Source organism: Patella vulgata, chromosome 2 (genome assembly GCF_932274485.2).
Source record: "Patella vulgata chromosome 2, xgPatVulg1.2, whole genome shotgun sequence".
Taxonomy (NCBI): domain Eukaryota; kingdom Metazoa; phylum Mollusca; class Gastropoda; family Patellidae; genus Patella; species Patella vulgata.
In genome coordinates this window covers 27529476-27653331 of record NC_065880.2, presented here as the reverse complement: position 1 = coordinate 27653331, position 123856 = coordinate 27529476, and the positions used below count along the sequence as shown (strand labels likewise).

Sequence of the window (123856 nt, the reverse complement as noted above, 5' to 3'; positions counted from 1 at the left end):
TCTGTTTATTTGCAAACACGATTTACATATTATTGATCTAAAAGATCAATGGGTATTAAATCGTTAACAGGTTATTCACCAAGGCTTTCAAGTTTACAATTTGCCCTTCGGCTCGGTTTCATTGGTATAGAAAGGTATGGCGATAAATTCCATCTTATGGACAATGTTTGTGTCCACCAATTTTCATATGTGAAAGAACTGGCTACACGCATCCCAAATATAATTTTTTAGAGTTAAATCTGATTATAGCAAGTCTCTTTTCTAGCTTTAATTGTTGCCTAAATTGTAATTCATAGACATTTATTAATATGACTATTACTTTATTCGAGTGGCTTAGATTTTGAATGGATTAGAACACGTTCATCATTTAATAATTTAACGACAAAATGAATAACCGACACTTTGTTTATAATCGCAGCAATTGTACTTGACAATCGAGACTATCATTTCAAAACTTCGAATAAAGTAATTTGCAATATATCCATTTCTCATGGTCTATTTTTGAACTATTATAGCAATAACGATCAGCTCTTTGTCGAAATCTTATATAGTGAAGATCTACGAAGATTCCGAATGTAGCTATTTCTTTACCGACTGAAGCAGAGGGTAGTAACGGCTACACACTGACCCCGACAGTGATTACAAGTCACAATACAGCATATTCCTGAAGCAATGGTATAAGAAATCCCTCTCTGCCAATTGCTGGATTGGCTTCTGATCCTTGAACTTTTGGGGTAGTGTTTGTATTCTTCCCGTTCAATCAAATCTATCCCAAATACAGCAACATGGCAGCCCTTCTTTTAATCTGGCGTCTTCCCTGAAACATTGGACAGTGATTTAAGGTAGGCTATTAAAACGGTGAAAGTATTCTTCGTCTCCATACAGTATTGTTTACTTTGTATTCCTGTTTATATCTTCGTTTGTCACGCAATTAGTTTTCAGCAATATTCTGCTATTCGCAGTCCAGAACGTCACGAATTGACAGAATTGCAATCGAGTAACGCAGAATTCAGTTCTGGCAGCCCCGACAACGGAGGTGGTGTGAGTCAAAGCCCTATATATGGAAAGTTACGACAACTCATTTACATGCGCCATTTTGGGTCCCAATTAATGACGCCATAAAAGCTACAACGTCATGGCGTCATACATTTTACATACCAAAACGTTTTTTTTATTATTACAGTATATTATAGTGCGCCCTTTCATATAACATGTTCAGAGGCACTTTACAAAGTGACAATGTAATCATATAGACAACAAGATTATGGACATGTTAACGATTGTATAAAGAGTCAGTTAAAAGCCTGATTAAATAAATCTGTTTTAAGTTGTTTTTTTTAAAAGAATAGTAGATTATTCCATAAAGCAGGTGTATGATAACTAAAAAGGCGTTGACCGTAAGAGACTAGTTGAACAGTTTTGGGCTTTAAAAGTAGTTTATCTGGTGTACGTAATGTTCGGCTATTATATCGTGGTTATGCACGCGAAAAGTGCGGAAAAATCGAATTTGACAAACATCAATTAAAGAAAAGTATTTTTCATATGGTTCCGGGCATTTCTATTTAAATGGCTGCCGAATTGAGTAATATAATGCCATTTAACAAACATCCCATAAATTTGGTAATAAAAGGGCATCTCGTAAGATATGACTTTTGCTATGTCTTTTATATGGTTTTCGATGTCTCTGAATTTGAAAATACAAAATGGCAGCAACATAAATCGGCGGATATTAAATTAATCGTCATTTTTCCTGTTGGATATTAGATAGTGTCTCTAAATCATGATGTACCCTGTAGTTCTGATACAGTCTCCAAACCGTGTTTACACTGTAGTTTGGATGTAGTTCGTCAAATGAAGATGAATTTTACATTATATCAATATCGAAATAACAAAGTTTTGTCTTAAATGAATATATTGTAAACGCGCTTTAAATATCTGGATGCGATAGACTTTTACTCACCCCACCCTCGCACAGTTATGAATTTTCTTGTTTCACTTTGTAGGAATGTATGCTTTTATAGATTGAACACTTGTTTGCGATATCATTTTCGGTGGAAACTGGCACTATACCTAAAGAATGAACAAATAGCGGAGACGGGGTTTCCGCCGGCTGACCTAAATTATTTCTTTAAATACAGTAAAGCTTGAAATATGTCAGTTTTCACCCTTTAGAATGTTTTTGTAAACAGGTTTTTATTGTAGTTTTGGTTACGTATTCCTAATAAGCGTTAGAAACAAAGATATATCCCCTTAATCCCGGTGCCGATATAAGTTGGGTTGTGTGGAACATGCTAACAAATCTCAGGTACGATATATGTTTGATTCTAGTTGAGAACAGCATTAGATCAACATGATTCTTTTCATTGAAGATGTGGCGCAAATATTCAAAGGGGTCAGACAAACTCTAAACCAACTGCGTCCCCTTCACCGAATCCCTTCAAAAGAGGGGCCCTGTCTGTCTACCTGTGGAATAACATGCATTTGTATCTGTTAAATTTGTGTGGTAGACCGATTGATATTATTTATACATAGGCGGGGAGTGATAACGTTTTACCCCAAACAAATTGCAATAGAAACCAGGAAGTTTCGGAGTGTGTTTTTTTAGTGGTGCGGGAATAAATAATTTCTTTTTAAATTTTTACCCCAAACAAATTGCAAAAGAAACCAGGAAGTTTCGGAGTGTGTTTTTTTAGTGGTGCGGGAATAAATAATTTCTTTTTAAATTTTTCAAACACAAATTTGTCATAGAGGCGAAATGTGCCGAAAACCGATTTTGACAAAAATCAAAAAATATATTTGTCACATGTATGGCGCCGGGCATTTCTTTCTGTCAAATTTAAAATGGCATTTTTCCGACAAGACCAGCGATAATCTAGTAAGATATGACTTTTACTATGTCTTTTAAATGGTTTTCGGCGTCTCTTAAAGGTCGCCGTCGAGTGCCGAAGTCGTGAAACGCACCGTCGGGGGATCGGTTGGGGCCTGTCTCCCCCAGCAAATTTATGGAAATTTCAAGCCGGAAAAAGCGTTGTCTTGCAATGCCGTGAATACGGCAACCTAAAAGTGGTCCATTTTAATGAAGACATCTGAACTCCAATCAACAAATCAATCATCCAGGCTGTTGTCGTTGCATTCACATGACACTAGACGTGTCACTGATGAAACAAATATGCCCGAAATACATGTCGCGGTTATTGCGACCCATTTGTGACAATTTCTAGGTCCCAAATATTAGTGATTTAGCTCCTTTAAAAGCGAATGCAAGTTTAAATATGTTTAATATCGCTTTTATCTTGTGTATCTTTTATTTTGATTTTTCTTATAGAATGGCTAGGCCTATATAGCAATTATGTGCGCTTTTTGTTGTATAATACTAATAATGTATGTTCAGCTATAGGCCTACTTCTCGTTTAAAAGATGTATGTTTTATCTCCTATAGACACTTATTCGCTGAAATCTATGACATATCTATCCACATCCCTGTTTGTCGGGACATCCAACAATATAACAGGGCATATAAATAGATAAGTATATTATTATATTTCTTCGGTTGGTAGAGTTACTTGGGACCCAAGATGGCGTCTTTGTACACTTGACGTCATATTTGCGTGACGTCATATGAAATTCCTGGCTTCACAGTAACTGTTGACACTTCAAGGAAGGGTTGATGAAAACTGCCGCGTGCTGGTTTATCTATCCATGTTTGCTTTCCTATCGGTTCTTGCATAAGGTTTACTGTTTAGCGCAGTGGTTCTCAACATTTTTTTGCCAACGGCACACCTTGGAACACATGAAAACATAGCAGCAATCCTGGCTAAATAATTTATGAAAAATATTTGAATTTTACAAAATAAAAACATGGCAAGTTATAGACGGCATACAACCGTAGATACAGACTAGTCATAGACACATAGAATGACTCAAACTGAAAAAAGTAGAACACAGCTATGAACTTAGCTGTAGACACTAGTGAGTACTCAATTGGGATCACGTGGTTTTTCGCATTTTCTTAGTGTGCCGTTCAAAATTTCGCGGCACACTTAGGAAGATCTCGCGTCACACTGGTTGAGAATCACTGGTTTAGCGTATCTTTGCTTTAGTGTGTTTCGTTTAATTTGATTGGGAGACGTGTTCGTCGACGTCAACGTGGTACTGCCAGAGAAGTGGGTCAGCCAAATCGTGATTGGACGTTTGATTAGGAGCATGCCACGAGGTCTGTCATTGAGTCTACTAGCGTGGTTTCTTTTCTCCGGTTGTACGTGACAAGGAGTAGGGTCGCCTGTCCAACCGCGTGGGTTTTCTCCGGACTCTCCGGTTTCCTCCCACTGCTAAAGACCCCTACGCGCAAGCGAAATATTGTACATATTATACATGTTGGTGTAAATGCAATAAAACGCTTGTAGAGGTGTAGCATCCCAAACACCCTTTAGCAACTACAATTACACCTATCCTGGTGTTCATTACTCATGAATATTAATTACACTTTTGCAATCCAATAAACGCCGTAAAATTAACACTGTTCTAGGATTTATTCCCCATTAATAGTATAACACTGTAGTGGTGTAGCTTATCCAAAACACCCCACAATTACACCTATTCAGGTGTTCAGTAGTCATGAATATCGGTTACACTTGTTAGGTGTAGCTCTTGTTAGTTGGTTACCCTTGCGAAAGTATTACATTTTAAAAAAAGCTTTTGTGGTGTAAACGTTTACACATAATTAACATAGTTTTTAATTACACCCATTTTTTAAGAATGTTGTCGTCTGTTGCATATATATAAATAAAAACTCATAATAAGCAAGTCTTCAAAAATTTGAACACGTCGTCAGATGCGGATTTCGTGATCACGCCTGCAGACAATTGGTTTTCAACCAACTTTTTATTCCCTGAATATAGCAATCGTCGTACAAACTAAATCGGAGATATTTCGATTTAATAGTTTTAACGTGTTTATTTAACGTAGGCGAATCTTAGAATTTTACATTTTAATTGAAAGAGTGATGAACCATATTGGATAGTTATAGTTATAGCCATGCAATAACCGCGTATTCACTTCAGGGTAAATTATTCCATTTGACCTTTGACCTCGAATATATCGAAAACTCTTCAGCGACGGACTATTTACAACCCTGCATGTAAAAGAATTGATCTAAAAAATTTGGGCCCGATGTTTTGTCTTTTTGACAGACACCCCTCCATACTGACACTCCAGACTACAAGAACAAACTTCAACCATTAGTTTTAAGATATATTTCTTATTAAAGGGGAATGGGTAAGATTAGACAGTAAGATTAGAACTAACAGTTCTCGCAATAATAGTTAAAAAAAATAGATAATGAAAAGGGAATATGTTGAATTACTACTTTCTGAACCGAGATATCGACGATAAAATAACCATGTAGCCTCGATTGCCAATACTACCGTTGTTACGATAATAAACAAAGTCTCGATTATCCATTTTTACGGTAAATCATCAACAGCAAAACGTATTTAAATTGACTTAATAACGGAGCCATTCGATGTCACCGAGAGTTGATTATGGTCCTGGTAAGTTAATTAATGTCCAATTAATAATTTATATAACATTTAAGGCCCAAAGAAAGACCTGAAATAGGCAGATTTAGCTCTTGAATAATGCCTGTTTAAATATTTAAGCTCGTAGATAAGTTATTGCATGCTATCACCATTGAGCGATATTGTCAAAGTTCGCAGCAGGTTACTGGGAATGGTTGAAAGTCCTTTACTGATAAAATATGTTGTGTAGATTACAAAGAATTTGTTAAAGTGAAAGTAGATATTCCGTGGTATATTCTGAAAATACGACATGTCGACAGAACTTGGATTACACAATTTACGGGTTTTAGATCAGTTAGAAGAGGGGGATATTGTGGAATTTCAGAAATGGTGGTTTTCTTCCCATTATGGTGTTTATGTTGGTACGTAGTCAAAAGAACATTAGTAACTTGATGATGCCAGGTTTCTAGCTCTAATGCCCTTTGTAATGAAGAAAGCTCTTTGAAGCCGACAAGATCAAGTCGAAACCGACAAAGGGTGAGAGAGACGAGACCCAGTACGTGCATGTGTATACCTTTCCAAAACGCGTACGTTCATGGACATAATTATATGGCCATGGCTAATGTAGCTGGATGACGGGATTGCTAATAGGCGTTTATTTCTTGATCTGTTTAATTCGTTGCCGATGTTTATAATTTCAGGTCATTCAGACATCGTTCATGTAAGGCCCTTGTCCCACGGAGAACCACTCTTCGATATTGCCCCGTCATGCTTTGGTATTGCGAAAAAAGAAAACTTTTGGATTGTCGCCGGAACATCAAAAGCTTATAAACAAAACAGTGATGGTGAAAAACTAAGGTAAAACGCCCATTGTATAGTTGTGGGTCGGTGAATATGACGTAAGCTCTCTAAGCTGGAGGTCACTAGTTCAATTCCGGAATTAGCCTAGAAAGTCCCTAGGGACTTCTAAACTGGTTTCCCTCTGTCAGTGTTGCAGAGCGGGGGGGGGGGGAGGCTGGCAAGGAAAATGCGTCTAATTCCATGTACATTTTGACGTGCATGTAAAAGAACCCTTGGCAGTTGGAATTCGATAAAAAGTAGGCGTCGCTATTTGAAAAGGCAAATTTCTCCATAGCACGCGCATATTCCTTTGCTCAGTTAATGCGGAGATGTGGGAAACTATATAATCCCCATTTCATTTCAATGTATTGGACATTTACCATCCTATTCAGTAAGGCGTTTACTTTTTCTCTCGATATGACAGCAAGTATTATGCTATTCCCATAATTTACTTGGCTATTTACTTTACAGACCGTTGGATAGTCAGACAGTTGTGGAAAGGGCAATGTCAGCAATTGATTCGGGATTCGATTACCGCCTCCACAATAAACAATTTACTAATTGGTGTCGTTATGGAACGGCTGTAGGCTCTCAGGTGGGTCAATTGCAACATTCAATTGGATTTCAAAATAAGAGTATGGCAAAATGGCCTTCATATCATATCAAACCTCCTGTCCTGTTATTTCCTCCATCAAATTCTTAGTCGCAAAAGTCCAAACCATTGAGTTTTTTTCGTCTTCTTTTTTTTCAGTTTGAATCTGCTGGTTTTATAGCAGAAGCTATAGCTAACATTGGATACTATATTGATACCAATTTCCTTGGACCTCGATAATTGTTTTTATTTTGTTTTTACCGACATAATAAAATCTTGATGTAAATTATATTATTTTAAATAAAATTATTCCTTTACTTTTGTATAATAAACGATCATTCGTGTAGGTCAAATCCAAAAAAATTGTATCATATTATTTGGACCAGGAACTGGACCCCAAACGATAGTCACCTCTAATTCATCTTGGTCAAGGGGGCGACGCTCTTCGAAAAAAGTCCAAGGTTCCGTCAATTCAAGTACAATCTGCAATGTTAAAGGAATAAATAACATCATAACAAATTAGTAGCCTGCTGTATCATGACGTAACTGGTATTCCCGTAGTTTGGCTCGACAGTTTTGAGCTTTCAGTTGGTTGATGGACACCAACCACGGGTTTTCTCATATGTTTAACATTTACAGATCATTTAGGACAGTAACGCGTACATTTAGATCACGCTAGGTTAATTAGAATCAGATTCATGCCGTAGTAAACTAAATAAAAAATGCTCCGAGAAGAAGAAGCCGTGAAACACCAGCAAGGACTACTTTGGATTCAGATAAATCATGTCAGCCTTCAAACGTCTGAATTAGTCTCCTCTCATCCATTCAATCTTACCCGTACAAAATTGTATATACGGACTGGTGCCGCATATCGGTCCCTATTTATATGTTTATATTAAGGAGTTTAACTCGAATATAAAACATTATTGATGATTGTTTTGTTTTTGTGTTTGATTACAGTATCTATTTTTTTTAAAAAAAGAGCACATTTGTCGACAAATTATTACAGATAACATTAAGTATGTTATCACCATTGAGCGATATCATAAGAATTTGGAACTTTGATAAAATAAATTACAAAGAATTGGCTAAAGTGAAAGTAGATATTAGGTGGTCCGTTCGTTTGAAAGGGTGTCAACTCTGTATTTGAATTAGTATATTCTGAAAATACGACATGTCGACAGAACTTGGATTACACAATATACGGGTTTTAGACCAATTAGAAGAAGGGGATATTGTGAAATTCGAGAGAGGGTTGTTTTCACATTATGGTGTTTATGTTGGTAAGTTGTAAAAGGGACTATGTAACTTGATATGGTACTGCCTTAAAGGTGGTCATCGCCAACTTCGTGATAATATCAAAAGATTGGTTAGTATCATATACTTTTTGAGATTTCATGAGATGAAATTGAAATAGGTCTAGAAATTATTTAAGACAGCACAAATTGAATTTTATGAAGTACTGCCTGGGCATGGGCGTAAAGGCATGTAAAGCCCCACATCCCCATCCCGCAGGTATTTATTTGGGGATCTGAAGCACTAAGATTGTCTCCCCCGGCGCGAGAAAACTTTTGAATTTCGGCAAACAATAGTGGAGTTTGGGATGTGTTTTGTGTGACAAGTGTAACATTTACTTATACTTTCCATCACTCAAATAGTATTCATCGGTTTTGCATAGCTGCTTCTTTATCCATTTTCACATAGCAATGGGGCATATTTCTCAGCAGTGGGGGCATTTGCCACACTACTTACTGAAATGCCATTTCCCAACTTCTGCTAGCTTATCTGTCGGCCTATAGTGCCTTATTCCCGACTCATCACATTGACGCCCCGTATGTCATTAAGCATTAAGCGTTAGCTTCTGGAACCAATCAGAGGCGGATCCAGGGGGGGGGGGGGCGCCTCTCGCCCTAATTTTCGACAGTGCCCTTTTTTACTGCTGAAAATGCCTTTTCTCAGACCCAAATATGTCCGTTCCCAATCCGTTGCAGGGATCCCAATAAATGACTCAAACCATCGACTCAAACACACCAGTCTGGTCTAATTAATGCTTCCACTTTCAAACGAATTCTTGTTGTTTAGCTGACGGTGCCCTAATCCTATAGAGTGACTATAGACAGACATCAATGATAGCATCTTGTGGAATCGGCGGCGTATACACTCATGCCCATCACCGACGCGCATGAATGCAACTTGATGTAGCATTGTTTCATGTGTGGACAGTACACAGTACAAGTTACAAGGCTTAAATAGTGAAGTGTCTAGGGAATAGATTCGTCTTTTTTCCCATCATAATGCCTCGATTCGCATGTTGAACTGGCTTTTTTGCTCGATTTTCAGGCTCTTTTTCAACGATTTCCGAACGTTTACTTAGACGAAATTATCAGCCAAATAGCTTTTGGAATGGCTACAGATGCAAGGAAATGACGGATAATTTTCTTGTCCCCCCCCCCTTCTCAGCGGCGTGCCCCGTCTCCGCGGTCAGTGCCCTCATTTTTCGGCGCCCCCCCCCCCCTTTTTAAAATTCCTAGATCCGCCCCTGCCAATCTCATCATCTTAATATACTCAATGGACTGAAAGTAATACGCCTTGTACGAATTTGAGATACATAATAAAGGCACGTTTTAATTACCGATACATTTTGGAGATTTCTGCATTAAAATTGACACGTTAAATTGTTTGGGGCGAGTACTTTACGCAATGGACGCTACGCACATGCCGATGGTTATCCGATTGGGGGATTTTTTTTATTGATATTTTTGCCTGTTTATAATTTTAGGTAAAACAGATATAGTTCATCTAACGGGGGAGTCGCAAAATGAACTATTCGGTACTGCACAGGGCATGACTTCTGTTAAAATAGAGAATTTCTGGAACGTAGCAAATAAATCAAAGGCTTCTAAACACAACAAAGATGGTGGGAACTTCAGGTAAAACGTTGATTTGTGTTATAAATGTGTAGATCTTCACGACATTTTTGAGAAAGTTTATATAGTTTATATTTTGATTTCAACAATTTGTTTGGGCGCATTTGTTTGAAGCAGTGCATGGGGTAAAATGGAGTTTAACGTCATACTTTTCTGCTCCATCCGGGCTACTCCAGACGCAACTTAATTTACATTTTGCCCTGGCAGCGGCGCAACGGATTACTTTTATTTCCAATTCCAACGTTGAAGGCTTCTTTTACGTGCAGACTAATGTTTGTTTCATACCATCCGAATGACTAGACACCGTTCCTTGTCAGGCCTTGGCCATTCCGCCCTGTGCCACCGACAAGGGAAAACCATGCCGGAATATCTCGAGGTGTTTTCTCGGCCAACACCGAGATCAAACCAGGGATCTCCAAGTTAGCAAGTCAGTGCCTTTACTCACTAATAAATACACCAGAAACTAATTTATTTTACAGACCATTGGATAGAAAGACAATTGTGAACAGGGCGATGTCAAGGCTTGGTTATAATACTGATTACCACGTCATCTTTAAAAACTGTGAACATTTTGCAAATTGGTGTCGTTATGACATCGAGGACAGTTTCCAGGTTAGTCAACCACAACTTTCATATTCTTATTCTTAGGATATTCTTATCCTTCAGTCTAATTGGGTCTTGTCTGAAGTTGGGGTACAATATTTTAAAACTGTGCCGACATTTAGCTGTTTTAAAGTTTTTATTTTTCGTTATTTACTCCACTACATTCACACTGCAGTCAGAATGGAAAAGGCAAAAAAAAAAAAAAAAAAATAACACCTACTTCCATTAAGTTGTCCATAATCAGATTATTTAAATCTTTAAATAACCATTATAACTAATTGGATATCTTTGATATATTTTGTGAGTGATCCATGTGTCATTTTTATGTTCTCTTCACAAAGTTCCCAGCGAATACCATTGTTTTTCTTCTTTATTGATTAATATGTTTTTCCAGGCCAATATGGTATTGGGTACTCTAGCAGCAGTTGGATTTTACATTGGTGCCAAATTTCTTGGTCTTCGATAATTGTATCGGAGGAAGTATTAATATGTAACGGTAAAAAAAACAATGAATAAATAAATAGCCGGAATTTACTTGCCTTGATAACATCCAAACTTATAATACTGCGTAAGATGTAAAATCTGTGTGTCTATGAAATATTAATAATTTAGCTTATTAAAAATGTGTATTTGTATAACGTCATATGGCATAAATAAGAAATTCATTCTAATCATATTAATTTTTGTCAAGAATTCAAAGGGACATTCTGTTCTGGGTATGTGATTGGGTGAATCGAGGGTCACGTGGGTAAATGTAAGCGCGGAGTCAATAAATTTAATTGCATATTAAACGTTCTAAGATGTTTAGCTTTCATTTATGTATGCTTAACAATTCCTTGATTTGATTTTATCTGAATAAATAAAGAGCGCATGATAGTTGGGTTTGGGTTGTCTTTTTTGATCAAATATATTAGCAAATTATCTCCTTGCTTTGTGTATGGGAAGCCATGGTGGCTCAGTCTTAAGACGCAAGCTCCGTAACCAGGTCTCGGGTTCGCTCTCGGTGTTGGCCGAGAAAGTTCCTCGGGATTTTACGGCGTGGTTTCCACTTGCCAGGGTTGTGGACGGATCAGCGTCTGGCAATTGGTAAATCTTCTTGTCATTCAGGTCCCGTACGTAGCCTATATGCCCTTATAAGAACCCTCGAGAGTTGTATAATTCCAAATAAACGTAGGCCGTAGGTCCGGGCAAATAGCACACTGCTATTTTCTTGGTAAGAGTACGAATACGTCATTCGCCAATATAAAAGGCATTTTATCATAAGACTGCATTTTGACATACATCTGCACAAATACACGAGCTAAACCCGGCGGATGAACCACACCAGGGCAGATAGCCATAATATTGTAGCGGTGAAACTGTGTTCACTTCTACAATTAATATAGTCTTAGAGGCTTTGCGCAAATAAAAATAGGTTCAAACACACAATTTCCAACACATATCATTAAAGTTTGTATTGAAATAAATAATTGTATTAAGTCTGGACCACTAAAATAGTTACCGAACAGTTTGTCGTTGTGGTGGTAATGCGTTCTACATTTTCGAAGCGATATATTTCTTATGATGTACCAGACGCCATGACACCACCTAGGTGAAATCTCTCCAAACATCGTTTCGAGTTAACTCCGCTCATTGCTTCCCTTATAAGGAAGTGTTACTACGCTAGACTACTACGAGAGAATATCGGAAGTCACTGCAATCAACGACAGGAATCACGTGTCTTTCGTCTTTGAAATCGAAACTAAAATTACACTTTTTCCAAAATGGATGAGAATGCTGCAACTGTGGCAAATTATTCACAAGTAGCAAGCAAGGTACTACACTTAAAGGTCATATGGACATGAAATCCATATATGGAAAATGACATATGACCATGTGAGACGGAGTGCGCATGGTATTTCTGGCTGGGCGGATATTTTAAGTTGGGTAGGAGAGAAATTTCGAGTAGCAGTTGGGTTATTAAATCATATAATTATGAGGTAAGGCTCCACCTTTATTATATTTTAAGATATGTGGGAGCCATATATGGGTAAGACGATAGCTCGCTAGCCTGGATGTCGCGTGTTCGATCCCAGCATTGGCCTAGAAAGTTCATCGGGATTTTCCGACGTGGTTTCCCCTTGTCAGTGGTACAGAACGGAGGGTCTGACAAGGACAGTTGTCTAGTCGTTCGAGTGTGACGAAAAACCGAGGTCCTGTGTATACATTGGCGTGCACGTAAAAGATCCCTTGGCATTTGAAATTCGATATAAGAGTAGGCTATAGTGTCGCTGGCCGGGCAAAATTTCCTTCATAGCACACTGTATGGCGTATGCCCGTCTTGGTTAGCTCAGTCGGAGCAGAACAGTAGGACGTTAAACCCCATTTCATTTCAGTTAAGTTATGCACAGTACAGTTTGGGGTCAGTTTATGTGGAAATTAGAGGAACTGTAGGCCAGTAAATTTTTTGTAGTCATTTGACTAAAAAAAACTTGCTCAAGGAAAGTCCTTAGAACGATCCACTACTGTGGACGCAGAGTAAGACATCAGTAGTGGAACCATTTCTACGGGACAGAGAAAAGTGACATGTAGTTATGTCCAAGGCCAAATATTAGACGTAACAATATCCACTTCCGTTTCATGGCAACATGGCCACCCAAACTATCCGAATTTGACTTCTCGTCTGCTTTAGAGCGATTTATTGCAAGCCGTATTAATATTATACAGATTATTACTGTTAATTCTAAAGATGAATTGTTCTGGTAGCCGATGTACTATATTTAGATGTCTGACAAACCAGTGTGCCCTAACACTGATGCGCCGAAACTTCCCCGAAGCAGCCGGACAATTAATATTGAATAGGCGTTCTCTTGTCGATGGGAATAATTTGAACAAATCCTCAAGAAATTTTTCAAACTTGTCAATAAAATTAGAGATCGGAAGATCAAATTACTTATCTGTTTGTCGTTATACAATAGGAGGGAAAAATTGTGTGACACTTCTAGGGCATAAATTATTTCAATTAAGAAAGTATAACTCTTTTTCAAATTCTTTTGATGTGACTTCAAATCTTTTTGGCAATCAAATGAATTTGCAGAGAACTCAGTCTTGTGTATTAAGCAATTCAAGGAAATTAGAACAAAATGTCTGGATACAAAAAAGATTTAAAAAAAGACACGGAAATCAAAGTAAAGTTGAAGATGAAGAAGAATCTGATTCAGATGAGGTTTGCTTTCATTCATCACAATACCAGGCCCTAGACCTTATTCTTTGTGAAAATTTAAACAATAAAATGTTTTAATAATGCTGCTGTTTCATTGGCAAAAAGCTTAAATTGTCAGCCAAAGAAAACTCCAAATCATTTTGGTTTAAGTTGTTAGCAAAGAATTAGGCCTCAAGTAGGGCTACATCACAATATAGGTTACATCTGATCTGGTACAGTACTCAATAATTTATTTTACCCTTTTAGCACTTACATGAAGATCGCCATGAAGTGCCATAACTATCCTTAGACAGTCTGAAACCGCCCTGTCACATACAGCTGTGGCGTCGGCACAAATGAGTAAATGGTCATATAATTAGGAAAGCTATTACTATTAACATATCTAACTTCTAAGGGATAACAGTTTCAGTCTGTTAGGGATGTACTTTGAGTTAAGGAGAGATAGAGAGAAATGGAGTTTAACATCTATTCCACACAGACTAGGTCATTTCGGGACTAACATATGGTTTTTAATTTTATTTCAATAATTCGCTTGCGCGTACGGGTCTTTAGCTGCAGTGGGAGGAAACCAGAGGACCCGGAGAAAACCCACGAGGTTGGACAGGCAACCCTACTCCTTGTCACGTACTTTCAGTTTAGGATTCGCAGAAATTATGTAGTTGGTTTTGAAGGAGATATCAGGAACTATTACTAATACTATCATTCAAAAGACCTTACTGTTACTCTAAAGAAGATCAAGGCTTGAATATTTTATTTTTAGTTGACACTGTATTATTCAAAGTAAAATTAAAAATTTCTTTGGGGCTGCAGTAGCCACAGTTGACATTTATGACCAAACCACTGTATCGATTCATTGGATCTGATAGGTTTTTTCTATAATTATAGCCTGTATTTTTGCTTTGTCCAATTGTCATGTTGTGATGTTTGGTTTCTAGTAAATTGACTACAGTTATGGATGCAGAAAATGTGTCCTTTCTTTAACCAAGTAAATAATACACCAACATCTAACCATAGCCCAGTGCAACTTTTAACATCATTTATTTCATGTTCTATTTTCCTAATTGTTCATTTCTTATTTTAGTCCGATTCAGAGGATGAATTAGATATTGAGGATGATGCAGATGCGCCATTGAATTATAAACAAGTAACTGTTCACCTACAATCTCTTAGAGCAGATGCAGTTGTTAGTTCTGGTTTAGATATTTCTAGAAAGTAAGCCTATAGGCCTATTTACAACTAATACCTTTGTCTTCATTATCCTGGTTGGTGTAGGACGTTAATCATTAAACCCCATTTCATGTCTTTTCACACCTGATACTTTTGAAATGCTATACCTATTTTTACAATAAAGCAAATAGATAGTAGAAATATATTCTTACTTTCTTTCATTATGACATGAATGACAACATGAAATTTTGCTTGTGCTCTTAACATGTATTTTAATAGGAATCATATTTATTGTACCAGTAACTTTATTTTTGCTTAATAATATTATCTACTACTTATTGCAGCACTAAATATCACCTATTTGGCTACTGTTGTTGACATATAAAATTGGTAGAACATCTCAGATATACATTACTGCATGAGCCTAGCACTTCAGCTCAGCCAGGGATTAACAATATCATGGGCTGTGGTGGTAAAGCAGCACTGGCCTCTCACATAAAATCTCCCAGGCTGGAATCCCAGCTTGACTGACCTCTCAACTAAAATTTCCCAGGTTCTAATCCCAGCTTGGAGCAAGAAGAACCTTCATGATATTTTAAGTCTGATTCAGCCTTGTCAGACTAGTGTAATGCTTACAGTCGGGTCTGACAAGAAAAATGCCCGTTTATTTTCAATGGGACAAAAATGTGAACTCCACCTATATACATCATGCTCATAAAATACCCTCTTGGCAGTTTAAATTCATATTTTCAATGGGACAAAAAAAGTGAACTCCAGCTATATACACATTATCATGCTCATTATCAGTTTAAATTCATATAAGGGTAGGAGGTGTTAGTCTCAAAATCACCTAGGTACTGTGTTGATGAGTCATTAATTGCCATTCCATTCATTGATGTTGGGATCAGAATTCTATTTTTAGATTAATTACACTATGTCTGTTTCAGTCGAGTTGATGAAATCTTTCTGTCAAGTTCACTCCGTTTAAACAACGAAAAACTTTTAAAGAAAAGTAAACGGGTAAATAAGCTTATATCAGATTAAATTAAATATATTTATTTCCATACAAAAAGGAGTTGATATATGAGCTGGATTTAAATAATCAAACAAATAAATAAATGTACTTTTAATGATTTTCCCCCTTGAAAGTAATGGGGGCCCAGGAGAAATCAGTATTGTGCAGTGTGGTACTAAGATTTGACAGCTAGGAGTTAAAATCGGTCGCTATTTGTGGACCAAATAAGATCTCAGAGAATGGTCTTCATATTTTAAAATCTAAACTAGAATCTCTCGGGGACCGGGACATTTCTGGTCCATGGCATTACATTATCAGATAGTTAAGACATTGACTCAAAATCAGGATGTTTTAGCCATGGAAGAATCTTCAGGATTTTTCAAGCCCTGTCCAACTTGCCATCCTGTCTTCCTTAATCCACTCGGAGCAGAACAGTAGGATGTTAAACCCTATTTCATTTCATTTCATTTCCAACTTGGCATCTGTGAGATTGAAAAGGAAGATCTGTCTAGTCATTGCAAATTCGACTAAAATAATGTGGTCCTGTGTACAAATTGGTTGTGCACATAAAAGATCCATAGTCATTTGTAATTGGAAGAACTTTAACATGTTCTGGCAAATTTACATTACTCATATAAGTACAGAAATAAAATTGGTCTTATGTTAGTCTCAAAATGACAGAAGGAATTATTGTGTTGACAAAGCCCCAATTCCATTTCCTTTCCTTTGCAATGTCAGGATTGTTTGAATTTTTTTGAGGAGATAAACAAATTTATACTCTTTTTGTTATGGGGATCGCGGAACAAACAAAACGATATATATCTAAATCTGCACACATATTTGTAAATATTGCAGATGAAAGCTGGAGATTTTGTTGATGTGATAACCGAGAAAAGTGATGGTAAAGCAAAAGTTAAACGTGTCAAAGTATTGAAAATATGGTCTGAAAAATCACAGAAAGATAAATCCAAAGTAATTCTTCGAGTTTGGAAATCTCCATTTGATGTTGAATTAATTTAAAGTAAAAACTGTTTGTTACTGTTTTATATGGCAAAATTAAGAAGTGATATACAGAATGCCAGAAACTAAGAAAATTCTCAGTTAAAAACAAAGTTTGAAAATGATTAATGTCAGGCAAATCATGTCAGATACTCTTAATATGATGAAGCTTTAACTTCCAAGCATCATTTTGGCAAATTTGAGTAAAAAAAAATTAGTTAAAATTGATATTTTCCCTTCTATTGATGTAAAAGTTCTGTTTGCTGGAATTTGTAAACAATAGTGCAGTGTGTACAAGACTGACAATATCAAAATGTCTGGAACCGGATGACATGTATTTATTCAGAAATCTATTTCTGAAGATATACAGCCAGTTTGTATCTTTTTTATTATTGCATGTCACACTTTTACGAGCTAAAGTAAAGAAGTTTATAAAATGTAGAAAACAATTGTATGAGAAAAGGTTAATGTAGCAGGGTTGTCTTAAAGCATAGGCATGCTGGTCAGTTGCCCAGGCTCTCATTCTAATCTATGTATGTTGTCAATAAATACTATAATTAACTATATATATATTTGTTATTATGTGGATATTGACATTAACCTCGGATTTAGTATCACAGTCACCGCTGCAACCTTATGTGCACGATATAATATGTGTACATAACGTAAAAATGTATGTTAAAGGGACTATCCTGATTTGAACAGCGTCTCAAAAATAAAGTCTGAGTAAGTATAAAATTTACGCGCCAAAATATAGAGGGATGGTGTATTTACCTTGTCCCAAAATTTCAGCTCAAAATATTGAGTCGTTTGGACGTGAACGTCAAAACTGCTTATCCGGACACGTAACCCTTTTAAGATTTCGGATCAATGTTTTCGTTGGGTGACCTGGTAATCGATTCCCGTTCCTTTAGAGGTCTATACAGTGAATGACCAATGTGCTGTACTTGATAAAGAAAGGTAAATTTCACCTACACATTATTTTTATAAAATAAAAGTCTGGTTTATCAAGACAACGCATAATACAGCTTGGGACACCGGTCTCCATTTCCAGATTAAGACTGACATGTTTAAGTAGTTTGAAAACGTATCACATATATTGAGTTAGTTCCTCGGCCCTTAGGTAGGGGATTTAAAGGGATTTTAACACAAAATTAAGCAATTTTATTCTCCAAAATATTATCGGGATTGTCCCTTTAATGTCACTTCAACTCACTTGACAGTTAATAGCAATGATATTGTTTTTTTATTGTTTTGTATGATAGCCTGTTTTTTTAATATTTTGTATGATAGAATGTCTTTTTATTGTTTTGTGGGATAGCCTGTTTTTTTAATGTTTTGTATGATAGAATGTATTTTTATTGTTTTGTGTGATAGCATGTTTTTGTTGAATGTACCAATACAATAAATATGTAGAAAATGATATTATGCTGTGTATAATAATGTTTATGAAATGTAGAAAAATGTTTATGAAATGTAGAAAAATGTTTATACAATGTAGAAATATTGTGTACAATGTATGTGAAAAGGTTTAGGATGAGATTGATAAAATTTAGAAAAAAAGGTTATATACCCTTCTTGATAAGACTAGTTGATGCAGAAAACTAAGATGTTAAATCCTATTTTATTTCATTTCTAAGAGGGAGGTAAATGGGGTTTAACGTCCACTCGACACAAACTAGGTCATTTCTGGACTAACATATCATTCAATTTCTTTTCAATGATTTGCTTTCTCGTAGTTACATTTAATCCAAGCTGTATTTCTTCTTTTGTATATCATCCTTTAGACTTTCATCTAAATTACGATTGTGATGGTATTACATACAAAAATATTTAAAAGTAGTTCCTTTAAATTAATGATCAAAATTAGAAATAGTTTGATTATATGGACTTGGTGAACTAGATCAAAGACATAGGCGTACGAGCTGCGCCCCCCCATTTTGGACACCAAATGCTGGGAAAATTTGGGCACACAATTGTACTTTGTAAAAGTTGTATAAAAAAATATTGTGTTCTTGAATGTGTCCAATTTAACAGCGAATTTAAATTCAGAGTGTCTATAGTTAGGCAATTAAATAGAAATCTTAACGACTCGAACCCTCTATTGTTTGGAGTACAGTAAGCCCTGAGTTACAGTTACATAAACAACTTTTTTAGTTGTGTATATTACAAGTAAATAAAATTTAGTTCTCTTTTATTGATGATTTAGAAATTAAGAACTTATTCATCGCAAAGGAGATATTATTATTATTATTATTATGTAACATACTAAGAACCTAACTACATTTTTGGGGCACCAACCACCACTGCCCCCCCCCCCCAGTCAAAAATTTCCCCGTACGCCTATGATCAAAGATGTTTTACAAATTAGTAGATTTATTGATTGTAGTGTATATACCTAGGCATCTAAGTAAGAGTTTGTTTTATTTCCCATTCTGTTTTGTTTAACCTGTAGCTATAGCCAGTGCTGATTAAAATACCTCCTTCAAATTTTCCAAGCTCCTAAATTCAGTCAGTATTTTGGATTTCGATCCATATTTTGTTATTCAGTGTCATTTCAAAATAGACATTTAAGCTGTTGTAAATGTCTTGAAGACCACCTAACAGCCATCCACAGGCTACCACATCCTATTTTAGGTGTCTTAACCACCCCCTTAATAACCTTAGAATGGATTTTAAATTTTAAGCATAAGTTGCTAGATTTGGAAGGTCAAAAAGCTATTTTGTTCTCTCAGCCACACAAAATTGATAACTGTCTATAAAACTGGTGTACTAATTTCATTAATATTATTGAAAATCAATATCTGAAAAATATTAAACAGGTTTCGTACAGGTCCAATATGATAGGTTAGTAAGATTTCTAGTCACGAGATGTAAAGCAGTGGACACATTATCCGAATCGTTCGGCCGAATCAATCGGCGCCGTATTTTACCGGCCGAATGGGTGGACACACTAGCCGAATGCTTCGCCCGATTCAACCTGTCAATTGCATCACCTTTCACTTCACATGATTAAACATGGCGGCGTCTATGTCTTCAATCTTTCACGTGATTTCTCGATATGAGTGGTGATTGGCTAATGAATTCTATATTCGGCCGAATGCTTCGGCGAAGCGGACACTCCAGGCGAATATAATTCGGCCGAATATATCAAACATGTTTGATTCGGGCGAATCATTCGGCCGAATAACAGTGGACACACTAGGCGAATTTCGACGCCGATTGATTCGGCCGAATCATTCGCCTAGTGTGTCCACCGCTTAACTTATTGGAGAAAATCATTGAACATGACATAGTGAACTTCTTTTTACCAATCTTAACCTCCTATAAAAATTGGTATAAAGAATGCAAAATCTACACTTTCCCAAAGGAACCAAAAATATTCAGAGTCACAAAGATGTTTGATTTGTCTTCATAAACAATTATTAACTTAAAATATAAATTTTAAAAGTAATTTTCAAGCTACCTCGTTTTATTATAATATATCCATAAACATCTTGAAATTGCCACAATATTAGGGCAAGAAATAAAAGGGATATTTTTAAATATACACAATATTATAATTCATTACGTTCTGACTTGTCTTCTCTCAATCCATCCTTCATTTGACCTTCATCTACAAGGTCATCTTGATGCTTGTCTCCACCCTCTCCTTCTTCATCGCCATATTCTTGATGTATATCACCCATCTTTTGTAGAATAGCAGACACCTCCGCCAATTTCTAGTAAACAAAAATATCGTCTTTAGTAAATATAAAACACTCTTTTATTCATATAAAACCGGCTTTGCCCGGGGGTGGTAGTACATCGATCGACACCAGGTCAATATGTTACTCCCCTGGCTGAGTTACCCCAATACACCAAATTTCTGCCCGGAACAGCTCTAGTGTAGTCGCCAACATGGACAGACAAACAAACAAACAAACGACAGTCACAAATAATAGTACAGATAAGTGATTTGCACCTAGAATAGTTAAAAAATATACATTGCCGCTTGCGTTCTCTTCTCTTCTTGTGCCGTTCACGAATATCGCTAGAAATTAAACCGTGGGGTTGTTCTAGACCTAGTTTAACTTGTTCTAAATGGTTTGCAATTTAATTTAAAGCAAATTAATAGTTATAATTAATACAAATGACCCAATTAATGTCTGCCAAACAACTTCTGGATGTATCCAAGAAATAATTTTTGAGCTACAGAAAAATATTTTGTTTTTTTGGGTTTTTTTTGTTGTTTTTTTTTTGGGGGGGGGGGGTCTAAATGATCGAAAACTCCTTTATTTTAAAATGGGGTCCCAACACGGCAGGGGGTCTGCCCCTCGGACTGGGGAAATGATTGAAAAGCTGACGTCAAATGATGGTTTCTAAGAGTGAAAACATTAACGTATTTACGGGCTCTGGGCCAACCATAATTCGCAGTTTCCTTCTCAGCCCACCTCTTTTATAGTTGAAATATACTTACAGCTGATGTAAGTGTTGTGACGTCATGCACAGATATCATTTTATCCATATCTTGATCTACTAAATCCAGGAACTTGTAAAATAAAATATAAGTACAATTATCCGAGACTCTTATTATCCAAGAACCAATCGACAACCTTTATTCATACATGAACATGAGAAATGCTAAAAATGGCAGTGTCAAATGTTTGTAACTTCCGATAAATTAAGTTCGAAAACAATATATACAACCCCAGGGTTCAAGTTCGGAGTCAAGGTAAAATAATTTACCTGGAACAACAAATCCAAAATTCAAAAAGCAGCCTTCATGAATTTCACTTTCGTCACTCTGTACCAATGTGTCTCGTGGCCTTCCATCACAGGAGGAATCAACTAGCGCTCCCGGCAACAAAAACGGGACATTTTTCAATGAAAATATTCCTACTTATTCAATATTCCTAACTGGTTAATCAAATGGTCAAAATTTTCTCAACTAGTCCCATTTTTTAACCAGTTAAATTCTCTTGACTCTTGACTATTGACGATACAATGATAATACGTTAATTAATAATATGACGATATGATAATTTCACAGGTTGATGGTTGTAAATTACTTGCAGGTCGTGGTTTTGGCCTAAATTAATCGATTTATGAGATATATTATTTGACAGTGGTTATAATCAGATATGCCACCAAATCGCATATTTGGGGTTCATTTTTCAAAAATTTATCGGGGGAGAGCACAATCCGCCCCTGTACAACCCTCTCGATAAGAGTAAAGAGTGAATAAAGTGGCGGTACTTTCATATAGTGCCCATGTTTACCTTGCTATAGCTGTAAACAAATGTTATTTTGGTTTCAAATAATTTAAAACGTTGTCTTTGAGAAATGTGAAGGTTTTCAAGATGACCATAATATAGTATGTTTAAAACATGACAGAAGAAAAAAAATCATTTGTTGATAGTATATCTTCGTTACACCTATTCAATAATTCATACATTGTCATTGGCAATAAAACTGCATGGTACTTTAGTGGTGAAAACACATCAATGTTATCTTTCTTTTATTATCCCGCGCTGAACGAATTTAAAATAATTTAAAAAACGTGTAGAATGCACTAAGCAGGCACAACGACCGCCGTTCAATTTGAACTGTTCATGTATTTCACCGAACATAATTGATTAGAAATTACAATATTATTTTCCAAAATTGAATTTAAATGACTTTACATACATTCATATTACATTAATAATTATGTACTTTTAGAAACATTTTTGTCTATTTCAAGGTTCCAAAAAATAGAGCCATGCACCCTTTAACTTTAAAAAAATTGCAAACTTACCTTTTTAACAGTATCCTTATTCATAAATTCCTAAATAAATTAAATTTCCGAAAATTAATCTGTAGATTCTGACAACGAGGAATATGGAAGATGTTCATTTTTACATTATATAATTAGTTGATTCTGAGAAATACAACTTTATGGTTAAATCAGTCCTAGATCTCACAATCGACACGTCCTGAGTCTAAAGGGCTCGCTCGGTATTTCTCACTAACCAAAATGTACCTGATTCGATCCCGATGTATATAGGCCGAGAAATCGTTCCATCCCATTGTTGGCGACACAAATTCCTCTGGATTTTCAAATCTGGTTCTACTTGTCAGTGGTGCAGGTCTAGTCGTGCAGATTGGACGCAAAACCGACGTGTACACGTTGGCGTGCACGTATAAAAAAACCTCGAAGAGGCGGAAACACCTATGTCCGTGTACTTATTCCGACCGGATAGCTTAATACATGACGCGTGTCTGCCTTCATTAGCCCGATTGGTTCAGGAAAGTAGGATGTTAAAACCCATTTCATTTCATTTAGAATCTAGAAATAATATACGATATTCTTTGTCGCCCAATTAATGACAGTTCGGGCATGTCAAGTATGATGTTTCATGAGTGTAGAATAGCACTGTATAAATGTATATGTGGTGAGACACTAGGGTGTATGGGGAGGCAGATTGTATCAAGTTGGAGCCTTCCTGTTTAAAACTTTGGGCGTGTAATATCAATATAATATTTCGAATCATTAACCTGTTAATTATTAAGTTTTAAACCTTGAAATGCTGGTCGGCAGAATAAATGCGATCAAATAAAGTATATAACCACCATCAAATTGTATGTCCGAGCTCATGCAGCAAGGTATCCACACCATTAATAACACATGCGGTTGTGTTTTCGGGTGGCTTGCGCGTTACCAATTTTGCACCAATAAAAAAATTTCCGAGAAGAAACCGATTGTAGAAATTCTTACAATTTTAAGACGCCAATACAGGTAGATTATCTCGAGCGAACGAAAATCGAATTATCCCAAATGGGGTGCGTCCACTGTTATTTCGATTCCAACTGTCAAGGGGTCATTTACACGCCCGTCACCGTGTGAGAGAGAGAGAGGGGGAATGGGGTTTAACGTCCACTCGACACAAACTAAGTCATTTCGGGACTAACATATGCTCCAATTCTATTTCAATAATTCGCAGTGGGAGGATCCCGAGAAAACCCACGAAGTTAGACAGGCGATCCTACTCCTTGTCACGTACAAGCGGGGAATCGAAACCACGCCATTTTACTTAATGGCTGACCGTATGATACAGTGCACGCGTTAATCATCCCCCTCCCCCGCCCCCGGTCAACGTGTACAAAGGGTCGTCGGTTTTTGTCCCATCCGTAAGATTAATAGCTGTTCCTTGGTAGACTCTTATTGCTCCATCACTTACAATGGGAAACCATGCCGGAAATACCCAGGAATGGTTTTAACGGCATGGACGTAAACTATGTAAAATCAAACTACTTACAATTGTGTCTGCTTCATCTGGCATCTAAAAATAAACAAGAAAAAAACCCTGATATCTGAAACTGACAAAGGCTGCCTAAACTCGTGTGTTTTCTCTGTGTTGGCATCTTTACACATTTAATAGACGGTAAAATTGTCCGTTGAAATGAATGAAGAATAAACTACCCTTCAGGTGCAGTGAAATGAAATGAAATATAATAAAATGAGGTTTTCTGCATTTAAATAACACTTACATCATCAGACGATGAAGATATCATGTCAAAGAGAAAGTAAGAAAACCACGGTAACTGTTTTTAATTCATCTCACAAATAAACCAGGGGCCGTGTCACGGTCTATATTCGTAGATTAAGCTTAGACTTATGTGAACTTTCTGAGTGAGTGATGTTCAATGAAAGTAGAAACTTACCACAAAAATGGACTGTATATATTTATCATACGTCATAACATTACCAGGTGTTGATATCAAACCTTCCGCTAAATTTTGTCTATAAAAGAAGACGCTGATACTAAAATAACAATATACTTCAAAAGGCAGATTAAATGGATCTGCGGCATGATACGGTATTTTAAATTCACTCTAAAATATTCCAATCATAAATGTATAATCTATAACAATGCAAGACGATAATTCGGTGATTATGATTCTAAGTCATGTGTTAATTTGACCGTCAATAGATACTTGTCAACTGGTGGTGTGTATAGAAATGAAATGGGGTTTAACGTCCTACTGTTTTGCTCCGAACTGGGCTAATGAAGACAGTGATATATTGTACAGACAGTGATATTGTATAGATAATGTATATACTATGTGTAGTCCCTGTCACATCACCAATAATTTAATGAATTCCGAAGCAATAAGCATATTATAAGTAATATTATAAAATAAACCTACTTTACAAAACCATTGGATGTCATCAATTTGTCAAGTCCTACTAGTTTAACCTTGTCTAAAGTCACAGTTTCATCGCATTCTCTATTGCACTGACTAGTGTCAATATCCAACGCATCGTAATGATTCCACCAAATATTGACAGCTAGACTACTGTTATATGATCTGACTTGATGTATCCTGTAATATATAGATTACTATTATACAATCTGACTTGATGTATCCTGTAATAGTTAGATTATTCGTATACACTCATACTTGATGTGTTTCTAATTGACAGTCTTCTTTTGGCTTCTTTTGGGGTTCTTTTGACGAATTTTAGGGTCACATTGGTGTGAGCCAATGACAGTGATCATAACATAGTGACACAACAAAGTGCAAACGTACTTACCATTTATGCGGTATATATAGACAATCACCAGGTTCTAAATGGGCGTGTATATATTCTACTTTAGCCAATGTCGGATATTTTATATAATCCATCCTGAAAATCATATAACAAACTGTTTACTGATAGACCTAGCCATTAGGTAATGTGTGTGTGTGTGAGAGAGAGAGAGAGAGAGGGTGTAGTAACGTCCACTCGACACAAACTAGGTCATTTCGGGACTAACATATGGTTTAATTTTATTTCAATAATTCGCTTGCGCGTAGGGGTCTTTAGCGGTGGGAGGAAACCGGAGGCCCCGGAGAAAACCCACGAGGTTGGACAGGCGACCCTACTCCTTGTCACGTACAACGGGGGATTCGAAACCACGCCAGTTGACTCAATGACAGGCTTTATGATACAGCATGCACGTGCTAACCATTCGCCCCCCCCCCACACACACACACACACATTAGGTAATGCTCTGTGGACACGGTTGTTTAGTGAGTATGAAACTTGTTCACTAACCATCGAGTTTCGGATTCAATCCAGGGGTGGAACGAGAAAGTTAGTCGTTCGCGTGCTATCAGTGAATATTTGTTCGGACAGCAGCATTTCCGTCAACGCCCAGTCTAATCCCCCCCACCCCCAACTGCTAAGTGTCCATTTACTCGATGTCAACGTACACACGGGGTCTGAGCTTTTAGTCCCATCCGAACGACCAGATTCTGTTCGTTGCCCTGGACCAAAGTCATACACCTCTGACCGAGTGGAAACCAGTCTGAAAAATTCCGAGGATCGTAACTGGGACTTCCTGGTTAGTGATCCGACGCCTAGGCTTACTCATAATCTCGGATGGTGCAGAAAGTAAGACGCTTTACCCAATACCACTTTTAATTTTTATTACAAATAAATACTTACTTATCGACATCAATATCAGAATAGGATCCGTCTGGTCTATCAATAAGGGTCTAGATACAATAGAAATATTTAGATAATAATAATCTAGGCAAATCATAAAAATTTCAAAAGGATCATATCATAATTGAAGGTGAGTAAAGCTCTGATATCAATAGAAATATCGAGATGGATTACTATCATCTAAGCAACTCCTAAAAATTTCAAAAATCAGATCACAATTTAATTGAAGCTCTGAAATCAATAGGATCCTTCCATTCCAGCCTGTCGATAAGTGCCAAGATAAATAGAAATATGTGGATGTTTGTGCCAACGAGACATTTGGATGACAGGTGGGTAGTATACAAGTTCCATCGCGAGAGGCGTGGAGGTCAGTGGGTGCCTGTATTAAGGGGCCACAAAATTTAATATAATAAAAATCGAAAACAAAATCGATTCTAAAAATGACAGTGTTAGGGATATGAGACTACTTTTTAACCATGTACGTATGGAATTCGAGCAAGAGAAACACCAGAGAAGTATTTGCGATATTTTGCTGCTTAATTATACATGTACTTTGTTAGTGCGATTGATGCTTTCTAGTACTATGCTAGGATGGTTTGCCGATCACCAACACTATACTAGAACTATTTGACATTTACTATAATTAATATCATGTTAGACGTTAAAGCGAATGGTCGTGCTTTAATACTATGCTATAATGCTAGAGCGAATTGCTGCTTCCCAATACTATGCCAATACGATTTGCCGTTTACTAATACCATGCAGATGCGATTTGCCGTTTACTAATACTACGCTATTGCGAATTTCGCTTTCCTAATAATACTTTATTATGCCAACTCGATTTGCCGCTTACTAATGCTATGCTAATGCGATTTAAAGTTTTTTGTGAGTTCAAAAAGCATATAACTTTATTTTTTGTACGTCTTCTGACACATATAAATAAGAGATACTTTATTAATCATTTGAGTTCATAATCCGTAAAATGTAAAAGCCTTTAGTCGTTCGGTCTGAACGCAAAATAAGACCCAGTATTGGCGTGTACACGAAGAACCTTTACCAATAGCCGACTTCGTGGAAAATAACTAGGACTTTAAACCCCATTTCATTTCAATTAATCCTTCGAGTTCAGTATCTATAAAAGTTTGCTCAATAAGAATGATTGTACATACCATGCCCTCGTATTTGACAGGATCAACAATTACAATATCTTTACTTCCACGATAAACACAGTTGATATTATCAACAGCGTCATAATGGACGACAGAACTTGTACCACCACTACTGAACCACATCAGCTAAATCAACAAATATAATACAATGATAGGGTCAGGGCCTGGGCCCTGTTTCTCGAAATTTTAACTAAAGATAAAATCCAAATTTTAGTAGATACTTCAATTTTGATTGGCTAAGCACTGAAATCAGTCTAATATTATCCAATCAAATTACTAAAATTTGGATTTTGTCTTAGTTAAAACTTCGTGAAACAGGCCCCGGGTCGACAATGGGTCTAGTGGAGCAAGGGTCTCATGGTCCTTCACCCGCAAAAATGACATGCAGTGAATGTAGACTTGATCAGTCCGAGTGGGCCGATTAGCCTACATCACGTTTGCACGCTTTGTACCGGACCATGTCTCGGGAGGGGCGCTACCGATCAGGTTAAATCACAACACGCTACCCAGCAAAACGTGTCGATACCTAATGATGGTTGCATGATATTTGGTTAGGGGTGACGGGAGTCTACCTCCGAGAATATTTTGAAAAATTGGCCTGACGACGGTTATTGTACGTCGTAAAAAAAACCCAAACAGGTGGGATGACCATGACCAGTTTCAACGAACATTGTAGCACTGTACCATCCAACATTCATCAGTAATGAGGCGGGTTGTATAGGCAGGGCCTTCGTCATGTTAATAGGGTTTTAATAGGTTGAACTCAAGCCTCGTGTAAAGGGTATTAATGGATGAAGAAATCCAGCAAAACATTCCCTTAGAAAATTTGAAAAAAGGATCAAAAGAACTGTAGTTTGTTTGTCTTTAAGAGAAAATTAAACAGGGGTGTAAAAGATGAGAAGTGACTATGATAAATGCCATTTTGATATGTAAACCATAAGATAATGATAATAAGCTATTATATGAGGTTTCCCGTCCACTCAACACATACTAGGTAATTTCGGAACTAACATATGAGAAGTGACTATGAATGCCATTTTGATACCTAAACCATTTAAAGATAATGATAATAAGCTATTATATGAGGTTTCCCGTCCACTCGACACATACTAGGTAATTTCGGAACTAACATATGGTTCCATTTTATTTCATTAATTCGCTTGAGTGTAGGGTCTTCAGGTGGGGGGAGGGTGGTCAGAGACAGCCCACGAGGTTGAATTTCTATTAATGTATAGGTACTTACAATATCAGCAATCTTGTTATTCCATAAAACTGGACACTGAAGACTACAGGGTAAAACTAGGTCGGGACTAAAACAAATTAAATAATCTGACAGAATAAGGCCCGTATTGCAGGGTATTAATTTTTCAGGATGGCGACATCTTCAAAATGCGTGGAGTTTAACGTCCACTCAAGTTATGTCATTGCGGGACTAAGATTCGTTACATTTTGTTAAAACATTTAGGTGCATCTTTTTAATCTACACGTGTGACAGAAAAATAAAGTACTCATCAACTGTGCTAAAAAATATCTCAGTGGGAATGGCAAATGGCCCGATCTTCACCCTTCGCCATCGACGTGAACGTCTACAACAACACCAGAAATGGCGACACAGGCAATGGAGAACTGTTCTTTTCGCAGATGAGAGTCGGTGTTTCGTATCAACTGCAGATGGCAGGGCCAGAATATGGCGTCAACTTGGCCAGCGTTTTTCTGACCAATGTGTCATGGAACGAGACTCATGGGGATGTCCAAGCATAATGGTTTGGGTGGAATCGGGCTGAACCAGAGAGTGAATCCTGTGATGTTCCAAAATCTTGATCCAGGGGGAGGAGGCGGCATCACAGCAGTGCGCTACATCGATCAAGCTACGTTTTCCAGCATGACAACGCCCGTGACCACACCGCCAGAGTTACTCGGGACTTTCTACAGCAGAACGGTGTCAACGTTATGCACTGGCCAACCCTTAGTCCGGACTTAAACCCGATTGAACATCTTTGGGATGAAATTCAGAGAAGACTTAATAACGTCGTACCGATGAATTGCGCCGGTTTTTCTGAGAATGTGGTTCCAGGTGCCAATGGCGTTTATCAATCGTTTGGTCCACTCCATGTACAGACGCTGCGCTCCTGTTATTGACACTTGCGGTGGACACACCAGATACTGATGTATAGACTGTGTACAGACTCTAAACCTCCTCGTAATGTCTTAGAATCGTGATGAATTAATCACCAATGTGTCAACATACTGTTCACAAAAAATTGCTTTGATCCATTTAGTAAGTCGTTTTCTAGAATGATTTGATTAAAGTGCCTCTCTGATTTTGAAATCAAACTAACGGTTTTTTTTTTGGTTTTTTTTTGTCTGTTTAGTATATTATCCTATATTAAGCCGTGAGAAATTTGATATTTTAGCGAAAAATGCAAATGACGAATCGTTAGTTTGAGATAGTTTGTTTAACTTACGTTAAAAACATAGGGACAATGTCCACCATATAAAAAGATGTATTCATATAATTCTTCACAAACATTTTGAAATCCATGGTAACCACTTTCTGTTGTCTGCTTTCTTTTTTCACAGTTTCCAGGAGAACTTTGCTTTTTTCTGGGATATTAAGATTTAAAAAATACTCATCGGTCCACAAATGGAATGCGGGTGACAGTTTTGCTCCATCTTTAAACTTTACGGGTTTTAGGGGCAGACAATATTTTCCAAGAAAGTCCTCTGGGGTTGGGAAGCCTAACACTTCCTCAATTTGGTGAATTGGTCGTCCGGTTCCGAATGGTTGTAGATGGCCTGGTTCTTTTTTTAAATCTATTTTCTCACTTGCATAAACAAAGTTTAAATAAGTTAAAATACACACCAAACAAAAAATCAAAAATATCCTCGAGAAGAGCAGATCCATTTTTCGTGATTAAAACATATGCCAATTTTAACTGGAAATACGTATATTCTATATACGCTGTCTTCCCAGTTAGGGAATACATATGCGGAGTAGAAAATATGCTTAACAGACCATTTAATTATAACGTCTAACCCGAAGCCATGAAAATTCATTTAAAACAACAGATGGTTCAATTATTATCAACAATAATACATGTATATTAAGTATCAACATCTTGTGAGAGAATTAATTTATTTTTGTACAGAAATAATTATTTTTCACGGGTTAATACAATGTGAATTTAGGAACACCTAAATAATCACTTTCGGGATTAATCCTTGAACATCCGCTTCTAAATATTGACTCTGAATATTTCTCACACCCGCAAGGAAGCCACGTTGGTTCATTAACGTGGGATTGATGAATGAATAAAATTATGTTTATAATGTCCTACTTTTGGGCTCCATTCGGGAATTGAAGACGGGCATACGCCATGCAGTGTGCTATGAGAAAAAATTTGCCCGGACATAAATTTAAATATACAAGTGTTAATGGTTCTTTTAAACGACTGGACTATATGCTGAAAAAATTGAAAAGTACCGGAAAAAAACCTCCCAAAAAACTTTTTTTGATATTAATTACCGAAAAAATTCGAAAACCCCGAAGTAACGAAAAATCACTAAATACGAAAAAACAAAACTAAATACCGAGAAAAAAACCCTAGGCCACACATAAAAATTAGGTGGGTCATGGGTCAGGTTAGGCCACGCACAAAAATTGTGGGGAACTCTAGGTCAAGTATGAATATGGTGGACACTCTAGGTGGGTAATGGGTCACGCTAGGCCACGCATAAAAATAGTGGGTCACTCTAGGTTGGTCATTGATCCCAACCGATTCTTAGTATGGCCGATCGTTTGATTGACAGGCGTTAACTCCACCTACATATTAATCTCTGCTGTCTTAAATCTGCTGTCATCATATCCGATCCGAATTTTTGTTTTACCTTTTTGGATTTTTATAACAATGGGACAAAATGAGTGAGGGGGTAAATTTTCATTCTTACTTGTATTTTGGGCATGCATTAAATCAATTGAATATAGGACATAATAGTATAATACAATTATGATAAATCTATAAGTGTACACCAGTGGCGTCGTGCCTATTGGGGAAATAAAAATATTTTTATTGATATTATTAACCCTTGTCGGTGCACACTGTGAGAATCACATATCAGGTATCAAGGGGTCCATATGGACCCCAGTTATAATTTTTACGTACAGATATATCTGAATTAAAAGGCAGCGGTTTAGTTTTTATTTGCATTCTTATTTTACAACTGAAAAACAACTAAATTATTATACAAAAACATTTTAGTGATATTTGGAAAAGATTTAATAATTCTCACAAAATTGCTACTTTTTGTACTATGTGATAAAGAGGTCAAATGGCTATTCACGCTTGATACAAAAATCATTGAATATTTGGAATTCATCATTTAATATTTCGTATTTGTAACATGCAGGTGTTAAAAGAGAGAATACTCTGGCATACACAATATGGTATCAGGCAGCAAACACATTAGCAAAATCCCAACTGTGAGTTGTAAGTTAGGGGCCCTGTTCCCTTCAAGTGTTGGGCCTGATTTGCATAACAGAACTCTGCATGTGAGAAGCAGATGAATACCGAACTCTTCGCTACGTGTAAAATGTATAGGACTATAGGAGACAAAGTCACTAAATTTCAGAAAGCAGTGCCCAGTACTTATTACAAAACACTATAAAACATATGCATGGGGTCCACGGAAACCCCACGTGCACCGACAAGGGTTAAGACAGAAGACCTGTCCGTCTGTATTAGTCATCACACGGTCTCCAGGAATTATATAATTTGTCATTATCTGTGTTTAGTTTATTGCACTTTAAATAGTTTAGATGTCATTTGTTAAGGCATCGCTCAACAGCGGCCTCGCTTCGTACACTCTATCATTTAGCCTCGATCCGGGAGTATGACATCAACGTAACGGTTAATCTCCGCTCACGACGCCATTTAAAATTAAGAGTCAGTCCGTGAGAAAACAATGCAAAACCCTGCAAAAGTGATAAGGTGGGGGTCGGCCAAATTCATTCTTACTCGGGTCATAAGGTCACCCCATCCCAACATGCAAAAAGCCAAAATGGCCGACCCCAAATATTAACCCCCTCTTAGATATGGCCCAGTTACTTCAGTAGATTAGCTGCCCATCAAAAAGCTGGTCATCCTCTAGCAGTCTCATCAGCGCCATCTGAAATTGATGATGAGAATGAAATTGCCGCCTCCGAAACAACGAATAGGCGACGACTTCGTTCTAAAGTAAGAGAACAATGTGAAATTTGAGTAGTTCATATAGTTACAGAACTATTGTCATCTTTATCTTAATGATTTGTTGTCACTTGCTGCCATTGTGTATTATTATAATACAACAGTGTCATCTGTTGGTTTGACTTCATTGGTGCTAATACCCTAAACTTAAACTTAACTATAATCTACTGAAGTAACTGGTCACCTGTTTGGCTGATAACCAGCTTTCTTGCGGAAACAAAGATCTGTTTCTTAGAAACGTTGCTAGGAACCTCTTTCCTACCAGTGTCTACCCCACGCATGAATTCCTTCAATAAGAATTCCTTTATCTCGTCAGAAAATCTCTTGATGGTTTTAATTTGTTTCAGAGCCCAACCGGCTTTTACTTTTCTATTTGATATATGCTCGCCAGATAATCTTTGATATCTTTCCTACAGTCTTTTACCCGCTTGTGATCTTTCTCTGCAGGATACGCATCATAAATGCCACATTTTGACTCAAAATATTGAGAAAAATCGCATTTCTCCTCCATGGCAGCCATCTTGGATTTGAGGTTGCGTTGTTCTTATCCACGAGGCATTTGACGTTCTTCATGTGATGCTCTGATGCTTCGATCATCTTTAACTTGTGACCGCGTTATCATTTCTCACCCTATCCCGAACACTTACATGTAAAGCAGCGAGTCTAAACTTTTATTTAGGCATGTAAAGCAGCGAGTCTAAACTTTTATTTAGGCGCCGCATATAGCTGCGACAAACATGCATTTCAAGTTTCATTAAAGGGGACAATAACACTCTTGCTGGCTTGAAAGCTCCAGAAAATAAATAAGTACTAGATGTTTAAGTGTCCTACCTGTTGTGTAAATTATCCATTACATCCTATTTTACTTGTCCAGAGGGTTCGAAAATATTTTTAAATCGAAGTTTCATTTGAAAAGGTTTACGTTAGACGTTTCAAACCATTATGTTGAATTTTTCAAAATTTTTAAATAAGGTGTGTTAAGATGAAATTTGTATCATCAATTAATTGAAATATTCTAAAATAGTACAATTTGTTGACCAGAATAAAGATTGGGACATTCAGTTACAAGAGTGGTATTGAGACTTTAAAATCGGATGAAAATTGTGATCTCTCTAGAGTGTCCAAAAGCTAAAAACGTGATTTATCAGGGGTCATGGATGTTTTGATACAATAAAATCTTATCTTATTCCATAAGTCATAAATCGAAGGGAACCGAGATCTTTTTTTTGGGAGATAGACCTATATATTTTGAATTTCGTTAAAATCGAATAAAAATTGTGATCTGTAGAGTGTCCATTGTGGACGGAGGTCAGGGCGGACATGGGCGACGGCATAATACGTCTACATGAAAATGTGGGCATTATTAAAAATTGACGTACAAACAGGTTGTTGGATTTCACTAGGGTTGGGAAAATAATGTCGAATTTAAGTGACCGGTGTTTTCAGAGGCGAAATACATTGTACTTTGAGAATCCGGTCGGGGCTGGAACAAAAAGCCGCTTTTTCGGTCAGGGACCGGGCCATTTCCAAAATGGCGGACAAAATGGCCGTCAAAATACAATTTTTTGAATTTATTCTATAATGTTGTCGTGTAATATGTCCATTTATAGGTTTTCTGGGATGCTGAATCCAAAAATGTGTTTTTTTGTTTGATCTGACATAATTCCGCCATCTTGATTTTCAAAATGGCCGACAAAATGGACGCTAAAATGCATTTTTTCAATGTTGTTTGGCTTTCTCTAGAATATTATCTCGTAGTATGTCGATCTATAGGCTTTGGGGGTCGATGAATCCGAAATTGTGATTTTCTGTTCGATCCGACAAAGTTCCGCCATCTTGATTTTCAAAATGGCTGACAATATGGCCGCCGCACTAAACTGCCTATGTTGTGATTGGCGTTTGTCCGGATTAGTATCATGTAATATGTCGAGGTATAGGTTTTGGGGGTCGATGAATCTGAAAATTTGGTTTTCTAGTCGATCCGATCGAATTTTAGCCATATAGAATTTCAAAATGGCGGACAAAATGGCCGCCAAAATGAATCTGTTAATGTCATTTCGATTTTTTCGAAATAGTTACGTGTAATATGTCGATGAATTTGGGTGGCTCTGAATTGGTGTAAACCGAGAACATTCAAAGAAAATCACATCTCAAGGCAGTACGAAAGAATAATAATATAACACTCAGTTGATTTATTATCACATGTGTATTTACATTGCATCAGGATACTGATCAAACATCGATACATTAATTTCAATCAATGGCAAAAGCATTCTTCAGGAGCGTATCTATGTCACGACATACACAGTTTTCTGGCTTCATTACATTCTTGATTGACTGAATTAGTTCGTTCTTACAGAATGTTTCGTATTTAAATCTCCCATTGTCCATTTTTATTCTGCGTTTCTGTCTGATATCATTAGCAATTGTAGCACAAATGTAGGCGATCTCGGAGAGGAGTTCTTTGTCTGTTAGCTGTTTGAGGATGTTCACATTCTCCGGCGTTGCAGGTCCACCGTGTTTCTTACAAGTACTTAGGAGCTGTAAGGTCTTCAGAACTTTCTTTTTTTTCAACTCCTCTTTCCGCTTGATTGCCAAAGTTTTCATCAGTTTTACATTTTCAAGAAAGTCCCTCTCTAGTTGTTTTACTAGTTTGACTTCGTTTGAGTTTCTGGCCCATTTCCATTTAGACTGGCGGTCGACTGAACTACATTACACAAAGTCTGCTCGTACCAGGAAACCGTTTGTTGACACAATGTTTTTCCGAGAATAAGTGTTCACACTGGTCATACCTCCTGATGCTTTGACTTTGTTATCAAGTTTGGCAAACTGCGATTCGCACCCTAAGTTCGTGAGTGGCGTGTATTTCAATTGATCAAAATCGACGAATTCAGTTTCTAGCTCGCAATCGAAGAAGTCCATTTCACTCAATTGCCTGTTGATGGTAACTAGCACTTCCTCTAACACAGCACCTATCAGTTTTCCTTTACCAGTTGATGTTCTGGAGGAGTCTGCACTGAGTTTTCTCAGTTTGTCGACTTTTTCATTGAAAGAGTGGAATGTAGTTCAGTCGACCTACAACGCCGGAGAATGTGAACATCCTCAAACAGCTAACAGACAAAGAACTCCTCTCCGAGATCGCCTACATTCGTGCTACAATTGCTAATGATATCAGACAGAAACGCAGAATAAAAATGGACAATGGGAGATTTAAATACGAAACATTCTGTAAGAACGAACTAATTCAGTCAATCAAGAATGTAATGAAGCCAGAAAACTGTATGTCGTGACATAGATACACTCCTGAAGAATGCCTTTGCCATTGATTGAAATTAATGTATCGATGTTTGATCAGTATCCTGATGCAATGTAAATACACATGTGATAACAAATCAACTGAGTGTTATATTATTAGTCTTTCGTACTGCCTTGAGATGTGATTTTCTTTGAATGTTCTCGGTTTACACCAATACAGAGCCACCCGAATTCATCGACATATTACACGTAACTATTTCGAAAAAATCGAAATGACATTAACAGATTCATTTTGGCGGCCATTTTGTCCGCCATTTTGAAATTCTATATGGCTAAAATTTGATCGGATCGACCAGAAAACCAAATTTTCAGATTCATTGACCCCCAAAACCTATACCTCGACATATTACATGATACTAATCCGGACAAACGCCAATCACAACATAGGCAGTTTAGTGCGGCGGCCATATTGTCAGCCATTTTGAAAATCAAGATGGCGGAACTTTGTCGGATCGAACAGAAAATCACAATTTCGGATTCATCGACCCCCAAAGCCTATAGATCGACATACTACGAGATAATATTCTAGAGAAAGTCAAACAACATTGAAAAAATGCATTTTAGCGTCCATTTTGTCCGCCATTTTGAAAATCAAGATGGCGGAATTATGTCAGAACAAACAGAAAACCACATTTTAGGATTCAGCATCCCAGAAAATCTATAAATCGACATATTACATTAAAATATTAACGAATAACTCCAAAAAACTTGGAAAAATTGTATTTTGGCGGCCATTTTGTCCACCATTTTGGAAATGGCCCGGTCCCCGACCGAAAAAAAACGTTTTCCTTTTCAGCCCCGACCGAATTATCGAAGAACAATGTTTTTCGCCCCAGAAAACACCGGTCAAATTCTTACTGAATCAAAATGTGTCTGATTGTCACAACCCTAATTTCACTCTTTAATTAAAACGCTCAGGGTGGAGAGAATGCCCCCCCCCCCCCCCCCGAGTAGGCCTACGTAATTTGGAGACGATGCTGGCATCACGCATTGTCAACTGTCAAATTTCCTTAACTGGGACCTGGCAAACCCCCTCCTGCAAAAATTCCTGGATCCGCCCCTGTAATATTATAAGGTCCATGATGAACCTTAATCACTCACGAATGCTGACGGCATGTAAACGATAGTGTCAGTCACTGGTGTTTCTTCGCTATTCGACATAGTCTAGTTTTACCAGGCACACCAACAGACTCGTTATAAATACGATGTCCTGATAATCGAGCACCATATATTACCGTGAATTGGTGAATTCACCATCAGGACAGTGGCTCTAGATGGAAAAGAAATCCAGGGACGAGATAATAATAGATCTATAACGAATCCAACTGTAAGTATAGTATGGTGTTGAGTTGACGACTTACGGCAACTAACCATAAATTGGAAGGGATGTCAAGTTGAAAGGAAATAAGACAGTGTCAATGCCAAAACCCCCCACTTTTTTCGAGGCAAGAAGCAAACACCCAAAAAGTTAAATCCCGAAACCGGTGTAAGATATTTTGAACCCCCTTAATCTTAATCATAAATATAAAATTTAACATCCATAACGCAAATGTGATTCGCTATAGACAAACTTTTTCATATATTTAATGTTTGGGTATGATTGTTGGCTTTAATTAATTGGTTTGTAACATAAAGAAATTGTAAACATAGACTCCATAGAGTTATGAAATTCAACACCCCAGGGCAAAATGTTTGTTTTCTCTTTTATCTTGTTTCTCTACAACATAACTTCTCCCCATAAAGTTACTTTTCCACAAAAGTATTAATCGACTGGTTATTTCTAATAAAAGTATGGGCAATTTTGGTATGCATAGAAATTAGTAACATCCTCTTACTAGAAAAATACTGGATTTCCTGAGTGAAAAACACCCATGGGGCGCAACACAGGACAAAAATGTTTAGGGTTTCTCTAACCGGCAACCCGATGATTAGGGATGTCTGCTCGAGTGTCATGGGTTGCGCGTTGGTGAGCGTTGATGTATATGTTTATTAACTTGATGGTGATATTAAACTTACAGCAGTGAAAAAGATGTGGGCAGTGGATAATCCAAGAATTTATAATTAAACTTATGATAAATTATGGAATGCGATTAAAGACATCATCTTGTATATGCAATTTATTCTCCTCCGGCTTCACACCTGTTGCTAGGTACCGCATCAACCAAGTCACGTGACACAAACATTTATAGCAGAGGTATTATATAGCAAAATTTTGATGGATTAATTAGTTTGAATATGTATGTCGTTTTGGGTGCAGTCTTCACTCCTCGGACAGATTGCAATCTGCGCTGAAATTTCCAGCAAATCGCCTTTACATTATGATATCTAGTTTTTAACTTTTTTTTAGGGAAAACTGCTAGCTCTTTATCTAATCTCCCATAATGTATCTTTAAGTATTTTATCAAAGTGCAATGTACGTGTTTCTGAATTATCGCTACTGCTTCTTCCTTTAAAGGTAATCAACTGTGTGGTCATACTTTTCTTTCCGTATCACCTTGCTCGTACTTGTACCAGTAAACTTACCGTCACAAAATTCATTAAAACAAATAAAACTAACGCAGATCCATGGTGAATATCGAGTAGGATTAGGTGGATTATTATTGTGTGAAATTGCTTTATTTAACATCGGCTCCCACAAAACTACGGACAAGACACAGTACGTAGAAATCACATATCAGATTAAGTGAATGGATCCGGGGGGCTAGCCATAAGCGTCCAACGCACTGTAAGTCCCGGGCTTGTAGTGATATAGACTTAACTCAAAATTGAAAGACAAACAATCAGGAATATAACCCAGAGAAAAACATTGTGAAATACTAGTACGAGTCATGATCTGCTATATACCACATGAAATATGAATGTAAGCATATTATAGTAAAAAACTACCTATACAAGTAACCATATCGGTATGGCCTATGTTATAGTGAGAAACATTTTAAGTGTTCAAAAGAATTGAGGTATATTGGCTATAAAGTTAGGGCATATGTTCCATTTACCACAAAAACAGAGGAAAAAAACAAACAATACTGAATGACATAAAGGCGCTAGGTATCCAAATGACATCAAGAGTTAAAATGTAATAAAAACCACAATAAAAAGAGCAATAATCCAGATAAGATAATGTCAAAAGGTTAATAAACTATCAATTTAGGAATTAATCGAAATTATTCAGCTATGTGATTGCACAAAAATTATAATACGTAATACACCTATCAGAAATGCAGATCAGGCATGTTGAAGAAATCATACTATGAAAGTGTATTTATATAAAGGCATAAAGTAAGGGTGATAATCCAGATAGAATAAGGAAACTGCAGAAAATTAAAATAATTATTAAATTAGATCATTATCCAATAGGAAGTTTGTTATATACTTGGTATGTACAAGTTTCGAAATTTCGTTTAAAATGCGTAATTGTGTTCCGCCTTTGGCAGTGCACTTAAAACAAAGAGATTTTATTCTAGAAAGAAATAGTTCTTTATTGTTACATTTTTTTAAAAATCGTAATGCCTGTGAATAGAAACATTATATAGCGTGACATCTATGTTACTATAAATTAACAGGTATTTTACCACTTCAAAGCCAAATTTGTCAGTTTTGTTGAAAATACTGACATTAAATTTACTGTTAATTACATTAATATCCAAATCAAAAACAGATGCATTTTTAGTGCCCGAATTTTCTTATCTAATATTAGTTCTGGGGGATATATTTCACTTTTATATTTGTTGAAAGTTCTGTTATCATTGATAGGTGTTATGTCAAAAATGTATCAGAAGGTGGACTTTTAGCTACTTTGTTATCAGTTTTTCCTTTAAATGATATCACGGTAATCCATTAAATGCCCTGGACAAACTTAACTCCGTGCTCGCAGATTAGTCAATGGAAATTAGAGACAAATTTGCGCATTCCACTGTCTGCGACGTGAAATCTGCGATTAACATGTTCATTGGTTGTTTCTTATTATAACCACCGTACTGGTTGTTTAAATCATTCAGTGGCCGAACTGTTCTAATCTACTTAGAATCGGAGACATCCGAAGACCTAGAGAGTTGATTATATACTGAGCGTCATGGAAAATGCATCACTTAATTTTTCGTATATCCTGTAAACATATCTTATTTATTTTGCTTCTTATTGTGAACAATATTCAAATGGGAACACATCAATAACAACACATTTGTACACTTATGGATGTTTAATCTGTAATCAATGGTACAAAGTCAGAGGGGTCAAAACCAAAAGTACGACACAGATGTCAGTAGCCCGTGTGTCCTCCACGGGCTCTTACCCAAGCTGTGCAGCGACGTCACTTGGAATTAACCAATGTTTGAAAGAAAGTCTGGGGCAAATTGTTCTATTCTTGGACAAGAGCAGCTTCTAAAGCAGCAATGGTGTGCATCTGTGGTATCCGATACAGACGGCGTCCAATCTCATCCCAGACATGTTCTATTGGTGCCATGTCCTGATAAAGATGAAAGCGACTCTCATCACTGAAGAGCACACTTTGCCAGTCTACTCTTCTCCATGTCTGGTGTCCTTGAGCCCGTATTAAAACGCCGCTGACGGTGATGATCCCTGAGGATAGCTCCAATATAAGGTTGTCGTGCACGGAGTCCTACTTCTCTTAGACGACGTCTTACGGTGTTGGCACTTACTGGTCCTTGTCTTCCGACGACTGCTGCACCTGTTCGAGTCGCTGGGCGGAATCTGTCACGAAGATGTAGAGGTCTTGAGCCTGGGTTGTAACGCGTTGTGGACCAGGACGTTGACGATCACCTGTTGATCCAGTAACTCGAACACGTTCCACCAACCTTACAATAGTGGACTGATGACAATTGAAGTGTTTGGCAATAGCACGTGTAGACATGCCAGCCCCGGACATTCCCATGGCTTCATTCCGTTGATTTTCAGTAAGTCTTGGCATCTCTAGTTCGATTCCTTCACACATCCAAATTGACGTTTCACAGTTCATGTAATGCACATTAAGTTGAAAACATGCTTTTAAAGGGCTCACACATAATGCTGCAAGTGAATATTGGGTTTTTCATGTGCATCTCGTGCAATTTTTTTTTGTGCACACGGGCTGATATTTTTTGCATTTGGGAGCATTGTGTGAAACAATAGTTCATAGAATTGCATAATATTATACATACAAAACCATCTAGTAATAAAATATTTCGGAAAAAAAAGTGATGCATTTTCCATGGCGCTCAGTATAGTTTTGTCATGTTAATAAATGTCTAATTAATGAATATATAACATTTAAGACCCAGAGAAAGACCTGCAATAGGCAGATTTAGCTCTTGAATAATCCCTCTTTCATTAAACAACTTAAGAATACCTGCTTATAGAGGTATTAGTGCTTTGGAGGTTTTTGCTCGCCAGTAGATAAATAATTTTCGATTTGACTTGATTTGAATATAGATGGACAATTCCACAATAACTCTGTCCATCTCCTAATTAGTTTTATTATTCTATATTAACAGGAATGATAAATCTACAGCAAGAACAAGGTCAGGTTTGATTATGAGGTTGATATTGAGGTCAAACAGTAAACTACATCAGACAGTAACTCAGGAGAATCGGTGAAATCGGTCAAGATGGATGAACATAACCACCCTCTGAAATATAAACATAAAGGAAGAACAGATAACCATTCGAAAAGACATCAACTGAAAAAAGCTAGGCCTATTGAAATTGAGGATATTCCTTTAGATTTTTTGGATGGTAAGATTTATGTTTAATGTAGCTGATCTTCAGGGAGAGGGGTTTTATACGGTGGATTCTTTATACTACAGGATAAATCTGTTTCCCATTCGGCATTTAGGTATCCTGAGTAAAAAATTGTTTTACATTTGCATTTTTCGGACAATATCAAACATTTCTTGCCTTATTCCACACTATAATGTACTCAGATTTATTATTTAACATTTAATTAATGAAACAAAACCAAAATATCAACTATAATAGCTGATGTTGTATGGTGTCAATGAGTTCATTTCACTTATTTTATATTATTCAGTTCCAAGTTAACTCCATTCTTGTGAGTATGGCCTAAAATGATTGCGCTGATTTTGCAATTCCTTACGCATTTCATGCATTACTTTTTTCTATATAGCCGTAGTTACCCTCATAGGCCCAGATGTAGTTTGGACATATATAGTCGGCACCCTGTCTGTCTGTCCATCTGTCAAGAATTGATTTGTGAACGCGATAGACGCTACAGTTTTTGACAGATCTATTTGAAATTTGGTGTAAAAGATTGGGGTCATGATAAGATGTACCCTATTGATATTAGTGTTTCGCAACCTTCTGTTCTAGAGTTACCCTCCCTTTACTGAAAGTTTTTTGTTTGATTTGGTGTGAAGCATTGAGGTCATGAGAGGACAAGAAATATCGATATTCAGCATTCCACATCTGTCCTTCCCAGAGTTTGAACCCTTTTTTGAAAAACTTGTGGAAATAACAAACTTTAATGCATTTGTTTCAAATGAGGGGACCCCCTTTTCCGAAATCCCTTTGAAAATGATAGAGGTCAAATTGCTTGAAGGAATAAATGATCTTTATCATAGATGGTTAGTATCCTAAATTTCCTTTAGGTCATAAGAAAGTCAAGTGGCATGGTTTCGATCAAAAGTTTGTGCATGACAAAGAGTAGGCTCGCCTACCCAAAATTGTGTGTTTTCTCCGTTTCCTCCGGCCTCCTCCCACAGCTAAACATCCTTATATGCAAGACCTAGTTTGCGTTGATAGGACATTCAACCCCAATTTCCTCTTAATTGAATGGTTTTATTTCAAGGTACACCTGGTAATAAGGATGCAGTGTTGAATCATTCAGATTTACCTCAGTCTATATCAACCAGTGCTCTATTAGGAGATGAAGCTATGGATGATCAATTTTATGCTGAGGTAATTTTTATTTAGTGATGATAAAAAGATAACCTTTCTTTAGGCCATTAATGACCTTTCTCGAAATGGGCTATTTACTCTTTTCATTGACAACTCGTTGTCGTCATCCCCTGTATGTCTGTCAGTCTGATTGACTTGAAACTTATAGTATAAGTTACCCTATGTTTATGTGACGAAGTAGCCTGTGTATTATTTCTGATAAGTACTTCATTGGTTGTTGCCATTGATCAATTTTGAGTGTATTGTAATTGTTCTTGTTGCTCGTAAAAGATTAAAAATGTGACAATCTTTATGGATTGCACAGACGATTTAGCTGCTGTGGGATTCTATGTTTCATTGTCTGTCAGCCTATCGTCTATGCATCTAACACATGTGAATCTAAAAGGATACTTTTCAAACACATGATATACCAAACTACTGTGTGTTTGAATATGAAGAAAATCCCAAAAGATATTTGTAATGGTACAAAATTCACACACCGATCTATCAAGCTGAAAAAAATGTTTTCAAAAAGTTACGATTGAGGATACAGTTAATATCCTTAAATGGCATTTAGAAGTAGAGGTATAATATTCATAATAACACAACTTTATGGATTTACTACTTCTTAGTTTATTACATGCAACGTTTCAATACTCTTACAGGTATCTTTATCAAGCAATGATAAGGTTTTCTGCATTTAAGATTGTATTTGTAGGTAGCCCAGAAAACACAGACTCATATGCTTGGTCGTCAAGAAGCAGAGCTGGAAGTGGTAATAGACAGGTTAATAGCTAAAGCAGGAGGAAGAGATACAGCTCTTTTACATGTGGTTACCCAGTCTCCTGTTGAGCTAAAGGTAAAATATAGAGTGGAAAACTGGATAACCTGGAAAAAAAACATGATGTGAAGCAAGCGAATTTATGATTTTAAGGACATGCATTAAGTCACTTTAAAGTTAAACAATAACTTAAATAATACGTTCATTGTCTCCCGCCAATCTTATTTGAAATATATTCCATGTAGCGTATGTAGGGACTACATACATTACACTGATGTGCTATAAATAGCACACTGCCTAGCTGATCACACTGTAAAAGTCAGAGAAAAAAAAAACTATGAAAAGAAATTTTAATCTGAGTAAATTTCATGTGACACCATGATGTCACTGAGAATGTTATCCAACCATGATGACTATTTTTACGTTGTTTCACTAAAAAATTGGGAACCATAGAACAGTTGATTTGTTCATTAGCGGGGGTTAAATATTAAAGGTATACAGTTGGCTGGTTTCTTTACAGGTTGTGCTTTTGATAACGGCTTTACTTCATAAAGGTGCCAATCCATCACCTAGTGACAGTGAATTGAAAACACCGTTACATCACGCAGTTAAACGAAATTTCAAGAGTGTTTGTAGCAGATTATTGGAGTATGAGGCATTACCTCATAGTCGAGATAAAGATGGAAAGATGCCATATCACCTTGCATTAGAAAATGGCAACGATGCCATAGCTTCTATGCTTTTGGATAAGATGCCAAATACAACGTAAGTCATGTTGAAAGATGCATTGTGCGAGAGCTAAATCTGTCTATTGCCGGCAGTATTTCTGGTTTCGAATGTTATATAAATTATTATTTTGACATTTATCCACATGGCAAGCCTATAATCAACTCTACAGGCCATTGTATGACTTTGATATTTAGTGTATTTAACAATGGCAATGGTACTTGTTAATAGAGAATATGAACAGTAGGTGGAGTTTCCATCTGCCAATCATGGATATTTTGTGTCAGAATAATGTAACTTACATTCACTCTAATAATGTATCTTTAAATTTAATAATGTTTTAAAATAATAACATTAAGTCCCTTTAAACATGACAGAACTTTATTATATGTACAAATTATCAATGCTTGTGTTTTGTTAATCCAAGGTTACATAATTAAACCTTTTTTTTACTGATCACTATGGTCACCCCACCTTCCTGTACCAGTTATCAACTAAATTCCAATTATTAAATGGGGAAGTACTAATTGGTTAGAACTTGACTGCTACAACTCGGACCCGATTCACATCAGAGACCCAGCCTGCGACTCAACTTGAAATATTTAGCAAGACTCGACACAGGCTCGGCAGTCATGCCAGCTTGCATCTTGGATGGGCTAATTCTAATTTGCCATGAATTGCTGACTCTTGCAGACAGGACAAACTACATAGATATTGCAAGAAATATATAACAAATATCAAATCAAGTGAATGGTTCCCAGGGCCAGCCATAAGTGTCCCCTACACTTTACAGTAGTTATCGATTTACGACTCGAAGTGCTGTGACTTAGGAGTCAACCTGGACTGTAGGTCCTTTGACTTGTTCCCACCTCTGCCCTGCATACTATTTTAACTTGATAAATTATTTCCATTTTCCATTATAGTGTCCGAGCCTTGTATACTAGTTCCGGTAAAGGACCGTCGGAATTATGTCTACATAATCTCATTTCAGCTGATTTAAATATGGAGGTAATTATTATCTATATAAATAAAATCAAAAGATGTCTGTGTGTTCACCCATCAAATAAACGAGCATGACCACATGAGTATTTTAGGCCATGATTACATTCAATTTTTTGCCATTACAAAAAGAACCTGCTCTCTGGGTAGCATAAGATTTATAGAGCTCAGAGGTAATCAGGTTTTAGCTCTTTAGTAGAGATCTGGGCCTGTATTCCAAGGTTTTCTTAAAGTTAAGTAAAAATGCTTATGTTTTCAACTTAACCAATTTTGCAGTAAGCTGAAAATGGTATTCAAAGGCTGTAATTTACATATCCGTGGCTATGTGAAAAACTTAGTGGACAATTTTGGTGTGATCTCTGTGTTAAAATTATATTTGGAATGTATTCAACCAGTTCTATTAGTATGTAACTGCACACTTATTTATGGAATGCCCACAACTGCCAAAAAGCATGTATTTCTAGCTTATGGAATACCCTCAACTGCCGAAAATCCTGAATTTCTAACTTTGCATGCATGTTATGTCGCCTTAAGAGTCCCACTATGAAAATATTTGTTGAAATATTATGTTGTAACACATGAACATATTATGACTATATTTGATAGTACCCATCCATTGCATTACCTGAACATTTTTTCTGGGGAGGTTTTTATTTTGATCTTAATAGATTTCAATTGCAGTTATTGAATCGTGGTAGTATAATGTTGGATATTGTAAACTTTATTATTTTAACAATGTATAAAGAATAGAAAACAACGTACCAATATGTAAGGCTATTTGGCTTTTAAATTAGACTGAAAACATCATTCGGTGTTGTTTATCAATCTATTATTTGTGAAATTCATAGAAATTCTGTAAGTGTTAGGCTCTTTAGAATCCCAATTGCCTGGTGTTGACTGGATACTAAATGTAAGGACCAAAGAACACAACAAATTCTTACAAGAAATTAATTGTAAAACTTTTGGTTCTTGCTTCGCTATAATCATCATCATATATTTGTAAATTTATATACAAACGAAGACAAGGACATATTACAAACAATACCACTGTCAATCCACATCAAATTTATGTATTTGGGAATGTTTTTTTTAAAAAGAACATTCTTGCCTTGTGTCATGCGATAGTATAAATTTTTGCTAAAATCTACAACAAAATGCCATCACAGTGTCAAATTTTACAAATGAATTTAATGCATCAAACTTTATTATGGATCAGTTGTAGAAAACATGATTACGCTCGGTGATATTATCAACAAAAATTCAATCTTAGTTCCCATATTTTTAAAATAATTTTTTACGGACTTACTACTACATGGTGTATTCCGGTTAGACATTATTATCCTTAAGGTACCTCCCATAGGTCACTTAAATTGGCTTTTATGAATACCACTGAAAGACTACTACTGTAGTAGAGTAAAATATCCACAAACCCACATCTTACTTTTAATAAGAAAAATACTATTTTAGATGTTTAATTGGAAACGCATTGTTTTAAAGGATTGATAGCCAGATAACTATGAGCACAGAAAGAGATTAGGAGATTAAGAGATTTAAGCTTTACCTGAGAAGCAACACAGGTTGGATAATTATGTATTGTTCAGAGACTTGAATGCTGTAGAAATAGTTAAACTTGGTTTTTAATCTCCAATTGTTTATAGATTACCAACCAAAGGACACTATTTGAGGGTCACTATTTGCTGTCACACAGACGGTAACACTTTAATTGGCCTTGAATATACAAGGCACCTTAAAACATGCGTGATTTAACGCGTAATGGATTCAAACCAATAGTTTATATAAATCAATGATATCGTAGTATATAATGCATCTGTAAACTGTAGGATTGGTTCATAAAAAGTTAATGCCTTCATTACTGCTAATAATTACAATACATGAAAATATACTTCATACGGCATCACGAGACGAAGTCTTAATATGCACAGTTGCGGGTATATAAGTAGAGTTCACATTCGATTCTCTAAACATTACATTATAACCTTTCAACTCATGTTGTTCTCTCATTTAAGGAAAACGACTTCTTTCTTTTTCTGACACTGTTTATTCAATATATATTTACATATTATAAAAGTACATTAAGTATAATTAGGCCTGGTTTTAGTTATACCTGACAAATTGTCAGGCACTACTGAGTAGTATTCAACATTTTAGAACTTCGTGCCAGACATGTAATAAACATATCAATCAAAACACAGAGAAAAGACAAATCTGTGACAGGAAAACGGCAGGCATCAGAGGAACTGTGCCTGACAAAGCTTCAATTTTGCCTGACAATGTCCATGACAGTTGCCTGATTTCCAAGCTTGAGTATAAGAGCAGCAATGTGATTCTATGTAAATAAGGGTGGTTGGGATGGCCTAGTGGTCTAGAGTGTCGTGCTTCGAGCTCTAGATGGCCGGTCACCTCTAAATTGCGGTCGTGATTTGGATCCCAGGTGTGAGCGTATGTGGCTTGGAAATAGGTGCACCTTCTCAATTTCATGAGTTTACTTCCGGTACTCCTGTTTCCCCCCACAGGAAAGACCCCTGCGCATGCGCTAAGGTTATGAAAATATGATAACTTATATACGATATCACCCTCGGTGGAAGTGAACATTAAACACCAAGAGAACAAACAATGTAAATTTGTTATTTTTGTAGAGAACGGCACTAGGTGTATTAGACTGTATGATAGATCCAGTAGGTGATAGCGGACATGTTCAAGTATTTTATCATGTATTAGAAGCAGACGAGCATGGAAGATCTCCACATCAGGAAGACTTCGACAGCACATCAAAATCCTGTCTTCAACTTATGTCTAAAAGAGGGCTTAAGGTAAATTCCTGACACTATGTTTGAAACAACTTTTAGCTGAGCAAGGATAGAATCTAATAGCTGTTCTTAAGGTTCTGAATCATAATGTCCTGACTTTAAAAACTCATTTGGATGATTATTAATGATACCCCAGTGATCTCGTCACAAAATTTTACCTATGACTCTATAAAATGTGCTGGTTTTCAAATACAGTAAACCTCGCTTAAGTCGGATTCGTACAAGTCGGATCTTTGCTCAACTCAAATAAAATCATTTGGACCCTTTGATCCTGCACGTTTTTCTTATTAAATTTCTGTGTGTAAGTCGGATCTTTGCTCAACTCGGATTAAAATGTTTGGTCCATTTGATCTAATTCGGGCTTTTTTCCTTTGCCCAAGTCGGATCGACAGTATGTTCAGAATTTGACTAAGTCAGTTTTGTCCCGATGGTCAAAAACGCGGTTAGGTATTCCATGCACAGCGCCCCAAAATACTTTCCCCTATGATTTTGACTCAAATCAGCTTATTTGACGCAACACAATAATAGAATTTTCCTGGAAAATTCGAAACTTACTGTCTGCTGTACGAGAAAATTTAGGACATTTTTCAAAGATGGCGACAAAATGGAAGTTATCTACTCGCACCAAAACGGAAGTTGTCTACTCGCATATACGAACAAAAGCTTGAAATGTGCCTTTGAATCAATTATTATCCGGCTCTTGCAGTTTATTTCTAATCGAGCTAAGATTGAATTTCGGTCTTCGGCTAACTTGGATCTTCGTTTGAATCGGATAAAATTGCTCAGTCCAGTTAGATTCGACTTATGCGAAGTAAACTGTATTATCATGGGCCATGAAGTAACTGAAATGTCTGATAAGGTAAGCTTGTCAAGTTGTTTAGATGGGATGGAATATAAAAATCACTGCCATTGTCAAAATCCTCTCAATCCATCTTGCATTTCAGACCATAGCACATAGAAATGAAAGTGTTTCTAACCCAATTTGATCAAATAATAGATTGAAATGGTTTCGCTGGAATTTCAAAACATCCAGAATCCAAAATGAGATAATCTACTCTTTTTCAGACGTTGGTATTCCATGATGTGGTACGACTACTCATACGAAGAAAATGGAAGTTGTATGCTAGATTCCGATTTCAGTAAGCAAACTATATTGTAGTTCCCAAGTGGTTATTAATCAAGGTGTTAATAAATATTACAGATAGAATAGCATTAGAAATGAAATGGGGTCTAATGTCCGACTGTTCTACTCTGACGGGATTAATGAAGATGAGCATGCACCATATAGACTGCTATGAGTGAAATTTTACCCAGACATCGACACTTATATACTTTTATATTGAATTCCAACTGTCAAGGATTCCTTTACGTGCATGCCAAAGTGTACACAGGACCTCAGTTTTTTGTCCCATCCAAATGACTAGACAGCTAGTGTTGCTAGCTGTGAAGTTAGTTTTTTAGTTATTCATTATTGGGTTTTAGGTCACAACTCTGCGGTTCGTAATGCGGTAAGAGATGGTCTATAACCGATAAATGTGAGGAATATACCGTGGATAATTATATATTTATCTTCATTTCAAAGTTATTGTATTACAACTCAAAATTATCATGGTCAGTGTGTTTTCTATGGAGAACCTGGTAATATATGTGAGCTACTGGAATGATTTTTCTACAGCCAATTCAGCTATTTCGATTATTTAAGTAGCCAAAAGGGATTATTTCATTAATAAATACTTATGATAAGCATTACTAATATTTCATATTTAAGTCCAATATATAATTTTTTGCGTATAACATGCTGACAAAGTGGTATAGAGACATCAAATCCCAATACCCTACCATGAATAAAAAACATGAAATATGAATTTATTTTACAAAATTTTCGTGCGTTATCAAATATGACCGGCAGTGAAAACTTTGAAGTGGAAGCCTGAATAGCGTTAGATTTTTAGCGTCTAGAGATATTTCATATAGAAATAATTAACTCATGTTACTGAGCACTGGGTTGGGTTTTTTTGTTCCACTATTATCCATTCACAGCAAAATTGCATGCAAAACAGGCAGAAGTTCTAAAACTGTCCTTCCCCTTTTTTTTTTTTCAAATGTTTTAAATAGTTATTTTGATAATGCAAAAGAATTTTCATAAATTTGATGTTAGCGTTTGTCTAGTTAAAATCCCTATATGTTTTTAATTTTCAGAATGAACTGTTTAATGTTTTTTCTGACATTAATGGCTATGACGTACAGTGCTATCGTGGCCGTTGAAGCACAAGATCCTGCTGTATATAAGGGAGCACTACATATTAGTCGTGCTGTGTTTGAAGCATGGTGGTATATCCACGCTGTTCTCACCTTCTGCCTAGAGATCAACCAAATGAGGAAGTATGAATCTTTTAGAGTTATAAAAGCTATTGTTATTCAGATTATAATTTCTTTTGTTATTCAGTCTGTCATAATCTTTTGCCTTGTGGAAACCCCAGGCCCCAGAGTTCACAAAACATTCTCAGACTTAAGTTAAGAATTTACTCAAAATTGTTTGCCTTATTTGAACTGAAATATAACCCTTTATGAACTTTTGTTGTTTTAATGTATCAAATACATCAACAAGAAACTATGTGCAAAGTTTTGTGTTTCTGGATCAAAGATATTTCTCATGAACTGTGATTGAAAGTTGAGTAAATTTTTAACTTGCGTCTGAGAATGCTTTGTGAACTCATGGCCAGAGGTCACTATTATTATCCAATATCCTTTCAATTTAGATGTATTGTTTACATTTTCAGCGATTTCTGTTAATTCCATTGAGAGTTATTGGCCTTCATTAGTTTGAAATACCTTGTGGCCACTCTTTCAATTCTATAGTTACCATTTGATTGATTCATTACATTTATTTATACACACAAGCCTAATGACATTAAATGATTTGTGATAATCACTTTCAGACTTGTCACTTATTCAAAAAAATTGTTTTGTAGGCACAGGTTAGATTACTGGAAGGACCAATTTAATTGGTTAGATTTTCTGTCATCCAGCTTGTTAATTGCTGTAGCACCATTACGATTTACACATCATATGGAACAATGGCATGTCTTCTCAGTTGGTTATTTATTGTGGACGATAAGGATTTTCAAATATGCTGCTGTATTTAGGTAAGGAACGGACCCTGAATTCCTTGAAAGCATTGTGTGTGTGTGAGAGAGGTGTAGATTTTCTTCTATAAAACAAGTATGTTCATTGGTTGAGTATGATTAAATTTGTGCACAAATAAAAATATAGAGACACAAGAAAACACTGAAAGCACTTTCTGCTCACAAATTTTGAAGAAATCAAATGGGTATTCATTTGTCTGTCCTTCTGTCATAGTTTTTGTTTCCAGAGCACATCTCATAAGCCATCCACTTGTGCCTTTTACATATTATAAATTTATCAGAATTGATAATATTTGAGCTTCTTTGGAATATATTTGACCTTTGTATGAAAGCTTTTGTTATTGCTATGTTTCATTGTTTTAGGGGGATGAGAGTGGGGACGTGAGGAGGCTTACACCCCAGGGCCTAACTTGCCTCAGTCCACTCATAAATCCGCTTATGAAAGTGCTCACTATGTATGAAATTCGTCATTACCATAATTACTTTGTTTTCTATTTTAGACAAACAGGAGCATACGCTCAAATATTATGGAGAATTATAGGGCATGATTTTCTACAGTTTTTAACAGTATTTACTGTATTTTTGGTGGCATTCAGTGGTTCCTTTGTATTGGCCTTAAGGGGAGACAACTCTTTAGTAACACACAAAGAAACAAGGTAGATAGACATTCTTTATTCAATTAAGTAATAATAAATTTTATACTGGCTGAAATCATTAATTTACTGCTTAGTGGTGTTATATGTTTTGTATGACATATATTAATTAATATTAACAAACGAACAATGTAAGAAAACATTAAATAAATGAAAATAAGATACACTAGAAAACTTGTAATATGGTATTTCAATCAAACGGTTACATCATGAATATTGAACAACATGAAAATCTTAATTTTCTTGTGTCAAACGAAGATAAGGGTGGGATATTTATAATTGGTCTGTGTGCATTCTTCCCGCTATCCCAGCTTTGTTTCAGCAGCATATTTCACAAAGCAATATCTTTTTGAAACTAATTTTTGTACAAACATCAGCCTATTATACCAGTTGTCTTTTGTTAAATTTCTTCGATTTGATTATTTTTGTGTTTTGAATTTAACTTAACTTTTGGTGTACAGTGGCCCAGGATATTTATGTCACAAGTCTTTGTGTTTATCAATTAATGTAGTTATAATTGAAAATACCATTTATTTATTTATTTCAGTTCATTTTGGGAGATATTGTTCACTGGGATACGTATTTTGATTGAAGGTGAACCGGTTGTTGAATATTATGGACCAAATGGTTTTAGGTACAAAATTTAATATTTTTAATTGACGCATCAGAAACACATGGTACCAACAAGGGTTGCTACGATAAATCAATCTCACAATCTGTTTTATAATACCACATGATATCCGTTTAAGCTAATAGAACACAATTTATTACTGTCTATTCATTAGTTTGAATAGATATTCATAAAAACCAAGATCTATGGTTAGACCATTGATGAGAACTGTCATTGGTTATGAAAATTGATATGGCTTCATGACTGTGAAATGAAGGCTTTAGAAAAGAATAGCATGATCACTTTCAAAATATCAAATTTATTATGTTTATCTCTGAAGTGTGACAATGTATTTTGTATCATATTGTGGGCGGATATATCGTAACAGCTCTTTTACCATCATTAAATTTCAAATGTTAAAAGTGATACCCTGTCCCATTTCCGTTAACACTAGCTTACAAATTGTTATTGCACTTGCCTTGAAATTGATCTTAAATTAATCATTTACGTGCTTGTTTACTAAACATTATCATTGCTTGAAGATTTTCGTCAGGTGTTTTTATGAATACAGCTATATTATCATGTTCTTTTGCAATTGACACAGTTTTATTTTTTGTCTACCACCATGTCTGTATAAAATATACTGCCATTACGTCTGGCACAGATTTGTCTTTTTTCAGTCTTGTCACTGGTGGTTTTAATACATCGAAAAACCTATATTACAGGCCCGTTCAGATCATAAGAATGCCTCTTTCATTGATGTTGTAATTTCTGTTGTTGCTTTCATCAAAATGTATAATATTTTCCCTTGATTTCTAAAATGAAGTAGTCTTTGTGAATGAAATCAAATGGCTTTAAAATTATATTATTATTCACATTATCACTCTATAGAAGTTATCTCTCTTACTTTCGGTCATGCAGTGTTCTCCATCAAAATACTTAGTTTTTAACTAGGAACTGGTTGTATTTATACACTAGGTAATCTTCTTGTTCCTGGAGTGTTGCTCTTACAATAAAATCTAAGGGTCCGCCAAATTGTTTAAGATCAACGTGAAAACTTGACAGACCTCGATTTTTGATATATGATCTCAATTCCAAGATGGTTGAGATGACGTCAGGCTCTGTCCTGGTTCATATAGTATTTGTTTTGAAGATTATTATTAACATTTTCTATCTGAACTTGAATAATAACAGTTTGTATTTAATGTTTTAATGGTGTGTTTACAGTACCCTGGGATGTATACTAATGGTAATCTTTCTATTTACTTGTTGTGTTGTCTTATTAAATATACTAATTGCCCAGTTGAGTGATACTTATCAACACGTACAACGTGATGCACAGCGTGGATTAGAATTAAATAGAGCATGGATTATCACCAGGGTGGAACTAAACAGTTTATATATTGGAAAGGTAAAGTAGATATAACCAGACCAGTCTATAACAGTCAAAGATGAATGAATACATATATAGTATCTTTCACATTATTAATCTCTATCACTCCAGTCCTAAGGTTCTCCAGTTCAATGGCAATGAATATTGGTCAAGACAAAATAGTCTCAATTATTCCAGCCCAAACGTCCTCATGCAGATCATGTTTAACCCCCGCTCGACACAAAAAGTAATTTCAAGACTTAACATATTTTAAGAAGCCATGTGTCTCCTTATTCAGATATAATCAGTCATTTTGTTTCACAATTCAGTTATGATAAAGTGCTTTAAATCTGAATTGTGAATACTGGTGAAGGTCAAGAACTGGAACATACTGCCTCAAATCTCCAGAGTCAAATGAATACATGTACTTGTAGCTGTGAACCTTTTATGATCTATATGTTTCAGAGGCGGTTAAGGGAGCTTAAGGGTTAATGTGTAAAAAACTTGATTCATTAATTTAAAAGAAAGTCTTCCTATCTTAAGATATATATATCCAAAATACCAGTAAAATTGATATGTGAGCATTTCTTTAATAGGAGAGCTCTACTTTATATTTTGTAGGGTTTTCGAGTGAAGTATTATCAAGAGAAAGAAGACATCACAAGTCCACAAGATTTACTGGAGAAATGGGAAACCCCTCCATTAAATGAAATGAATAAAAATATAAGAGATATCTGGGATGGACTTGACTCACATAAATTAAATCTTATTACGATCAGAAACAGAATGGCTAGACAGGAATATATTCTAACGAGGATGCAGTAAGTTGATTTCTTCTTCTGTTAATGATAATAATTATTGATAGTTCTGTCGATTTGCATGGGCTAAGTGATGGGGATGCACCTCTTCTCAAATGGAAAAAATCATGTGGTTTTCCATGCTAATCTTTTTAGTGTTTGTCAAGACTGTTCATGACTCCATAACCATATTTCTCAACTAATGCAAAACATATACTGTAACTCGGATCATCTACAGACCGACTCTAAGCATGTTTTGTGGTGTCTGGGATTGGGGTTCGGGGACACACACACATAACAATTGAAAACTGCATTTTTATGCATTCATAGGAACTTGTTCCTTATTACCAGCAGTAATATAATATACTATTCAAAAAAAGTAGGGGATATTTGATTTTGGGGGCATAATACTAAAATATGCAAATGACTACGAAAAAAGTCACTATAGAACCTAACAGAAGAAACATTTCCAGTTACATGTGACACCCAAACGCACCAATAGCTACCGCATGGAATGCAGGTGATGCTTGGGATCATCATGGGGGTCCAACCCAAGATTGCACGACTCTGACTTTGAATGTTACAGTCATTGTGGCATTGAATTCCAGGGTGGAAACATCAGTTTAGTTGTTTTAGTGACCAGAAAACAAATTTTGATATGCGTCGGCTTACCCAAAATGAAAGGTTACGTGCCCTTGGCATGCTACAGATCGGCACAACACAGGCGGTTGTGGCGCGGACGATGAATGTTTCTCAGTCTGTCATAAGCAGGCTATGGTCCAGATACCGTGATACACAATTTGTACAGGACAGACCACGCTCAGGTCGACCAAGGGCGACAACTCAAGCCCAGGATCGATTTATCCGTACCTTGGCCTTGAGAAATCGTGTCATCACAGCAAATCAGATCAGCGCTCGTCTTCAAACAGACACTGGTGTGAGAGTGAGTGGCCAGACGATTCGGAATCGACTGCATAGGGGTCACCTTCGCGCCCGACGTCCTCGCGTGATCCCTTATTTGAGAGATCATCACATTCAGGCAAGACGTCGTTGGTGTAGGGATCGTCAACACTGGGATAATCGACGCTGGAGCAATGTGATGTTTTCAGATGAGTCAAGGTTCACTGTTGATTTTTTGGACAGACGTAGGAGGGTGTGGCGTCGTCGAAACGAGCGCTTCCAAGACGTTAACGTCATCAGACATGATCGATTTGGGGGTGGTTCTGTTATGGTGTGGGGAGGCATCACTGTTGCTGGAAGAACGGCTTTACATGTTGTTGCAGGGCGTGTTACAGGCCAGTACTACCGGGACAACATCTTGGCAGTCCATGTTGTGCCGTTCGCACGACGTCACAGGGCCAGGATCGTTACAGGTTACCTCCAACAACAGAACATCACCACATTACCTTGGCCAGCACTGAGTCCCGACCTCTCCCCCATCGAGCATGTCTGGGACATGCTTGGACAGAGGTTACATCAACGTCAACAACGTCCTGCCAATGTCCAAGAACTTGCTGCTGCGTTGCAACAGGAATGGGACAATCTGGACCAAAATGACCTTAGACGTCTCATTAGGAGTATGCCATGTCGGATCAATGCTTGTTTGGCAAACAGAGGAGGATTTACCCGTTACTGACTTGGTTCTGATGCTGTGGTAACTTTGCTGTTTGACCCCGGGTATCATTTTACCCTTATAATGGTCAGTCTGTGCCTTACTTAGTCTAACGATCATTTGGAATAAATCGATGAATGTGAACTTCATTTCATTTTGTCATTTGTTTCTTCGTCAGTTTCATTAGGTGACTTTAATAACACTTAAAAATCAAATATCCCCTACTTTTTTTGAATAGTATATAATGAATGACATGATTAATTTGTTTCACACTTTTTGTTGATAATAAACCATTTAGAAATATATATTCAACATTCTATTGCTAAATAAATATTTTATTTCAGAGAACAGTTGGATCGTTTGGTTCCATTGGATAAACCAGTATCTCCTATAAAATCAAAGGTCACAGCTGAAACGGTGCAATCACCCGTTGAGGCTGAACCATCAATTGGGGCAGAACCATTAATTGAGGCAGAACCATCAATTGAGGTGGAACCATCAACTGAGGCAGAACCATCAACTGAGGCAGAACCATCAATTTTCCTGGAAGCAGAAGATGATGAGTAAAAAAAAAAACGATGAGACATCGGAACTGAAGATGTTGATAGTTTTATTCTTTAAATCAGTTTTATTGATTTTTTTTGTTATTTTGTTGAATTGTATTATATACTAGTCATGGTTTTAAAAGCCAAATGAAAATTGTCATCCTCGGTTACCCAGTGTACTCATTCCGTTCTACTCCACTATACCCTGGGTTAATCTATGGGGGAGACACATTTTCAAATTATCCGCCCTTGATGATTGTGCTATTTTTATCGACCAATCCCATAAATTGTTATTTGAAAAGGAAGTTGGCAAAGGTAAGTAACTCTCATCGGACAATGTTAGGAGTTAGCCTATTCTAAATGCGTAATTATTAACAACCAATTATATATTATGTTAATGAATACTAGATGTTCATATAATAATGTAGGGTCATTAGGCAACACAAATAAAATAACTTGTTTCTCGGGCACCGCCCGCACGCAAAATTGGTTGCGCGTGCAGTCTATTTATTAGTCTTGATGAAAAAAAATAAATATGTAACGCCCGCCCGCACATCGACAAGCAAGTCGTAAAAAAAATATCCCGCATGTACCTACATCCGCCATACATGTATATCTATTCAAATGTATTAAAACTGATTCAGATGAACATGCTGTCTTTTTTATCCGAACAATGGCGAAGTTTGGCAGATTTGCCTTTTTTATTGATATCGAAAGAACCTCCATTTTGTATCACGTGATATTAATTACCTCCCCTGATAAACTAGAATTTGATTCGTGTTAAAAGTCATTGGCGACAATATTTCAATCATTCGATCGTAATCGGCTCATTATTGCCGGCTTCAGTCGGTCCTTTTGATAAAATAATGAACCGTAGAACAGGTTAATTAATTATAGCTAAGAATACGATACGATGACGATAGTCGTCATAATGCATACCTTAGAATCTGGGTCATTATTAGCACATTTACGGTAGTTTCGATAATCCGGAAAATAATAATTGGATTACCGATTTGATGGTTTTACTGACCAGTTGTTAGTTAGATTTAAATAGTCATTCAATATAAACACCGGATAGAACACCGAATATCCTGAGAAACACACCGAATATCCCAAGAAACAGTATTTCCGGCAATCTCCAATACCGATGACACGGTGTGACAATCATTGGTTGGAATTCGGTAAATAATTATAAATAAACCGGCGATACTAGATTTAGTTTTAAATACTGTTTACCATGATTATTATTTTTGATACACCTGGTGAAAGAGGCTTAGTTTTTAAAAATATTGTTGTCTTTATGGAGGGCTATTACATAGTCGTATGGAATTTTATTTTAAACCAATTTCAATTATGTGAATTAAATATGGAAAATTATTTTCCTTTCAGTCAGTGTTCAGTCTCAGTGTTTTAGTAGACTTGATATGTTTTAAGTATGTACAATAAAGTTGACACGGTGTGACATGCATTGGTTGGAATTCGGTAAATAATTATAAATAAACCGGCGATACTAGATTTAGTTTTAAATACTGTTTACCATGATTATTATTTTTGATACACCTGGTGAAAGAGGCTTAGTTTTTAAAAATATTGTTGTCTTTATGGAGGGCTATTACATAGTCGTATGGAATTTTATTTTAAACCAATTTCAATTATGTGAATTAAATATGGAAAATTATTTTCCTTTCAGTCAGTGTTTTAGTAGACTTGATTTTGGGTTTATGTTTTAAGTATGTACAATAAAGTTGAATATAACGGAAAGCAAAAACGTAAACAAGTAATGACTTTCTCATTTAAAAAAAAAAAAAAAAAGAAAGACCGCCCTCCCGCCCCAACAATTTTCAGCAATAGCCAAATTTTATTTTGCACCATCAATGAGTAAAAAAAAAAAAGAAACCGCCCTCCCTCCCTACAGTTTCAGCTGTCAGTTGCCCGAGAAACAAGACATTTATTTTGTGTGGCCTTAGTTTTATTTAGAATCGTTCGTTCGTTCCCAGAATTTTATGTCCACGTGAGTACACTGGGTAACCGAGAATGGAAAATTGTATTCTTTTGCATCTAATATTTAGGAGCCCCAATTTGTGAAGTAATTTTATTTTTTTTTTAATCTCGATTTCAAGGGCTCTAAAATATGTAGTGCCTGGTTTATTCATAAAATTGATTGTCAGTTGGATTGATTCTAAGTGATTATTGATAGGGACAGCCATCGAGCTAATGATAATATCAGAAAAACACCCAATCCTACGTGTACAGTTAAATATGTCATGATTTTATTTGTTTATTTTTATACGGCCACATTGAAATTGAAATGTGGTCGTATTTTGTCGTCACCCCCATCTGTCCGCTGGTTGGTCTGAAGCTGCTTACTGATTTTCAACGATTTTCGATAATTACCTCTAGAGTTATGACCCTTGATTACTTTACGGTCATGAGAAGAAGCCTGTTGATTTTCAACAATCCGATAATTACTGCCAGAGTTATGGCCCATGATCACTTTGAAAAATTTTGTGGACGCTCTGGAGCCTGAAGTTAATATCCAATTGACTTTAAATTTGTACACAGTGTTTAAGGTCATGAGATGAAGGATCCTATTGATTTTCAATAATTTCCGATAATTACTGCCAGAGTTATGGCCCTTGATGACTTTGAAAAATCTTGTGGACGCTCTGGAGGCTGAAGTTAATATCCGGTTGACTTTAAATTTATACAGTGTTTATGGTCATGAGACGAAGAATCTATTGATTTTCAATGATTTCTGATTATTACTGCCAGAGTTATGTATTATGATCACTTTGAAATATTTTGTGGACGCTCCAGATGTTAAAAGTTAATATCTGATTTATTCACAGTGTTTAAGGTCATGAGACAAAGAAGCCTATTGATTTTCAAGGATTTCCTATAATTACTGCCAGATTTATGGCACCTGATTACTTTTTAAAATCTTGTGGATGCTCTAGAGGCTAAGATTAATATCAGATTGACTTTAAATTTATACACAGTAATTATGAGACAAAGAAACTTACTGATATTCAACGTTTACCAATAATTACTGCCAGAGTTATAGCCCTTGATCACTTTGAAAAATCTCATTTTAGTGTACTGGTATTGTAAATGTTTCATTACTAACAGAGAAAAAATTTGCGACAACCCTGGTTGACTGCCTGGTGACTTAGCTGCTGTGGGCGTATGTTTCGTTGCCTGGCAACATATATTTAATGGTGTTCTCAATTTATTTTTGAGCTTGCTTTTATGCCATAATATCTAATATATATATTTATACATTTACATAACATTTGTACTTGATTATGGGTATTCTCATTTTGTCTTCAGATTTTTGATATTTTGTTTCAAGTTTCTATATGAAATATTATCATTTGCGTTTAAAATTTTACGTAATATTTAATTTTTCCCTTGTACTAACAAGATTATGTTTATTTGATATCACTAGAGCTGGACTCTCAATTGTTAACCAGTCAAACAATTTGTGGATTTTAAACTGAATTTTCTTTTTTCTGGAATATGAGAGCTAGACTATATTTATTTTGTTTTAATGAATGAATAAATTGTTAACATTTATACCAATAATATCCATTCATAATACATCTAAAGGGGTGTACTAAAGGGATAATTTAATTAATCATCCATTCATAATATGTCTAGCATATCTTTCATTAATACTTTTATATTGTTTAAATTGTTTTATATCGGAGAATTAGAATGAGATTAAATCAAAAGTATTAGTTTTAATTTAATATTAGTCATAATTTGAGATAACATGATCATGTATTGATTGATCATATAAAAATAATTTAAACTAGTCCTCGAAACAACTTTGATAGTTTTTATACAACACATCACCTATACAATAATTATAATATCTACTAGATTTATGTGTATTGTTGACCTGGTTTCTATTCAAGAAACTTAAAGAAAAAAAGAATTGTTAGAATCCATTATAGCGAAAAACATTTCATCTGGGCGAAATTTACTATTTTTGCGAAGTCTTTTTTTATTTCTATTTCCATTTTGTTTTTGTTAACACATATACCATAAGTGCTTTTTGGCAATTGTTACTTTTTGTGTAATATATATTATTTAGTTGTACATTTATTCAAGTTTATTAAAATATTATTTTTATGATTGCAGATCGGTAGAAAAATCTCTATTCAATCCAAGAATCTCTTATCAAAATTTTGGAAGTTGAATTCTTACAAATTTTGGAAGATTGGGAAGGCATTTGTTTTTTTCAAAGATAGCATTATCCCAATTTATGGATCAATTTTTATGTCTTTTTTACCATAATATTAAATGTGTTATGGTTAATTGAGGACAACAAGAAATAATTATACTGTATAGAGAACATTTTGATTAATTAGATAGAGATTACCAGTACTTTCATAAATTTTAATTTCATTTTATAAGTTGTTTGATATTTTTCTTTTAAGATCTAACTTATCTGTCAATGTCCCTGGAAAGAACAATGATGATGATTTTTCAGTTTTGTGTTGATGTCCAGTTAAAATAATTGATATTTTTATAATGGCTAATTGATATTAATTTTTCTTTACATTTGTAATTAATTTTTTGTTATATCAGTTCTTTAATCCAATTTCTTAATATACACCCACATTTTCATGTGGTTCTATATTGTTGTCGCTCATGTCCATCCATCCGTTCACAATTTGTTTGTGGACACTTTACAATTTTTATCTGATTTTGAGGAAACTTGAAATATATGTTTATCTCCAAAAGATCTTGGTTCCTTTCGATATTTGTGCAAATCAGATCGTAACTTCCTGGATTATTGCCCCTGATTGTATGAAAAATCACGTTTTTAGGCTTGTGAACCCTCTCAAGCTCACAATTTTTATCTGTTTTTAAAAAAACGTTTAAATATATCACCGTTACACCATAATGATGTTTGAGTTCGAATTTTGAAAAATCGGAACGAATCTGCCTGGCAAAATGCAAAATTGACGCTCCTTGTACACAAATACTGTAAAAGGTCACAATTTTTATCTGATTTTAACGAAAATTAAAGTATATGTTTATATCCCAAAGATCTTGGTTCCTTTAGATATTCACATATTTCAGACCTTACCTTTCTGGATCATGGCCCCTGATTGTACAAAAAATCATTTTTTTCTTATTTTAGCTTGTTCTCTGTTCATCTCTTGCAAAATATGGGCTTATCTTGCTTGGTAACCGCTTGTTTTAGTCTGTTCTTGTTTTTATATGCCCATATTGAAATGTGGTCACATATTGTCATCACTGAGTTAATATCCGTTGACTTGACCATTACACATAGTGTTTGCAGTCATGAGATGAAGAAGCCTATTGATTTTCAGCGATTTCCGATAATTACTGCCAGAATTATGGTCCTTGATCACTTTGAAATATCTTGTGGACTCTCTAGAGGCTAGTCGATATCTGATTGACTTTAAATTTATACATTGTGTTTATAGTCCTGAGACGACGAACCTTATTGATTCTTTTAACAATTTCTGAGGTATGTCCCTTGATGACTTTGAAAAATGTTTCGGATGCTCTCAAGACCAAAGTTACCATCCGATTGACTTTAAATTTATACACAGTGTTGAAGGTGATGAGACGACAAAATCTATTGAAAAGATAAATTCATGATATTAAATGTTTTGTATACTAAACATTTGCATGGGGTAGAACTAGAAGCCAAACAAATTCTAATAATTTCTGATAATTACTTAATGGGTTGTTACTCTTAATCAGATTTTAGTGTGTTGTAAATGTTTTCATTACTGACAAAAGATGCGACACTCATTGTTGACTGCTCTCACGCCTTAGCTGCTCTGGGCCTATGTTTCGTTGTTTATTTTGTTTTTGTTTTATTTTTGTTCATTTGTGGTGGTTAATGTCTGCTTCCACCTAGGGTGATATTGCAGACAAAGTTTTATTTTCTTCTAGAGTTAGTCTTTTACAGCCTTTGACCTAAATGGGCACAGATCACCATTAATTACTCTACCCACAAATATAGTTCTTTCTCTCACTTACTGTTTTTCCACTCTTTGCGTGGCGTTTTTGTTCTCTTTTTGGTGTAGAAGCAAAGAAAATAGTTTGAATTTATTTTTATTGCAGTGTTTTCATGAATATTGATGATTTTTAGGCAGGAGGATAACAGAGTTTAGAGGTTGGTTGCATTGAAATTTAGGGTGGATATTTCCATATTAACTACTTCCAGTGTATATCTCAAGATTTCCATGATGAACCTCATACATGCTTTAAATTTTTTAGCATGACATTACAACATGCTGCTCCAGCATTCATCCCAACAAAGGTCAAAGATATGAGAATAACCAGTTATCATGGGGGATATCAATGATGATCTGTGGTCAAGTTATCCGTCAGACAGTGACTCTGTGAATACCGTCACTGTCTGTGAATACCGGTTGTTATAATAAAGATTTTCATGATTTGTCCAATTTTTAGTTGACTATTGTTTTTCCATGGCTAATTATTTACTAATATTAATTGTTCTGTACATTTTTAATTAATGTTTTTATTACTTGAATTCATTTTCTTTTTTTTAAATTATTTTTTTGTAATGGTTTTTATATTCTTAAGAGGTATAATTCTTATAAAAGACATATAGAAATAGATTTCACTGGAAATTAGAACACTTATGTGGATGTACTACTTCTGAACTTTATTATCATGCTACGTTTCAATACTCATACAGGTATCGTTATCAAACAAATGGTTGGGACTTAGTCAGATAAACTTCCTCCCTGAACTATGTGACTAGCAGAGAATATGAGATTATACAACAAAATTGTAAACAGCTTCGAAAATAGGTGAAATTAAATGAAGATAAGCATAAGGATAGGTTTATATATAATCTATTAATTGCAGTCATTTGATACGCGGTAACAAGTTGAAATTGCATGACTCATAGAAGATGGGCTTTAAAAGGCATTTTACATTAACTGGTTATTTTATTTCCCTTAGAATTTTTGACATTGTTATACACATTGGGGTTGTTTTTAAGATCTGATTGAGCAGATAAACAATTGTTTTGGAACTATTATATCCAATTTCTTTAACTTTTCTTCAAAAACATTTGTTGTTATTTACATTATTTTTATATATTTATTACATAAATCTTAGATTTTTGTACATGGTTTCTAGCTGCATTAATTTCTAGTTTTCAATCAAATGTTTCAGAGCAACGAAATCTTTGCGATTCGAGATGGTTCTCTAATTTATAAAACAGCATTATTTTTTTTTAAGGGATTACGAAATTGACATGTTTACTTAATTACTATTAAAATGTGCTTTTTACAAGCAACGTTTGTGCAAATATATGTAGGCTATTTTTATGTATCAGAGTCTATATTTGTCCTGTCTCTGAGAATTTTAATTTTTAAAAAAATGTATGAATTTTTGTAGATATTGTATTTTTGTACGATTAAATTGAATATATATGAATGAGCACTTCAATAAAGGATTTAGAAAAAATTAGGTTATGTTTAATATCTGGAATAAGTCAGCTGTGACACAAGCCATTCGAAGTCCAAATCCGATCCGATCAAAATCTTACGCCTTAAATTAAAGTAATTTAGAACTACGACAATGAACTAAAACTAGCTGAATAGAGAATGCTTTTACAACGCCGTAATTCGAGTTCATTTAAAAAATTTGTAACTACATATTCATACCTGTAGTTATGTCTTCGATCAGTGTTCAAATATCATCTAAAATGAAAAACTCGACTATTTTACGACAACCAGTGATAGATCTGTATAAACAAGAACCACGAGGACAGTAAAGATAAGATTTGACGTTGTGTTCTTTTGGTTAAGAACATGGAATCCTTATTGGTGAGAACACACGCTCAGAAATATTGCATGTGTTGTAAATATGATTTTCATTTTAAAATTAAATCGTTGTTTGAACTAATTCCAGATTTCGTCCCCTTAATCATCATGCGTAAAATTGGCTACGCTAGTCAGGCCCACAAAATTAAAAACAGTCCGAGATCTCCTTGTAGACGTTGCACTCCTGGTCCGCATCTTCCTACAACTGCAATAAGCAGCTAATTTTGATGCATCTCGACTAGTTTGATTTAGAAATAGGGTCCCACTTCCGAAATATATCGCATTCAATCATTGTCGCAGATATTAAAAGTTTTCAGGGTGACTATCAATGAGTATCAAACACAAGCAATGACTCAATGAGTGAACGTTTGACGGACCTTGATTATACAGAGGAACAAACATGATCATTAACATGTGTACATGTATGTATGTTCGCCCATCACACTTCGTCAGGGTGTTCCAACCCCACATGGGAGCCACGGTGGCTAGGTGGTTAAGACGCTGTTTCGCTAGCCTGGAGGTCGGGTGTTCGATCCCTGCATTGGCCGAGAAAGTTCATCAGGATTTTCCGACGTGGTTTCCCCTTGTCAGTGGTGCAGAACGGAGGGCCTAACAAGGACAGCTGTCTAGTCCTTAAGATTATACGAAAAACCAAGGTCCTGTGTATATATTGGAATGCATGTAAAAGATCCCCTGGCTGTTGGAATTCGATATAAGACTAGACGATAGTGCCGCTGCACAGGCAAAATTTCCCTCATAGCATACTGTATGGCATATGCCCGTCTTCATTAGGCCAGTATAGGAGCAGAATAGTAAGACGTTAAACTTCATTTCATTTCATTTCCACCTCCACATATGTTGTGTCATATTAACCAGCATGACCTTGTGAATGTTTTGGCCATGATTCAGTAAATTTGGTAATATCAGTCTAATATATCTACCAAGGAACAATCAAAATAATGGCCTGACTGATTTACATGTGCAACCACCATCGAACTAAGGGAAGATTGGAATAACTAAGCTTACTAAAGATTTTTGTATGGAATTGGACCCCCTGAATCCATTTCCAGAGTTATCACCCCTGCCTTTTACACAAAATGCAAAATGTGAAATATTTAAGACTCTCCAGAGGACACAATTTTTGTCCTCTCACTCTCAGATGAAACCTAACATTAAACATACATTATGCAAGAGCTAAATCTGATTATTGCAAGTCTTTATTTAGGCTTCAGATGTCATAGAAATTATAAATTAGATCTTTATTTACAAAACAGGCACAAAATCAACTCTGTAGACCCACAGATGGCTTGGATTCGCTTGGAGTTAAACAGGATTTCATTGATTGATTAAATTTTTAAATGGCGTCGTAAGCTGAGATTAACCGTTACGTTGACGTCATACTCCGGGAAATTTTAGATCGAGGCTGAATGATAGAGTGTACGAAGCGAGGCCGCATATGTAGGTCAATTTGATTGAAAGTTCGATAATACGGCCTTCATATTATGTTTACTTGTGGTTAAAATGAGAGTTTGGATGTCGGTATTATAGGCCTACGCTCTTTTGTCATTTGCGTTTACAGAAAAATTATAGAAATTGATAAACATCGCAGCTAACATCACCCCAGTTGAATTGCAGCCCATGCAGCCCCATTGGATCAATACAATGTTTCCTATTTCAATTTGTCTGCTTCGGGAATACGCGCAGGCTAACAAGATTGATGTGGTCTATTCCTTTAAAACTTTTGCTTCTTATCTATATAATAAAAGTCTTATTTTTAATTTGTAGTAAAAATAAATGTGATACGAATTGAAAACGTTATTTGATAATCAAGATTATGTAGGTGGAGTTAACGCCTGCCAATCAAACGGCCTGCATTCTCGTAGACGGTGAAGAGGGATTTGACTCCTATTTCTAGTCAAAAATTACAACGGTGATAACTTTGTTCAGAATAAAGTAATTTGACTGAAATTTTCAATATACATGTATTCTTCTTTTATCATCTATTTTTGAACTGTTATAGCAAGAATGGCCATCTCTCTATTAAAATCTCATTTTGGTGTGCATCACTTTCCAGTCCTGGAGTTATATCCCCTTTTCTGAAAACCTACAGTTTGTAATAGATTGTTTTTCAAATTTAATTTAAAGCAATGGGGTCTTCATTCTGCAATGTGTCTGATTCCGAATGAAATCTGTGAGAAAAAACATACTTTTACCAAGCAATTTTAGATTTATTGAATATGAAAATGGAGCAGAATAAATTCTCAAAATATTCTTACACAGGGATCTTAATCGGCTGTTTTTTGTCGGCTTTAGCCACTTGAAGTTCAATCAGGCCGATTGGTAGAACAATGAACCGTCCACTATGGTATCATAAATCAATCTACTTCCAACTAAATTACAACCGGTTAATTATTACTTGTTAATTAATTAGTCAATCAACTTGCTTGTCGGCTGCAATAACAGTCATACCTTAGTGAAAATCGTCCATGTAGTTCATATAAACCAAGTAATTAGCATAAGTAACCGTAATTTTGATAATCGGCTGGTAAAACACAGAACAAGCTTGCTGATTATTTATAACTGCCACGCAGCAATCGAAGGAAGACGATCTCAGCATGGATTGTGCATCTATCGTGCGTCTTCGGCGCTTTGTATGAATACCGGTTGATATTAAAATAATAATTGGATCATAATTTAATGGTTTCACTGACCAGTTTCTAGTTAAATTTAAATCTTAGTTGAATATAATCCTCGAATAGAACACCGAATACACCGAAAAACAGTCATTAATAATATATTATGAATCTCTAATGCCGAATTCCAGATGACACATGATATCGGTTGGAATTAGGTCAGTAAACCAGCGATGCTAGTTTTAGTTTTAAATAGCGTTTACCGTTATGATTTTTTATTTTATACACATGCTGACAGAGGCTTATTTTTTAAAAATATTGTTATTATCATTGAAAGCTATATGGCACAGTTGTATGGAGTTTAATTTTAAAGCCATTTCAATTATGGTTGTCATGTGATTACTGTGCCGTGTGTCTGTCATTGACAAATGAATAAAAACATTTGCAAGTTACTTTACAGAAAAAACCTACAAATTGTGTTCTGAAGAAATACCACGCTGCCGTATCAGCTTATATCCATCGAAAAAAAAACAAACGAATACAGTAATTTATTCAGGAATGAATATTACTGACATGAATTTCAAGCCGGTACGTGAATTAAATATGGAAAATTTTCCAAACAGTGTACCTATTTGTCATTATTTTTGTGCTAAAAACTTGACACTGATGAATTTCAACAAATTTTTTTTTCTGTAAGTCAAATAAATTTTAAAGTGTTTCTAATGGTAGTAAGTAGTAAGACAGTGGAATTCGGTTGTCTTTAGTGACGAATCTCGATTCACTTTGAGATTTGCCGATGGCAGGGTCGGAGTGTACCGCAGACGAGGTGAACGTTACGCTCAAGTATGCGTCAGAGAAGTTGACCGATTTGGTGGCGGCAGCGTCATGGTTTGGGATTCTTTTTGTGCACATGGACGTCTCCTCTTGTTGTTGTCCAAGGGAACTTAAATGCTGTCCAGTACAGGGATCAGATTTTGCAACCTGTTCTTCCGGTTATGCAGAGACATGGGCCTGGACGAATGTTTCAACAAGACAATGCTCGACCCCATACAGCAATTGCTACCCAGAATTTTTTAAGAAATGCCGGTGTCCGACCTTAATCCTATTGAACACATCTGGGACGAACTGGGTCGACGTGTTCGTCAGCAAGTGAATCCACCACTGATGTTGCAGGATCTTCAACATGCTCTTGCTGAGCAGTGGCGACGTCTTCCTCGGGTAGTGATTACTAATGTTCTGTGATCCATGAGAAGATGTTGTGTGGCAGTACGAGATGCTAGAGGAGACCACAACCGTTACTAAACACTTTATTCCGATTGTTCTCCAAGTCTGTGAATTTTATTTTGGGGGGTACTGTGACATCACAAACGTTATCAATGTCAAGGACTTTCGGCAAGACGTATTCTTGCTTTCTGTTGATGTCAAGGTCGTCTGTGCACAACATAACACTAAAATAGTTGCCTTAAACAAACCAAATATTAAAAATCTAGTCCCAAAAATCCCGAGTGTCAAGTTTTTAATTTGGCTGAGTATATTACCAAGAATTATTTTTTGTTGAATTCTGGTTATATTAAAGGGAATGGAAGCTTAAAATTTTATAATCCAGTTCCTACCGGGATCTCATTTGACCCAATTCTGGTGGTTCGTTTCAAAATGGATTAAGAACCCTGTTCTTACATGTAGTAATTTTGACTGAAAATCGTTGATGTAGGATTTAAAATGTCAATCAATTAGCTCTGTGTCTGTTCTCAAGCAGAGTTTATTGTAGACATTGTAAGTTTAGTATGCTTTATGTGATATGCGTAATGCATTGGAACCATGAATGAACTGTCAATTTCAGCTTGAATTATTTTGACCTGTATATGTATAGATCTACATTGGGCTGGGTATGTTTAATTTGTCAGAATGTATAGAAATTTCTTATTTTCAAGAACATTACCGGCATTAAGAAACATAATGATTTTGTAACGTGAAACAAAGGGGCTCTAGATACTGTAGCTCAAAACAAACATACATGTATCTGTAAAATACTGCAATCAATACAAATGAAAGCAGATAGCCAGCCCTGTATATCTCTTATGTGGACATGAAATAGAGGATTTTTATCATTTTTTACTTGAGTAAATATTTAAATGATCTAAGATGTATATATCTTCCAATGAAATTTCACACCCTTAATAATAGGCAAAATTTTTCAAATTTGTGCTCCAGTAATAATAGAGAGGTAGTTAGACAAAGCGTTCTCATATCGATTGTATATCGACATTACCTAATTACTGAATAAATTATTTATTTATTATTATTTATATACAAGGTACATGTACCGGTATCAGGCCCCATCTTTTATGAAACATTTCTAACAATGCTCTTGCAGCTATGCTCCATTACACTCCAAAACAATTTTTTCCCTTTCTGAAATGTATTTTATTTATACATTATAGGTGACAACTGTAGAGGAAGATGAGGATGATGATGAAATTCAACCAAATCTTATGGATGATGAATCTAGTGATGTAAGTTAAAGTATAATTGTTTAATATTTAATATATTTATTGATTTAATTAAAATTAAATCTTTGTTTGTGTTATTTTGTTGGCCTACTATGCTTGGAGATCTACATAAATGTTCATGCTTGTCTCTGAAATCAAACCCTGACATTTGCACCAGGCTTGTTGATTTATTTGAAATACAAAGTACAAATATACTGAGCACCATGGAAAACGCATCACTTAGTGTTTCGTATAACAAAATGATTCTGTAAACATATCTTATTTATTTTGCTTCTTATTGTGAACAATATTCAAATGGGAACACATCAATAACAACACATTTGTACACTTATGGAATTTTAATCTGCAATCAACGGTACAAAGTTAGAGGGGGTCAAAACCAAAAGTATGACACAGATGTCAGTAGCGCGTGTGTCCTCCACGGCTCTTACGCAAGCTGTGCAGAGACGTCGCATGGAATTTACCAATGTTTGAAAGAAGGCCTGGGGCAAATTGTTCCATTCTTGGACAAGAACAGCTTCTAAAGCAGCAATGGTGTGCATCCAATCTCATCCCAGACATGTTCTATCGGTGCCATGTCCGGAGACATGGCTGGCCAGTCCAAGACATTGATGTTGTTAGCAGCCAGGTAGTCCATACTAAAACGGGCGGTATTCGGACGTGCATTATCCTGTTGGAAGTGCTGAAGTTGTGGGTGCGCTCGAAACATCAGAACAACAATTGGTTGCAAGACATCATCACGGTAGGCTACAGCATTAACGCGACGCCTGCAAATGTGTAGGGCGGCCCGGTGATGAAATGTGAAGCCTCCCCACACCATTACACTTCCCCCACCCCATCGATTCGTTTTGAAGACGCAGCAGTCTGCAAGACGTTCCCCAAGATGTCTCCACACACGTTGACAGCCATCAGCGTGATATAGATGAAAGCGAATCTCATTACTGAAGAGCACACTTTGCCAGTCTACTCTTCTCCATATCTGGTGTCCTTGAGCCCATATCAAATGATGATCCCTGAGTATAGCTCCAACATAAGGTCGTCATGCATGGAGTCCTACTTCTCTTAAGACGACGTCTTACGGTGTTGGCACTTACTGGTCCTTGTCTTCTGACGACTGCTGCACCTGTTCGAGTCGCTGGGTGGAATCTGTCACGCAGATGAGTGACCCGGATGTAGCAGTCTTGAGCCTGGGTTGTAACGCGTTGTGGACCAGGACGTTGACGGTCACGTGTTGATCCAGTAACTCGAACACATTCCACCAACCTTACAATAGTGGACTGATGATAATTGAAGTGTCTGGCAATAGCACGTGTAGACATGCCAGCCCTGGACATTCCCATGGCTTCATTCCGTTGATTTTCAGTAAGTCTCGGCATCTCTAGCTCGATTCCTTCACACGTCCAACAACAAATTACGACAGATTGACATTTCACAGTTAATATACTGCACATTAAGTTGAAAACATGCTTTTAAAGGGCTCACACACAATGCTGCATGTGAATATTGGGTTTTTCATGTGCATCTCGTGCAATTTTTTTTTTTTGCACACGGACATACAAAATTTTATACATACAAAACCACCTAGTAATAAAATATTTGGGAAAAAAAAGTGATGCGTTTTCCATGGCGCTCAGTATATATACCAGAATGCCAAATTTATAGGCGTCTGACCATTCATATTTAGGGTGGCAGTGGCGGAGGTTAGGAAAATAGTGTATGTGTGATTTAGATACTTGACTTGCAAACAGAATGTCTGAAAACAAGATAAACCTTCAGAATCGTTCAAAACTAGTTCTTACTAATCAGGTGTGGTGTCTCTGGGGCCCAGGAGGAAAGTGTCTGGGACAAATATTCAAATTGGTGCAAATTGGTAGTGTATTAGCTGTGGTATTTGTGTCTTTAGAAACATTTTCCAATACATTGCATACATGTATGTAACACGAGAAATGATATCATGTTACTCTCGGCATGACCTCTGTAAAGTGTTGACACATTGTGTCTTGTTCCATTCATATTTATAACACAATTTTCAATCATGTAATGCATTATATATTTTCATATTTTACTGATGTTGATAATGTTTTTTTTTTACTGATGTTGATAATTTTGCTGATGTTTTTATAATTTTACTGTGTCATATAGGAAGATGTTGATGATGAACATCATGCAAGTCTTCTATCATCTATAACATCTCTAGCTGATCAAAAACAGTAAGTTCATTAATACAAGATTAATACATTTATTTCGAAAATCGTCAACCATTTTGACAACCTCAAACTTACTAGTCACATATTTGATCTTACAGTTCTCTCAATCAAATATGAAAAATAAATATGGCGATTGACTCCAAATAGTTTATTATTTAGTAACATAGGCCACACCAGTTTTACTTTATGTTCCCAGCCTTTAGTCTTTCATGGAAATCATGGGACTATTAAAATGGATTTATCTGTTTGTCACACTTTTTGCGACATCATATAAAGGTCAAACTTGGTGTAGGTTTTTATTATGTGAATCCCTTGACAGAGTTTGATGATGAACATTTTCTGCCAAGGGTAAGCAGATATAACCAATATTTGATTTTTTTTATAATTTGAAATATAACTTTCTGGTTGTGTAAGACAAGAGTGATAAAACTTTGAAGAGTTGGTGGACATCAGCCTCACTGTTGGCTTATGTTCTTCTGGAACCCCATAAATGTCTTCTTATTTACCTGGGGGAAAGGATAATTTAAAAGTAATTGTTTTTCTGGAACCCCAAAAATTTCTTCATATTTGTTTGGGGGAGTAATTTAAAAGTAATTGTTTTTCTTTTTACATTTTAAAGTTTATAAATTTAAAAAACAACTTGTCCATGGTCCTCGTAGCTATTTAATTATCAAGACTCCAACTTGCTTTGCTTTTGGTAAATTCCTCTGTTTCTTAAAACCAAGTCACAAACATTGCTCTATTTACTACTAGATAATGGGAGCCAAGGGGCTTATTAAGTAAACAACTGGCTCACTAACCAGGAGATCTCATTTTCTGTCTCGGTGTTGGCCAAGAAAATTCCTATGGATTTTTTAGCGTTTTTATACGCCCACATTGAAATGCGGTCGTATATTGTCGTCGCCCCCGTCCGTCCGGCGTCCACAATTGCTTGTGGACGCTCTAGAGGCTAAAGTTAATATCTGATTGACTTTAAATTTATATACAGTGTTTAAGGTCATGAGACGAAGAAGCCTATTGATTTTCAGCAATTTCCGATAATTACTGACAGAGTTATGGCCCTTGATAACTTTGAAAAATCTTGTGGACGCTCTAGAGGCTAAAGTTAATATCCGATTGACTTTAAATTTATACACAGTGTTTAAGGTCGTGAGATGAAGAAGCCTATTGATTTTCAGAGATTTCTGATAATTACTGCCAGAGTTATGACCCTTGATCACTTTGAAAAATCTTGTGGACGCTCTAGAGGCAAAAGTTAATATCCGATTGACTTTAAATTGATACACAGTGTTTAAGGTCTTGACTCTTGAGACGAACAAGTATATTGATTTTCAATGAATCTTTATGACTTGAACAGCTAAATCCATGATGTTAAAAGTTTTGTATACTAAACATTAGCATGGGGAAAGACTTTATAAAAACCAAACAAATTCTAATGGTTTTCTGATAATTACTTAATGAGTTGTTACTCTTAATCAGATTTTAATGTATTATAAATGTTCCATTACCGAAAAAAGTAAAAATATGCGGCAACTCTTGTTGACTGCCCGGACGATATAGCTGCTGTGGGCGTATGTTTCGTTGCCAGGCAACCTATCTTTCCTCTTGTCAGTGGTGTAGGACGGAGTGCCTAGCACAAAGCAATGTGGGATGAAAAAATGTGTATGTACATGTAAAGCCCTTGACAATTGGAATTCAACTAAAAGTGGCCAGATACACCATTGTCCAGGACAAATTTCCTTCATAGCACACTGCATGGCATACAATACCCCACACTGATCAGCTGTGAATATTCGCTATGTTGCTACAATCACTGATAAGGATGACATCAATGCGATTTATTGAGTCTCAAATATTAACTTTTTTCCACGGACAAATTAAATTCTAAAACATTGTTTTGATGCATTAGAAAAATAAATAAAGACGTTTGACGTATTTGTAGGTAAAAATTATTTCCTATTTAGTGTAAATGGGTATAAATATGACTAAAAGGCAGCATTCTGCCCTAAGCAGTAACGTCTTACGTAAACAATGCACGCGCCATTCAGCTGTGACGGCACGTGTTAAAGGCAGTCGTCTTTTACAGAGATATTAGAGAAGACTCGTAATTCTCTGTGAAACAGATTGACAATACCCCGTCTTTCATCTCACCAATAATTAGTGATACCACTGCATTGCTAATAGTTTTGTAATTGTTATTATGTCTTGAAAAAAGCTGTTGCTAGATGTATATATATGTACTGCACATAAATCCAGTGAAACCAGGAAATTTATTACCCATCTTTTTTTTTATACAGCAAAAAAACACATCAAAGAACTGTCGCTTCTGCAGATGTATCAGAGTATGGATTCAGTAAATTATATGAGAGTAAGTTATATGCAGATTAATGAATTTAATATATTCATAACACTTTTAATCCCGAAATGACCTCAATGGACGACTGGCCCCAATATTTATTCATTGTTGTTTATTGCATGCAGGGGAGCCACAGTTGCTTAGTGAGTAAAACGTTAGCTAACTAACCAGCAGGTTGTAGGTTCCATCCCTGTGTTGGACAACAAACTTCAGTTGGGTTTTTCCTGCATGGTTTCCCCTGGTCAGTGGTTCAAGATGGAGGGACTGGTTAGGAACAGTGTCTAGGCACTTGGATTGGATGAAAAACGGTCTCATATGCATGTGGGTAAAAGGGGCCTTCTCAGTTGGAATTTGACAATGTGTAGGCAGAAACAAAATAGTCTAAAGTCCAAACAAAACTTTGTTTATTGGACACAATATATAGCATATGCTCGTCTCCATTAGCAATTAGAAGTACCCGTAAGACATTAAACCTCATTCCATTCACCCATGTTCGTGGGTTTGTCTTATGGATTTCCTTTTGTGTGTGTTGTGTTCCTACTATCAATTAGTATATAAAAAAATAATTATTCCTCTCAAAAAAGAAAATCAGCTTTAAATCTTTTTAATTCTTATATTTTCAGAGGAGTCCCAGGTGAATTTAAGTGAATTGGTGTCTAGTTTAAACTCTTCCACTTCTGCTGGTAAACTGAAGAAAAACATTAAAACTATTGAACAAGAAAAAGTAGCAGATGTACCTTTAGTTAAACCCCAACAAGAACGGGTACGTAAAATAACTTAATAATGTAGTTTCAATCTCACTTAAGTTAAACTTCAACAAGAACAGGTACGTAAAATAAATTAAATAATGTAGTTTCAACAACAACCGGTACATAGAAATAAAAACACAACAATCATTTATATATGGAAGACCAAATGGGACAATATTCATGATTCTTGTTTCTACATTCCAGTTTGAACATTTTAGACATGAACGCAACATTCTAAACTAATGATTCTTGTTTCTACATTCTTATGTCAACATTTTAAACAAATAATTGACTTTATGTTTCATTTTCAGCGTTTTATCGGTAACTTTTATATATCATTAAATATTAAAATTAAAAAATAATTTCTTAATTTTACACGATAAAGAAATCAGTTCATTGGTTTCTGAAAGTATCTAAAAAAAAATCTGGAATTTGAACCCTTATGAAAATAATTGACTTTATGTTTCATTTTCGGCGTTTTATCGGTAACTTTTATATATCATTAAATATTAAAATTAAAAAATAATTTTTTAATTTTACACGATAAAGAAATCAGTTCATTGGTTTCTGAAAGTATCTAAAAAAAAATCTGGAATTTGAACCCTTATGAAAATATTTTCTACGTTTCAAAAAGTCTTGAAGTTAAAATCTTGAAATGAAAATGTCCAGAAAAATATCATGAATTATCAACATTATTACACCAGAGGGCGTTAGCGTATGTGTACAACTTTGATACAGACTATAGATTAGAAATCAAAAGTAGACTTTTAAACGAGTGGAAGTGGGCCTTTGCTGTGTTTACAGTACCCGTAATTAGTTGCATGAAACAGAAATTAAGCTCGAGATATAATAACAATACAAATAACTTCTATAATTTAAACAGCTAGAAAAATTAGGACAAAGGCCTTTCTTACATATTTGCTGTTATTTGTTTACTTTTTCATATGTTTACAAATTAGACCTACACGTTTTTCTTATATGGCAAAAATGGATGATAATGCTGTGTTTTAAATGGAATCTATTCTTTTGATTTCTAATCTATAGTCTGTATCAAAGTTGTACACATACGCTAACGCCCTCTGGTGTAATAATGTTGATAATTCATTATATTTTTCTGGACATTTTCATTTCAAGATTTTAACTTCAAGACTTTTTGAAACGTAGAAAATATTTTCATAAGAGTTCAAATTCCAGATTTTTTTTTAGATACTTTTAGAAACCAATGAATTGATTTCTTTGTCGTGTAAAATTAAGAAATTATTTTTTAATTTTAATGTTTAATGATATATAAAAGTTACCGATAAAACGCCGAAAATGAAATATAAAGTCAATTTTTTGTTTAAAATGTTGATTTTGTGCATGAAATGTTGACATAAGAATGTAGAAACAAGAATCATTAGTTTAGAATGTTGCGTTGGTGTCTAAAATGTTCAAACTGGAATGTAGAAACTAGAATCATGGATATTGTCCCATTTGGTCTTCCATACTTATATGGCGTACAATTATTGGTTTGCATTACTATATATATTATGTTTTAATTTACAATAAAATTTGTGCTTGAAAATGGTAAGAGAACACTTGTCAAATCGTTGAGCTACATGTATAATAAACCAGTGATTGTATTCTATGTTTGTTGTGTTTATTGTGGTTAATTGCTAAATGTTACTCAAGGATTATAACATACTGTCTCACTAACCAAGAGCTCCCGCGTTTCAATCCCAGTGTTGTCCAGGAAAGTTCTTCAGAGTTTTCAGCAAGGTTTCTCCCTTGTCAGTAATACAGGCAGATAGCATTGCAATAAACAGTGTCTAATTATTCGAAGGGAAGGAGAATTGAGGTACTGTGTAGGCATACATGTTGGCATGTACTAAAAGAACATTTGGCAGTTGAAATGCAATGAAAGGTAGGCAGAAACACTGGGCAAAATTTCATTCATTGACATTGAACACTGTATGGCATATGCCCATCTTTATTAGTCTGTTTCTCTTCCCTCCATATCTGTCTATTATTTAAAAAATCTTTATTTTTATTGCCATTCTGCTGTGTTTTTTTGTTTTTTTTCTAATGTATTAATTTATGAAATGTCTAGTTAACGAGAAGTATCGCATACCAAGCTAAAACTGAAGAAATATCAAAATGGCAGCCATTAGTCCAGAAGAACAGAAAAGCAGAACAGTTAACGTTCCCTTTGCAGCAACCCAACTTATCTCTAAAAACATCAGACGAGATGACAAAACGCTTTCAGGTATTCTTACAGTTATATTCTATCAGTCATTGTTTATTGAGCTGATCAATTGAGTGCCAACACGCCTCTGGATTAAGGAGATTTTTGAGGATCTATCAGCTGCAAATTGCTCCCCATAATTTCATATTTTATTTTTGTCCCCCGCCTTTCGAAGAAAGCAGGGGACTATTAAAATGGGTTCGTCCGTCTGTCTGTCTGTCTGTCCGTCTGTCTGTCCGTCACACTTTTTGGGACACAATAACTCTCTTCTTAATTGAGCTAGAATGTTCAAACTTGGTGTATGTGTTTATTAGGTCAATGCCTTGATGGAGTTCGAAGATGAGCATTTTCCGCTTAGGGTAAGCAGAGATAAGCAATTTGATTGGTTGATGCTTTGGGACACGATAACTCTCTTCCTAATTGGGCTAGAATGTTCAAACTTGGTGTATGTGTTGATTAGGTCAATGCCTTGATGGAGTTCGAAGATGAGCATTTTCCGCTTAGGGTAAGCAGAGATAAGCAATTTGATTGGTTGATGCTTTGGGACACGATAACTTTAGTTCTAATTAAGTGAGATTGATGAAACTTGGTGTATAGTTTCATTACAGTAATACCTTGACTAAGTTTGATAATGAGCATTTTCTGCTCAGGGTAAGCAGAGCGATACGCAATTTGATTGGTCGAGACTTTGGAAAACAATAACTCTCCTACTTTGATTGTCGAGACTTTGGAAAACAATAACTCTCCTACTTTGATTGTCCCCCGCCTTTCGAAGAAAGCAGGGAACTATTAAAATGGGTTCGTCCGTCTGTCTGTTTGTCTGTCTGTCCGTTCCGCTTATGGTAAGCAGAGATAAACAATTTGATTGGTTGATCTTCGAATTGAGTAAATGTTCATGCTTATTGTCCCCCGCCTTTCGAAGAAAGCAGGGAACTATTAAAATTTAATGACAGAAAGAAAACAGTGAACTTTGCACAACTTGCAGCAAGATGGAAAATAGACCCGTTGATACAACCAAACTCTAGATCTGTAGGCATAGAGCATGTTTTCCCCTTAATATGCTATAATTATTCCATCAAAAACATTGTATGCTTAGACTATAAGTAAAGATATACTGTTTGATTGTTCAATACTTTGTAAAAGATAATTTGTGATAAATTTATATGTGTCCTCTAATTATTTTCCTATTTCGGCGGGGGACATCAGCCTCACTGTTGGCTTGTATATCATTGACAAATGCTCTAAAGTCACTGTGTAAAAGTCCTGACTATAATTATAGACTCTTAATATTGTACTGTACCCCTACCTTATGAATGAAAGTATGCATTCTCCTTATTATGATATAACTAACCTTATTCTCCAAATCCCTAACCTTGTTCAAACTGGGGGAGCTTTTTTAGGAAAACTTGTCAGTTTTATATCGATCTTTGAAATCAGCATCCTAAAATTGACTCTTGTCTCACAAACTTCCCTACCCTTATTTACTGCCTCTTTGTCCTGTGCAAACTTTTCCTAATTTTTAGACCTCCCCTCTGAGACCAGGCCTGTAGCCAGCTTGCTTGCTGTGGAGGGGTCGTGAAGTTTTTTTTTACAGGGGGGGGGGGGGGGCACAGTCTACAGTAGGTATTTCAGAGCTATGGTCTGCCCCCTGATGGCTACAGGCCGGTCTGAGACTGCTTTTTTTTTTAACTTGATCAGTAATTAAAATAATATTATGATTATTTGTAGGCAAGAACACCATTAGAGAGAGAAATAGCAATGTTATTACACGGTAGTGATTATGTAGAAAAACAAACAAAAATGTTAACACCAGCTGAAGAAAGAGCTTTAAAAGCTATGAGCTTAGAAGAGGTAAAAAAACAACACATGTACAATGTTATATAGCCTTTTGTATTATGATTTATTGTGGAACACTTGGGCATCAACATAGTGGATTAGTATATTATCGTTTTGGCATCGCTTATTGCTACATATTATCAAGCGATTATAAATTTTGTGGTTTTTTATGTAATTGTTCTGATCAATCGTTCTTCCAATAATGCTATCCAGTGCACCGGACATGACAGATGTTTACATGTGTATATGATATAGTATAGGCTTACTTTATTACTACCAATACTTGTATCTTGTATTTTATGCATGAAATGGAGTGAAGCCATCAATGTTTACTGTTAGGTTTTATAATATGATAATTTACCAGAAATGATAGTGATGTGTGTATACGTTTCAACAAAATAGAACTGTATGAAAAGCTAATAGGGAATATAACACAGGATTCTAATTGCCTATCCATGTACGCTTCAATCATGGCTGACAGCTAAAGGGGTGTTTTCCATAACTGTGGACATTATCAGCTCAGAGAATAGTGTTGAATCCTAAGCATTTTATTATGCTTGTTTTCACACATACAAGACATATTGTATCGTGACCCATGTATTGTGATATGTAACATGAATTACCAACAAGGTTAGAGCCACGGTGGCTCAATGTATATGGCACTGGTTTACAAACCAGATTATCCTTGTTTCGATCCCAGAGTTAGCTGAGAAAAATCTTCAGGATTCTTTAGTGTGGCTTCACCTTGTCAGTGATGCAGGATGGAGGGACTAGCAAGCAACAGTATCTAGTCATTTGGAGGGAATGGAAAACCAAAGTCTGGTGTACGCATTGCCGTGCCAGCACTAGCCCACTGATTACTACATCATTTATTTAAAGGAGCTAAATCGCTAACATTTGGGACATAGAAATTGACAAAAGTGGGTCGCAACGCATATAATACTGTAATATGAATGTATATAAACTGATTTACATTCAATGGTTTCCGTTTTTACTCTAATTTCAAATCAGTTATGTTCGGCGAAATAAGCCAGCAGTCTCAAGCGAGTGCAAATTTCTAGCGTCTGATTATTCCAGTCTACATAAGCCGTTTGATTTGGTGCAATGTGTCTAGCCTCGTCCCTCGAGTCTCTTGATACAACTGGGGCTGAAGCGCATTATGGTACACGATTCGTGTACCAATGGTAAAATGTTTATTTTGTCTTAAATATTGGATATCAAAAGCCCATCTTTTTCCGGTAAGATCACAACATGAATGTTGATTTAATTTGACAAATAAATCGTGTTTTCAATGTTGAAGATTTTGGATGATATTGAGTTAGGGACTTAGCTACTTTAAGGGGGAGATATTGAAAATGGATCCGTCCAAGTTTGTTTCTATAAACCATTCAAGATGTCTTTGTGACAATTTCTACACACATCAACCTATTATATTAGTTGTATACCTTGATCACTGCAGTGGATAATTTTGTCTGAGTTCTTGTGTAAAACTTTACAACAATCAAATCTCAGTTTTCATTGATTTAGAATATCTGTAATGTATTATAGGCAAAAGAAAGAAGAGCAGAATTAAATAAATACAGAGCTCTGATGACCTACAGTGAGGCTAAATTTAGACGACAAAAGAAAATAAAGAGTAAAAGGTATGAAGATTGAAAATTTCAATGAATAATATTTTTTCTCAATCTGGCTAAAAAAAAAACCAGATCCTAAAGACACCAATCTTTAATGTACAATTTTGTGACAATATCTTATGTTTTCACAGCTTAATCCACGCTAAAATGTACTCAAATTGATTATTTGATATTACTTAAAAAAAACAAAATATAATGGTAGGTGACAATGACCTGTTTATATACCTTCTGCTGAAGATGCCAAATATTTGATTAGGTTCCATTTCTGCTCACACAATATGCAGAACCGTGACAGGAGTTAATACCATGTCACATGATTGCAATTTCATCAATTCAAGCAGCCTCATATAGGTTCTGTCAAAGAATGTAAGCACCCATGTAATGTATCACCAGCAACTACTGACATACTTTCAAATTTAATTGATTATACAAGATTCCTTAAAAGATTATTATTTTATATACCAGATTTCATGAAATATTATTATCTTTTATACCAGATTCCTTAAAATATTATTATTTTATATACCAGATTCCATAAAATTTTACGGAAGGAAAAACTGAAGAAGGAGGAAAAAGAATTGGATGTTTTACAGAAAACCGATCCTGAATCATATTTAGAGAAAATAGAATATGCTGATAGAGCCAGAGTAGAGGTACGAATTGGTTTAATTTTTAAACTTTTCTAAAGGTCACGGAAGTTCGTCTCTCTTTTTTTTATTGTTTTAACCGTCCCATTGTCTGCATGAAAAGTGTTGATTGATGTGAAACACTGAAATATCTAATTACCGTCTGTAACCAATTTAATCAGTTTTATTCTGTTAATTAACATATAGGGAATGACCGAGGTTGGAATACTGGCTCTGCACATAGTGCCATGTACATAATAGAGCCCTTGACAGATGGAAATCAACGATGAGTAGTTAGAAATGACACCCACTGGACAAATATCTCCTACCCAATGTTGCACACATTAACATAGAAATACAAATTAAAATGTGTTTGTCTTTAAAAGTTTGGTGTTGATGAGACATTTAACTCCATTCCATTCTGTTAACTACCACAGTTGTATTCTTGTAATATATTTTCAGGAAAGAATGAGTTTGAAGCATAGAGGTGGAAGTAAATTTGCCCGAAAGAAAATGATGTACGCTAGATACGACCCGTTGGTAAGTCATTTTTTTTTTATTCTCTCTGATAGTGATAGTTTAGGCATCTTGGATATTAAAACCTGTTTTCAGATAAACCTGACAAAATTGGTCTGACTTCATCAAATAGTTTGGATGTTTATGAGGGCCATGAGGAATTTTTGCAGAAAGCTTTTTAGCGTCTTGCGGAACAGTAGGATGTTGAACTCCATTTCATTTCATTTTTATCTTCTTGTGAAATTTTGAAATTTAATTGAATTTCTGACACAACTGACTTTTTTTTTGCAAACTAATCATCATATTGCAGTTTACATAGTAAACCACAGTTCCATAGGTATACACATTGCAGTGTACATGTTAAAACTTAGGACCACTGGTATATACATTGCAGTGTACATGATAGAAACTTTGACCATCAGAGTATGCATTGCGATGTACATGGTAAACAGGGCTGATGGTAATTTTTCACAGTTGATTAGCAGCACTGCTAATCAAAAAGTCCAATTTTGCCAAATTTGATTAGCAAATTTAAAAATTGATTAGCAGTTTTTTTAGTTTCAACGTTAAACACCTAAATAACAAGATATTACTTTAATTCATAACAAATATGATTAGATTCCATTCTGACTATTCTTAGATTTTTTAGCACTGCTAGGGTGACCCACCATAAATAAATATCTCCATATATCTCGACAATTACGCCACAATACTTATATATATGCCAAGCCTCAAATCAGTTCCACACAATTATAGTCACTAAATAAACGATCATGTTGTACTTAATAAGCTATGGCCATTAATCACGTATAAATATTAGACTGAAAACTGGTTCCAAGAGTCGTCCATGACATCCAGACACTTTTGAGTAAAAGATAGGTTACGTGCCCTTGTTTTGAAATTAGTCTCGCTTAACCAGTCTATCGACCATTCTACGTCTGATTGACAGGTCGGGATAATCAAGACTACGTTTTTACGAAACATAACAGAAAGCTAGAACAAGAAATTGAATTTAGAAATATGCACGTTAGGTAGCTCAACAATCGTTTTAAGAAGCTTGTAAAAGTAAAATGAAACTACTGCTAGTATCATGTTCTTGCCTAACCTGAGTGTTTCAGAGATATTATTTGTACTAAACCAAAAGATGCCGCTCTTAACGGTACAGTTAATGATAAAGCGATTTAAAAAATGAAACGAACGTAATTTCTAAATCTGCTGTAATAACCAAGAAGCTTAATTTTACTGCTATTCAAAATCGTCAACAATAAATTTTTTACGGCTGTAATAGTTGATAGATTTGTAGAGAATTGCACGTGCCATGGCTATTTATAGTATCATACTGTCAGAAAGTTGGTCTCGGCACGGCGAATGTGCACGCTTCAGTGGTAGTCTCGAACTATCAGCGGTGGACTGTATTTCTGTGAGTACATGGGCCACCCTAGCACTGCCACAAGTACTTCTTGTAACAGTTTGTAAATGTGATGTAGACATTTAGTTAGGTCTTATGTCTGAAGCCAATTCTTGACAGTGACTTCCGAAGCCCCACTCATTTTAATTGTTATTTTTTTGTTACGTTAGAAATCTTCGTTAGAAAACAATTTCGTCTGCTTTTTATCGTGTATTTCTATTTTTGTTCAATCGGGCGCACCTCGATTAACTGGACACACGCGATATAAACAATAATATTTTACGTGAATTTTTACTTTGATTTATCATTTTACAATACATTAACATGTATTTATTTTTTTATATTTTATTTACAATACGTGGGGAATACATTGGATTTATTTCTTTCAAAATGAATATGATATAATTTCTTGATGTCTCGCAACGTGAGTGGTACTAATTGATTCCCTATTTCTGGTTTAATAGTCCCTATTCATAGAGTTATGTCCCTGTGTTATATAGTATTGTGTCTGGGTAGTTCGAGAAGAAAATGTCACACGGGGAATTCAGTTTTGTTTATAAAATTTTATTCAACATTTTATACACGTTGAAAGTGTTGAGTAAGCCTTCTAGTCTTCAAAATGTGGATTATTCTTGTGTCAATATCCCAAATGACAGGCATATTAATGATTCGCAGTAACTGCGAATCAAAAACGTTAGATTTTAATTTTTGGTTAGCAACGGACAAAATATGTATCGCAAATTGCGCTGCGATACTGGTTGTCGGCAGCCCTGATGGTAAACCAGAGGACTATCGGGAGTACAGATTTCACTGTACATAAAGAACTTTGTTTTGTAATTTTTATTTTTAGTGCATATGCTTGATAATATTTTCATTTTTTCCAGGCCCGTCAAGCTGTTCAAGATATGATTGAAAAAAATAAAGAATTGACGAAAAAGCACTACGAATCTAGTGATGAGGATGAAGATGGGGATGTTAGTATGGATGATGATGCTGAATTTAGGATGTTGTCTGCTGCTTTAGATGCAAAGGGGGACAACCCATGGATGAAAGCTCCAACTAAATCATCCGATTTTGTCAGACCAAAGAAAATTACACAAGTGAAAAAAAATACTGAGGCTTCTGATTCTGAGGAAGAGGAAGTTTTGACCTTTCACCCTGACAATATGAATACTGATAAGAATTTACTGGAGTTGGAAGCTCAACGCCAAAAAAAACTGAAATTGAAAAATAAAACACAAAATGTCGAAGTGTTTGATATGTCTAATATTGATAGCTCAGGAAAAGAACAACAGGAGTTTGATGAAGATAAAGTAGATGGTGATGAAAATGATGAACTTGAGAAAAAATTGTCAAAATCCTTGAAAGAGGAAGAATTGGTCACACCAGGTAAAAAAGGTAGAAAAAAGAAGAAAAAAAATCATAAGAGTGGTGAAGAAAAAACGACAGATGTTTCCGAAGACAAAAAAGATGTGGAAGATTTATTTAATATTTTGGAGAACGTAGAGAAGCGACACGCAAAAAACAAAAAAACAAAAAAAGAAACAAAATTGAAAGCAAATTCTAAATCAAGTGTTGAATCAAACAAGGAAGAAAACTGTGAATTAGAAGTAAACAATGATGAAGAATTATCCCACTCTATGACTAGAAAACGTACGATGGAGGAATATGAGAGTAATTGGGCCGAAGAAGAAGATAAAACTCCAGCAAAGGTTAAGAAACAGGAGAATTCCGAAGAATCTTCCCAGGCACCCAACATTAAGATGGTTTCAATTGACCCAAAGAAATTGTTCACTATTGGGCCAGAGGTTATAAAATCTACAGATGGGGCTGAAATCGTGACCAATGAGGATGGAGATAACATGTTAGATGTGGAAGAAGAACAGAGAATGACTATAGCCCAAGCATTCGCTGATGATGATGTTATTGAAGAGTTTAAACTAGAAAAGAGAGAGATAGTGGATCAAGATAAGCCAAAGGATATAGATTTAGTTCTACCTGGTTGGGGAGAGTGGGGTGGGGCTGATATAGAACCCAGTAAAAAGAAAAAGAAAAGGTAAGCAGGAAATAATCAGAATAGTTTTAAAAACACAAAGGCAATTTATATGGAATACAGTCACTGTTTTTTTGGGACATATAGTGCCTTAAAATGATCAGAGAGCACTTGGTGAAAAGTCATGCTGAAATGTATAACAAACCAATGATTGCATTCCATATAAATGTTTGTGTTTTTATTGTGTTCTACTGCAAAATGCTACTCAAGTATTACAGAATAGATTTTATTTAATTGTCTAATAATGTTAATTACAGTATTGATATTTTTCATATTATTTTCATCCCACGCCAAACGAAGAAATGTTATGGGAAGGAAATTGAAATATTTTGTGTCTCTATTAAATACTGTAGAAACATATTTTAAATAATATTATAGGTTTACTATAAGACAAAAGAATAGGGTCAAGAGAAAAGATTCTAAAATGGCAAATGTTATTTTACATGAAAAGAAAGATGACGCTGTAGCACAACATCAGGTAACAGTTGTAATTTAATTTGATTTATATTCAAGTAATCAGATGATACTTAAGCTGGTTTGTCCAATTACAGATGGGTATGTAGCACTTGAAGTGGGGAATCTGGCTGCAAAAATTGTGTGACACTATGCCCTCTAGACCGTAGTTCTGATCCAGCCATATAAGCCAGTTGGGACAGTTTGTCTTAAAACTGGACTGAAATTTGCTTGGGACCCACCAATCCATTTGCTCACAGTTAAACTAGCATATTTTTCCCAACCCCTTTGGCCAAATGTCACAAGTTTGTGTACATATTTTAAGCAACCAGGTGGGGGTGTTGTTTTGGGGTTTTTTTGTGGTATATAGTTCAAACAGCTTCATATTTCAGCAGCAGTATTAAAAAAAATAAGTTCCATCATTTTTAACTTTTTAAAAATCTTTACAGGTGAAACAGTTACCAAGACAATTCCTGAATACTAAACAATTTGAACAGAGTATAAGTCAACCAATCGGAAATACCTGGAACCCTGAGAAGGCTTTCCATAGAATGATTCAACCGAAAGTCGTCACGCAACTTGGTTCAATTATTAAACCAATGGACAAGGAAGAAATGTTCAAAAAACAGAAATTGAACAAAAAAGCAGGAGCAGATTTCAATAAAAATGTACCCAAGAAAAATCAAGATAAAAACAAAAGTAGAAAAGACATAAAGAACATTAAGAAAAAAGTTATCAATAGGAAGAGAAAGTGAACCAGAGATGTTATATGTACATAATATAATGCATGTAAAGAGTGTTCCACTTCATTCAATGGATTAAAGCCACTGAGTGTCATTTGCCTTTTTTGGGGGGTGGGAGACAATATCTAATTTTTCACGTCTTAATTCACGCTAAAATGTACTCAGATTGATTATTTAATATTTTATTATAAAAAGTAAAACATCTAACAGTAGATAATCTCCTGGCTTGAATTCAATCAGATTAATAAAGAGGTCCAGTAGAAGATTAGTGATTATTGTAGGTGGCACTGACTTGATTTGACCATATCCCATTGATATCATCTGCAGGAATACTCAGTTCTGAAATAACATCTTAACCAGCTTGAAGATAGACCTCTGAATTGTGGTCCAGTTATATAATTTAACAAATTTTCATCCAATACTAATTATTGAAGTACATATATAATATAATGTATTAGAATAATAAAAAATGTTAATGATTATCATTGGATAAAATAAATAAATAGTGAAAGTTTAATAAAAGCATTACGATTTACAATAATGGTATATAAAGTAGATGAAATAACACCTTACTCCCATTACACTGGGGGGTTGGATGGCCAAAAGGTTAGCACGTGCGCACTGCACTGTTTCATAGGTCTGTCATTGAGTCAACTAGCAGGGTTTCAAATCCCTGGTTGTACGTGACAAGGAGTAGAGTCGCCTCTCCACCCTCGTGGGTTTTCTCCGGGTCCTCCGGTTTCCTCTCACTGCTAAAGACCCCTACGGCGCAAGCGAATTATTGAAATAAAATTGAACCATGTGTTAGTCACGAAATGACCTAGTTTGTGTCGAGTGGACGTTCTCTCTCTTTCTTATCCATTCCACTGATGGCTACCCAAGATACAGTACAATTAATTATGGATCTCGGTGATACAGTTGGGGTAATCGGGAAATACACCCCAAAAAAATTCTAAAGCAGCAAACTTGAAAAGATTATATAAACAATTAAAGATTTTTATTTGGTTTGTATGGCAACCCTTTATCAACTACAGTATTCAATCTTGGAAAGTTTATTGTTAGCCGGGATGGGTGCAGTAAGTGGTGTAAGACTGCACTTTAGGTCAATAGGTATGTCACTGAATCAACTTGCGTGGTTCAATCCTAGGCTAGTACGTGACTAGGCATAGGGTCGTCTGCATAACATTGTGGGCTTTCTGCTAGTCCTGTTTTCTCACCATGCTAAAGACCATTACACTGGAATTATTGAAAGAAATATTATCAAGTTAGTCCTGAAATAATCTAATTTGTGTTGAATGGATGTTAAACCACATTTGGCTTTTAGTTAATGTTCTTTAATGCAGGTATTTAAAATTCTGTCATGGAGACGTAGACATTGAAGGGTATTTCAAACTTGGATCCGACAAGAAGAGTCTACTTTGCCGTTTAGATAGGATGGATGACAAATCCAAGTCATGTCCATTATAAGTAAGTGCATGAGGACCACACTACACACAAACCTGGGGATACGACAAGCCACACAGACATTGCAAGAAAGAAATATCAAATTAAGTGAATGGATCCAGGGGCCAGACATAAGTATCCTATCCCCTGTACAAGAATGAAATGGGGTTTAACATCCTACTTTTCTGCTCTGACTGGACAACAAGGAATCTATCTAATTTAAACTGAAATAAAATATCTAATGAAAACACTACATGTATATGGAATTTGTTATGAGTGAAAGTTTACCTGGAAAATAGCATTTACACCAACTCTTCATCGAATTCCACTTGTCAAAGTTGCCTTTATATTAACATCAACAAGTAGATGGATGGACCTTGAGGTTTTTTTTTTATCCCATCTGATCGACTAGATGCTTTTTGTTTGCCAGGTTCTCTGTTCTGTTCTACTGACAAGAGGAATCCAGGTTGGAAAATCCTGAGGATCTTTTTTGGCCAACATTAGGATGAAACAGGGAGCCTATGTATTATGCCTGTGGTACCTCCTGATTAGTGAGCCTGGTTTCCCCTTGTCAATGGTGCTAAATGGAAAGCTTGGCGAGGAAAATCATCTATTCGTTCAGTTGGAATTCAAAGAAGGGTAGTTGAAAATGCTGCTGGCTGGGCAAAATTTCTTTCGAATATGGGAACATCCCTTAACAGACCGAAACTGCCTCAAACTGTAGGTATATATGTGCCACGGCTGTGCACGTTACAAGCCGGTCAAAGTGTTCATGGGTTATACAGGATAGTGTAACAGTTTGTGACATTCTTATTTCTGTTTTTATAAAGATCTCTGTTTATCCAATACCTTTCAGTTGTTGTCAGGGGTGCAAGATTTTTCAAAGAGGATGAAAACAACTATAGTTTCTAAAAAAGAAAACCGAATGGAGCTAGTCAAATAAATTTGTTCTAGTTCTGTGAATAAATTACGGTACTTTTTAAGTAAATATCCAACTGATGTATATATTATAGTTAAAGGGTTAGTTAACTAGCAAATCAATAATTAAATTTTACTTTTTGGGTTATTGCAACTGAGCAGTACAATTGTGTAACAGGCACAAGTTTGATGTAGATGCACTTCACAGGTGTAAATGAGCAGCTGAATGGAGCATGGTCAAACAATTTCTTAAAAGTAACAAATACATCCTAAATCCATAGGCGTACGGGCTCGATGACAGTTAGGGGGGCAGAACCCGAAATGCCTGAAAAAATTTTGGGTGTACAAATAGCGGCGCCGATCTTCCTTGAGAGGCGAAGAAGCAGAGCTCCCCTTGTATTCTACCCCCCCCCCCCCCAAGAAAATTCGTGAATATTTGACGGCTGCAAACAATTTCCTGCTATTTCAGCCCGTGAACAAAGCAACTTCAAAGTGGTCTAATATAGCCTAATTAAGATGGCTGACTCGAATTCCAATCAAAAGATCAATCGTTTACAGTCCATGGAGGCGGGACCGTTTGGAGAAAATTTTGAAAATTTAACAGCCGCATACGCGTTTTCCTGCTATTCAATTTGGTCCAATATAGCCTACCTGGCAGACCCAAATTCCAAACAACCAAGCAATCGTCGCGGGGTATGGGGGGCCTCACCCTCCCGGAGAAAATTTTTTAAAATCTAACCACCGCAAATGCGTTTTCTGCTATTCTAGCCCGTGTAAGCAACTCCAAAAGTATCCAATGGTTTTGTAACCGAAATCCCATTCTGAATTCCAACCATCCAATCAGACCGTTGCAGCTGCATTCACAAATAATAATCGATGCTCGAAAAATGTCGCACAAAGTAGAGTCGCTCCAGACAAAATGTTTTAATCCATAGTCAACTCAGTACAAATTTGTGGTATTCAATTAAAAGAAAAGTAAAATTAGTGTTTTATTAGGGCTCAATGACAGTTAGGGAAGAAAAACAAGAAATGCCCGAAAAAATTTCAGATTTACAGACAGCGGCGCTGGTTTTCTTTGAGAGGTAAGCAGAACTGACCTTGTATGGACCCCCGAAGAAAATTTTGGAATATTTGACGGCCGCAAACGCGTTTTACTGCTATTCCAGCCCGTAAAATTAGGGTTTTATTAGATTTCGGGCACTTTATTTAGCCAAGTAGATGAAATAAAAAATTTTTTTTCACTTTACCCTTCTGCCCGAAAAGTCAGCTTGCCCGAAAGTTAGGAGGGCAGCTGCCCCCCCCCCCCCGCCCCGTACGCCTATGAGAAAGACTCACCTTAAAGTCCCTCAAAAACCAAAACTCAACTGTGCATCCCGTCAGAATCTGAGTCTGCTGGTTTTCTCATACAATCATGGGATCAAACCAGGTGAATTGCCTAAACTCTGCAGTACAAAGCTGTTGACTGTTAGACCAGTGGGGGAATAGGAATAGATGTGAAGAAGTTTACAGAACGAATATCAACAGAATTCTATATTATAAAGGTTTACATTATCCATAAAATACATCTTTTTACAAAACAAATCATAACAAAACAAAATTATATAGATTGTATGTATTATGTATGCTACTTCTACAGGTATTTCATAATTTTAGTCCAAACTGAAGATAAAGGTATCTGTAATGTACTGAACAATGTCTCTGTAGTCTGTACTATTGTAACACTTTTCAAATTCCAGTAGCTAACAATTTTACTAATGCTTTTTTTTTTTAAAAAAAAAATCCAGTACTTCATATTAAAATTCCTTTGCATTTAACAATGAATAAATACACCATGAGCTGGTTTTCTTGATTTACTTGTAGCACTTCATAAATGAATACATGTATATCATTAATACTGTATATACATGTGGTGAGTTCAAATGCTGCCAAATTTATTTTGAATATTCTAAGTCATTATTCGAATACAATTCAGATGGTCAATTTTTAGTTCATTTTCCAATGTCTTGAAAATTGTGAACCTTTCAAATTGATATTTTTCCTACATTTGTTTTTTATATTAAAATATTTGTTATTAAATATGTCCTATTGGAACCTGAAAACTGATCACATAACATTAGTTTTACTAGAAATCAAATAACCAAGCATACTAAAAAATCAGTTTTAACAGGCTAAGCCTATTTGTGAGAGCAATAACAAACTGACTTCTCAAGATGGCATTAAATGGTGTCAAAATATAAAAATTCACTCAGGGAGCATGCTCCGCAATCCCCCTAGAGCCTTGTGTCATCACCTTTGGTCATTCAACCCTGAGTAACCCCCTTAAATTCTGGTTATGCGACTGTTTGATCCTTCAGGTCTGTAAATGTTTTGAATACCCTCTATTACTGTAACCTAAATAGGTTACATACATCCAATGTGGTAGGAATAGTGTACTCCTCAAACAAGTTAACTATAAATCAGGATCTTTCAAGTAAATAACACTTTACAAATTAATTTGGCAAAAGCTTCATTTCTTGCATTTATGTTGCTTTTTACTACCGTTGCCATCAAAAATACTTTTATCAACAGTTTTATAATCAAATGGTTTAAAGTTATCATATTTAAAAGATTTATCTTTGTGGGGCTTTGTCTTTTTCTTTTCTTTCACAGACTGTTCACTAACTTCACTCACTTCTTCTTTCGGTTCAAGTTTCGATTTCTTCTGTTGAAAAACTTGATGTCGTAAAGGAGCTGTGTTTTCTTGTGGACGCTTTCTCTTAGCTGGGGGAACGTACTCAGGTTGTGCTGTCGCATCTGGCTCTTCAGTCTTGATTGTGCTTGGTTTTAGTAACCACTTCTTTTTACATTTACTCTCTACGCCTGGCAAGAACATGTCAAATGGTTGTTGAAGAGCAATTGTTATTTCAGTCGCTTTTTTCATAGCTTTGGATTGCCTTTTGACCATTTCTGGTGGACTAAACGCAGTAATTAGCGGCTTTGATGTAACCAGGAATGAACTAGGCGACTGAAACATAGAAGCAGTTGTTGCTACAAATTTAGTGTCTAATTTTGGGATAGAATGATCTGACGCATCATGTTCACTTAAATCATGGGGACAATAAATAGAGGTATCATCTCCATACGTGGGTGTTTTGCTACTTAATGTTGACACAGTTTTTTTCTTTTCTTTCTTTGTCACTGGTATGCTACGGGCATCCATTACTATGGCATGAAGTTCATTCAAGTATTGACGCACTATTGGAGGAATTGGATTACAGCAGGCAAGAATTCCTTGTTTTTCCCGCGGTAAAATTGACGCAATCTGTAACAACATATGATTTGGAAGAACATAACCAGTACTCTCATCTTCCAATCTAGCTATTCTATCACGCCAGGCATACAGCTGTTTCAAAGAGCTTAACTGCTGACTATCAAAAACTTTTCGGCTTTTTCTGTAAAGTTCAAGATGGCTGTCATCGTTCATAATGGGCTTTGTGTAAACTTTCAAACTAATCTGTTTACTTCTGTCATAAACAGAACACAACAAATTTTTCTGATCGTTGCCATTTTCCAAAAGTTCATTTCGTAATTTGTCATAAATATACAACAAATAATGGGTGTCTGTACGTGCATATTTGATCAGTTCCTCTGGCAGTGGTCGCATTCTCCAATCGGCTAATTGGTATTGCTTTTCTGCGGTCACCTGACAGTATTCATCAAGCAAATGGGCTAAAGAGAGACGGGAAAGGTTCAAAACCCTTGCAGCTTGTCCTGTATCAAACATATTAACAATATAGAGACCCAAATCCCTCTGCAACCAAACTATGTCCATATCGGCACCATGTAAGACTTTAACAATGTTTGAATTTGTAAAAACTTCATTCAAGATGTGCAAGTCATTTCTCAGTGATAAAGTGTCAACAATAAAATCTTCAGTACGAGTTGAAATCTGCATTAAACAAGTGATACCTTGATAGGTTCTGTACGAATGTGCTTCAAGATCAACAGCTATTTCTGTAACAGATTGTAATTTAGTCAACAATGTTTCCAATTGAGGTACTGTATCGATGAAAGTAAACGGTGTAGTTGACAACAGTAAGGGCATTTTTGGCTCTTCTTTTTCAAGCTGAGTAGTCGGAATTTGAAACTCTAATATTTCGAACTGGTACGGATGTTGGTAAGAAAAGTTTGTATCCATATTAGGATCTTCAGACTGATTTACTTTCAAACTTTCTGTAAGTGGCACCAAGGCATTTGGTTTCTCCTTAATCAGGGGCACAAAGGGATTTGATGAATTGTCAACTTTGTCCTTGAATTTGAATTGTGGTCTTGGCGTATTTTTTGCTGCCAAAAGGCGAAAACTGGTTGGTGAATCCTTGCTGCCTTTCTTTTTATTCCACGATGCTAAAATCTGACTTTTCGTTTCTACAGATTTAACTAATAAATTGGTTTGTGTCTTTTTAATTCCTGAAGCTTCGTCTAAATTATTCCCGATCCGTTCTAAAATGTGATCATTTGCTTCGGTTAAAATATCAAACTTGTCATCAATTTCAACTGCTGATGAGCCATGAGACACCCTGCCCTTGATGCACTGTTCTTTTAATAAACTGTCTATTAAGGAGAGAATTCTCTGACTCTCTATATCTAACACATCGCGTACAGATCGGAACGTCGAATAGAAGTCATAGTCATCACCTGTTGGTAAACTGTTGGAATTTTTTGTCGCTTCCAAAACATTTTTCAGGGCAGTTTGAGAATAGACATTGACATCATCGATATGTTCCAGCTTATTTTGATCATCTGATGTACCAGCTTCTGATTCATCCATTTTGAGAAGTTATTTTACTGTTGTGTGCTTACTTGCGCTTGTTTTAAACCAAAACACATGCACGTGTTTATTGAATTTTAATTATTGTCATAAGAGTTATCTTCCCAATTTCTTAAAATAATCCAAATAGTAGACTAGGAATCAGCACATGGCAAAATGCCGCAATTTAAGAACTGTGATTCAATCAACGAATAATTCGGGGGAGATAGTTAGGTTTGTGTAACTGTATGTTTTAAATATAATTAGTAATAACTGAATAATCCAAGAAAAGCAAAGGTGGTATGTTTGATTTCTTTTTAGCAAAATTATTGTGTATGATCCGAGTGCTAAATTTGAACAATCACGTGTCAATTAGTACGCTTCCGAGATAGATAAATAAACGCAAGTAGAAATTGTTCGGGAAACACCCCGATCATAATAATTCAATCATTCCTGGAAGATAATGCACGGCCGCCTTAAAGTCCGAACGACAGCCGAACAGCAAGAGGCCAAGAGAGTCGAAAGAGAAAAAAAATTGAAGATTTATACAGGCGCTACTAAGAAGGCTTTCGAGAAGAGAAATAATAGAGAATTCGACGAAGAAGCATTAAAAATTACCGGAGAAATTCTTGCTGTAAACCCCGACTTCTATTCTTTGTGGAATTTCAGAAAAGAAGTTTTTAATGATTTTAAAGAAAAAAGACCGAAAGAGGAGCTAGATAAAGCCTTTCAAGACGAGCTGTACTTTTTAGAAACATGTCTGAAAGTCAATCCAAAATCTTATGGGACGTGGCATCACCGTTCATTTGTCATGGAAACCATGCCAACCCCCGACTGGAAACGAGAAATAAAGTTGTGCAACACATTCCTGCAATATGATGAAAGGAATTTTCATTGCTGGGATTATAGAAGATTTGTAGTGGGAAAAGCCTCGATATCAGCAGCTGAAGAGTTCGAATTCACAACAGAAAAAATAGCTAACAATTTCTCTGATTATTCATCTTGGCATTACAGAAGTAAATTATTACCAATTTTACATCCAGATAAGACGCACCCCTCAGGTGTGAATGAAGAAATTTTGTTAAAGGAATTTGAAACGGTCCAAAATGCTTTTTTCACAGATCCAAATGATCAAAGTGCTTGGTTTTATCATCGATGGTTGCTTGGACGACATCAAAGGAATCTTGAAATCAATACAATGTTTGTATCTCGGAAAGATAGACGTGTTATGGTCACAACGACCAAGCCAGTTATGATTGATGGTAACAATCCTGTGACGCTGAAAATAAATGATAAAGAAGTTAAAGTAGAGTGGCAGAATCAAAAGTCTCAACGAAAGTATTCAACTCTATGGTTAGCAGACGATGTCGCTATGCCAGATGGTAGCATAAATATTCAGGTCCTTATGGGTACACACAGGATTACACAGTTGCTGAGTTTAAAGTCAGATGAAAGTGAAAGTTTGTTTACATTGCCTTTTAAAGAGGGTAATCGATTTAGTTATGAACTGACTTCATCTACTTCTGAAACCCTTCAGAGAGAATTAGAAGCCATAGTTGAACTTTATGAAATAGAACCAGATAACAAATGGGTTATCCTGACTTTAATGTCATTAATGAAATCGCTTGATCCACTAAAATATGAACAAGAAATATTAAAGCAAATCTCCCACTTACAGAAACTTGATCCAAAAAGAAAGACGTATTACGATGACCTAAGATCGAAGATTCTTGTGGAAAATACTTTGGAAGCCTTGGGGTTGAATCAACAATGTTTAGACCTCTCAGACAAAAAGTTAACTGTTTTATATCATACCAGTTTGCTCCCCTTTATATCAGAACTGCGTCTTGAAGGAAATCAATTTGTGAATTTGAAAAATTTTGAATTCCTGCAATGTCTTAAAAATTTGATTTTAGATTCCAATAAAATTTGCGATATAAATGGTTTAAGAGGGTTGAACAGTTTGGAGAAACTTTCATTAAAAGATAACTCAATTCAAGATGTAAATGACTTAAAAGTTCTGCAGACCTGTCCCAATTTGAAGACTTTAAATATTACGGGGAACACTGTGTGTTCGGACGATAATTCTTTAAATGAATTAAGACAGCTTTTACCAGGTGTATTAATAACATCTTAATGAAATATTTATGTCTATGTAAATTCACAATAATTGATGTGTTTTGTTCACAGTGTTCATATCAAATAAATGCATCTTATCAATTACATGTAGTACTAATAAACAATGCTTTTCATCTTCACCACTTTGATGTACATGTAGTTCAGAAATTGGGTTAATCTGATGTGTTATTTCGATTAGTAATAGGAAAAAGGAGAGAGGGAGAAATGGGGTTTAACGTCCACTCGACACAAACTAGGTCATTTCAGGACTAACATATGGTTTAATTTTATTTCAATAATTCGCTTGTGCGTAGGGGTCTTTAGCAATGGGAGGAAACCGGAGGACCCGGAGAAAACCCACGAGGTTGGACAGGCAACCCTACTCCTTGTCACGTACAACCAGGGATTCGAAACCACGCCAGTCGACTCAATGACAGACTTTATGATACAGCACGCGCATGCTAACCATTCAGCCATCCAACCCCCCAATGGGAAAAGGTCTATACAATTATATGTGTTTTTTTCGATGACAAAGCAGAAATCTATTCACTAACTAATTTTAATGTAATTTTTGGCTTATTGTGTCAACAGTGGAACACAAAATTAGTTATATCTAAACACTGGCTTTATCTATTGTTGTCATCCCACAAAACAGATCATCTTGACAAGGTTTTAGTCTTGATCCAGATCAAAGAGATCTGTAACCATGTTTATGAGCCAACATTTCAATGTGGTTGTATATTGTCACATTTACATTACCATAATTTCTTGTGGATTCTCTAGAGGCAATAGTTACCATTCAATTGACTTTGATTAAATTTATATTTTTTTGTAATTTCTGATAATTACTTGCGGATGACACTTTAGCAGATGAAGTTATCATTTGATCGATATGTGATTTAGACACAATGCTTATGTCTTGAGAGAGAGTAATGGTCACTCTACACAAGCCAAGTCATTTTGGGACTAACATGTGGTATATCTTTATTTCAATTACCCACAACACACACAGGGCCTGTGAGAGGAGGGAACAGCTTGGACACATGTCCAGGGGCTCAGAGACACCCAGAGGTATGCCAAGTAATGTTTTCTTAAAAACATATAAATTAGTGTAAATTAATAACAAAAAATACACTGAAACCTGATCGTAAAGCAGAAGAAAACCGGTGACTTCCTGAATGTGGGTACCTAAGTGGCTTGGATAGGATTAGAAGCGAATTCTATCGGTCCACATTTTTGGAAAAATTGGAGAATTAAAAACTAAAAGCCAACCGCTCGGGCCTTCCGTGCCATTGGGTCCCGGCCTGTCCTTGTTTCATTTGAGGCTTTCATCACCGTCCGGGTATCCAGGAACCGGGAGGTAATTGGGTCCTATGCAGGGCCTGTAGAACAATACAATGATGGTAAACGTGCCAGAGTCGATCACTTTAGGAAGGCAAAATAATTTGTGATATTTTGGCGTCTGATGGTCACAGTTTTTGATTTTCTAATTGTTTGCTTGCTTAGATTACTTTGTATACTACATCACTATGTTGTTAAATCTCAGTTTCTGTGTTAGCAAAGTGACCTCCAATTACCCAGTGCGAGCCCAGTCCATACAGATTGAAACTTTGAATTAAAGAAAGACCTTATGAATCAAAGTACATGCATGAGACCCCTCAGCCATCAAGTTTTTAATTGAGAGTGCTGGTGAACATCATATAGCCTGTGTAAAGCAAATGAAATGAAATGGGTTTAAACATCCTACTTTTCTGCACCGACTGGTCTAATGAAGACAGTGTGCTATTAGGAAAATTTTGCATGAACAGCGAAACTATGGCCAACTCTTAATTTGATTTCTAAGTCAATGTGTACAAGGGGATCACGTGGCTAAGTGGGTAAGACGCTGGCTCGCTAGCCTGGAGGTCGGATGTTCGATCCCTGCATTGGCCCAGAAAGTTCATCCAGATTTTCCGGCGTGGTTCCCCCTTGTCAGTGATGCAGGATGGAGGGCCTGACAAGGACAGCTGTCTAGTGCTTTGGATGACACGAAAAACCGAGGTCCCATGTATACATTGGAATGCACGTAAAAGATCCCTTGGCAGTTGGAATTCGATATAAGAGTAGGCGATAGTGCCGCTGCCCGGGCAAAATTTCCCTCATAGCACACCGTATGGCGTATACCCATCTTCATTAGCCCAGTATAGGAGCAGAACAGTAGGACGTTAAACCCCATTTCATTTCATTTCATTTCAATGTGTACAAGGGACCTCCGGTGTTTTTGTGCTATGGGGACGACTACACACTGTTCTTTGTCAGGCCCTCAGTCCTGCACCAATGACAGGGGAAAACCACACAGAATTTTCTGTTGGTCAACACTGGAAGCGAACCCGAGACCTCCTGGTTAGCGAACCAACATCTTACTCCCTGAACCACCGCGGTTCCCTCAAGATAATACACATCTTGAAATGAAAGGAAGAACTGTGTTACCTTGACATGGGAAGATATTCTGTAGGGTAAAATCACTATAAAACAAAACCATATATAAATTACTGATAAAGGTTTTTTTTATTTCTATGAAAAAATACAAATGAGACATTACTTGGAACAGAATGATAAAGACATAAATAAATTACCGGTACATAACGTCCCTCTGCATTTATCAATATTAAAGGATCTTAGGTCATTATACATAAAGCAATACTCTTGTCTAAGACTAACAGATTGGATTGTCCTAATATAGTATGCCACGTGGGTGACCAAGGGGTCTATTATACACTCTGTAGATCACAAGGAATGTTATCCATACAATCCATTGGTTCTATCCTGGGTTTGTGTGACATATACCTTTATGGAACATTTGAATGAGTGGGACTTAAACATTCTCTCTCAAATGCAGAACCTTTATCCAAAGTTTAGTATCATATTGGGGAAGGGAGAGAGATAACACCACTAGGCCGCTTCCAGAACAACAGTGTATATCTTACTTCAATAATTTGCTTGTGTGCATGGGTCTTTAGAAGTGGAAGGAAACCCACAAGGTTAGGCAATTGATATTTACATGTACTCGGATACTGTTTTCAACTAATATAGTCTTAATCAGTCCAGCCAAAATTGTCTCTATTTCGACAAAAACCAATACTGGTCTGGACAAAATCGACACCAATACAAATACATTTTTTAAAAAAAACCTGATGTGATTTTTTTTACAAATTATGCATAATGAGTAAAATACTGATTTTATTTCCTGGAAAGAATGATTATATGTGACATACACATATACCCTATCCCAAAAAAGTGGGGCTTATTGCTGCTGGTTCGTTTATTTAAAAAGTGGCTAGACTGCCAGTTTATTCATTTAAAGGTAAACAATTTTCATTTTGGGTGGTACATAAATATAAAACAGCTAAAGTTCTATAAATAAATGAAAGTGAGAAAGAAATGAAGCATTAAGTAATGAAAAAATTAAATTTAGGTTACAAAAGTTTAACGATAAGGAATGTAGTTTTACAAGTAATACCATCCTAACCTTCAATATGCTAGTTACCCCAAAGTCCACATAGACCTATGAAAGCCTAATCCAATATGCAAAATCTGAATTAGTGATCAATTGGTTACTAAATACACATCAGTTTTAGCAAGAATTTTACCGAATGTTAATTTCATAATGAAGTAATCCTGATATTTATAACATATTATCTACTTCATTCTATTCTTATTAAATAGAAACGTATATTTTTCGCAAAAAAATTAAATTTCTTTGACCTACTGTGCCAAATTGGTTCAACTGCTTCTGGGGAAATAACCACATCACAAGGTATTTGACAACAATAGGCCAACCCATATGGAACATGTGCAACTAACATAGTGTGAAGGTAAAGATAGCATGGTGTATTATTCCATGTTGCATGCATAATATCAAATGAATGGCTCTCATTATTTACAATATATAACCGGTATGTTTACCTAATATTAATAATTATTGTGTTTCAGTTAACCTTATAGTTAACAATAATTCTGAACAAATACCTGTCACATTAACATTTGATCAAACAGTGTTGTTTTGGTTTTTTTTCAATAAATTAATCCATTTTAAATTCTAACAAAAATGAACGTTCTTAAGATAAATTACGTACTCTGATTCTCTGATTAAAATATAGATCGTATAATAGTTTTGATTTTATTTTCTTTCAAGAATATAATTTTCATTCATAAACACTATCTTCATACATTTTTAACTATTTGACAATTAAAGATATATTCCCTCATGCACAATAAGGTCAAATGTTCGACTCTATAAACTTATTTTTATGTGAAAGTATATTTGAAACAACCACCCAAAATATAATTATAGACAAACTTTGCCTAATAAGCCTGCAACAATTAAACAAGTCAAATATTACAGAGTGTCAGTTCGCGGTTGATATCACTCAGATGTTGCTATGTTATGCACTCATTTGCTTACCTTTTTTCAGGTAGCTTAACTTATGTTTCTAATTGATGATTATATATTTAAAGTCACTGATCATCATTTATAGGATTTTTAAAGTTGAATCTATAAACGGATTATCAGTTCAAAAATTTTTCAAGTCTTGTTCATTATTTACCAAGATGATCATAAACTGAACATTTTGCAGCATTCAGCATTCTCTGCCGACGGTATAAACATGCCAGTGCCACCTATTAGTGTTGGATAAAATCTGTTGATGAGAGTCTCTTTTTAATCTGATTGAATCCAAGCCAGAAGATTATCTTTGGACTTTGTTTTCTTAATTAAATAGTAAATAATCAATTATAGTAAATCTTACTGTGGATAAAGCCACAAAAGTTTATATGCCATAAAATATCAGATATTTTTTGCCAAAAATTTTCAGCAACTTTTAGACTGCTGAGGAAATATATCCTGTTAGTTTTGATTCATATACATTCAACAATAAAACATTATTATATAAATTCATAATTATACACATCAATATAATTTCTACTAGGATACAAAATATTTTGATTTTTAAAATTGATATACGTTTATTTCTCTGAGTATATGAGGTGCATAGATGTTGTCATTTTTTTTATTGTTTGATATTGTGATTCTAGTCATGAATTAACTTAGGTCTACTATAACACAATATACATGCTTTATGATGATCATACCAGGGCTTTTTCACTTCAAATTTCTACCAGTAATCTAGTGTTTATGCTTTATGGTGATCATAATCATAATTTATAATACCGCTTTCAATTAACTTATTACTATATACAATTCAATTTATATATGCTTTTATTTAAATATTTGATATTCCAAATATTCTGTATACAAAATGTGTATCTACTACTACAATGTCTAATTCTACTGAAACAACAAAATTTTAAAAAAAATCTAACAATATTAAATAGTAGGTTTAAAATAAAATCCCTTTTATTCATAACAAAACTACGAAGGGAAAAAAAAAATGAATAAAAATTATGTTGTAATTCATGTTTAGTATCTCTTCATGACTGTCCTTCACATAAGAGGATACATATGTATAAACATGTTTGATCTTAACAAAATGGTAAGATGTAAAGAAAAGTCAAAACTGGTTCACAGTCTCCCTGCGATTGTTAAGTGGAGAATAAAATCTTGCAATGCCACCAATAAACTGAATATCGTCTAATTTTGTGTAGTTACATTTACATTTATTAATATTGAAACCATTGTGTTCTTTGCACTTTTTACAAATACTGAGATGCTGTAACTAGCATAAAAAGGTTGTAGTAATTTATGACTGCAATCTTATGTTGCATTTGAATCATGTCACGTTTATGCATATTGAGATGATGTATCTCTTGTTGTGTTAGAATAATGTCTTAAAATGTCTTTTTTAATCTAAGTTCATGTGGAAATGGAATGAATGTGGAAGAGTCTCGATAACAACAGTAAATGAAATTAGATGAAAGGACAAATAATATATATTTTTATAATATACACATGTATATACAAACAAAAATGCTGTAATTTATATAATCTATGGTTGGGTAAACCAACCCTGGGTTTAGTAAAAACAAATATAATATAATATTATGTTAAGTCAACATTTACAAACCACACCCTGCTTAATCCTGAAATTTTAATTAACCTAACATTAGGTATGGAACTTGGTGATTGGAGGGACGGAGGGTAATGATGTGGCGACGACTCACGATATGTATGATTATGCTGATAATCCGACAGGTCAATATGCTTGTCCTTCTAGTAGTCTTTCAATAAGAATCTAATCACATGATGTCAGCTGTCGCTCTAGAACAGGGTTTCCCAAAATATACAGGGGTTTTGCAAGATAAAATTTAATATAAAAAATCCAGATGATATACTGGAGTTTAAGTACAGAAACATTCTTCCCCATAGGTAATCTTTATTTTTCTGTTAAAACTACTAATTAATGTATTTTATACTCTAATCTTTAATTTTTTTTAATATGCAGTAAATAGGTTTTCTCTTTATTTACCATTATTTGTGATTCTTAATACTTTTGATCTTAAATATATATATGTAAGCACTATTCTAGACGACTATCTTGCAATGTCCCCTTTTTGGTCAATACATGTAAAAGCACTGGTTGTTTGCAAAAGATTGTTATTTCCTCAGATGATGGAAACTACTATTTTCAATATAATTATTTACAAATTTTTTTAACAGGGCAGGTTTAGTATGCAACTTTAACATTTTGTGAATATAATATTTAATAATAGTAACAATTACAGCATTATATTATGAATGTCTAAAGTGTAACAATTTGTATAGAAATAAATCTAATATAAAATCTGGGAACAATAATTATAATAATAATAAAAAAAACATTATGAGATAACAAGAGATATGTTCATTGGAAAAAAAAAAACAAATAAAAACTCAACTGAGTATCATCGTTCATGTACAAGTATTAACAACATATACAAATTTAACTCGGATATAAACAAGTATGGAACCGAGTATGACATCATTACCGCCATCTTGGAATTATGATTTCATATCAAAATTCATGGTCTGTTAATCAATGTACAATTGTCCAAGGAACATGCAAGCAGGCTTTTTATTTTTGAAGAACGACACCAGATGGTCAACAACAAGATGAGTACAACTTGAGACCCAGTTCCTGTTCCATAAATTGTTAAATGAGATGAGAGCTTTCATAGCTGTGTTAAAATATAATGCATTAATTACAAATATTCTATGACCTTGATATGGTATATTTTGCTATTTGATGAATTACAGTACATTGAAGACAGGTTACTATTCGTCATTGTACCACAACATATAACCAGTTAGTGTAACTATGAATAGACTTGTGAAGGTATTTAGGGTTACCAGCTAAAATTCAATTTAAACCCCAACAAAGCACAATTTCCATAGAATCCCTTTGCTCCAGGTATTTCATCACTATACTCGATACCTTGACAGTCATTAACTAGCATAGTAATTTTATTTCTATGCAAAAAAAAAGTTTAAATTTTGACTTTTTACTGCAAACTTTCTCTATGAACAGAATTGTTTTTGTTTAGACAGCAAATTTCTACAAATAACACTTAAGGAGTTTGCTTCTCTTTATTCATTTCAGGTTCTGTCGTCACTGGTTTTTGGCCATTGGCTTCCTTTACTCGCTGTTGTTGCTGTTGAGCTTGGTTTATCCTTGATCTCACGATTTGTAAATGTTTAAATATATAATCTTCTTTTGGCGCCAAATTATGCGCTCGAACAAGACATTTTTCAGCAGCAAAAAGATCACCCTTTTCTACGTAAACGACACACAAGTTATGCATTGCCTGAACATGATTAGGATCTATCTGTAAAACACTTACAAAATTCTGCAATAAAAAATCAAAAAAGTTTCATATAAAATTGAATTTACAAGTTGTAGTGTCTGGTTTTCACCAGTTTTTCACCAGTTAACAGCTTGCTTGATCTCTAATTATTCGTATTCATACAAGGTGCAACATCTTAACTTGTAACCCTATATCCCAAATTAAACCTGTAAATCTATAAGAAACTGGGTGGGAGGATGATCAGGAGTTGAACAACAGCAGATAGAAAATGATAATTAAATGTTGGTTATTAGTGAGTGAATCATGAACAGAAATATGTCAACATTTTATTACTCTGTGGCTCCCTTATAAATCAAGTAGGCCTTTATGTTAGTAAGAATATTTTTTGTGTCCTACCAGTAGAATAATAAAAACAAAACAAAGGGGCAAATGGAAAACGTTAAAATTAAACTTAAATTACCTTTTCAGCAGCTACTGGATCTTTTCTATGGTTCAGATTTATATCTCCATATAAAATCATTGCTTTAATATGATCAGGGTGATGCTGAAAGATTTAATAATACATTTTTCTCACAAAATTTAGAAATTCAATTCATTTTATGTACATGTACATATAAATAATATCCTATTAAAATCACTGGTTTTATATTTTTTCTTAAAGAAATAAATATCATCAAAGACCTAGAAACGCTATTCATGTCTTTTTAACTGTGTACATGGGAGCTTACTGCCAGTTGCCTGTTCAAATTCTAAACATCTAGGGATATTTTGCAAATACTATACTATTTAGTAATGGTTGCCTTACCCATAGTGAATGTTTGATGAAAGGAATGAACTGTTCACTGATCATTGTTTTTACAAGGGATTGTGAAAGTTGGATGTTTAAAAGGAATATCAGTACAAAAATAGTTTAATTCCATCAAGTATTTACAATATGATGAATTGTAGCAATATCCTACATCCACAAAACCAGTGCCAGTGTTACCCAGTGTTTTGTAAGATCTCTTTATGGGATTCTGTTTAATCCATCTGAATCCGTGTCAGAAGATTACGTAACGGTTAATAATGTGGTTTTGTTTTCTTAATCAAATTTCAAGTGTCTCTATAAGCACATTTTAGTGCAGATTAAACCATAAAATTTGATATTGTCTGAAAAAATGTTTCTTGGATGAGAGACTTGAATTACCTTTAACAACTGTTCTAAGTATGGAATAGCATCACTTGGTCTGTTTAAATCATTGTTATACATTAAAGCTAAGTTAAATAAAGCACTTCGAAATGTCTCATCATACTAAAATATAAAAATAAGATCAAATATACAAATTATATGTTTATAAATAATATGTACTGTAAAAATGATATGAACTATACAAATATACAAAAAAATATGAAACATACAAAAATATACAAATACTATGAAATATACAAAATAATATGAACTATACAAAATGAGGTTTAATGTCTCGTCAACATAATACTGCTGTCATTTTTAGACAAACGTGGTAATCTTATTTGCATGCCAATGTGTACATGGTTTTAATGTGCCATCCAAAGGACTTGACATACTTTCCTTGTCAACCCCACAGGTGCCACCACTACAAGTCAAGGTCAGACATAAAAAAATTGTGAAGGTCAATCACAGCAATTACCAAATATAATATGAAATAGGTATGGATTAGACAAATCATTTCTTGGATAAATGACTTTTCAACATGGGCAAGGTGCCAAGGTACATAAGTACGTTTTTGAAAATATCATGGCGAAATGGTTTGTTGGTAACAGGCTATAAATTAATGTTTTCAGAAAGCATTTTAGATATAAATCTCACCTCAATGGCTTTCTTAAAGTTGACTTCTGCATCTAGAAATTTATGTTCATCCATATCTAACATGGCCAGGTTAAAATATACTTTAGAGTCTGTTGGTGTTTGTTCTTTTAATCTTCTTAATCTGTAATCACACACAAACATGTAATCATATATAAACACATCATCACATACAAACATATAATAACATGCCATCACATACAAACATATAATAACATGGAATCATATATAAACATGCTAAAATATATAAACATGCTAAAATATATAAACATGGAATTGTTGGAGGAGTTCACATTTTGTGAATTAACATCTCTTTAAATGTATACTTTACTACACTTGTGATACTATAAATTCTGAATTTCACTAAGGATTAGTTACCTTCATAAACTTAGGTCACTTTTAGGTCTTTAATTACAAGCTGTAACAAACATCATGCACATGGCAGAGTATGCATACTTTGTGTTAAAGTGATTTAGACAACACCATTTGATGATAAAGCCATAAATACTTTATTCAAATGTACAGGGTGTTAGCTAGTCACAGACTGCTCTCTCACAAGATCGTGCACAGGCATTAATATTCATGACATTTAATATGCATATCTCACACAGAGTACAGGATACCTGATATCACTTGCAAACGAAGCTTCAAAACAGAAAAGGCATTCAAACTAAACGTGACGCATAAGGAAACAGGGTCCTTCTGGTAATATATTATATGATCCAATAATTATTGGTATATTTTTACCTTTTATAAGCTTCTGGTCTATTGTTAGGATCACCAGTCTCTTGTAATAATATAGCTGAATTAAATAATGTTTGCTGAAAACAACAGAAAATTACATTTTAATTTCATATCATATGAGAGAGATACCAGTCTGTTGATTGTTTCATGTAATTAACAGTTTTGTATTCATTTTGATACCAAGGTTAAATTTTAAAACAGAGAGATGGTGTTTAACATCAACTCAAAACAAACTAAATTATATAGGGAAGGCAGACTGATTGTGTCAATAGAAATGAAATGAAATGAAATGAAATGGGGTTTAACGTCCTACTGTTCTGCTCCTATACTGGGCTAATGAAGACGGGCATACGCCATACAGTGTGCTATGAGGGAAATTTTGCCCGGGCAGCGGCACTATCGCCTACTCTTATATCGAATTCCAACTGCCAAGGGATCTTTTACGTGCATTCCAAAAGACTAGACAGCTGTCCTTGTCAGGCCCTCCGTTCTGCACCACTGACAAGGGGAAACCACGTCGGAAAATCCAGATGAACTTTCTCGGCCAATGCAGGGATCGAACACCCGACCTCCAGGCTAGCAAGACAGCGTCTTAACCACCTAGCCACCGTGGCTCCCTTGTGTCAATAGAATAAAGAATGACTGATCTTACCGGGTGATTAGGATTCTGTTGTAAAGCTTTAGTAAAATATTCATGAGCCATTTTAATATTTTTATTTTCTAGGTACACAACCCCAATCTGAAATAAACCAAAACATAGAATAGGTTTCAATAACACCCAGGCAGTACAATATCACAATTAAAAACATAGTCAAACCAGACATCTTTAAAGTTTCGGTAGTACAATATTAAAAATATCTAGCCAATTAGAGTCAATACAGAAATCTTTGAAATTTAGACAACACATTATAGCAGCTAAATATATCTAATTATAATCAAACCTGACATTTAAATGTGTTACCGTTACACTTAAATCTTAAAATCTAGTCTAGAAATATGACTATTTGTTTAATACTTATTACAAGAGAAATGTGGTTTAATGCCCATTTAACACAAAATAGGTCATATTGAGATTAACAGATATATTTCATTTTAATAATTCGTTTCCACACAGGGCTCTTTAGAAGTGTCTAAATTAGATTAGATAAGATGACCCATCATGTTCTGGTGTGAGATGGAATATATTGGTGCACTGGCTGGTGCACTAGATCATGGATCGGCAGGATAATCAGGCCAGATAGTTGATATATAGACTATCTGATCTGGTAGATAGTCTGTGTTATCCAGCCAGACAACCGGTTATTGCGGTTAATTTATAATTTTAAATTAATAATTCTTGAGGAAGAGGTTATTCATAACCACTGTGTTGAGGAATAAAGATTACCTCGTAAATACTGTGTTTATGAATTATGATTACCTCCTAAATACTTTTGAGGTATTGATGACCTAACCCTAACACTAACTCACTTAAGCTACCAAGCATTGATACAGAATGTTCCAATACAATGTTGCCCTAACCCTGAACTTAAATACTGTGGCTACGAATAATCTCTTTCAAAGAATAAACTATAAAAAGAAAATTAGATCTGTATCAAGTGCCATAACTCTGACAGTAATTATCGTAAATCATTGAAATCAAAAGGCTGTTTTATCTCATGAACATAAATAGATATGTGTATGAATTCCAAGTCAATAACTTTAGTCTCTAAGAGAGCAAGCATCTACAAGCAATTGTGGACAACAGTAGGACGGACAAGGTTAATGACAACATGAAACCACATTTTAAAGGAAGCGTATAAAAAGCCAATATATATCTTACATTATAATACAGATCTGCATTTTCTGGGTCATGTTTTAATGCTGCTTCATAAACCTTGATAGCTTCTTCTATTCTATAAATACATTTATACAATTGTATTAAATCATGATCTTTTACAGGCATTTAGTAACAGGATAGAGTAATAAACTATATCATATATTTAAGGGAAACGGCTAATAATATATTTGGGCGATATTTCAAATAGTACTCTTCCAATTTTATCAGAAACTTCAGAGGGCACAAAAACTTGAAACCCACAACACAAAGCACATCATTTTGTCCCCTTCACATAGCCCCTGGTGTCTTCTATATATCTTAAGTAATAACATGTGCTGCAATGGTGTATGTGAGAAGCGATATTAAAGTTATAACTAATATCAATATATATTATAGTGTGGTTATTTAATAACTTACCTGCCAAGTTTGACCAAAACATCACCACGATTGATATAACCCTGAACATAGTCTGATCTCATACTTATGGCTGTTCTTAATAACTGAAATTCAACAGAATGAAATGAAATAAAAAGCCTATCCATTCTATAGCATCCAGGCTAATCAAGATGGGCATACGCCACAAAGTGTGTCATGAGGATAAATTTGCCAACTGTCGAGGGTTCCTTTACATGCATGCCAATGCGTACATAGAACCTCTTTTTTGCCCCATCCTAATGACTACATACTGTTCTTTGCTAGGCACTTTGTCTTGCAATACTGATAAAGGGGGGGGGGAGAGAGAGAGAACCCACGAAGTTGAACAGACGACCCTACTCCATGTCACATACAACGGGGAAATGAAACCACGCCAGTTGACTCAATGACAGAACTTACGATACAAAGGGAAAGTTTGGTTAGTATTTCACAAAACTAATCAAGAGATATATTTAACCAAATTAGATTATTATCTCACAAAAATTATTTTGCAAAATGAATTCACATATAAATTGCAAAAATCAAGAATGTGATATCACAAAAATACTCAAACTTATTATCTCACAAAATTAATAAAGATATAAAATGCAATCAAGTCAAGAATGCTATTTTTGACCTAAGTTAAAGAGAGTGTGTCAAAATGAGAATCCTACCTCATCAGCTTCGTGTAATCTTTTTTCATCTTTAGATACAAGACTGGCAAGATTGAGATACACATTCAGATGATTTGGTGCTATTCTAGCTGTGTACGATTTTCCTACAAAAATAAAAAACAACAACATCTGTTTAAACTTAAATAGTTTACTTGACTGTAATCATTGATATGTAATCATTTAAATGACAAACTATACAGGGAGAGAGAGAGAGAATCGAAACCACGCCAGTTGACTCAATGATAAGACCTTATGATACAACGTACATGCTCTAACCATTCAGCCATTCAACCCCTCTATAACTTCCAGTCAACACTAAACAAGTCATTTCGGGACTAACATATGGTATATTTTCATTTCAATACTTCCCTTGCATGCATGGATAATAAGAAGTTGTTGGAAACAGGAGTAAGCCCACGAGGTCAGGCAAGCAACCTTCTTGTTACGTGAAAGTGCAGGATTAAACCTTGGCTACCCAATCCCAAGCAAAGTGTTCAAATCAACACTTTAAAATCTAGATGTGATATGCAAGGATCACATAGCCACCAACCAGCAGCCTTTTGAAGGGGCAGGGACAATACTTATGCATGAAACTGATGGGTAGGTGGGAATTTCAGTAGGGTTCCTCATTATCTGACCTTTAAATCATTTGATTTAAAGACCAGGTCAGTATCTCCCTGTAAAATCCTTGGGTGTCTCTAACAATCCGCCTAAACTCTCTACAGATGGGTGTTTAATATGTTCCCACAAAATGTACTTGTACATGAAATGCAGGGATACAAAAAACCGATTTCATCTACTAGCTCTGGCATAGTGGGTAAAATGAGATAGTATACAAGCTCTGGTATAGTGGATCAACTGAGATGGTGTACAAGCTGTGGTATATATAGCGGGACAACTGAGACAGTGTACAATCTCTGTTGAAGTGTATGTTACTGCATATGAACAATGATTAGAAAATGAAAATCGTTTGTTTTATACCTGATATAACAGGAGGGAATAAAGCTATAGCCTTTCTATACGCTTGTTCTGCTTCCCTTGACATATTCAGGTTATTATATGTTCTTCCTACATTTATATGAGCTCCTATATCATCAGGCTGTACACTGTAAATATATAAATAATATGTTTATATGAGCTCCTATATCATCAGGCTGTACACTGTAAATATATAAATAATATGTTTACATGAGCTCCTATATCATGAGCTGTACACCGTAATTATATAAATAATATGTTTATATGAGCTCCTATATCATTAGGCTGTAAAATATATAGATATGTTTAGGTGAATGAATAAATGTTTATATGAGTTTCTATATCATTGATTTGTACACTGTATAAAGTATTAATAATATGTTTATATGAGCCCCTATATCCGTCTGGCTTTGTTTATTTGTTAGTATGAGTTTGTATGTCATTGGTTTAAGTATAACAATAGTTTTATATGAGCTTTTATATTGTCGTACACTACAAATACGTACAAATAAAAATACGGCCAGTTCCAAAATCAACCAATTTTACTTGTTCGTTCTGATATATCTTCGCTGTAAATATACATAATTGTACAATATAAATCAGTCAACTCACCTGACAGCTTTTTGGAAATAAGTCAAAGCTTGAGCGTAATCAGGAACTTTCTCTAAAGCATGTCCAACATTATTAAACAACTTGGCATTTCTATCATTTACTTTTAATGCTGCTTGAAATATTGTATACTCTGATTTCCTGGAAAAATAAACATAGGTTGCTAGTCAATGTACTACCGGTATATCACCAACATAAATAAGGCACACTGACCAGGAGATCCAATTGTTATGCGAGAAAGTTTACCCAGGATTTTCCAGCGTGGTTTTCGCTTGTCAGTGATGCAGGAAGGAGGACCTGGCAAAGGAACAGCATCTAGTTGTTGAGATGGGACGAAAAACCAAGGTCCTATGTACAAGATCCTTGGCAGTTGGAATTTGACAGGAAACGCTACTGTCTAGGCAAAATTTCTCTCATAGCACACTGCACTGCATATGCCTGTCTTCCTTAATCCAGATGGTGCAGAAAAGTAGGATGTTAAACCCCATTTCATGTCCACAAGAATAAATATGAGTTACTGGTTTACTCTTTTTGTAAAACAAGGGCAATAATATTGTTTAATATGAACAGTTGAACTAGGTCTAAATAACTGTCAATGTTGTCCCTGAAACTTGGAGCTAGAGAAAAAGCAGTTATAAGTGTCCACTTACCAATCAGCTGTTCTGTAGAATGTTTTAATACTATGAGTTGTTAACAATACTAACATTAAACACCATGTTATACCTTTATAGGCTCTGTAATAAAATATAATAAATATCATTTTACCTTTATAGACTCTGTAATATAATATAATGAATATCATTTTACCATTACAGGCTTTGTAATAAAATATTATAAATATCATTTTACCTTTATAGGCTTTGTAATAAAATATTATAAATATCAGGATCAGCTAGTGGAAGGAAGTGATATATACCGTGAACATTACATATTTCAAACAATAGTTTTAATGAAGATGTTTATAAGTTTTGTTACAATTAAATCACACTAAACAGATGTATAGTTCTTCTACGCTATACAAACATTATTTTACTATTTGTTATTTGATATCAATGAAAACTAATGGAATTTGATCTGATTTTGTGTCTGTGAAACACTTGACAATATTAATGCAATGATTTCCACGATTGTTCAAAAGTAAGCAAATACACAAAAGAAAATATATTGATTTGAAAGATTTACAATTTCTACAAACAGAAAATAAATCAAAACAGTCCAAACATAGATCTTTCAATTGAATATTCAAATAGCATTGGAAATAATAATGTGAAATATTTGAATAGTAAAATCAGTATTTGATGTAATCACTAGGACAGGTATTTGAACTTACTTTTTGGAAGATATAATTTCAAAACCAATAGCTACAAGCATAGAGAAACCCATGCTTGGAGTGTAGAGAATTCTTTCCGCCACAACAAAACCAACAGGGAAAAATAAATTAGACGCAGGGATGAATGGAAGCACCATGAATGAAATACTCTGAAATAAGATACATAGAATACATTTGATACCAGCTAAAATGTACTCAAATTGGTAAGTTATGTTACTTTTAATCAGAAACAAATCTCAAGCTCACAGTTTCTGTGTCGCCCATTACAAAAATATAATTTGCAAATATTCTATGTTAAATTCTGACCATTAGAGCATTTACAAGAAATGTGGACGAACAGAGCGCAGGGGTGAGAAAATTTATGAGACTATTTAGAATTAAGTGGATCGTTATTGTTCATTTTATACCGCTTAAATCCAAAAACTGTTTAGCCACTGAGAAGAGATTCTAGTGCCCAACCAATCCGAATCCATGAAATTCCATTTTTGGCCACAATATGAAACGTGAGCATATAAAAAAGATTTTGAAGAAACTTACTATTATGACGGCCCTAATTCGCTTGTTTTGACCACAGAGAGTATATTTGGCAAAAAGAACCATAGAAGAGTAAAATATCACAGTAAAAATATTTCTATAGTCAAATATAGATTCAATTAATGGAATAGTTCCCATTGTCCAATCACAACACAGCTCTGAGGGAAAGAGGAGGAGCCAAAAATTGAGTGGCAGTAAGTAATTGAAGGTCAGCTGTCGTGCTGGAAATGGTGCTACAGAAGCTGGATTATCAAATCTGAAAAAGAAACAAAACATTATATTGCAGATTTATGGTCCTTGCTTTTGACATAAAAGCTCCAATGGATGACAGCTAGGTGAAATTTTAGTTTTTCTCAATTGCATGCCACCATAAAAATTTATGAACACTCGATAATTTCTTGTAGTTTTATTACCCCTGCTTTCAAAATCGTATGTATTTTCTAAAAATATTGATGGATTGTTTAGGCAAGAAAGAGGAAGAAACGCTTCCTCTGAAAAAGCTTATCTTGTTAAAGAGTTATTGTCGCTGCCTATAATTGGAGTATCTTTTGCCAAGACACACATTGCTCCAACTTTAAACATATTAGGCCATACAAAAATATATTCTGGAACTCGGACAATCCATCCAAAAAAAAAAATTGATGAGGGATGAAGGCTATTATTTTTGTGTTTTCATTTTGTTCAAGGATTATCCGGCTAACTAACTGATTTATCATGAATATCACATTTCAAGGTCCTACATAAATACTGATGTTATTATATCTAATCAGCATTGTTAATGGGACTGTCTGCCAAGGACAAAACTGTATACAATTTTTGTCTCCTACTAAAGTAAATATTGCTTCAACCATCTCTCATATTTATAGAGTACAATTTCAGTCATTTCTTTCTCATTACTAGATATAGTTTACAGAATATTTATCAAACAAAAAAACAATGGACTTAAAAGATCTTGAAAAATTTATAGAGTACAATTTCAGTCATTTCTTCCTCATTACTAGATATAGTTTACAGAATAATTATCAAAAAAAAAACAATGGACTTAAAAGATCTTGAAAAATTAAGCAGATCTATTGATGGTCACCATACGTATTTCCTGATAATAATGAGGTAATTTACAATTGTCCAGTGCCATTTATGATTGTCAATGATTGTTTACTTGATAATTGAGCCTGCTGGCAATGTTTAGTAGAGTTGCCTCTAGTCTGTCATGTGGGAATATATATGAACATGCAGTTATCAATGAGGATGTGGTTCTATCTCAGTACCAGAATATTTTCTTCATATGGCCTTAGTAGCAACATGATATGATTAACAGATAGGAATATATACTGTATAGATATAACGTACTGATGTTGCACTGAATGACTTTAACACCTGTTATATAATAACTATTCAGATATATTCATACACTGTAAACTTACATACACATGTAATATACTGCTACAGTGTGCAAATTTAACAGTAGACAGAATATTTGCCAAGCCATGCTACATATGATTAAGATTTATTAAAGCTTCACTGATTTGAATACAATAATAATAATAATTTACCAATGTCTTGGCAGACGAAACCCATTTAAACACAGATCCATTTCATTTAGTTGCTTTATTGTTGAAATTATTGTATTATTTGTGTTCATGACAATAGCCTACAATCTGGAAGATTTGTTTGATGTGGGAATTAGCCAATGAAATGGTTTGTTTCGTCAGCCTATACACAAGGTGTGCACTGACTTAGGGGACCTTTATGTAGCAGGCTATCAAAAACTCTTGATTATTTCATGATGGGAAATCCCACCAAAGCATAAAAACTAATGTCTATATTGTTATAATAGTGAGAATTTAAAAACGATAACCCCCAAAAATGAAAAGAAGTATTAACAATATAACCATGAACCATTTTCTCCAACCTGTAAAAGTCAGTTGAACACTATCTTGATAAAGGTGTTGTCAGACCTTATTGTTGAGTTAATTAAATTGTCAAGTCAGAATGGAACAACAGTTAACTCACTTTGTAAATACAGGAAGTTGTGCTCCCATTACTTTAATCCGAGCAAACAATAACATGAGAGTTCCTGACACCAGGAAACCAGCTCGGCTAATGGAGGTTCGTAACCAATCAGGAATTTGAGGTTTTCCTTTGACTAAACTTTTCACAATATCCAATAATTCTTGACCTGAGGACTGAAATTACACAAAATAAAAAACATAAGGAATTGGTCTGGTCTTATAAGATGGTGGGGAGGGAGGGAGAGAGAACAGTTTTAAATTCACTACAAACTTGCTGCAATGATTTGATGTGGTTTGTTTCAGTAAATTAATAACAAGATTGCTACTATAAATATGCAACAAAATTTGAATCTGGGGTATAAAAATGAACTTACCCTTTGTGCAACAAAAACTTCATAAACACAACAGATACCAATAACAGTTATACCTTGTTCTTTACACAACATAGCTATAGTTACTAATGATACGGTTGAAAATAATAACGGCCAATCTTAAATAGAAAAATAAAACATAATATAGATTATCAAGCAAGGTAAGGTACACTAGCCAGCAGTTTTAGAGTACACAAAGTTTTGTGATGACGGCTCTATGTTGTATAAGATCACGATACAAATTTTGTTAACATTGGTCAGAATGGCCAGAAACTCAACTCTATAGATCAAGTACAATAAATGAAATGAAATGGGGTTTAACCTCCTACTGTACTGCTTCTATACTGGGTTAATGAAGACGGACAATAAACCCCATTCTTCTCTCTCTCGCACAAATAACCGTGGATAAGTGGACTAACGAACCAACTTGTTAAAAAAAATAATAAGTTACTTACTGATTGGTTTTCTATATCCTGTAGATTTGATATATGTCACGAAAGCTGCCAATAGAAAAATAGATGACAAAGATTCAGCTCTTCCAACAATTCCAGTTACCTTCAAATAAAAAAGCAATCAAAATATTTTAGATCAGCTTTATAATAAAAAGTACTAAATGTATGTCAGGGGTTGACAATATCTGACATACTGCTGTAATAATGTGAAATAGTTGCGAAGAATTGATGATCATCCAATGTCAGTCTTCAATGAAAAAGATAGGTTGCCAGACAACGAAAAATATGCATACCAAAATTGAGTCACCTGAAGAGGTTATAAAGATTATCAAGTCACAATGTGATTCTTTTATGTAAATAAAAAATTTACAAGACACTAAAAAGAATGAACGAATGATTGAAATTGGGTTTAACATCCTACTTTTCTGGACACTAAAAAGGATAACAACCTATGAAGTAATATTACAATCTATTATTATATGTGTGTAATCCTAATATCTTTGATCTCCAACTGTATCATGGGTTCTTTTAGTTGCGTGCATTATGTACACAGGGGGACCTTGGTTTTCAATCCCAGCCTAATAACTAGGCACAATTTCCTTGTCAGTCTCACAGGCACCACCACACCTCTGACAAGTGAAAGCTGGGCTTGAAAAATCTTGACCTTCTTCTCAGCCCGTGCCTGGATTCAAACCCACACATTCTTGTCGAGGATACTTCCACACATATGTCCACTCAACTTCCACAACCCCCATTTATGGATAATAAAAATAATTATGTGTATTATGTATAAAATGATAAAAGTATGAAATATTAAAACTTACAGCTTCTGTGTGGATTGGATGAACAGCAAACATAACAGCGGCAAGAAAACTTGTAAATTCTTTCATAAATATATTACACATTCTAAAAGATACAATAAACATAACTATCTATCTAAACTATTTTTCTGCCAGCCCTAACAATTTAAATATCTTAAAGTGGGAATTTCATATTTTCTAAGAAAGTCAAAACATAATTATTTCTATGTCTTTTTCTCAATAGGTTATCAACTCACTATTATACGACCATGGGCATTATTTCCCACCCTTAAAAATCATTGACACAGGAAATAATAACCCAATTACCTCCCTTGTTTTCCTATTGCCTCCATGCATTAGCTACCTTCAAATATTGGAATTTGAAGTTGAAAATGATATTTTTGCCAATTTCTCAGCTGACAATAGTGAATTATAGGATTAATAGGATTATTCTTTAACAAGGTAGGACGGTTTATGGATACCATCTATTTTAAGGCTTTATTTTAATAAATTTTAAAAATATAACTTAAAAATATGAAATTGTAGCTTTAAAGATACATTCCCGCATACAAACTGGGTGATTTGATGATATATTTGGCCTAAAAACATATTCAAACTAATTAATTTATCATAAATTTGCTTCAAATCCTTCTCAAAACATTGTAATTGTCAAGGAATACCCTTGCTATAAAAATTGATCAAAAGAGGTCATGTTTGTGTCACGGGACTTATGGGTGCGAAGTCGGAGGAGAATTCATTGCATACACAAGACGATGTTGTCTTTTATAGCTGATTATTTATTACAAATATCGAATCCTAATTAAATTCTCAGATTATCCACTGCCCGCATCTTTTTCCGTGATTTTTATCTCAGAAAGTGTTGTATGTCTAACTCTTCATAAAGTTTATCAAAATGTACATCAACCGCTCAATCACCGCGTGCAATCTTTGACGTCACGCGTGCAGATATTCCTAATCGTTGGGCTGTCGATTAGGGGAACCCTGACATTTTTGTCCTGTATACGCGCTCTATGAGTGTTTTTCAGGGAATCCAGTATTTTTCTAGTAAGATTGGATATCTCTACTTTCCATATATACCAAAATTGCCATACTTTTATTGGAAATAACCATCCGATAAATACTTTTCTGGGAACCTATCTTTAATATCAGTGCAAGCACCTTGGGAGCAGTGGCCACTAGGTGATTCACTAAATAAACTGTTTTCAATTTAAGAAAACAAAAATTGTTTATTTAAAGATATAGCATATGTTTAATAAAAATACTCTATCAATATAAAATATCAAATAACTCCAGGCAATGAAAGTATTTTTTATAAACATTCTTAGATTTTTCAGAACTGTGCAGATAAAATAACAAATCGTGTGGCTCTGTTAATCCCAAAATGCTTGTTTATTTACATAATTCTTTTTCAAAATATTTATGATACAAAAAGTCAAACAACTTTCTGTATGTCAAAACGACAAATTACTTATTTCTCAATTTGATATATTTTTGATAAAGACATGGCTATACTTACATCATGAACATAATACATGTGACAGCATGAAGTATCATATTTACCAGATGATATCCTATTGGATCTAATTCATTTACAGCATAATTCCAACGAAATGTGAGCACACACAGCGGGCGATATGATTTATGGCTCTTCTCCTATAACATTTCAAACAAAAACATTAAAGATACATTATGGGAGATTCGATAACGAGTTGGCAGTTCTCACCATAATAATTAAAAACTAGATAACGTAAAGGCAATTTGCTGAAAATTTCATTCAAATTGACCCACTATGAACTGAGAACTAAGCGAATGCAATTTCTGCCTAGCCTCAGTCATCATTACTAAAGTCAGTACGATAAACAGCATAGTCTTGGTTATCCATTTAATCGTTTAATCGAGAAGGAAAGTTATGCAGTAAATCGGCTTACAATCCACTTAAGATCGCAGGCTAGCGATGCCATCTAGAGTTGATTATGGTCTGGATAAATTAATTAATGTCTAATTAATAACATAGATAACATTTCAGGCCTAAAGAAAGACCTGCAATAGACAGATTTAGCTCTTGAATAATGTATGTTTAACTGATCAAAATGGCAATGACAGAAGAGCAGAATGAAGTTTTAAAGTCTAATCAACACAATACTTAAGGTCATCCTGAGACTAACATACAGGGATTTGTTTTTCTATAGTCACGTCTGCAGTGCTAGGGAGGAGAATTTTGCCCAAACTAGTCATAAATCATATTTGTGGGGTATAAAATTCTACTAGTTAATAAAGACGAGCATACACCAAACAGTGTACTATGTCTATGAGGGAAAGTTTGCTTGTTCATTGGTGCTACGTCCTATTCCTTTTTCGTATTGCAACTGCCAAGGGCTCTTTTACATGCATGCCAATGTGTACACAGGTACTTGTTGTTTTTTTTGTCCCATCCGAATGACTTGCACCACTGACAAAGTGAAAACAATACTGGAATATCTCAAGGAGCTATTTAGGCCAACACTGAGATCAAAACCAAGGGACCTCATGGTTAGTTAGTCAGTACCATACCCACCGGACCACTCTTAAAATTGAAAAAAACTGAGGTTTTTTTTCACAAATAAAAAAATCACCGATCAAACTGTGGGAATACATTTTATAACTTCAAACCAATATTATATCTATCTCATTTAGTTTTGGGTGCATTTCTGATTCGTCAACAAGATGAGTTTTTTTGTTTAAAAAACATTAATCAAAATTTGATCTAAAATAAATATTAGTTTATCTAATCAGCTGTAACTTACATGTTTCATGGGTGTTCCCCAAAAATCATTCCAGAAGAGATTAGAAATGGGTACATGCGGTCTCAAATCTTTATTTTCAACAATGGCAGACATATCATCAAACACGAAGCCACACTCTAGCGAATTGTAATAGCAAACGCTGACTAAAGCAACAAGCACAGCTGAATATACTGACATCATCTCCATCTTGGCTATCATATTAAAAAGAAAAAAAAAGAAATTAATTCAATTAAATTTACATTTGATGGAACACTTAAAAGATACATTGATTAATTTTAGAAAGAAAATATATGTTATATCATCCTATAGCATGTTCAAGGGTTCCTTATCTTGGGTCATTTTAACTGTATGAGGTTAATTTTGCCTATTAAGGGGGAAAAATTGCTGATTCTGGATTTGTACAGGTATTTTTTTTAATAATAATTTTCAAAAAATCTGAAACTGAGAAAAACTGCAAAACTAAAACACATACCAAACAATTAAAATGCAAAACCAAATCCAAAGCGCTCAATTACAAGACATTAATGCAACTACAGGTGGTATGAGGTGTTCTAGAAAAAGTAAGCAATCTGTAACATGTCTTTCATCTAAGCTGTGGCGCAGATTAATACGTGAACAAATTTTAAGCCATATAAAAAGAATATATTCTGATTATTACATTATATACTCAATAATTATCCAATACAATTTTATTAGCCATGAGAAAAATTCCACCTTTCTGGCATTTTTAGGTGAGCGAGATTAGTCACTATTCTTTTACGACAATGTCTGCTACACCCATCAGAACATTCAACCACATGTTGCACCAATACCAATTGTCACTGCCTGGGTATAATGCTTGGTGCAGTAGGTTCATAAAGAGAACAGTTTTTATTTTCTACACTTGGATTTAGTGCTGGGTACTAGAATGTTGCTGCGCCTTGTTAAAATTACTTCTGCTGTCGTTTGAAACGTTCATGAATTTTAAACCATTTGTTTCTCAGCAATGGATGTCAGATTTGTCTCAAATTTTATATACAATATAATTTTGGATGCTGCCCATTGAATTGTTCAAGCTGCTATGTGCCAAATCGTCTCAAATTGATCATAATTTCAACAATTGAAGATGGTCACCAAAATGATGGTGCATCTTTAAGAGTGGTGTATAACATACATGTCTGCAATGAAATCAGGTTACCAGCACCTGAATAAACTTAATTAAAATAGCAGCACCTGAATAAACTTACTTAAAAACCTCTACAACATTATTACAGATCTAAACACTCAATCACTGAACATTTCTTCCTCAATATTTGCCAAATTTTCATAATGGAAACGGGTATACACCATGCAGTTTGCTAAGAGGGAGATTTTGCATGGACACGGCGCCAGACTACAGAATTCTATTTCGAATTCCAACTATCAAGGGTTCTTTTCTGTGCACACCAATGTGTAAACAGGACTTCCCCAGGCACTTCATCCTGCACTACCGACTCGACAAACACAGGGAGTGAACCCAGAACTTCCATTTAGTCCCCCAGAGTCTGACTCCCTGAGCCAACGTGGTTCTTTTGTTTGAATTGAAAAATCCATCAAGTACTTGTATATTAGAAATACTTAAATAATTAGACAATCATATTATGGTATAAATGTGTTTTTCTGCGAAAATTGCCCATACAAATTAAAATCAAATATATTAGCAAATAATTTTTTTAATAAATATTTCTAAACCTACCTTATTACTGAATGCTGAGAAGTTGATGAATCTGTTGTCAGTGTGTTTTACTGGTTTGATCTAGTCACTCAACTAGCAGCATTTTGATTTATAAGCCTCTAGTTAAAGCTGTAACCATATATTAAGTTACTTGTCAAGGATATTGACCACTCACAAGCTTCCTGCTGCAATATAAAATATTCTATATATCAATTTTCAAATGATCTTTACATCATGCACAAAACTGTACATGTAGTCTTAAATTATATATTTTTCAAGTGTTTTTTTAAACCTCAAGTTGCTGATCGTCATTTGCATTTTTTTCGACAATATTCAATTTTTCATGGTTTAATCAAGTTCATCCAGGCTAAAATGTACTCAGATTATTCAACATCTTAAGAAAACAAAAACAAAACATCAAGATAATTTCCCTACTTTGATTTAATTAGATTTAAAAAAGTTGGACATCAAAACATTTTAACCAAGATTATAGGTGCCGCTGGCTTGTTTATATCATCTAAAGAAGCTCTCATTACACTCACCCACTGAAAACTTCAGCCTATAGTATTTCCACAAGATATATTTTAAAAAAGATCAAGGGCAATAACTCCTGGCAGTAACTATCAAATATCCTTGAAAGCTACTGCAAGTATCATGTTCTTGCCTAACCCAAGTGTTTCAGAGATATTATTTGTACTAAACCAAAAGATGTCGCTCCTAACGATATAGTTAATGATAAAGCAATTTCAAAAATAAAACGAACATAATTTTTAAAGCTGCTGTAACAACCAAAAAGCTAAATATTACTGCTATTCAGAATCGTCAACAATAGATTTTTTACGACTGTAATAGTTGATAGATATGTAGAGAATTTCAGGTGTGATGGCTATTTATAGACCCATAGACTCTTGTGCTGAGTGTTATCGCACAGCGTGACTAGCCAGAAATCACATCAAGACAATCCAAAAAACTAGACGCTAGTGTGTATAAAGGCGGTTTCCATGTACCGGGTATTCGAATTTTGAACAAAAGTGTCGATAAATATGCAATATAGAAATACTTATATTATCTTGTATGGTTTTCTCATTTGCGCATATTTTAAAGGTACTGTATTGTGATTATCATTATTAATTCTGTTTCCATATTCACATATACAGACATGTAGTTATGAACAAACTGTTTTTATTATTTTTATTATATGTATGTTTGGCCTACATGTACATATGCATTCCATGTAACAAACTTATAAATTTGTATCCTAGATACCATGACCCTCATTTAGGCCAAAGTAATTTAATTTTTAGTTCTTCACGATCTTGATAAATCAACAGCCACTGGAGTCATGTGATCAACTAAAAAAATTGGAACTAAAAGCTTTAGAGAAGGATACCAAGTGTTTATTTTTTAAATTATTTTTTCCACGCAACGAATATGAAGTAAAATTTCAATAGGTGCTCCCAAAGAACAAGAAAGATTTAGATAAAGGGCTGGTCATTCTTGCTTTAATAGTTCAAAATTAGATTCAGCAAAATGAATATATTGAAAATTTCATTCATATTACTTTATTCTGAGCGAAGTTAGCACTGTTTGTAGTTTAACAAGATGTGTGCTTTGATCGTTTATTATCGTAACCACTGTACTGTTTGTTCAAGACATAACCTCACTTCTCTATTTTTAAATTAAATCATTAAATGACCAAACCATTCTAATTTACTTAAAATCGTAGCAATCCAATGGCCTACAGAGTTGATTTTGGCCTTTTCATGTTAATAAATGTCTAATAATTCATATAACATTTAAGGTCTAAAGAAAGACCTGCAATAGACAGATTGAGCACTTGAATAATGTATTTTTAACAGTTAACTATAATTGTTATTTCTAGAAAGTAAAAGTGCTCATTCTGTTCATTGTCAAAGCCTTAAACCTTTGTTTAGTGCTATTCATCAATCTTTAGCAATTTCATGGCACTGAAACTAAGTGATGGTCAAATTTATCAACTGATTAACATCAATATTTAAGCAACTTGGCAGATTTGTCTCAAATTTTGCACACACATATAATTTGATTATTAAAGTATGACAGACGACCCTATTCCATGTAATGTAAAAGCGTGGGATCGATATTTGACTAAATGACAGACCATATGATATTACAAAAGGGAAGGAGGACCACACCATATACAAACAAAACACATATAAGACAAAACTATGGACAAGACACACAAACTACACAAGCATTACAAGCAATAATCAACAAATGTATATATACTTCTCTAAACCACTCAATTTAAATCACTCAATGAGTCAATCCCCCTCTTTAATATTATCAGTAAGAGCTAAATCTACCTAGTGCAGGTCTTTCATTTGGCCTAAAATCAAAAATGTTATATAAATTATTAATTGACATTTATGCACATGACAGCACATGACAAGCCTATAATCAAATCTCTAGAACATGTTTAATGGATTGAAACACAATCTCCATTTAATAATTCAATTTAAAAATGGATGATCAAGACTGTTTATAATTGTAACGGTAGCAATGAAATTGAGACTACACTATTCTTATCAAATCTTCCAACATTCATAACGTTGTTTTGACTGAAATTTTAAATATGTTCCTTTTTCATTATGTATCTTTTAACAAAGAAAATTGTCAGCTTCTTATCTAAATCTTACATACCAGTAATGCCTCTTTAATATGTAACAATCTACTGACATTCGTGGAAATTCAATAATAGCATATCAATGTTTTTTCCATTAAAATAATTACTGGTATATAAATACAGTCTGTTATTACAATTTCATGTACAGCTGTATACAACCTATACATGTACATATAGATGCCCAACAGAATTAAGACTCTGCTTTTAGTGCTATATTGTGAATGTTGAATCTCTAATAGGAATATCATCAGTCAAAAATGGTTCAATTCCATTCAGTATTTACAA

At 35.1% G+C, this 123856-nt stretch overlaps 6 protein-coding genes and 2 long non-coding RNA genes across 12 annotated transcripts; 5 read left to right on the top strand and 3 right to left on the bottom strand.

The window, feature by feature from the left end:
• The first annotated feature begins 5806 nt into the window (after nucleotides 1-5806).
• LOC126812005 (uncharacterized) lies at nucleotides 5807-7227 on the top strand. Its single transcript, XR_007675802.2, has 4 exons — nucleotides 5807-5938; nucleotides 6218-6374; nucleotides 6828-6951; nucleotides 7108-7227. It is a non-coding gene; the product is annotated as an uncharacterized LOC126812005 (long non-coding RNA).
• Nucleotides 7228-8067: 840 nt separating this feature from the next.
• LOC126812006 (uncharacterized) lies at nucleotides 8068-11341 on the top strand. The gene is made up of 4 exons (XR_007675803.2): nucleotides 8068-8231; nucleotides 9728-9878; nucleotides 10355-10487; nucleotides 10873-11341. It is a non-coding gene; the product is annotated as an uncharacterized LOC126812006 (long non-coding RNA).
• Nucleotides 11342-20312: 8971 nt separating this feature from the next.
• Nucleotides 20313-30497, bottom strand: LOC126812002 (tRNA wybutosine-synthesizing protein 5). Its single transcript, XM_050538103.2, has 11 exons — nucleotides 29953-30497; nucleotides 28731-28797; nucleotides 27488-27613; nucleotides 26319-26368; nucleotides 25422-25514; nucleotides 25034-25210; nucleotides 24548-24626; nucleotides 24142-24165; nucleotides 22641-22670; nucleotides 21321-21392; nucleotides 20313-20583 (listed from the first exon to the last, which is right to left on the bottom strand). Exons 1-11 carry the CDS (start codon nucleotides 30390-30392, stop codon nucleotides 20419-20421), a joined length of 1323 nt encoding a protein of 440 aa, XP_050394060.1. The 5' UTR covers nucleotides 30393-30497; the 3' UTR covers nucleotides 20313-20418.
• A 6783-nt stretch (nucleotides 30498-37280) lies between these two features.
• LOC126811999 (transient receptor potential cation channel subfamily V member 3) lies at nucleotides 37281-64500 on the top strand. Of its 4 annotated transcripts, none has more exons than XM_050538101.2 (15): nucleotides 37281-37372; nucleotides 41513-41775; nucleotides 42848-42957; nucleotides 43655-43795; nucleotides 44238-44482; nucleotides 45367-45451; nucleotides 48100-48273; nucleotides 49336-49409; nucleotides 50470-50652; nucleotides 51243-51416; nucleotides 51917-52072; nucleotides 52617-52703; nucleotides 53907-54090; nucleotides 54673-54872; nucleotides 56805-64500. In XM_050538101.2, the coding sequence occupies exons 2-15, from the start codon at nucleotides 41649-41651 to the stop codon at nucleotides 57025-57027; spliced, it is 2163 nt and encodes a 720-aa protein (XP_050394058.1). In that variant the 5' UTR covers nucleotides 37281-37372; nucleotides 41513-41648; the 3' UTR covers nucleotides 57028-64500. The 4 variants fall into 4 exon arrangements, with proteins under 4 accessions (XP_050394058.1, XP_055954335.1, XP_055954336.1 ...); XM_050538100.2 differs by having other exon boundaries at nucleotides 37285-37372; nucleotides 41535-41775; XM_056098360.1 differs by lacking the exon at nucleotides 56805-64500 and having other exon boundaries at nucleotides 54673-54876.
• A 201-nt stretch (nucleotides 64501-64701) lies between these two features.
• Nucleotides 64702-87328, top strand: LOC126811997 (U3 small nucleolar RNA-associated protein 14 homolog A). Its single transcript, XM_050538098.2, has 13 exons — nucleotides 64702-64861; nucleotides 69933-70004; nucleotides 72144-72211; nucleotides 74506-74576; nucleotides 75188-75327; nucleotides 77403-77558; nucleotides 79266-79388; nucleotides 80922-81016; nucleotides 81537-81660; nucleotides 82096-82173; nucleotides 84442-85613; nucleotides 85989-86088; nucleotides 86513-87328. Exons 1-13 carry the CDS (start codon nucleotides 64847-64849, stop codon nucleotides 86816-86818), a joined length of 2520 nt encoding a protein of 839 aa, XP_050394055.1. The 5' UTR covers nucleotides 64702-64846; the 3' UTR covers nucleotides 86819-87328.
• Nucleotides 87329-90680: 3352 nt separating this feature from the next.
• Nucleotides 90681-94066, bottom strand: LOC126811998 (exosome component 10). The gene has a single exon (XM_050538099.1). It carries the CDS (start codon nucleotides 93972-93974, stop codon nucleotides 91674-91676), a length of 2301 nt encoding a protein of 766 aa, XP_050394056.1. The 5' UTR covers nucleotides 93975-94066; the 3' UTR covers nucleotides 90681-91673.
• A 238-nt stretch (nucleotides 94067-94304) lies between these two features.
• Nucleotides 94305-96211, top strand: LOC126812001 (geranylgeranyl transferase type-2 subunit alpha). Its single transcript, XM_050538102.2, has one exon. It carries the CDS (start codon nucleotides 94417-94419, stop codon nucleotides 96088-96090), a length of 1674 nt encoding a protein of 557 aa, XP_050394059.1. The 5' UTR covers nucleotides 94305-94416; the 3' UTR covers nucleotides 96091-96211.
• A 2384-nt stretch (nucleotides 96212-98595) lies between these two features.
• On the bottom strand, nucleotides 98596-121088 carry LOC126810363 (protein O-mannosyl-transferase TMTC3). Of its 2 annotated transcripts, XM_050535373.2 has the most exons (21): nucleotides 120928-121088; nucleotides 119214-119404; nucleotides 117947-118083; nucleotides 116434-116515; nucleotides 115613-115712; nucleotides 115161-115276; nucleotides 114788-114960; nucleotides 112778-113030; nucleotides 112241-112389; nucleotides 111561-111644; nucleotides 110914-111051; nucleotides 110305-110429; nucleotides 109324-109427; nucleotides 108653-108735; nucleotides 108239-108311; nucleotides 107072-107158; nucleotides 106423-106496; nucleotides 105679-105799; nucleotides 105037-105141; nucleotides 104311-104394; nucleotides 98596-103892 (listed from the first exon to the last, which is right to left on the bottom strand). In XM_050535373.2, the coding sequence occupies exons 2-21, from the start codon at nucleotides 119397-119399 to the stop codon at nucleotides 103614-103616; spliced, it is 2553 nt and encodes an 850-aa protein (XP_050391330.1). In that variant the 5' UTR covers nucleotides 119400-119404; nucleotides 120928-121088; the 3' UTR covers nucleotides 98596-103613. The 2 variants fall into 2 exon arrangements, with proteins under 2 accessions (XP_050391330.1, XP_050391332.1); XM_050535375.2 differs by lacking the exons at nucleotides 98596-103892; nucleotides 104311-104394; nucleotides 105037-105141; ... (3 more) ...; nucleotides 108239-108311; nucleotides 108653-108735 and having other exon boundaries at nucleotides 109326-109427; nucleotides 110305-110484.
• Between the last annotated feature and the right edge of the window lie 2768 nt (nucleotides 121089-123856).

Coding starts and splice junctions, on each gene's coding strand:
- LOC126811999 (XM_050538101.2), top strand. CDS start 41,649: ATGGATGAACATAACCACCCTCTGAAATATAAACATAAAGGAAGAACA. Junction 45,452..48,099: donor CAGCTGATTTAAATATGGAG/GTAATTATTATC, acceptor TTATTTTTGTAG/AGAACGGCACTAGGTGTATT. Junction 50,653..51,242: donor GAGATCAACCAAATGAGGAA/GTATGAATCTTT, acceptor ATTGTTTTGTAG/GCACAGGTTAGATTACTGGA.
- LOC126811997 (XM_050538098.2), top strand. Junction 77,559..79,265: donor AGATGACAAAACGCTTTCAG/GTATTCTTACAG, acceptor GATTATTTGTAG/GCAAGAACACCATTAGAGAG. Junction 81,017..81,536: donor AAGAAAATAAAGAGTAAAAG/GTATGAAGATTG, acceptor TTTATATACCAG/ATTCCATAAAATTTTACGGA.
- LOC126810363 (XM_050535373.2), bottom strand. CDS start 119,399: ATGGAGATGATGTCAGTATATTCAGCTGTGCTTGTTGCTTTAGTCAGC. Junction 114,961..115,160: donor AAGTTTTTGTTGCACAAAGG/GTAAGTTCATTT, acceptor GTGTAATTTCAG/TCCTCAGGTCAAGAATTATT. Junction 105,142..105,678: donor ACTTTAAGAAAGCCATTGAG/GTGAGATTTATA, acceptor TTTATATTTTAG/TATGATGAGACATTTCGAAG.
- LOC126812001 (XM_050538102.2), top strand. CDS start 94,417: ATGCACGGCCGCCTTAAAGTCCGAACGACAGCCGAACAGCAAGAGGCC.
- LOC126811998 (XM_050538099.1), bottom strand. CDS start 93,974: ATGGATGAATCAGAAGCTGGTACATCAGATGATCAAAATAAGCTGGAA.
- LOC126812002 (XM_050538103.2), bottom strand. CDS start 30,392: ATGGATCTGCTCTTCTCGAGGATATTTTTGATTTTTTGTTTGGTGTGT. Junction 26,369..27,487: donor CTGTCAAATACGAGGGCATG/GTATGTACAATC, acceptor TATTGTATCTAG/ACCCTTATTGATAGACCAGA. Junction 22,671..24,141: donor CAGATGAAGCAGACACAATT/GTAAGTAGTTTG, acceptor TAATTTATTTAG/GAATTTATGAATAAGGATAC.